Source organism: Barbus barbus (assembly GCF_936440315.1).
Source record: "Barbus barbus genome assembly, chromosome: 47".
Taxonomy (NCBI): Eukaryota; Metazoa; Chordata; class Actinopteri; order Cypriniformes; family Cyprinidae; genus Barbus; species Barbus barbus.
In genome coordinates, this window is record NC_136725.1 from 1,546,400 (window position 1) to 1,681,029 (window position 134,630).

Here is a 134,630-nt window from a genome sequence, read left to right on the forward strand (position 1 = left end):
GTTTTGTCTCATATTCATCTTTTAATCATATTTGTAAATGTCTTGACTCCACAGTCAACAGAGCAATTTTGTATTTACTGTTCCAATACTTATGGAGGGCACTGTACATTTAGTCATTTATTAGATGCTTTTATCCAAAGCGACTTACAAATGAGGACAATAGAAGCAATCAAAACCAACAAAAGAGCAATAATATACAAGTACTATGACAAGTCTCGGTTAGCTTCACGCAGTACACATAGAAAGTTTTATTTTTTATAAGAAACAAGTAGATATAATATAATATTAATAGAATAAAATATATATATTTACTAAAATATATACTGTATACTTTGTATAAATATATACTGTCATTTGATGCTGGATGTGGTGAATAAGCTGCCAGTGATCAAAATATTGAATATGACATCATTGAAAATGTTGTTTTAGAGAATATGGTTGAGATTGTGAACATGAGACAGATGCTGAATGTACTGGGGAAGTGTGCTCTGACAATTCTCTAAACCATCTGCTCAAATTGAACCCTTTTAAGTTTCAAAAGGTAACAATATAGGCTATGCTGTATTTTATTCTTCTGTAATTGTTATTAAAATATCAAGAGCGTTTTTTGCTATTGCAGCAGTTTTCTGCTGGATATATAGGTCCGGGTCGCTAAAGACCAGAATATGTAATAATGATTGGTGAACAACAGTTCAGTAAATAAGAATTTAAAACTCTGTTTAATTAAGAATGATATTATTATGATAGTATGGTCTGTTTCTGATGTTTTCTCCTGTATTTGTCTGATCAGCATGAAGAGCCGCTCCATGTCAAATAAAAGCACTTCAATCATATGACAATCTTCATAATCATGACGATGGACATCTGAATACAGATCAAATGAGTGAATCAACACGGACCTGTTTGTTCCTCAGGATCTGGTTTCAGACTGAATACTTCTTCAATCCTGAAGTCTTCACTTTCCTCTTTAATAAACGCCATCTCGCTTCAGCAGAAGTCTTTCTGTGTGTTTGTCCTGTTTAAGAGAAATAAAGACTAACTAAATGTCCATCAGATCTCTGCTAATGGCCTTAAATCACTTGATTAGACACAAACAAAACTAATAAACTGCATTGATCTATTGCATTTGGTGGTACATTTACTGTTTATTGTTATTATTTGTTCATTTAATACTTGATATATTTAATAGATTAGCTTTTCAGGGAGAATAAAACTGCTATAGGCTTCGAATCACTGAATCATTTAGCGATCACTCGGTTGAACTGACTCGGAGTCGATCAGTTGATTCACTGAATGAAGAGAAATGAGACTCTACTCACAAAAACAGCCTTCATTAATGTCAGATACTGTAGCACAATCTTTAATTCAGCGATAATGAAGCCATTCTGCGTTGCTTGTATAACTGTGATAGTGTCTGAACCGGTAGCGTTGACTGAAAGACTTTAAATGGTTAAAAACACAAACCTTTCTTTCAGATGAGACGCAGGAGAGAGAGAGAGCTGTTTCTTCTTCTTCTTCTTTTTCTTCTTTTCAGTTTTACGGCGGTTGCCATCCAGCTGTTTGGTGCATTACCGCCCCCTCTGCTCCGGAGTGTGGATCAGATAATAGTTTACAATACAGCTTAATAATAGGTTATAATAAAACTTAGTCTATTCCCTTGCTACACTTACATAACACCCACTCACACACACACACAAACAAACACACACACACACACACACATACACACACAGACATGTTGGTTTTTGTGGTTTATGGGGACTCTCCATAGGCGTAATGGTTTTTATACTGAACAAACTGTGTGTGCTATTGCCCTACACCAACCCTACACCTAAACTTAGCCCTCACAGGAGACTTTGTGAATTTTTAGATTTTCAAAAAAACACCATTTAGTATGTTTTTTAAGCCTTTTGAATTACGGGGACATAGGCAGTGTCCTCATAAACCACCTTCATATTGTAATACCTCTGTCATACCCACGTCATTATACAAATTTGTGTCCTCATAAACCACATAAACATGCACACACACACACTCACACACACACACTCACACACAGACTCACACACACACACACACAAACACACACACACACACACACACACACAAACACACACACACACCCGGTTGCACACACACTCACACTCACACACAGACTCACACACACACTCACACACAGACTCACACACACACACACACACACACACACACACACACACACACACACACACACACACACACACACACACACACAGACTCACACACACAAAACAAACTTTAATTATCCATTAAATCCTATTGAAAACTCCCGCCTCCCTTAAAAACGACATCAATATTCTACTCTGTCTCATTTACTGTGCTTTACTGAGCTCCTAACACCAAGACAAATTCCTTGTGTGTGCAAACACACTTGGCAATAAAGCTCTTTCTGATTCTGATTCTGATTCTTAATAACCCTTTTAATGTGACCTCCTGCACCCCAATCTCCCTCAGCTTATTCTTCATTACCTGCCTCTGTGTTTCATATCTCCTACAAGTCATAATTATGTGTTCTTCTCGACATCCCTCACACTATCATCTTTAGTCTTTTATTCAGCAAACAGTGCCCCAACCTTAACCTCGTCATCACAGCCTCTTCTCTCCTATTCCCTATGCTCTTTAACATTTCTCTGAATTTGGTATAAGTGCCTCCCTTTCTCATCTCTATCCCACATCTCTTGCCACCTTTTATTGATTTTCTCCCAAATTATGCATTTAGCCTCTGCTTTACTAACATTAACCTGCACTTCTACATTTTCTTTTGTTAGCGCCCTTTTAGCCAGCCTATCCTCCATCTCATTACCTGTAATGCCAATATGTGCTGGGACCCACATCAATTTAACCTGAAAGAGAGCTTCTTCTTCTTTTAGGATTTAATGGCGGTTGGCAAACCAACTTAAAGGTGCATTCCCGCAAAAAATGAAGAGAGAATTAAAAAACAAGAGAGAAACCGGTATCCTATATCCTATTAATCAATCCTGTTTCCTTTAAATAAACAACTAATTTGCGATATATTATTGATTATGTCCATCACCTAACAAAACCGGGACTGACAAATCATTTATTTCCAAATATCTTAAAGCTTGACTTAGTTGGAAACGTTCTCTTTCATAAGCCTCACATTTTATCAGTACATGTTCTACATTTTCTATTAACCCACATTTGTCACAATTTCCATTCTCATGTTTTCCTATTCTATGTAAGTGTGGCAGGAGGGGCCAGTTTTCTTGCGTCATTGTTGTCTGCGGGTGTAGCCTATGGCCAGCGTCTTTGGACTATAAAACCGGGAACATATGCGTTACATGGATGTGTCACTTGGTGAACCGTTGCGTCGTTAACGCGCTTTTGTCACTTCCCGGAACCAGATGAGAGTACTCGAGACGGTAAGGAGAACGTGCTGTTAGTTGTTTTGTAGGTTATGGCATGTTTAGTTATGAGAAGTATACTGTTTGACATATGTTTTAGAAACGCTGATTTGTTTGTGCTTCTGTCCTGACTCTGAGTTTTATTGCTGTGCCGCTTGCTACGGTCCATACAAGCTGGGTATAGATGCTGGAGAAGGTAGGGAAGATGCTCTGTTAATTTTTGTTTAGTTATGTGATGTATTCTCTTTGTTGTGGCAGGGCCTGAGCACCAGGGGCAGAGGACTGCATTTATTCTGGGTGGTGGTATCTTCCTCACCGTGTGCCGTGATTCTCACCGTGTGCTGTGACTTGTCTTAATCTTTGTGTGTGTGTGTGTGTGTGTGTGTGTGTGTGTGTGTGTGTGTGTACGTACACAGTGGAGTGCAGTGATTCACCTGCGGGTAGTGTGGCCTGATTATCCACCTTTATTGGTAAGCTCTAGTCCCTGGCTCTCGACTTCCCAAGACTCTGAAACGGATGTTTCAGCAGTCGTTTTAATATTGTTTTATCCAAAATTTGTTAATAAAGAGCATTTTTGTACTGGTACCCTTGTCTCTTACTCTAATTGGTGATACGGATCTGTGTATGCCTCTGAAGGTGGTTCATTCTAATTCTTTGGGTGAAATTCCCATAGTGGCGTAGTCGGGGTGACACTGGTATCTTGTTCAGTTTTCATTATATTATAAAATAAAATTCCCATTGCCACCATCTCTCCCGCCACATAAGCATTGATTTAATAAACAATGTATTGGACGTCCTCTTTCCTGTTTCCAAATCTTCTTCTCTCTGAACCAACTTTCTCTTGTATACAGTATAAATGTCTACCTTTTGTTCCTTCTTTCCATTCATTCTGCCATATTTCCTGAACTTCTTTCGCTATTAATTCTGTTTTGTCACTTCAATGTCTATTTGAGAATGATTTAATGCCGATCGGCCTCCTCATTTCCTTTCACACCCATATGTGATGGTACCCACACCAACTTTACCAGAAGTCCATACTGTCTTATTCTAAAAAGACTCTGCATTACTTCCTTTATCATGTCTTGTCTTGCTATTGATTTTCCACTTGACAAACTGTTTAGTGCTGAAAGAGAATCTGTGCATATTACTGCCTTTGTTGGTTGTATTTCTTCTATCCACTGAAGTGCCAATAAGATTGCTATTAGTTTTGCAGCAAATACAGAAATATGATCTGAAGTTCTTTTTGACATTTTAATTTTGAATAGAAGAATATTTACTGCTACAGCAGTTTTCCCAGAGTCTGGATCCTTTGCACCATCAGTGTATAATTGTACTGCACTATAATAAGTAACATCTAAATATTTCTGTACAACTAGACTTTCTAATACACTTGTTTCATTATTATGTTTTTCTTTATGCAATTGGATATCAATCAAAAGCATTGGGAAAAGCCAAGGAGGAATGGCTGACCTAGCCACAGTAGGGATCCATGTGCAAACTTTTAATTATACAAACAGAGTCCAAAGGGGCAAGGCAGAGAGATAATCCAGGTACACGAGCAGTAGTCCAAGAGGGGTACAAACAGAGTCCAAAGGAACAATGCAAAGGGTTAATCCAGGAAACATGGGCAGAAAACGAGACTAAACACAAAACAAACTAAACTTAGATTTACAAAACACAGAATGGCTCGGTAAGGCAGCTAACACTTGGAGAGTGCTATATGCCGGACCAAACTCAGAGCTAGACATACACACAGAAAGGTTAACAGAAAACACAGGACAATACACAGGCAGGATAAAACACTGGTAAACAGAAATGGCAGAGGCAAGACACAAGAGAGATCAAAACACAGAAGGGTGAACAGCATACGCAGGACAATGCTCGGCAGAGAGGAAGAGGAAGTCCATAGTTTAAGTAGAGTGTGTGATAGTTCTCAGGTGTGAGCGTGATTAGTGCAGTCAGCTGTATGTGTGTTGTCAGTGCAATGGATGATGGGAATTGTAGTTCAGTGAGGTGTGAGAGTCAATATGATGGAGAGGCGACCTCTGGTGGCTATCGGGCGGAAGGCCACAGACCGGATTCGTGACAGAGCCCCCCCCACAAGGAGCAGCTTCCAGACGCTCCAGTACAAACCAGGAGGGCAGTGGAGCGGAGGCGGAACTGGGGGAGGGACGGAGGGCCAGGTCCATGTGGAAATGGAGAAACGGGCTCTGTGGGGCGCTCTGGAAGAGCAGACACTAGAGGGCGCTCGGGGGGGAGCAGGCACTAGAGGGCGCTCGGGAGGAGCAGGCACTACTAGAGGGCGCTCGAGAGGAGCAGGCACTACTAGAGGGCGCTCAGGAGGAGCAGGCACTAGAGGGTGCTTGGACAGCGCAGAGCTGGATAATAGATTTACAAAACACAGAATGGCTCGGTGAGGCAGCTAACATGTGGAGAGTGTTATACGCAGGACCAGACTCAGAGCTAGACATACACACAGAAAGGTTAACAGAAAACACAGGATAGGCTCGGTAAGGCAGCTAACACTTGGAGAGTGTTATATGATGGACCAGACTCAGAGCTAGACATACACACAGAACGGTTAACAGAAAACACAGGACAATACACAGGCAGGATAAAACACTGGTAAACAGAAATGGCACAGGCAAGACACAAGAGAGATCAAAACACAGAAGGGTGAACAGCATACGCAGGACAATGCTCGGCAGAGAGGAAGAGGAAGTCCATGGTTTAAGTAGAGTGTGTGATAGTTCTCAGGTGTGAGCGTGATTAGTGCAGTCAGCTGTATATGTGTCGTCAGTGCAGTGGATGATGGGAATTGTAGTTCAGTGTGGTGTGAGAGTCAATATGATGGAGAGGCGACCTCTGGTGGCTATCGGGCGGAAGGCCACAGACCGGATTCGTGACAATTGGCCTTCCATCCAAAGCTTGATAACTTTTTATATTCATATTCCCAACAGTCCTTCAACACCATTTTAACTGGATGATTATCTGAATGTCCCTTTATACTTATCCAGTACCTCATCCTTAATTTGAGCCTATGAATTTCTTGAGGCATCTCTCCCATCTCTACATGTACTGCTGATAATGGGGATGATCTAAACGCTCCATAACAAATTCGCATTGCTTGTGATTGTATTGCCTCTAATTTTAAAAGTTGTGTTTTTCATGCAGAGCTATATACCATACTGCCATAATCAATAGCCGATCTTATCAGAGCACAATATATTCTTTTAAGGGACTGTCTGCAAGCTCCCCAATCAACTCCTGCTAGACATCTCAAAACATTTAACGCTTTTTTGCATTTGTCCACCAATTTCTGGATATGGATTTTAAAATTCAACTTCGAATCCATCATTATTCCTAGAAATCGAACAACTGATGTTTGCTCCAACTCTTGATCATACATTTTAATATTAACTGTAGGATTGATTCTTCTTTTATTAAAACATATCGCCTGAGTTTTTGCTACAGAAAAACAATAACCCCATTCATTTGCCCAATTCTCTACATTATTAACAGCAGTCTGCATACACCTTTCCACATACGCAATATTACGCCCTCTTTTCCACAACGCACCATCATCTGCATACAACGATCTTCCTATCCCACTATCAACCATTGAAAAAATGTAATTAATCATTAAGTTAAACAGAATTGGACTGCTAACGCTACCCTGAATTGGACTGCTATAGCTCTATTGAACAAGAAATTCCTGATCCAATTATATATTCTTCCTTTCATTTCCATTCTATCTAATTTAAAGTCCCTCTTTCCACATCATATCATATGCCTTTTCGACATAAAAAAAATACCCCAACTAAAACTTCCTTGTTTACTTGAGCCTTTCTTATTTCAGATTCCAGGCATATCATAGAATCCATTGTATTACGTCCTTTCCTAAGTCCACTTTGGAATGGTGACAGCAATTTTTTACAAGTCTACTCATAACCATACGCTCCATCAATTTGCACAAATTAGATGTTAAAGCTATGGGTCTGTAGTTATTTGGCTGCATATATGGTTGTGGCGAGGGGGGCGTGATTCAGCGGAGTCCGCAGCGGGAGAGAACATTGGGAGACGAGCGGGGAGAAAGTGTGTCAAGTGCAAAATGATGAACACCTGTGTTTGATTGCAGTGATTGGCGCAGAGAGACTGCTTAAGAAGCCGGGGAGAGATGCACAGAGTGAGAGAGAGACGGAGACTTGTGTGTGTGTGACTGCCAGGAGCTGTGAGAAACGCTGGAGAAAGACGTACGGACAAAAGCTGCGCTTTTGCTCATCTGGGCCGTTGAGCCAACTTTATTTTGAGTTTGTTTTATTTGAATAAAGCCACACGAGTCTCCGACAGCCACCCTTGTCCTCTTCCTTCCACAAACCTGAACTGAGTTGTGTCACAATGGTCCTTGCCTGGTTTAGCAATTGGCACTATGATCCCATGCTTCCAGTCAGCTGGTAACTTTCCTGACTCCCAAACCTTATTAAAAAGGCTCAAAATTAGTTCTAACGATGTTTCTGATAAACGTTTTATCTCATAACAAATGTCATCTCTACCTGGAGAAGTTCGTTTAACCCCTTCAAGTGCCTTTTTCAATTCATACAAGGTAAATTCTGAATCCAATGTACACCCAGATGGCCCTTTATCCTCCAATAAATGAGGATATTTACTTAATATCTGACCCCTATATTTCCTTAAGTCCTCTGATAGATTTAAGTTACTGTGAACTTTAACAAAAGTTTCTGCCAACACCTCTGCTTTTCCACTTTCAGTTAAAATTTGTCTATTATTATGTATTAAAACAGGTATGTTATGAACTCTTTGTACCCCTCCCATCCTTCTTATCATACTCCACACTTCATTAATTTCAATGTCTTCACCAATTCTGTTACAAAATTCTTTCCAATAATTTATTTTAGATGTCCGAATTACTCTTCTCACTATAGCCTGTGCCCTTTTATAATAAACTAAATCATTAAAGTTAAGTGACCTTCTTACCCTCTTAAGAGCTTTATTTCTCCTTATAATTGCCTCATTACATTCCTCATTCCACCATGGCACAGGTTTCCTCCTGCTGCCAGCCTTCTTCTTACCTATTACTTCTTCAGCTGAACTCTGAAGAACCTGACATATTTTATTATTAAAAGCATCGACATCCATCATAAAATTACTTATTTCCTTCATTTGCTTTCACATAACTCCTTATACGTATCCCAATCAGCTGATTTAAACCTCCACCTTGGCATTTTTTCCCTCACGTTTTGAACTATATCTACTCCTACTTTACTGCAAATAGGAAAATGGTCACTACCTATTGTACTATGATCTAATACTTTCCATTCACACTTTCCAGCTAAGCTTTCAGAAACTATTGTCAAGTCTAACACTGAATGTCTTGCCTTTGATAAATTAATTCTAGTATAACTGCCATCATTAATGCAAACTAATCCTCCCCAATCTAGCATGTCTTCAATGATCTCTCCATTATTATCCGTTTTTGCGCTTCCCCATAACGAACTGTGAGAAGTAAAATCACCACACCACTTTTTGCTTCCCATCCCCTCCAATCATTTCTAGAGTATCCTTGTTTAACCTATCACGTGGATTGTAAAAGTTAATTATTCTAATACTACGTGAGCTTTCCCATATTTCCACCACCACAACTTCTATTTCCCTATCAACCTCAACTGCTCTATACCCAATTCCTTGTTTAATAAAGGTTGCTACCCCACCACCATTTCCTAGATGTCTATCTCTCCGAATTGCGACATAACCGTGAATTATAAAAGTAAGTTGTGGTTTAAGCCAAGTTTCCTGTATACATATTATATCTGGGCCATTCTCTTGGTTTGCTATAAATTTCTTAAACTCTTGTCCATTAGCAATTAAACTTCTTGCATTCCATTGCAAGATAGTTAATTCCATTAAGAGCCACCACATGTTGACTGACTGTTTGCTATCTGACTGTTTGTTGTTTGCATCTTGAGCCTTTCATTGATCATATCAACATTAACATTCTCAAAATCCAAGTACTTTTCAGCAGCTCTGATAATGATTCTAATTCTTTCAGTCCTGCTTTCGGTTTGAGCAGAGCAATTCACTACTTCAGCGATAAATGCTACGAATGAAACTTTATCATCCATTACTCCATTTTTACCTTTACTCTTTCCTCAATTGTTTCGATTGTACTGTTGCATTCCTAGTTTCAATTACTTTAGGTGTCTGATTTACTTTCTTCAAAGCCTCAGTGTATGTTATTCCTTCCTCCATTCTAACATTTTGAACCTTCACCGCATTTTTCCGTACATGACACCCTCCATAACCTGCACTGTGATCTCCTCCACAGTTGCAGCACTTAGGATTTAAACCTTGTCCACACTTGCCATACTCATGATCACCTCCACACCTCTGTTTCTGCAAACTGCCGCTACATGACTCAATTTTTGACATTTGTAGCATCTTATCGGCAGGGGAACGTATAATCTAACCGCATAGTTTACAAATCCCAAATAAACTCTCTCAGGCAGTCTATTTTCATCAAAGTTTATCATTACTGATAGGCTGTCTGTCTTTTCGTTATTTCTGACACACTTGAGCCGTCTGACAGACTTTACTGCTGCTCCAGTTATATTACTTTTAATCTTCTCATCTGCAACATCCGTTATAACACCTCTGACCCAATTATTTTAACTTTCTTTCCATTTATCAATTTTATTCCTAGAGCCGTTTTTTGCTGCCTACTGTCTTTACAAAACCACATCAGCTTTCCATCCCTCAATGTCTTAATGTTTTCAACTGTCCCTATTGTTTCTTTACATTTACATTTAGTCATTTGGCAGACGCTTTTATCCAAAGCGACTTACAATTGGGGAATACAAAAAGCGATTAATCTTGAAGAGGCAATCAGACAGAGGAAGTGCTCGTAACACCAAGTCTCAGTCATTGTTCAAATAAGTACAAGCTAGTAGGTGGAGAGAAAGATAGAGGGAAAGTCAAGTACTGCCGAAAGAGATGAGTTTTCAGTTGTTGCTTGAAGGTTGCCAGGGATCCGGCGTTCCGGATAGGGGTGGGAAGATTATTCCACCAGCCAGAAATGGTGAACGAAAATGTTCTGGAGAGTGATTTTGAGCCTCTCTGTGATGGTACCACAAGGCGTCGCTCACTAGCAGATCTCAAACTTCTGGAGGGGATGTAGGTTCGTAATAGTGGAAGTAGGAGGGTGCAGAGCCTGTGGTAGTTCTGTACGCAAGCATCAGTGACTTGAACTGGATGCGAGCTGCCACTGGTAGCCAGTGCAAGGAGATGAAGAGAAGTGTAACATGCGCTCTTTTGGGCTCGTTGAAGATCAGTCGTGCCGCTGCATTCTGAATCATTTGTAGAGGTTTGATTGTGTTTGATGGCAGACCAGCCAGAAGAGCATTGCAGTAGTCCAGTCTAGAAACAACAAGGGCCTGGACAAGAAGTTGTGCAGCATGCTCTGTCAGAAAGGGCCTGATCTTTCTGATATTGTGTAGTGCAAACCTGCAGGAACGCGCAGTCTTTGCAATGTGCTCTTTGAAGGTCAGCTGGTCATCAAAGATTACACCAAGATTTCTGACCGAAGTTGATGGGGTAATCATTGATGAGCCGAGCTGAATCGTGAAGTCATGCCGTAGAGTCGGAGTGGCAGGGAAGACCAGAAGTTCCGTCTTTGCCAGGTTGAGCTGTAGGTGATGTTCTTTCATCCATGCCGAGATGTCCGCCAGGCAGCCTGAGATCCATGCAGCTACCGTTGGGTCATCTGGTTGAAAAGAGAGATAGAGCTGCGTGTCATCGGCGTAGCAGTGTTAGGAGAAGCCATGTGCATGTATGATGGGACCCAGCGATGTAGTATATGTGGAGAAGAGGAGGGGTCCAATAACCGATCCCTGAGGAACTCCAGTGACCAGTTGATGTGGTTTGGATACCTCCCCTCCCCAGGTCACCCTGAAGGATCTACCGGTGAGATTTGGCCCGGCGGACGATAGATTACCACAATCTGGAGTCTTATAGGAGCTGTCACAGTAACAGCATGCGATTCAAATGAGTTGAGATTGCCTAGGGGAGAGTGGGTAGAGTATTTCCAATTGTTAGAAATGAGCAAGCCAGTGCCCCCACCCCGGCCAACTTGCCTAGGGGTGTGAGAGAAAGAGAAATTGTGAGAGAGAGCAGCTGGGGTTGCCGTGTCTTCTGGACGGATCCAGGTCTCAGTCAAGCCCAGGATGCTGAGTGTGGAATGCAAGGAAAATGCAGAAATGAAGTCGGCTTTGTTGACAGCTGACTGGCAATTCCAAAGACCTACAGAGAAAGAAAGAGGTGCAGTGGAAGATGTAGAGATAGTGCGCAGGTTGGCAGGGTTACGTGACCTTCTGCATGTATTTTTAGAGCGAGGTAGAGAGAGAACCGGAATGGTTTGGAAACACATGATAGAGGATAGGAAAGCGTGAGGGAAGATATAAAGGATACTTAAGTGTGCCCTCGGTGTCGTTGCTCGGTCAAAGTCACGCAGGAAAAAGTCGTCTGTCTTTACACTCGTTGGTCTTCACACGAGGAGGCTGAACGCTTCCACTCTGACATCAAATAAATACAGTCTAAGAAACTAGAGTGAAAACAGCTGTTGCCGGCTTCTGATCAGCCCAGCCAATAATGTAGGACTGCTAATAGCTCAAGACGAAACTAACACTTTGCACAATCACACAGGCTCGTTCTCAGCTGAGGCGCAAATTATTCTAATTTCCAGTAAGTGCAATTAACAGAGAAACAACGAAAATGCAGAGTAGAAATAGGTAGGAAACGAACTATTCCTTCCTAGTAGCAAGTAAATTATTTAAACAACAGAACTGCAACCAAGCTATTCAAAACACTTACGCGAGCTGTAGTCCGTCTCTTCTGGTGACTAATCGGCTTTCCCAACCTTAGAGCAGCGACGAGCAGTTTAAATACTTTGACAGTCGCTGTTGCCGGCTTCTGATCAGCCCAGCCAATAAGGTAGGACTGCTAATAGCACAAGACGAAACTAACACTTTGCACAATCACACAGGCTTGTTCTCGGCTGAGGCGCAAATTATTCTAATTTCCAGTAAGTGCAATTAACAGAGAAACAACGAAAATGCAGAGTAGAAATAGGTAGGAAACGAACTATTCCTTCCTAGTAGCAAGTCAATAATTTAAACAACAGAACTGCAACCAAGTTATTCAAAACACTTACGCGAGCTGTAGTCCGTCTCTTCTGGTGACTAATTGGCTTCTTTTAATGTTTTTGTTAGTTTTAAAGGATTAATAGCATTAACAGACTCAGTAAACTTCACCAACTCTTTATATTCCGCTTTCTTTCGTCTTACCTGATGATTTCCTTTTTCACTATCTGTTTCTGATATTTGTCCCCAACTTTTCTTTCTTTTCCGACTTTCTACTACTCTCCATTCGCCACCTCCACTATCCGCATCTCCCACATCATCCTCCATTTCCAGATCACTTCCGGAATCTGAGCTACTTCCTACCATCAGCGCTCCAGTCACAATCCAGCTGTCACCAACCGCCTGCCTCCCCGCCAAAATGCTTCGTTCGACTTTTCGGAGATCATCTACTCTTCCCTGTGGATGACCTCTAACCTACTTTCTGTACGATCTGAATTTCTGCGCTTTGAATTTTAGAAAATTTAATGTGATGTTCCGAATTTCTTCTTCATCTTGAAAACGTGAGGCTGTATAAAAAAAACTGGATATTTCTAAGAATTCAGACCAAAAAATATGTTGTTTGAAAATGCATGCCTATAAAACTCTGCCTAAAAAACAACAACAATTGTGTTAAATTTCAAATATTCAATATTCAAGTATTTATATTATTATATTATATATAATATTCAGTTTTGTTAAGTAACACTTGTCAATAATTCAGATTTACACAATTCAAATTCATATTGTTTTGTCATAATATTAGCTCCATAGAAGCTGACAAGAAGAGTGAGGTGACACAGACAAGACAATGGCAGAAGTTTTTTTTAAACATTCATTTCTTATTTATTTGGTTCCACAGTGTTTACTGATCTTCAGTTTTGTATACATAAACTTTGTGTAAGTTATTTATTATGTTATATTAGGCATATAGCATTGTTACGGGGCTGACGAGACGTGAGACATGCGGATCCATATGCAAAGCTTTATTATACAACATGGTCATACAGGCAGGGTCAGGAGACAGCAAACAGGTATGGCAGAGGCAAGACAGAGCAATCCGAGGAGCAAGCGTGGGTCGACGAACGGCGAACAGTATCCAAAGGGGCAAGGCAGAGAGATAATCCAGAAACGAAAGCAATAATCCAAACGGGGAGCGAACACAGTCCAAACGGCAAGGCAAAGGGGTAAATCCAGTAAACACGGGCAGGGTCAGACACGGCAGGAAAACAAGGCAAGACTAAGACTAGAACAATGGCTCTGTAAAGTTGCTATCGCTGGGTTAGTGATAAACGCTAACAATACTCGGCCCTGATGCTGAGGAAGTCCATGGCTTAAATAGTGTGTGTGATTGTGAAATGAGCATCAGGTGTGTGTGATGAGTGAATGGTGACAGCTGTGATCTGTGCAATGCATAGTGGGAAATGGAGTCCAGTGTGCTGTGTAGTGTGAGAGTCAATGTGGTGAACGGGTGACCTCTGGTGGTGGTAAACCAGTAAGGCATGGACCACATTCGTGACACAAACATGCAAAAAAAAAAAAAATCAGGAAAGGGGCCAACACTTTTTCAACACTGTATATATATGTACATATACAAGTGTAACATCTATATACTATTCCTCGCCTCCAGTTCACTCATGCTTTTGAAGATGAAACGTCACATGGAGCGCGTTGCGTTCTGGGTAATCTGGGAATTCCATGCGTACAGAAAATTCAAATACTATTCACACAGCATACTGCAGTATAGTAGGAGTTGTATGATAGCATGCCATTGGGCCGTATGACGTCATGGGCCAGGTGAGCCAAAAGATTGGTGTTGTTTCACACATGCTTCAGACACCGGTCATGCATGCTGCATTCCCCAGTGTGCCCCCTAGGGGGAGCAGCGTCTCGTTCCCTCTTGGGGAAGCATGGTTACATGCGTAACCATGAGATGTTTTTAGCAGGGGCGCAGATGGGATTTTTTTAACTGGGGGGGACCAAGCTGTCAGCAGTCCAATTGCTTCATAGTACTGGCTGAGCACTGCTGCTCCATAATATAAACAAAGTATGTGCAATCGCGAATCTCGAAAGTGAAAGTGAAACTAAAAAAATCTCTGCATCCACACATAGCCTACATACACAACCATGGCAACGACAATAGTGGAAACAAGCGAAGATGACACAAAAGCATATTCAAGCAAAAGCCAACATGGATGAGTTGTGTGAGACAAAGCAAAATCAATGTTACTCACCTATCAAAAAGAAACAACACAATCTCGGCGTCCTTGAGTTTCTCTCCACCCCTGGAAAGCTGCTCCTATACATATTTACATGGGTCCTACCTCTTGCCTGATCGTTAGCCTTCTTTTTAATGTTTTGTTTCTTTGATATTTTCCTCTTTTTTTATCTGCCATCTCAAGTCAAGTCAAGTCAAGTTGAGCTTTATTGTCATTCCGCTACATGTGGGGACATACAGTGGAACGAAATGTCGTGCCTCGCAGGACCACGGTGCTACATAAATACAGACATACAACAATGATTAAAAAACACTATAAACCTATACACAACTGACAGATTTAACTATAAGTATACTATATAAGTATTTACCCTATACAAACTAAAGAATAAAGGATAAAAAATACAAACTATACGAATGCTTCACATAAATATTTACCCTATACAAACTAAAAAAATAGAAGATAAAAAATACAAACTATACGAATGCTTCACAAATACTGTACATGTGCAAAGAGAGACATTTGAGTCAGCAGCTGGTTGGGGAACAGTGCAGGATGATTTGTAGTGCATGAGCATGTAAACATACATATATTGCTGAGTCTTTTGTGGGATTGTGTACACGTGAATGAGTGAAGTGACATTCAGCCAGGTATGGTGACCCATACTCGGAATTCGTGCTCTGCATTTAACCCATCCAACGTGCACACACACAGCAGTGAACACACACACACACACACACCGTGAACACACACCCGGAGCAGTGGGCAGCATGTATGCTGCGGCGCCCGGGGAGCAGTTGGGGGTTCGGTGCCTTGCTCAAGGGCACCTCAGTCGTGGTATTGAGGGTGGAGAGAGCGCTGGACATTCACTCCCCCCACCTACAATTCCTGCCGGCCCGAGACTCGAACCCGCAACCTTTGGATTACAAGTCTGACTCTCTAACCATTAGGCCACGACTTCCCCCGCAGCAGTGTGTGTAAAGTGTCCATAGTGCACATAGAGGAGAGTGTGGTTTGTACAGGCCCACTCACCTGTGTGTAGCACACTTCGAATTGCGCACAAAAAAAAAATAAAATAAAAAAATAAAAGATTCCATACAGTTTTTTCCTTTGGTGTGGTAAGGTTGGGGGGTGTGGTCCATGTTACAGGAGGTAGGGGTTTGCATGGGGTTTCAGAGGGGGGCAGGGTGATTTGAGTTCAGGGCTCTCACAGCCTGGGGGAAAAAGCTGTTGAGCAGTCTGGCGGAGCGGGCTCTGATGCTCCGGTACCGTCTTCCTGATGGTAGGAGCTGGAAGAGACTGTGGGAGGAATGGGTGGAGTCCTTCACGATGCTGTTGGTTTTGCTGGAGCATCATGTAAGGAAAATGTCCAGGATGGAGGGGAGAGGGGCACCGATGATCTTAGCAGCTGTGTCTATCTCTCTCTATCTATAGTAGATCTGCTAATATCAGTCCTGTGCACTCAAATAGAGCGCTCTCTTCTCTTTATCAGTACAAGACACGCCCCCTTACTGCTGATTGGCTACACATGTTTTGGGACTCGGTCAGACACTGTGGTCAAAAGTGTTTTTCAAAAATGGCTTAATGCATGTGGCCTGGCCACCACTACTTAGGCTAATGTACATGGCAGAAACCCTGATTAATCTTCTGTATACCGATGTTGCCTTTCGTAGAGACAGTGAGAGGGTCGGATCGGGTCACTATGAATCTGGGGGGGTCATGTCCCCCCGTCCCTAGTGCCATCTGCGCACCTGGTTTTTAGTACACTTCACCAAACCCCACACTACAAAAATAATCGACCCAGTAAAACTTGAGATTTGCTACCTGTAACATGAAGCCAGATTTATAAAACTGAACTGAACAATAATCTCTTAAATATTTTTCTACTTTTAGTAAACATTTTCAAAAGTTTACAAAAACAAAATGCTTACAAAGCTCATCTTCTTATTGAACTTTGCACCAAAGTAATTCCTATCAACTAACTCCTTTAGTCACCATTTCATTTCATTGACATTTTCATTAGTTCACAGTTTCTTAATTCTAGGAATGCAAAGAAACTTCCATACATCATCTGCGTGCTACGACTTCTGGGACTTCTAACAGTTTGATTCTCTAAAGCCTGCATTTGATGCATCCATTTTTCACGTTTCTTTAGTATGAAAACACACACAGTTGAGGCTATAAAAAATCTGCTGTTTGCATACATGCATGCCAATATACATAAGATATCCTTCATGAATAAACATGACACCTGATGTTTGTATACATAAAAGGTACATCTAAAAAAATTTGAATATCAAGTTTTTTTTTTGTTAACTTTTTTAAAAAAGTTAAACATGTGTATATATATATATATATATATATATATATATATATATATATATATATATATATATACTAGATTCATTACATGTAAAGTAAAAATTTTAATTTTTTTTTTCTTTTTCATTTTGATGATTAGAGTTTACAGCTCATGAAAGTCAAAAATCCAGTATCTCAAAATATTAGAATCTTTAAAGTTTCATTAAATGACCATCCATACAGTATAAGTTTCAGATATCTCTTGTTCTTTGAAACCACAATAATGGGGAAGACTGCTGACTTGGCAATGATCCAGAAGATGAACACTGACGTCCTCCACAAAGAGGGTAAGTCACAGAAGGTCATTACTGAAAGGAGTTACTGTTTTGATACAAGTATAATAAGAAACCCTCAAAAAAAAACATGGTAATGGAAAATATATGAGGTGGGTGTAACGTATCTGTTTCTGTTTAGTTTCCTTTCTGCCCATATTTGGTTCTTCCTGTTTTAGTTCATGACCCAGTTCTGTTAATTAGTTATATGCATCACCTGTGTTTGATTAATTATCTAGTTTGCTCCTTTGTTTCCTGTTTCTTTATAAGTCCTCAGTTCTGCCTTTATGTTTGTCGGATATTAAGTTGTAAATGGTCTTACGTGTGTTGATGCTATTAAATATACCTTTTTGTTATCCTTTTGTGTGGGCGCCGATTACTACAACCACCGACCGTGACAGAATATCCGACCACAAACAAAGACGAGATTAACGCTCGGAATGTTGGAGCTGGTTCCCGTAGTTTGCGGGGGTTCACGCCGCCGTTCGCGGCTCGCCCCTGCTCGTGCTGCGTGGGATATCGGGCTGCCTATCGCGGCTTACCGAGGCCATCCGTTTTGGGGAGAACGGGTTGCCATTCGCCGCTCGCCCCTACCCACCGCCCGAGAGAGGTTCGCTCCGCCTGAGACGGCGAGGAATGTTCCGCCCGCAGCGAGGAGGATTCCGCCGCAAGGGGCGATGAACGTTGCGCCGTCCGCGGCGAAGAGGATCCCGCCGTACACGGCGATGAATGTTCCGCCCGCGGCGAGGAGGAAGCCGCCGAAAAGGGCGATGAACGTTGCGCCAGCTGCGGTGAAGAGGGTTCCGCCGCCTACGCCTCAGGTAAAGGACAGGGGGCTATTGGATGAGGCTCTTCCCCCGGAATTCTCGGCTCCCATGCTCACGCCAGAAACTACTCCTCACCAGTACCATCCAGTGCCTGCTCCTCGCCAGTGCCATCCTGTGCCTGCTCCTCGTTTGTGTCCGCCTATCCCCGCACCTCGCAAGAGGGTCCCGTCCAGCCCACCTGAGTTCCCGCTGGTCCCGTCCAGCCCACCTGAGTTCCCGCTGGTCCCGTCCAGCCGTCCTGAGTTCCCGCTGGTCCCGTCCAGCCGTCCTGAGTTCCCGCTGGTCCCGTCCAGCCGTCCTGAGTTCCCGCTGGTCCCGTCCAGCCGTCCTGAGTTCCCGCTGGTCCCGTCCAGCCCACCTGAGTTCCCGCTGGTCCCGTCCAGCCCACCTGAGTTCCCGCTGGTCCCGTCCAGCCCACCTGAGTTCCCGCTGGTCCCGTCCAGCCCACCTGAGTTCCCACTGGTCCCGTCCAGCCCCGCGCCTCCCGTGCGCCCTCTAATGTCTGCGCTACAAGAGCGCCCCTTTGAATCCGCGCTGCAAGAGCGTCCTCAAGAGTCCGCGCTGCAAGAGCGCCCTCCTGCGTCTCCGCTGGTCCCATCCAGCGCTCCTTCGTCTCTGCTGGTTCTATCCAGCTTCGCGCCTCCCGTGCGCCCTCAAGTGTCTGCGCTGCAAGAGCGCCCTCAAGTGTCTGCGCTGCAAGAGCGCCCTCAGGAGTCCGCGCTGCAAGAGTGCCCTCCTGCATCTACGCTGGTTCCGTCCAGCTCCGCGCCTCCCGTGCGCCCCCCAGTGCCCGCTCCTCCAGAGCGCCCCCAAGTGCCCGCTCCTCCAGAGCGCCCCCAAGTGCCCGCTCCTCCAGAGCGCCCCCAAGTGCCCGCTCCTCCAGAGCGCCCTCAAGTGCCCGCTCCTCCAGAGCGCCCTCAAGTGCCCGCTCCTCCAGAGCGCCCTCAAGTGCCCGCTCCTCCAGAGCGCCCTCTAGTGCCCGCTCCTCCAGAGCGCCCTCAAGTGCCCGCTCCTCCAGAGCGCCCTCAGGTTACCGCTCCTCCCGAGCGCCCCCAAGAGCCCTCTCCTCCAATGTGGCCCCCAGAGGGGAACTTTCCCAAATAAATTTTGGGGGGGGGCCATATAGTCCCAGTCTGTGTGGCCAGGCCAAAGGCCAAGGCCACAATGGACTCTGATCCACCATGGACTCCTGAGCCTCCAGATCCGCCATGGCCTCCCGAATCTCCAGTCCTGCCATGGCCTCCCAAGGCTCCAGATCCGCCATGGCCTCCCGAATCTCCAGTCCTGCCATGGCCTCCCAAGGCTCCAGATCCGCCATGGCCTCCCGAATCTCCAGTCCTGCCATGGCCTCCCAAGGCTCCAGATCCGCCATGGCCTCCCGAATCTCCAGTCCTGCCATGGCCTCCCAAGGCTCCAGATCCGCCATGGCCTCCCGAATCTCCAGTCCTGCCATGGCCTCCCAAGGCTCCAGATCCGCCATGGCCTCCCGAATCTCCAGTCCTGCCATGGTCTCCCAAGGCTCCTGATCCGTCCTGGAGGCTCCCCTGTCCTATCCTGGTCCTGCTCCAGCCTCCAGGACGCCCGCCCCCCCTCCCCGATGTTACTGTTACGGTGCGGGACGCACCTTCCGGGAGGGGGAGATACTGTAACGTATCTGTTTCTGTTTAGTTTCCTTTCTGCCCATATTTGGTTCTTCCTGTTTTAGTTCATGACCCAGTTCTGTTAATTAGTTATATGCATCACCTGTGTTTGATTAATTATCTAGTTTGCTCCTTTGTTTCCTGTTTCTTTATAAGTCCTCAGTTCTGCCTTTATGTTTGTCGGATATTAAGTTGTAAATGGTCTTACGTGTGTTGATGCTATTAAATATACCTTTTTGTTATCCTTTTGTGTGGGCGCCGATTACTACAACCACCGACAGTGACAGTGGGAAGGAAAATTACATTTTAATGCTTAAGCTCACAAAAGTTTCTTAGGGAAACACAACTCTTGTTTAACTAAACTAGTGTAGTATAGCAATATAATGAGCATTACCACATCCCTTTAGCATTTTTTTCGTTACCACATCCCTTTGTAGATTTGGCACACAATAAAAGTTTAACAAGTTTAATCAATGATTAAAACTCACTTCACCGTGACATCTTTGGATGATGTTTATTGTTTGTCATTTACTGTATATGGAAGATAACTTTTATTGCTTGACATGTCTTGTTCAGCGAGGACACAACATCACACCTGAAAGTACAGGATCTGAACATGAACTACTTACTGTGATTTCAGATATACACTTTTCCTGTGAACAAATAAATTAGATAAATGAGTGAACCTCTTCCCACATGAAAGGCAGTGATATCACTTCTCTCATGTATTTCCAGATATTCTGGTTGTTTGAATGTCTTGTCAGAGTGTGAAGGGAAGTGTAAGGGTTTTCTCCGGTGTGAACACTCTGGTGTTTTTTAAGTGCATAATTAAATTACCCATCAGTCTAAAACTCTTTCCACACAAAGAACATACGTAAGGCCTCTCCTGTGTATGAACTGTCAGGTGGTTCTTCAGGAAATCTGCCCTAAAAAAAGTTACAAGTTACTGCACTGGTCACAGTTATATAGTCTTTCTCTAGAATGAGAGAGCAGATGTACTTTGAAAGCACTTGACTTTCTGAAACTCTTCCAGCACTCTTCACAGGTGAAGGGCTTCTCTCCAGTGTGGATTCTCATGTGTTCATTAAGCTGTCCTTTTTGTATGAAACTCTTATCACACTGATCACATGTGAAGGGTTTCTTTCCCGTGTGAAATCTCACGTGTTCATTAAAGTTTCCTTTTAGTGTGAAAATCTTATCGCACCAGTCACATTCGTACAGCTTCATTTCCATATGAAGTTTTATGTGAAGATTAAGACTTTGTTTGCATGAGAAACTCTTTCCACACTGAGGGCAAGTGTCATGATGTTTCTTCCCTGCTTGCATCAGTTCTTCCATCACCTTGTTCTCTTCCGTCAGATCTAAAATTAAAGTTAAAGAAGTTCAAGAAGTTTCAAAAGTTTGATTTTCATTAACTCATAAAAAAAAAGAGACAAATGTGAAAGGAAAAGGGCGTGAACCTTGACACTTCAGCAGAAAGTATGATCATTTTGATGCATTCATTTGAACTGGGTACACTGATCATTCCAATTATTTTTAAAACACGACAAGCAAAAATTGCATGTTTTTGTAGTGAAAAATATGAAATATTTACATTTTATAAATCAGGGTTGTAAAATGAAGTGAAGTGAAGTGAAGTGACATTCAGCCAAGTATGGTGACCCATACTCGGAATTCGTGCTCTGCATTTAACCCATCCAACGTACACACACACAGCAGTGAACACACACACACCGTGAACACACACCCGGAGCAGTGGGCAGCCATTTATGCTGCGGCGCCCGGGGAGCAGTTGGGGGTTCGGTGCCTTGCTCAAGGGCACCTCAGTCGTGGTATTGAGGGTGGAGAGAGCGCTGGACATTCACTCCCCCACCTACAATTCCTGCCGGCCCGAGACTCGAAGTTGCAAAAATTGTGAACCAAATATAAATAAGTCAAATAAAACAGCTCAGATCATATTTATTCTGACATCCTGGTGTTTGCAATGAGTATACATGTTTTTAAAACCTCTTTTTTGTTGGAAATCAAAAGAAAAATTTAGTTTTACTCTTGTTTCACACCGCAAGTGTGAGTGCTGCGTCAGCACAACCCTTGAGAGTATTCATACCAGAAGCGTTTGTACAGTGGCGGCAGCACAAAGCATTTACATTTTGTAAAAAAAAATACAACGTTTTTTTTACAAAACAAGACAGATGATCACTGTGCTAAGTGACTGAGCTTAATAAAATACAATACATTGCTAAACATAGTTTAAGATATGTTGTTTCAATGAAATGCCAGAAAAAAGTATTTAGTAATCAACTTTCCGCAAACGAAACAGATTAGTTAAATATAAACCTGATATCTGCAGGAACAGCAGAACCAAGTTCAACCCCAGGCCAGATCTAGTTATTATAAGTCTGAATAGCTGAGCCTCAACTCACTGTAATGATCAAAACAATGTTCCACTGTAACTTGCAAATTCACGACTTTTTTGTACTGCAGCTTTAACTGTTATTTCACAGCTCTTATGATGTTTCCAACTGCAAGCACTTTAAGTTTTATACCCTTATCAAAGAATCAAGAAAAAACTCCAACCTATTTGTTCATCACCACCATCTTGTTTTATTCTGCAGGGTTCTGGACCATCCATGTTCTCGGCGTTCTTTTATGAAGTCTATCTTCGTCACGTGTATCAGAACTGCCCAAATGAAAAGTAAATCAGTTATCATATTGATGGCTTCAATAATTCACACACTGTAAACGTGCTGTTTGTGTTTATCAATCTAAAATCACTCTCAAGAGGCTTTTCATTCACTGTTCCTTGCTGGTGGAATTATGTTCCCAACCCCATCCGAAACGCTGTGTAGAGTATCAGAGACTGAATCAGACTAATTTAAGATGCATCAAAACATTGAAACCTGAGAAGCTGAGATTCCACAAAGAGAGGCCCAAGGAACCAGGACGCCATGAATCAGATTCCTAGCTCAACTATTCTGAAGCAAGCAAACTAAACAACTCTTTCACAAAACAGCTTACAACCTTGAGACAAACGAACCCTTATTGATAATTCCAATTCAGGAAAAAGACTGTCAAATTTGGGGCAAGTAATCAAGACTTATGGTCAAAGAGAGGGCCATCACATGGGTTCCACGCTGTAAAACCACGAGCTACAGGCTTGCTTAGATTGGCTACCCCCACACATTGAAGACAAAGAACCCGACTGAAATTCCTTGGTTCACAAAGACTGTCTGCTTCCATATGCACCTAAAATCATCTTAAAAGACTTTCATTTTCATTTTCTAATGAATCTAATCATTTCTATGCATAACTGCATATTATGTATGTAACTCACACATTGGACTATCCTTGTTTTATTCACTCATTGTGTATGTATTGCTTTTAAGAAGTATTGAATAGCTTAAGCCTTAAAGGGTAATATTCATGTTTGGTATGTATGAGTTTGAAAATTCATGCTTTAAATGTTTCTTCCAATCAATTCTTTGTCAGATGCATCATAATCTTGTTATAGAAATCATGTTCAAAATTATACTTTACAAGAGCCTGTAAAGTTCGGACCTATAACTGGCAAGATATCATAACATGATTTATGATTGGGGGCAGAAACAGAGCATCACCCCAAGCTAAGATGACATCTAATTGGTCAAGACCTCCAGATGGGACGGTCTGAAAGCCGAGTTTAAAACCTCCAGACACCATTTTCTCTGTGTGCTTGCTTCTTCTTAAAAATGCTCTTCTCTTACCAAGCTCTTAGCTGCTGCTTCTTTTTGCCACCGCGTTTTGACGCTGCTCTTTGAGTGTCATGTGCTCAGGCCCACATGCCAGTTGCCACCACAATGAGAAGACAACCCACCTAGTCTCGTTACATGCTTTTATTCTTTTATTTTAGTTTCTTTTCTTTCCGTTGAGATTCGTGTGCTAAGTTAAGTTTGTCAACGCCTTGACTCTGAGTCCAACCTCGAGCGCTCATCTAAACTTCAACCAGCCCACATAACTTCAGCCAAAAGCCAATGCCCAAGACGCCACTTCAACGACTACTGAACATCCAACCAATCAGCAAACTTGAGAAAACCCTTTCCTGCAATGACGATGCCAAAAGGGAATCCCTTAACACAAAAGCAATGCAAGTAAAACAATTCCAGATTATAGCTGAACTGGTGCATTTAAATTGTTTCCTCATTGAGAAACTCAAAGCGAGGGTTAAATAAGTGATTGATGGTTGTTCAGGTCAATCCTTTCCTTACTTATGCTTGTGCTCACGTGTTAGATTAGTTTATGTCTTAGGTTTATATAAATAAAATCTTGTTTATATTGAAGAGAGAAGTATCTTGTGTTTTGTGCTCACAAGTTACTGAACTGTGGTGTTTACTGACAGGAGCTCGTGGATAATCGGGAACCACACACCTCGACGGTTCGTCTTGAAGCTCCAGAGAAGACAGACAGGGATCCAGGACACGGATAGACGAGGAAACACAAGAGGTAAGTAACAGGTAGGTCGCTGAGATAGCATTAAGGAGTCCACTTCACAAGAACGAGACCAGACTTCAGACTGTGGTGAGGTGTGTGGTTTTATGGAGTGACTTGATGAGGTGATGATGATGTGCAGGTGTGCTCATTAGAACTCGGGTGATGGTGCTCACTGTCATTGGCTGGAGTGAGAGCCTGGTCGATCTGTGACACACATGAATTGAAAGTTTAATGACATTTGTAAGCATTTTAATTTATGTGAAATAATGATATTTTAATCATTAGGAAATGTTTAATAAGTTTATTAGTAAACATTAACAAGCACATTATTTCATGTTTCTACTGTAGCTATATGAATAAAAAATAACTAATCATCCGTTAAGCATTATATAATGTTTATTAATGATTTATTAATGAAAGTAATTATAAAGTGTATAAAGACCGGTTGCCCACTGAAGCTAAGCAGGGTTGAGCCTGGTCAGTACCTGTTGGAAGAGGTGTTAGTGAGGCCAGCAGGGGGTGCTCACCCTGTGGTCTGTGTGGGTCCTAACGCCCCGGTATAGTGACGGGGACACTATACTGTCAAAAAGCACTGTCTTTCGGATGAGACGTTAAACCGAGGTCCTGACTCTCTTTGGTCACTAAAAATCCCATGGCACTTCTCGTAAAGAGTAGGGGTGTAACCCCGGTGTCCTGGCCAAATTCCCTCTACTGGCCCTTGTCTATCATGGCCTCCTAATAATCCCCATACACTTGATTGGCTCAATTACTCTCTCTCCTCTCCACCTGTAGCTGGTGTGTGGTGAGCGCACTGGCGCCGTTGTAGTGTGGCTGCCGTCGTGGCTGCCAAGTGGATGCTGCACACTGGTGATGGTTGAGGAGAGACCCCCCACATGATTGTAAAGCGCTTTGGGTGTACAGCAATACACAATAAAGCGCTATATAAATGCATCATTCATTCATTCAAATGCATCATATATCACTACAGCTGAATAACATGCAGATAGAGATGCTTTGACTGATGAAACGTGGAAGACAATAAACACACAATTGCAATGCAACACTAAGTAACAAAGCATGTATCACAGTATAGAATTTTATAAAAAAAAACAATTCTGTCTCACCGCGATAAGAAGCTACATGGAACCACAGTAGCTAACAGTTTCAAACATGGCTAATGTTATATAGTGATTTTGGAGCAAAACATGATATTAGTCTTGTGATATTAAAATTGTCATGTTTGACGCTATTAAGCAAATATACTACCTAACCCTTTTGCCAGGAGGAACTGTTTTATAACTAATTTTGAAAAGTACATTCACGTATAAGATTATGGGGATGTTTATAAGAAGGGCAAAAGCAAAGAAGGGTAAGTGGTTTAAAAAGAAAAGAGTTTAAGGTTTAAAAGAAAAGAAAGGGTCTAAATCAGTGTGAATAGAAAGGTGCCAGTAAAAAAAATAATGTGGGGTATGGGTAAGGTTGGGCATCGTTTGAATTTTAATGATTCCAATTCTTGTCAATTCCTAATTTAGATTCCAATAAGGTAAAAAATAAATAAAATAAAAATCTTAGATATCATCTTATTTCAAAATATATCATAGTTAGCTGAATACTATAATTGAAAATCAACAGGCTAAAGAACACTTACACAAGGATGTGTGTGCAGCAGAGAAAGCAGCCTGTGAGTCTTCTTGACTTGAATGGTTTAAAATCACATTGAAAGTGTAGTTTGTAATAATAACAAAGGTGGACTACAGGCACATTTTCAGTAAGACAAAAAAGAGCATTTTATTTAACATGTTAACTCATACCTAAGCTTGGGAATCCATTCCAATTCTGGAATAGAATGCTTAAGGCCAGGAATCGTCTACTTGTTATAAAATTAAAATTTCGATTCCATTTGTGCACATTTTAATATGACTTTAATCCATTCAAGCTCAAGAAGACTCGTGCACACATAGGGGCGTAGCGATCATTTCAGAAACGAGGGGGACAGAAATGTAAAAAAAAAAAAAAAAAAAGAACAACTTTTGACTTGTGTCTAATTGACAGGCTTTATTTTTTCTTATGTATTTTAATTGGCTAAGAAATCAAGTACACTGCTGGACGATAATCAGTCATTTGTATTCTATAATTTATTTATTTATTTCTGTATTTTGCTAATGATAATCTTAGGATTGGTTTATACAAACACATAAGGCAGAAAGGTTTCTATATTGTAATAAATGTTATGTCTATTAGCACTGCATTATTCATACACTCACCTAAAGGATTATTAGGAAAACCTGTTCAATTTCTCATTAATGCAATTATCTAATCAACCAATCACATGGCAGTTGCTTCAATGCATTTAGGGGTGTGGTCCTGGTTAAGACAATCTCCTGAACTCCAAACTGAATGTCAGAATGGGAAAGAAAGGTGATTTAAGCAATTTTGAGCGTGGCATGGTTGTTGGTGCCAGACGGGCCGGTCTGAGTATTTCACAATCTGCTCAGTTACTGGGATTTTCACGCACAACCATTTCTAGGGTTTACAAAGAATGGTGTGAAAAGGGAAAAACATCCAGTATGCGGCAGTCCTGTGGGCGAAAATGCCTTGTTGATGCTAGAGGTCAGAGGAGAATGGGCCGACTGATTCAAGCTGATAGAAGAGCAACTTTGACTGAAATAACCACTCGTTACAACCGAGGTATGCAGCAAAGCATTTGTGAAGCCACAACACGCACAACCTTGAGGCGGATGGGCTACAACAGCAGAAGACCCAACCGGGTACCACTCATCTCCACTACAAATAGGAAAAAGAGGCTACAATTTGCACGAGCTCACCAAAATTGGACGGTTGAAGACTGGAAAAATGTTGCCTGGTCTGATGAGTCTCAATTTCTGTTGAGACATTCAGATGGTAGAGTCAGAATTTGGCGTAAACAGAATGAGAACATGGATCCATCATGCCTTGTTACCACTGTGCAGGCTGGTGGTGGTGGTGTAATGGTGTGGGGGATGTTTTCTTGGCACACTTTAGGCCCCTTAGTGCCAATTGGGCATCGTTTAAATGCCACGACCTACCTGAGCATTGTTTCTGACCATGTCCATCCCTTTATGACCACCATGTACCCATCCTCTGATGGCTACTTCCAGCAGGATAATGCACCATGTCACAAAGCTCGAATCATTTCAAATTGGTTTCTTGAACATGACAATGAGTTCACTGTACTAAAATGGCCCCCACAGTCACCAGATCTCAACCCAATAGAGCATCTTTGGGATGTGGTGGAACGGGAGCTTCGTGCCCTGGATGTGCATCCCACAAATCTCCATCAACTGCAAGATGCTATCCTATCAATATGGGCCAACATTTCTAAAGAATGCTTTCAGCACCTTGTTGAATCAATGCCACGTAGAATTAAGGCAGTTCTGAAGGCGAAAGGGGGTCAAACACAGTATTAGTATGGTGTTCCTAATAATCCTTTAGGTGAGTGTATATTTATTACCTGGAAATTACCTTTTTTTCAGCTACAGTAATAGTGGGATGCCTTTGTCCATATTAGGGATTTCCTGCACGTCATAAGTTATTACTTGTAAGAGGCCGTTTTGGACCGTTTTGACGGCTTCAAGTATGAATGAAACATGCACTGCATGGGTGTTTAGCACTCCGTAATGTTTACATCGTCTCGTTTGGGATATGAATATGGTCCTGTCATACACAGACTATCTAGTTTATTCGCCCATGTGCTCACACATCCAAAGCATGCACACAAAAAGGTGATTTAAAATGCATCTGATTGACAGATAAATCATGGTTGATATATCAGCCAGATGCACGTTAAAATGCATGCGCTCTTATTTCAATGTTGTTGTTAATGTTGAGGTTGTTTTAGCTTCATACATTTAGTTTAACTGCACTGTTAAAGAGGGCGATTTTTACCATTCAACTGAACTGTGTGCATGTATTTTAGACACTTACATTGTTCTTGCTCCATCAATGCAAGAACTGCATCCTTCTTTCAACCGGGTTTCAGTTTACTTATACTGCTGTGTGCTCTGGTAATATCAACGGTCTGACCCATTTCAGGAGCTTACAAAATTACGATTTAAAATCAGAGCATAGCTCACATTCACTAAAATATTGAAATCCTATGCTGATTCAAAACGATAATGCCGGTGTTTGACAGTCAAAGCAAAGCGCAGCTGAACTGGAAGTTTTGATTGGTTTTGGACCCAAGTCAGACCTGTCTGTTATTGGCTGAAACGCAGGGCTCCACCCCATGAGTTTGAAAAGGCTCACTCCGTTTCTCCAATGGCACCTTCTTTACCCCCCCCCCCCCCCCTTTTTTTACATTATAAAATAAAGTAAAAATAAATGTAGCAAAGTTGAATACTTTAGTTTTATTTTACTCAAGTAAAAGTACCACAATTTAATTATACTCAAAGTAGAAAAAAATGAACAAAAGTAAAAAAACGAAACTTGAAATTTGTAGTTACTTTCCACCTCTGCCTTCAAGAGGTCGGCCTTGTACACTTGCAACACCACCATATCTGTGCAGGGCACTGCTGGCTTGGCCTGTCACCATGTATGCTTTGCCCATAATTAGGAGCCTTTCCACAAAGATGTGGCACCGGATGCATGGTAACCAGCTAATGATTCCTCCATCCTGGGCATCGTTACACAGCCGTGTTCCTCTAATCCCTTGATGTTAGCGTAGTCAGAGGCGTGATGCCCATTCAAAGTGAGGGGCACGTGTCCCCTCAGATTTTTGAGCCAAGTGGATATTTAATGCAGCTTCCAAAAGACAAAAAAATAGCCGATTAATATTTTCTATATTTAATACAATCACACCAGCATGATTAGATCGCTCAGTGTGTCATATCATCAGATACTAATTTCAAATCTGTGTTCGCTGGCTGGTGCTGAGCCAGAGACAGACACGTTTTTACAGCACTGCGCATTGTAACAAATCACACACAATGCTGTTGAGCTTATGAGTGCAATGACCAATCAGAGGCGGTCAGATGACTCATCGCTAAAATGCCGCTGACGGAATACCTTTTTCTGGCGAATTCTCTCATTAGAAACAATAAAGTGCAGATGTATGTGTGTGAATCTGTAAGTAAGATATTCACGTGTAAACAGCTTCAGTGATTTTAATGTTAGTTTTTGAGAGTGCTTGAACTCTAGACTGTCAGTAAAAATGTTCTTTGCTCTCTTTCTGTACAATAAAAGTGTTATGATGAGTAGCCTAACTTACAATATTTTTATTCATATTAACTTTCAATGTTAATTTGCATTAAATATAAAGTCAGTCGTATTAAAACTGTTATGGCATGACGCCCATATGTGTTACTTAAGTAAACAGACAGGTTCTTATACATAGTTAATAAATTACATTATTAGGCTACTTTAACCATCGTCCACTATAGATCCACTAACATATAAAGGCGAGAATCGAGATATTTCATGATATAGTTAATGCGTTTGGGAATGTTTAGAAAAAAAATAAAATATAAGTGCTATTGTGGCTGCTGTGTGTCACATGACGACCCCCCCCCCCCCCCCCACTCGTGCCCCCTCAAAAATAATGAGTGCATGACGCCCCTGAGCATAGTTCAACTTACTGGGAGGGAACATACAGGCAAAGGAAGTTTTTCTTTTTTTCTTTTTTTAAATGTCTCAACTTTATAATGATGTATAAACAAAATAAACTTAACAAATCTAAACACTGGGGCTGCCCCCCAAAACTCAACTAAACATTAGTTGACTAAATTTTCATTAGTAGGGAAATCTATAATGTTAGCCAATTTAACATGGCCTCGCATTTTAACGTGAAGGTTAACTTGAATGAGCAAAATACTAAACCAAGTGTTCATGTAGAGTGTGGAAGTTAAATCTAATGTGCACTTCTCTCTAGGCACATCACTATACTGCAGAGATGACTTGGTGTCAGCTTCAACTTCAGCGCACCTAACACTGACTGGTACTGGAAGGATTCTGGGAAATGTTGTGCAGAAGGTGACAGGCTTGCTGACTGATTGTGGCAGAATCGGGGCCACTGATAAGGTGGCAAAAAATGAGGAATGCTATCCTAAGCAACTGCACTCCATTTCTTCAACATCCATGCCATCAGAGTGCATCTTTTCAAAAACCGTCTTCATTGTTAGCAAGATTCGGAGCTCATGTCTTCCCATTTAACCCATCCAAGTGCACACACACACAGCGGGCAGATGTGCATTCACTTCCCCACCAGCAAATACTGAACTTGTGAGACATCATGACATTATTGAGTATATTGCAAAAACCAAATAAAACACACCCACGCATACACGACTACGTGATGAAGTCTGGTTAGACTAGTGCGCATGCGCATTTAGAGTGCACTCTTTCACTGCATGATTCAGTCTATTAATATGCATTAAGAATGATCATAATTCAACATAACGGGGGAGAAAATGTATATATTTATATCAAGTCATTTAGTTAATATCACACAAAGAGTGCCGTTTTTTCTTTAAAACTCAGCATGGTTTCAAATGTGATATTGATTTTATTCAACAGTTCAATAAACAATAAGTTAACATCAAGTTTCAAGTTTATTTGTATAGCGCTTTTTACCATACAAATCGTTGCAAAGCAGCTCTACAGGAATTTAAGTTTCCACAATATATTTATATATTGCAGAACCTTAATATGTTTAACTTATGGCAAAGTTTTATAATTCTGTATGTTGTCTGAGCGTTGGCATCCTCTGAGGGGTTGGCATCATCTGAGGTCCTCTGAGGGGTTGGCATTATCTTTTCTCAGGTGTTCGGTCATCTCAGATCATTTAAGGGTTGGATCCAGACTGAAGCTTCTGTCATTCCTAGTTACCACGGGATGTTAATCAACAGAGAAACAAATAGAGACATAATTAGCGTAGCTGCTGTTCCATCTAAGCAAAAATTATTTGTTCAACCCAAGCTAAAGAATAATAATAATGTACAATATCAAGAGACTTACGTTTTAGACACCGTATTTCCTGTTTTTGTGCTATTTCCACAACAAAAAAATATTCCAAACACAGCCACAGCGCTGTTTTGCGTCTCAGTCAACATGACGTGATTCATTCCTGAACCGTTTAAATGATTCAGTTCAATCGCAATGACTCACTTATTAACAGTGACTTGATGCCATCTACTGGCGGTTTTAACTTCACATTTACAGTATCTTTTCATTTTTTAAATAGTTAAAAAAAAATCAGTATTCAACATTTCATGTTTAAATTATCAAAACATTATTTATACATTTCTAACTTTAAGTTAAAGCATTCCATGTCCCTCTGAGATTAATTTTATTGATACTGATTTCATTTTAGTAACAGCCTAAATGTATTATTATTATAATTGACTGATTAAATGTAAGAATTTGACGCAAAAGATGATGCACACTTATATAAAAAAAATATAAAAAAAGGTTTTATAAAGGTTAAAATGCCCATAAAATGTAAAAATCAATTTAAACTAATTGGAAAAGATTAATTTCTATCACTGCTGTGAACTGACCACATAGAATGTGAAGAATATCAAAAATATTAGGAGTCAGCTGTCCATGGCAGTCCTGAAGATACCAGCACAATAACACACTCAGCAAAATATTGTCTAATTATCTTTATCAATAAAATCCCAGAATATGTTGAGATTATTTTTTTGTTAGTATTGCACACCCCTGGTACTGACACACAATGATTTGCTTTGTCACGTCCAGTATAGACAACCTCAAGCTGTTGGTTTATTTGTTGGCTAGTAGAAGTTATGAATGGCCGGTAATTTAATTTATTAGCCAAATTGGCTGGTGAGTGAAAAAGTTAATTTCAATCCCTGGCTATATTTATTGTTATTGTTTTCTAGCCAGCTCATATGGATCTTTACCACCGACCTATTAACTTTATTTTGTCAAAATATCACACCCTTTCCTGCTTTAGTCCTTCTCTATATGATTTAGCAGCTTCCATGGTTTTTTATTCATGGTTTAGACATAAATTAATAGAACATCTTTAGTACATTAACCGTGCAATCCATGCTGTTGTTTACATCCATGTATCTCCAATATGGCCGTGCATCCAGGTAACTGACCAAACAGTGACGTAGTTGCAGACACACTATTGAGCAGTGTTATTGGGAATTGTTAAATCTATGTACCCGATACATATCGGAGGAAAAATGCATTGTTGGTTGGCACCACCTAGAATTAGCAGAAGGCGATTAACAGCGCTCGGTGTGAAAGCACCATTTGTCGGTGATTTGCCTTCGCTTCATGCTCAGTGTGAAATGGCCTTATGCCAGGTTTGGAACCAACTCTGTTGTTGTCTGGGTTGTTTGCACATCCTTCCTGTTTTGATGAGTCCCACTTATTTCTTGTCGAGGTCTCATTATTCCGGTGTATATCAAGCCCCGTATCAATCATTGTTTGATTCTGTTCATTTGTTTTGTTTGTAATAAAGTGCTGCAATAAGCTTGCCTCTCCTCATTTTGCCTGACCTGCCGTGATACTCATGTTTCATGCATTTGGACATAGTGCAACAAATTGTTTTCCATCAGTTTGGTGGAGAAGTCTGTTCCATCAGAGAATAATTAAAGAACCATGGAATGACAAGTAAATTTAGACAAATTGATTAGTTTTATTTATTTGATCAATTTGAAGTGTCAAATATTTGAACAATTACATCTTAGTATAGTTTGGAACGTCAATATAATAATGGACAAATAAAAGTAAAGTGTGAATTATCTGTCAATGGTTTTCAAATTCAGTAAGTGACCAACTGAGTAAATGACTTGTTTACGGTGTGAGTTTATGCAGAGATATATTATTTGGCAGGAATCAGTCTCTCTAATTCACTTTTAGACAAGGTAAGACAAGTTTCTATTTACAACACATTTCATTCACAGCAGAAAATCAATTTCGCTTTCCCTGGCAATGCAGGATGACCCAAAGACAGGTTGCCTGAAATTTTGCTTGGGGACTGCCTTATAAATTTTCAATGCTTCTTCAATCTTCTTAATCTTGTGCTCTAAGAGACTTGGTTATTAAGTAGTACTTGGTGCTCTGATTTGGTCAAAGGCTATGATTATTAATGTGACTATGGCATTAATGGGAGTCTTCAAAGAAAGATTTTTCATCCACATTTTTGTAAAATGAGACAAGGCGCAATATCTGTGTTGCTTAGCGGGGGCATGCAATAAGATCATAGAATCGAGGCATGTTGCCAAAGCTGCTGAGTTCAGGACTGGTGTCTACTCCATCTGGACCGTTTGGACTGCTAAAGCTGAATTTCTGAAGCAGCGAGACGATGAACAGAAAGAGCTCCATACGAGCCAAAGACTCACCCACACAAGAGCGTTTACCTGCAAATATACAAAACAGAATAAAAGATCATGATCATTAATTCTATTCATGCTAAAAGTTATAGTACCTCAATTTGAAGCTTATGTTAGGGGGCTGTCCTGTAATTAAACAATGTCTGCTTAAACAAGGTGCTGTGCTGAAAATCCTATACTTGATTTAGTGTTGACTGGCCTTTAAAATATTGCTTGTAAATCTCTCATTATGCTATTTATAAAAAAAAAAAAAAAAAAATTACCTGCAGAAAAGGGGATAAATGCTGGATTCTTTTTAAAGTTGCCGTTGTCATCCAGAAAGTGTTCTGGGTTAAACGTCCAAGGGGTTTCCCACTGTCCCTCATCCCTTAGGACAGAGTGCAACATGGGAATAATTACTGTGTCCTGGGGAGGGGGGGGGGGACATTTAAATGAAAATCCATTTAAATGTACACAAAATAACCAGATTGAGCACAATGCATTGAAAAGAGATATTTAGGAAATATTTTGGGGCATTTTGTAACAGTTGCCATTGTAGGACAATATAATCTAGTAATCTCATTGACCACTGTATGTATTCAATCTTACCTTTGGTATTATATAACCTCTAAATGAGATGTCATGTGTGGCATAATGGGGAACATTTAGTGGGACAAGGTCCAGATAGCGCTGTACTTCATGAATCACCGCATCAGTGAAGGGGAGAGACTTCCTGTCATCCATTGTAGGGATTCTGTTCTGTCCAATAACTCTGTCAATCTCCCTCTGCATTTGCTCTGAAATATATCAATGTCATTGCTATTCTTATATATCCTCAATAATTATGGACTATAACAATAAAAAAAATTCACCAGATAAAACTGGCTAAAAATTCCTGTAAAACTACATACACTACAAATGCAAGATTTTTGTTTAATATTTTAGAAAATAAATCAGTGATCACAGCACATGACTGTTTCAATTCTCTTGTAACAAAGATGCTACAATTTGTTTCAAATTCACTTGAACAAAATTATTTGAAATCTGGTGGATTAGTCCAGGTGTACATACTGTCCTCATAAGCAGGAAAGCAATTGTGAATAACAACTAATCAAACAGTGAAAGTGCGAGAGAGAGAGAGAGAGAGAGAGAGAGAGAGCAATAAATAAAATAAACATCTTACTCTATATAGACACTTATCTATATTCTTGTTTTGTATGTGCACCTACGCAACATAAAATGAGACTGAGGGCCATGATTCATAGTCTTGTAGTGTGCACTTCAACACCGAGGGCCACTGAAGTCCCTACGCATGTCTTTTGAACATACCCTGTATGTGGGGGTGCTTGATAAGAAGCATCAGGGCATATCTGAGAGTTGTGCTGGTGGTCTCAGTACCAGCTATGAACAGATTCAAAATGGTTCCCAACATGTTATCCTTGTGGAATTCTGTGTCAGGATTGTGTTTCTCCTGATGTAGAACATAAAGAAACAGAACTTGTATACTTCGTTGAACAACAGATAATAACTTAAATAAAAGACCTAAGAAAAGAGGAACATCCAAAGAGTTTTCAATTTTGATTTCGATACCTGTTTGTGTTTGTTAAGAAAGCAGTCAATAAAGTCCTTTGGGTCACCGAAATCCAAATTTTCCTCATGTTCCTTGATTTTTTTCAAGACGAAGGCTTTGACGTCTTCCATCTCTTTAAACATTACATGATGTCTACCAGGCAAGAGTTGCATTAGTTTAGGAAAGACGTTGTACAGCTGTTGGGGTTGGAAAAAAAAGAGTTAAGGAGACGTTCACATTCTTTAAAGATCAACCAAGTTGCTAGTTGTGAGTCTTGGCCATTTTGTCACACCCTGTACATTCCAATTTGCTGTCATGCTTTTATCGGTTCATTTATTTTAGAAGCCCTATAAGAAGCCCTGTTAGCAACCCATTTCCTTTTAACCTGAAAAGGATATTTTGGGATTTCTTGAGGATATTTTTGCTTGCATATTCTGCCCCAGACTGTCCCATCTGCTCACCTGACCCTGGGGGCTGCTGATAAAGCGCAGGAGCCTGGAGATGATCTGGAGCAAGTGCAGGAAGTTTTTGTCTTCATATTCAAAGCGCTGGCCAAACACTAGTGAACAGATCACGTTGGACACCGCCCGGCTCAGGAAGAAGGCTGGGTCAACTGGTGTTGCTGGAGGAGGGAAAAAAAAAGAAATTATTATATATATATATATATATATACATATATAAATTATCACACAAATCTGACAGCTGTAAGTGCAGAATGTGTATCACCGCAGTAATAATGAACTCATGAGGTGGAAATGTCAAATGCTCTCCTCTCACATTTGGTTTCCTCAAAGCTCTTCAGCAAATGTCTGCTCTCTTCTTGAATCCACTCTTCCATTCGTTTGCGTCCCATTCCGAAATCCCTCAGTGTGGTGAGAGTGAACCGCCTCAGTTGACGCCAGCGATCTCCATTACTGATGGCCAAACCTGCGAACATGTAAGAGGTATCAATTTAGAATGAACTCCATTAGACTGACAACATCAGTCTTTGACACAAACGAACATTAATCTCACCGTAGCCTCTCAGAACTTTGATCAGAAAGGGAATGGGTGCTCGGCCTGTAAAGTGCTCTGCCTGGTCCACTAAAGCCTCTTTCACTGTATCATAACCGACCAGAACCACCACTCTCTGAGGCCCGAGGTACACAGTCATCACAGACCCATAGGTTTTGCTCAACTGTTTGGGAGAATACGGTTTACCATCACCCACCAGTGCAAACTCAGCAAGTGTTTGAGCATTTCAGAACATGTGTAATTTGCTACTCTAAAACCAATGTTCCACAAAGAACAATGAAATCTCTCTGTGGCACAGCTTAAATCCACCAAAGACAACTCTGCTATGTTGCACTGGTAAACATCTGCACAAGACCAAAACGCAACAACCTTTCAATAAGATGTCATTTACACGCTTATATTTGAAGCATAACATTCAGAAATACATAGTCCTGCTACCTTTTTTACCTGCATAAAGCTTTTAAAGGGTGCACGCTTGTCGATGATTGGCAAGTTGCCAATCAGTGGCAGTGCCAGTGGCCCCGGGGGCAAAGAAGGTCCATTCTCCTTCCTCTTTAACCAGACCAACATCAACACAGCCAACACTAAAACCAACACCAGTGAGCTAGACAGTTCCATCCCTCTTCTGTAAATGTTGTGTGGCGGAGGGGTACAGGTTTCAAACACCAGAAATTGACTACGCCACCCTTGGGAATTTCACTCAGGGAAATATGACTGACACCTAAAAAGATGGTGATTAGGTTACACAGGTTCGACTCTTAATAAGGTAGGCAGAAACGTGGATATCATAAAAAGTACAGAGTTTTATTAATACAAAGTTAAAATTTAAAGAAAGAACAAAGTCACATTACAATAGTGCCTGCTGTACAAGGCAGTATCTGACGGCTTATTAAAGGTGCATGGCTGACCACGGTTTCAAATAAACAACAAAAAAAAAATACACAACACCTTACGTAACTAAGATTTACACAACTCCAAAAAAAAAACTACACAAACTTATAGGGCTGAGGTTCACGTTGGATGAGCACCACCACAAGAGATCCCTCACCCGTGGGACCCCAGCTTCTGAAAGGAAATCAAAAACTTCACAACATAAATTACAATAAACCACAGTTTGATTGTCACAGTATAGTAATGAAACAAACAATAATAATAATAATAATGAACAAGCAGTCACAAATCAGAATCACAAACAATATAGAAATATTCAAACAATAAAGAAAAGAAAAAAACTAAATTAACTCAATTCAAACAACAGGGGAGACCAGCTGCACGGAGCAAACAGTTTCATGCTCCTGTTCCAAAAATCAGTGAGTGTCAACCCCAAATAAAACTAATTTTAAACCAATGAAACCAGACAGCAACAATCCCATATTAGTGAAGTAACGGCGTTCTGGCAGCAGAGAAGCAAAGCTGTAACTATAACGACGGCAGAGAAACCAATCGCCACGAACGAGAGAGGATCCTGAGACAAACACAAACAAAACAATTACTAAGATTTATACATCATCTGCTAAAATTCTCAGCTCATAACTACATGAACGACGACACGTACCGGAAAGGGCAATGGGCTCTTATCCCTTCACAGGTACAGCATTCATATAAACCATAGTTTAACTGGGATACTGCACATAACACCAAACATCAGCCAATCCCGAGTGAAGCTAAACAATCTGCCTTCCACGGAACGATTCGCACATACCTGAGAGGTGAGCAGTCTTAGAATCCACTTAAGAAACAAGCCGAAGGAAGCAAGGAGGGGAAGGACGAATCATTAATGCCACACACACAACAGCTAGAAACAAAACTGCTACATGCTAACAGCACATACCTGCAGCTACTGTCAACAACAGGCAGGGGAGGAGCCGGACATGACACGTCACAGGCTTCTTCTTCTTTGAACTTAATGGCGGTTGGCAAACCAGCTTTGGTGCATTTCCGCCACCTACTGGGATGGAGTGTGAGGCAGTGATATAGAAGGAAATAAATAATCCACGCATAGAGAGAAGGAGGGGGAAAAAAACAAATAAATAAAAAAACCATCCTTTTCTTACTAAGATTACTTCCTTCCTACATTTCTTAAAATTACTACATCGATTAAATTCGTCTAATTAAATTGGTCTTTTTAAAATACTCTAATAACGCTTAGTTGCACTAAACACAGCACTAGTGTTCTTAGAAGCTCTAAACTAGTGATTTGGTGCATTGAAGCTCTAACATGACTTGGTCTGCAAAAAAACTCTAAAGGCCATTGCACACTGAGTCCGAATTTTTCGTCCGAAATTTTCGCACGTTGAAAAATAAATACGACCTCACGTTTTGTCAATCACGTTTGCACACTGCCTCCGAAATTTTCGTCCGTCAAAAAAAAAATCGGATCGGGTTCGATTTTTTGCGTTATTCGCATCCGTATAAAGCATTTTGAGATGCTTTGAGAAGGTGTTTTGACAATTCAGAGCCACCGTACAAGCGAAAGCCAAAATCCAAAATAGTGTCAGACAAATTAATACACTTCGTCTTGCAGCACAGCGCACTTTATGACAAACAAATTGCGGAATACAGAATCTAAAGAACTGCTGTAGCCTATTTTTTATGCCTGGCGCGCACCTTTCCGATGCCGCAGTTTGGTGTGTGTGTGTCTCTATACCTAAGACAGTCTCTGTTCAGGATAAATTGGTGGTCTTTTTATTATGTGGATTCAGTATTGCTTGCAAAGTATCAAACTGAGGCATTGACATCCTGCAATAAACTTTGAATCTCTCGAGATAATCCCGCAGCTTTTTGATAAGGAGGTGGAACCTTCCTCTCTGCGCAATTTAAGGATTGGATGGACCCAATATTTCCTTTTTCTTTTTCTTTTTTTAAAAAGAGAGAGGACAACAAAATCATCCTCACTACTTAAAGACATTTTGTATAGGTTTGCGATTTTTTTTCGCAACGGATTAATTAAAACGCATCGGACTCAGTGTGCAAGGTCTCTGTGCGTGACGAATTTTTAAGATTGCGAATGCGAAAAAACGCATGCGAAAATTTCGGACTCAGTGTGCAGAGACCTTAACACATGAAAATCTGTCTTCTGCATTGCAAATAACATTTCATTTCATGAGAAATTAACATTTTTCATGTACTTCAGCTTTACTCTTAAGAACAAACATTTTTTTTTAAACATGTTTGTAAAATAAAAAAAACAAAACAAAATCAAGATAACATGAAACAATAACTCACACAAATTCATTCAAATAGCAAGTAAGAGGGGAGAAAAAAAAAAACTTACATGTCAGATCGAGACAAGGTGTCAGCTACAATGTTGTCTGTTCCTTTCTTATGCTGAATCTCTAGGTTATAATTTTGTACAATCAGAGACCAGCGCATCAGCCTCTGGTTCTGATTATACATTCTTAACAGGAAAACAAGTGGGTTATGGTCAGTATAGACGACAATAGGGAGCGAACTAGAACCCACATACACTTCAAAATTTTGAAGTGCCATAAGTAATGCAAGAGCCTCCTTTTCGATAGTGGAGTAATTAAATTGGTGCTTATCAAATTTGCGAGAAAAATAACAAATCGGGTGGTCAATTCCATCTGCATCCTCCTGCAATAGGACTGCCCCAGCCCCCACAGCACTAGTATCAACCTCCAACTTAAATGGGCGATCAAAATTTGGTGTTGCGAGTACCGGAGCGCTGCACAACAGTGCTTTCACACTGTCAAATGCATGTTGGCATTCCAAAGACCACTTAAACTGTTGCGAGGGGCTCAACAAACTTGTAAGAGGACTTGCAACACTTGAGAAGTTTCTACAAAATCCACGATAGTATCCGGCCATCCCCAAGAATTGCCTCAACTGACGCCGGGTAGTAGGAACAGGAAAATCTGAGATGGCTGAGACTTTAGCAGCAACTGGACGGACTTGTCCCTGCCCAACCTGTTTTCCAAGATATGTAATAGTTGCCTTAGCAAAATCACATTTCGCAAGGTTTAACGTTAAATTTGCTTTTGATAACCGTTCAAACACAGAATTCAACTGGGACATATGCTCCGGTCAATTAGTTGAATAGATCACCAAATCGTCCAAATATGCATTACACCCAGGCACACCCGCCAGTACAGTAGCAACCAAACGTTGAAACGTTGCAGGCGCATTGCGAAGCCCAAAAGCCATAACTTGGTACTGCATAAAGTGATCTGGGGTAACAAATGCAGATATGTCAGAGGCACGAGGTGTCAAAGGCACTTGCCAATAACCTTTTAGCAAGTCCAATTTGGTTACAAACAGAGCGGCACCTAAATTGTCAATACAATCTTCCATCCGCGGTAACGGATAACTATCGGGCACTGTCACGGCATTGACCTTACGGTAATCAGTGCAAAAACGAAAGGAGCCATCAGATTTGGGAACAAGTAAGCAAGGCGAGCTCCATGGACTGCAGCTTTGTACTGCAAGACCATTTTCACAGAGATATTTTACCTCTTTTCTCATCAGCTCCCTTTTCACAGCATTTGCGCGGTAGGGATGCTGTTTAATTGGAGCAGCATTGTTCACATCAATATCATGTTGTATTACTGTAGTTTGACTCGGGGTATCGCCAAAAAGATTTGGATACATTCTAACCAATCGCTCAATATCTTCTTTTTGGGAGTTAGACAGATGACTCAATAATGTAGGCAACTCTCGTAATTTTTCTGAATTGGGCAATAAAGCACACTGTTGCGGAGCATTACGCAAGATTAAACCATCCTCGTCAGTCTCTGAACCTCCAGTCCCAAGAGCAACAAGCACAACAGGGGCAACGGCAGGTTTCACTGTCGTTTCCTCTTGTTCAGGGTGAGACTGGCGGGGGTGGTAGGCTTTTAACATGTTAATATGGCAAATCCTTGTTTTTCGACGTCTTTCAGGTGTGCGAATAACATAATCAGTGTCACTCAATTTTTTCTCAATTATATATGGACCAGCAAATCTCGCAGACAAAGCGGACCCAACGATGGGTAACAAAACTAGTACCTGGTCTCCGGTTTTAAACTCACGAACTACTGCCTTCTTGTCATATCTGTGTTTCATAGTCTTTTGAGCTGCGGTCAACATTTGACGCGCCATGGAGCAAGCCTTACGCAACCGCTCCCGAAACCTGCTGACGTACTGCAGCACATTCGTTTTGCTCTCTGACTCTGAAGCCAGAATGTTCTCCCTCAACACCTTTAACGGGCCACGTACAGTATGTCCAAACATGAGCTCGGCTGGACTGAAACCAAGGGACTCTTGTACTGCCTCTCGTACAGCAAACAGCATAAGAGGAACCCCTTCATCCCAATCCCTGCCCGTATCTAGGCAATATTTGCGTAACATAGACTTTAATGTCTGGTGGAAACGCTCAAGGGCTCCCTGGCTTTCAGGATGGTAAGCGCTAGAGACCCTGTGTTGAATTGCAAGATTCTTTACCACCTGTTTGAACACCCTCGACATAAAATTTGTACCCTGATCACTCTGGATGACCTTAGGAAGACCGAATGTTGCAAAAAACTTCATAAGGGCTTTAATGATTGTAGGCGCAGTTATTTTACGGAGCGGGACAGCTTCAGGAAAATGAGTAGTCGCACACATAATAGTTAGGAGAAACTGATTACCGGTTTTTGACCTTGGCAATGGGCCAACACAGTCAATAATTACACGTTCAAATGGTTCATGCACAATGGGTATTGGAGTAAGGGGAGCATTCAGGATTACCGGATTTGGTTTACCACTGCACTGGCACGTCTGACAGGTCCGGCAGTATCTGGCAACATCTCGTTTCAAACCAGGCCAAAAGAAATATCTCAGAATTCTGCGATAAGTCTTGGTGATTCCTAGGTGACCGGACAGGACATGGTCATGTGCAAGTGACAGTACATGAGGTCGGTATACAGAAGGAATGACCACTTGGTACACGGTATTCCAATCAGCTCCCTGTTCGCGTGTAGAACTCCACTTACGCATCAACATTGAATTCTCAACGAAATAACCTGTGGGTTGCTGTTTTAACTGTTCCTGGGAAAGTACAGCATCAAAACACCTTTTTAACGTCTCATCCTTTTCCTGTGCGACAATTATCTGCTCACGAGTCATGTTTAAATTAAGCTTCTGAAAATTATTGTGATCTATTTCAAGAACACAAGGTTCCTCCACACTCTTAGTTCTAATTAGCAAGGGTTCGTCGGTATGCATAAATGTATTCTCAAGAGTAAACTCCTCATTATCCAGCTGCTTGGCCTGAGAACGAGTCACAACACATGCAGGAAAAGTGTCAGGATAAGTGATGGACAACTCATCATCTACAGCGGACACGGGTTTATCATCAAAAACCTCTAATGATGGCATCACTTTACCCCCAGCAATATCATTCCCGAGGATAAAAGACACCCCTTTAATTGACAAGTCCGGAAGCACAGCTACTGACACCACACAATTCACAAGCTCACACTCTAAGTGGATTTTATGTACAGGGGCTTTAACAATGCCCATCTCAATCCCCTGCATGAGAATGCTTGTACCACACGAAGTCTGTTCATTCAAAACAAGCACATCAGCGATCAACACAGAGTGGGCGCACCCGTATCACGGAGTATCTGGATTGGTTTCTGATCTGCGGGGTTACCAGTTGTAGAGACTACCCCATTAAAAATGAATGGACGATAACTTGCATCAACGACCTGTTTCTCTAGAAATAATGGTAGGAGGCTGTTCGAGGCTGTTGACTGAATTAAACCAACACTTGTGGGTCGTGCATGTTTACTTTTAAGAGCACGACAATCTGCAATCAAGTGACCAACTTTATGACAATAGTAACATTCTCTCATCTCCTTTCCTTGCTCTGTCTTAGCCGGAGCACGGGGAGGAGAGGAATGAGCTGACGAATTCACAGATACCACTGTTTTAGGACGAGACGCTGTAAATGTTCCAGAGCGAGCTAAAGAGAACACCGGTTTATGCGTAAGCATGAACTCATCTGCATGTATAGCAGCTTGGGACACAGAATTTACTTTTTGTTCATTCAGATGTACTACAATACGCTCAGGCAAACAATTCTTGAATTCTTCCAGTAGAATAAGTTCACGTAACTCACCAAAATCCATTGTCTTAGTGGCAGTACACCATTTGTCAAATAACAAGCTCTTCTCTCGAGCAAACTCTACGTAGGTCTGTTGCATACCCTTCTTATGGTTCCTAAAACGTTGTCTATATGCTTCAGGCACCAGTTCATAACCCCTTAATATTGCCGACTTCACAGTATCATAATCTAAGCTTTCCTCAACTGAAAGTGCAGAACAGATCTCCTGGGCCTTGCCAGACAGATTACACTGCAATAGCAATATCCATATTTCGGATGGTCAATGGAGGGTCGACGCAATACGTTCGAATACTTGAAAGTAGGAGTCAACTTTGTCTTCACGAAAATTTGGAACAAGTGAAATGTACTTACTTATGTCAGTATGGTGCGAATTGGGCGAAGCAACTGGTGCACTCACTGGTGCAGCTGTGGATGTACCTGTATCAGGGATAGGAGAAGCCAGGCGTGCAGCTTTAGCAGCCTCTATGTCTAGCTGTCGCAGCTTGACCTGCTTATCCGCTTCTATCTCCAGTTGTCGAATCTTAAATCGCAACTCCAACTCAGCTTGGTGGGCACGTGCTTTTTCCTGAGCCTCATACTGTAATTTGGCTAGACGTAACTTAAGTCTGCCATCTCCCATTGAAACAGTCGAGGCAGGTGATATGGGATCAAAGGGCGGTAACACAACCTTGGGTTCAACCTCCATCTCCCCCTTAGCTACATCACCATTCAGCCCTGCCCATCCAGGACCGCACGGCCTTTCAGTCACACCGAGAGGATCTTCTGGAGCTACACTATCCACAGCAAAAATCCCCAATTCGACCAACCGATCATAAATAACTTGCCGGATTTCTCTTTTAAGATTTTGCTTATTCACTAGAATCTGAAAATGTTCAGCAATTTGAATTAAATCATCTTTGCGATATTTATCAAATTCCCCAGGAGTTGGGTTCTGGATAAATGAGTCCAAATTGAATAACGCCATACCTGATCCAAAACCAACATACAGAACTAATTTGCCTTAAGCAATAGACAACGTCCACTACCAATGAAATCACTTTGCCAATCGTGCTGAGCACAACGATACCAGTGTCCAAAAAAAAATATCGGGACCTTTAAGATCCCGGACGAGCCCCCAAAAATGTTACGACCCTTGATGGTCTAGGGGTATATGGGTCGCACACTTGAATTTGTAAGATATTGGCAAGTTCACTTCTCAGCACTGATTTCAACCAAAGTGATGACTACTAAATACTTTATCAGCAAGATGTGTTTATTTACATAAAGTACAAAAAGAAGTGGTATCAAAATGAATATTTACAAGTGAAAATAATTGTTTAAAGTCAGGCACTAATAGAAAGACTGGCTATGGGTGCGGCTGAAAATAAACCAAAAAAAAAAAACCAACCCAGTCTAACTAATCACAATATTCCCCCCCCCCCCCCATCTAGTCTGATCTAAAAATAAAAGGGGGAGAAATAAATCTGAGCACAACACCCTAACTGATGGTGCAGCGGATAAGACACATGCCTTTGGTGTGAGAGACCCGGGTTCGAATCCACTGTGAGACACCAATGTGTCCCTGAGCAAGACACTTAACCCCTAGTTGCTCCAGAGGCGTGTGACCTCTGACATATATAGCAATTGTACGTCGCTTTGGATAAAAGCATCAGCTAAATGAATAAATGTAAATGTAACTGGCTACACTATCTAAATCGAAAGGGATACATAGGTTGGCACGCACCATCTTACCTAGTGTATCTCTAGACAGCAAGTTACCTACATGTTGATATGTATACCACGTGGCTTACTTCCCTACACCAGTCTCTCAGTCATGAATATCACCAACATGTTGACTGACAAAAGCAAAGTGTAGCCAGAGCAAAGTGAGTCTCAAGACTGACTCTAATTCCTGAAACAGCTTCTTAAAAGCCAGCTGGAGAATGGGGATTGGTTAAGGACGGTGCACTGAAACAGATTATTGTCCAATAAGAAGAATGGAGTAACAGGATTGCTTGAAGTACTGAGATGTGCAGCAGCCAATCAGGAGAATGGAGTGACGGGATAGTTTAACACAATGGAACATGAGCCAACCAATCAAGAGCGGCAAGCAATGGATGGAACCACTAAGGACCTGAAAAAAAGAGCAGCAGACAAACAACCATCCAATAACCCTCTGGAATGTAACAGTAACAATAAGAGCTATATTTAGCTTGTTAGTATGTGTTACAGTATAAATAGCAGCTGCATCAAAAAATATCTTACCTTCAAATAAATCAATTTATGGACAGTGGTTCCATATAATGGAAACATGTTATCTTCACTCAAATACTGTAGCTAGGATGAACGTGATTGATTCAAGTTATTTGGACATGGTATTTTAAGTTTACTCAATTCAGTTTAGTTCTTCATACATTATGTATTTAAGTAGAGATAACATGTTTCTGTTATGTGGAACCACTGTCCATAATTGATTAAGTTAGTTTAAAGTATCTTTTTTGAGTGTATTGAGTGTATTAGTGTTGAGGATATAGTGGGGCATATCAGTTATGGGTGCTCAGTAGCCTGAGAACCTGAGGGAAAAAGCCTTCCCTCAGTGGGCTCATGCAGGACTGTTTGCTGTGGAATTGTCTGCCTGAAGGCATCAGAAACAGCAGTCTGTGGCACGGGTGGCTGGAGTCACTGATGGTCAGTGTTCAAAGTGTAGATAACCTCCTACAGTGTGGCAGGCAGTTCGCACAACCCTCTGCAGAGCTTTACGGCTGCGAGAGGTGCAGTTTTCCCAAACCAGGCATGTGATGCAGCCAGTCAAGATGCTCTCCATAGTGCAGGTGTAGAATGATCTGAGGATGTTGGGGCTTATTCCAAACTTCCTCAGGTGCCTGAGGAAAAAGAGGTGCTGATGTGCCTTCTTCAGCTCTGCATCTGTGTGAGCAGACCATGTGAGATACTCAGAGATGTGAACATCAAGGAACTTAAGCTGTTGACCCCCTCCACAGCTGTCCTGCCCAATAGTGATGGGGTATGTTCTCTTTCCTGTCTCCTGAAATCCACCAGCAGCTCCCTGGTCTGTTGATAATGAACGAGAGGTGGTTCTCCTCACACCATTGTTTCAGAGTGCACACCTTCTCTTTATTGTAGGATAAATTAATTGTGTAATGTGGCCTGTAATGTGAATGCAGATGCAAATTAGCTTTATAGCTAACTCTGGCACAACACTTTTGTTGTGCATTGTCCCTGTATAAATAAACGAAATAAACAAACAAACAAACCTGTGATTTGTCACCATATCCTTGTTGTGTGTCATTAATATTTAACATTACATTTTTTTAATGTTTTATTTATTTATTTATTTGCTGTAAAGATAGGATATTGTGATTTTTATGATTTTTTCCAAGGGATCAAAAGTGCCCAAATATTACCACTAGGAGGTGTCATAATACAAAAAACACTCAGAAAACTTAAGCCTTCATGATGAACATTTTTGTATTTTTTGTCATTATAAGCTAGTGTAATAAAAACAGTTTAAAAAAAATCATTACAAACACTGGTTTAAACATTAGCCAAACTATAAGCATTTTTTTATCTTTACCATCTTGAAGAATTAATTGATTGTGTGTAACATATCTGTCAGTGTGAGTTCTGTGAATAGCTTCTTGTTAAGTTTTGACCACCCGGTAAAACAGCAACACTATGAATGGCTAAGCTGTCAGGTTAACTGTAGAGTACTGTGAATGTTTTTCCTGAGCAAACCACTGCTCTGCCATTTTTGACAGCTGTAATAATAACTACCAGCTTGAACTCTAGCTGCTTTTGTGCATGTAATTTTACAGCTTTAAAAAGCATGATCTCATTTTAAAACTTCTCTGCTGATGCCATCAGCACTTTAGTGTTTCAGTGTAATTTGCATTCTGAAAATAACATGGTACTGAATGTGAAAAATATATTAGCCCTAGGTGAAGCACATATTAATGAATATTGTAAAATGTATTAAATATTGTAAACATTGTAACTTTAAGGTTTAAAATAAATAAATGAATAAACAAACAATTGTAATTAGATTGAATACATGATTGTTATTGATTGAAAATCTTATGTGCTGTGTAATGATTAGAGAAAGTGACACTGTAAAACCCAACAAGTTAAAGTAACTCTGGCCGTTTGAGTGAACTGATTGCCTTAAAAACCGGACAAGTTAAGCTAACTCAAACCGTTTGATGAAACTTATTGTCTTAAACCATTTAAGTTTTCAAAACTAACAATTATGAGTGCTCTGAAATTATTTCAGTTGTTCACTAAGTAATTAAGTGATTAATTAAGTGCTGATTGAGCATTAGTGATGGACACCTGCTGTTAACAAACAGAATCACTGAAGAAAAGAGAAACACAAGAGAAATCAACTGAAAATAAACATTAAATCAAGATCTAAACAACCATCACCAGCTCCACTTATTAATAACCAGACTGACTTTATTTCTGTCAGACATCTACAGAAGATCTTATTGAGCTTTAACTAAGGTTTAGATGTAGATTTGTTTCATTTGAAGTAACCATGTTAGAGATCAGTGTCTGCTTTAGTTGGGCTCTTGACCCTTGACATTTGTAGGGTTTTTTCTTTGGCTGTTGTAACCATGTGTTTCTCGAACATATTTGTTACAACTGAAAAGCCCAGAGAAAATGAGCAGTAGTTGATTACGTATTTATAATGACAATCACCTGTTATTGAACTGATCTCATTTATAGTGAACAGAGACTCATTGTGTTTTATCTCTGGTTAAATGGAAGCCGTATTGATTACAGTGAAAGTGATTTTGAAAGCCAGTGGCTCTGTGACAGTCAGACAATATAAAGAACTATCCAAACAGTTTGACCAGAAAAAAGTTTTAATCAGCAAGAGCACTTAGTCTCACACAGACATCAAGAATGAGCTTATGAACCTCAATAATGGTGACCATTAAAAACTGCATTGCTGCATGATTTCTTTTAACCATTTTTTTATGGTCACCATTGTTGAGGTTCACGAGCTGATTCTTGATGTCTGTGTGAGTCTAATTGTTACCATCAGTGTTGGAAGTAACGCATTACAAATGTAATGTATTACTAATCAGTTTTCAGTAATATTTTATACGCTATGTACGATAACGCTTGTGCTACAATGCATTTATAGACCCTAGTTAATTTTTTTTATTGTATAGTTTAAAGTTGGGCTCTGACTTTTTTATGTTTGTAGGTCTGGGTTTCAGACGCGGGCTGGTCCTCTGGCCTGTTTTAGGCTTCTCCTTTTCTTTATATTTTAGACGTCCATCAATTATTGATGAAAAAAAATTAGCCGCGCTGGTGGAAACAACACTAGTCCGTGCTGCCGCGACTGTCAAGAGCGACTCGACGGTGTTTAGTGTCCCGCAGCAGCAGAGCTCTGCGTTCCAATACACGCAATAAAGCAAAAGTAATTACCATGAATGTGTCCGGGGGAAATAGTAAGGATTCGCCATCTCCTCGTTAGACGCACCTTAAGAGATAAGTGCATCTTCACGGATAACGATTGTATTAGTTTTTGTTTTTGTTTTCATTTATTTCATTAAGTAGTAATTTAAAGCTTTCTATAGATATATTTATCATGTCTGTGAGGCATGTATTCGCTGACTTCCGGTTCATTTTTGTGAAGCGCTCCTGTTCAAGATAAAAGCACGACATTTTGTTGACATTGTGAGTGCACACAAATAAAAGTAGACCCTTTACAGTTACGAATGATGTATTACTCTTACCTTTATGAGCAAAAATTATGGCGTAAGTTGTTTCCATTGAAAAAAAAATGTAATTGATTTCACTGGTGCCTCCATGTCCTGTGCTTTAGCTTCCACTCTCCGCACAAACTACTGATGCAGTGCACATTTATCTAGGTTTAACGTTCAAACATTGTTATATGCGTCAACTGTTTTAGTATATCTATAGATTTTATTTTAGGCAAGTCATGATGATTTGAGAAGGCTAAATTGATCAAACATAAGCTATGATCAGCCTGCCGGTCTGCCGCTGGCCGCTTGGTCGTTACTTTAAGAAAGAAAAAACTTATTTAATGAACAAAAAATGCTCCAAACGTTTTTTCTAAATGAACTTAATAAAAAGCCGGAAGGAAATATAAACACTTTGCCATTAGGGCAGGGCTCTAGTACATTTTGTCATTTTAGAATGTTAAGTTCTACTTGATATTTTGGTGAAAGTAACTCAAAAGTAATACAGGAGTCATGTAACGCATTACAATTCTGACACAGTAATATTGTAAGGTAAGGAATTACTTTTAAATAACAGTAACAAGTAATCTGTAATGTATTACATTTCGGAAGTAACTTGCACAAAACTGGTTACCATAGATTAAAACTTTTTGTGGACAAACTGTTTGGAAAGCCGTTTATATTAACTGACTGTCACAGAACCACTGGCTCTTAGAATCACTTTCACTGTGATCAATACAACATCTATTTGATCAGAGACAAGACACATAATGAGTCTATGTCCACGCTCATTGAGATCAGTTCACTAACAGATGATTGTCATTATAAATATATAACAACTACTGATCATTTTCTCTGGGCTTCTAAATCATAACAAATATGTTCAAAGAACACATGGTTACAACAGCGAAAGAAAAAAAAAACATAAATGTCAAGGGTCAAGAGCCCAACTAAAGCAGACACTGATCTCTAACATGGTTACTTCAAATTAAAATAAATCAACATCTAAACCTTAGTTAATTATCAATAAGATCTTCTGTAGATGTCTCAGTCTGGTTATTAATAAGTGGAGCCGGTGATGTGGTTTGTGGGGTTGTTTAATCAGATTTTGAGAGATTTAATGCATTTTATTTCAGTTGATTTAATCTAAGGCGATGGTGTTTCTCTTTTCTTCAGTGATTCTGTTTGTTAACAGCAGGTGTTCATCACTAATGCTCAAACAGCCGTTTGAGCAGAGGTGGGTAGAGTACCCAAAAACTGTACTCAAGTAAAAGTAAAAGTACTTGAAGAAATATTTACTCAAGTAAAAGTAAAAGTAATAGTCTGAATAGTTACTTGAGTAAGAGTAAAAAAGTATAGAATAAAAAAACTCCTCAAGTAGTTAGTTACTTTGGATCATATCATACCTGTTCACAATCAAGAAATCACTTAAATAGGACCTGCCTGACAAAGTGAAGTAGACCAAAAGATCCTCAAAAGCTACACATCATGTTGAGATCCAAAGAAATTCAGGAACAAATGAGAAAGTAATTGAGATCTATCAGTCTGGAAAAGGTTATAAAGCCATTTCTAAAGCTTTGGGACTCCAGCGAACCACAGTGAGAGCCATTATCCACAAATGGCGAAAACATGGAACAGTGGTGAACCTTCCCAGGAGTGGCCGGCCGACCAAAATTACCCCAAGAGCGCAGCGACGACTCATCCAAGAGATCACAAAAGACCCCACAACAACATCTAAAGAACTGCAGGCCTCACTTGCCTCAGTTAAGGTCAGTGTTCATGACCCCACCATAAGAAAGAGACTGGGCAAAAATGGCCTGCATGGCAGAGTTCCAAGACGAAAACCGATTCGAAAAACTAATCGGGGAAAGCCGATTAATCACCAGAAGAGACAGACGACAGCTCGCATAAGTGTTTTGAATAACTTGGTCGCAGTTCTGTTGTTTAAATAATTGACTTGCTACTAGGAAGGAATAGTTTGTTTCCTACCTATTTCTACTCTACATTTTCGTTGTTGTTTCTGTTTGATTGCACTTACTGGTAATTAGAATAATTTGCGCCTCAGCTGAGAACGAGCCTGTGTGATTGTGCAAAGTGTTAGTTTCGTCTTGAGCTATTAGCAGTCCTACCTTATTGGCTGGGCTGATCAGAAGCCGGCAACAGCGACTGTGAAAGTATTTAAACTGCTTGTCGCTGCTCTAAGGTTGGGAAAGCCGATTAGTCACCAGAAGAGACGGACTACAGCTCGCGTAAGTGTTTTGAATAACTTGGTCGCAGTTCTGTTGTTTAAATAATTGACTTGCTACTAGGAAGGAATAGTTTGTTTCCTACCTATTTCTACTCTACATTTTCGTTGTTGTTTCTGTTTGATTGCACTTACTGGTAATTAGAATAATTTGCGCCTCAGCTGAGAACGAGCCTGTGTGTTTGTGCAGTGTTAGTTTCGTCTTGAGCTATTAGCAGTCCTACCTTATTGGATGGGCTGATCAGAAGCCGGCAACAGCTGTTTTCACTCTAGTTTCTTAGACTGTATTTATTTGATGCCAAGCGTTTAGCCTCCTTGTGTGAAGACCAACGAGTGTAAAGACAGACGACTTTCTCCTGCGCGACTTTGACCGAGCAACGACACCGAGCACACACTTAAGTATCGTTTTATCTTCCCTCACGCTTTCCTATCCTCTATCATGTGTTTCCAAACCATTCCGGTTCTCTCTCTACCTCGCTCTAAAAATACACGCAGAAGGTTACGTAACCCTGCTAACCTGCGCACTATCTCTACATCTTCCACTGCACCTCTTTCTTTCTCTGTAGGTCTTTGGAATTGCCAGTCAGCTGTCAACAAAGTCGACTTAATTTCTGCATTTTCCTTACATTCCACACTCAGCATCCTGGGCTTGACTGAGACCTGGATTCGTCCAGAAGACACGGCAACCCCAGCTGCTCTCTCTCACAAGTTCTCTTTCTCTTACACCCCTAGGCAAGTTGGCCGGGGTCGGGGCACTGGTTTGCTCATTTCTAACAATTGGAAATACTCTACCCACTCTCCCCTAGGCAATCTCAACTCATTTGAATCGCATGCCGTTACTGTGACAGCTCCTATAAGACTCCAGATTGTGGTAATCTATCGTCCACCGGGCCAAATACCACCAACCTTCCTAGATGAGCTGGACGGACTGCTGTCCTCTTTCATGGAGGATGGCACTCCACTCTTAGTCTTCGGCGATTTCAACATTCACCTAGACAGGCCTTATGCTACAGACTTCCAGTTACTCCTAGCTTCATTTGATCTCAAACGCCTCACCACTACTAGCACACACAAATCAGGTAACCAACTCGACTTAATTTACACACGCAATTGTTCTACAGATAACATTCTGGTACAACCACTACATATCTCTGACCATTTCTTCATTACATTTACTTTACATTTTGCTACCCAGGTGCCACCATCTCCCTTACCGGTTACTTTCAGACGCAACCTACGCTCCCTTTCCCCCTCCCTTCTTTCCTCTGTAGTATCCTCCTCTCTTCCCTCGCCTACCCATTTCTCTTCTCTGGATGTAAATGCAGCCACTGACACTTTATGCTCTACATTAACCTCTTGTCTAGACGACATCTGTCCTCTCTCCTCCAGGCCAGCACGGGCTGCTCCTTCTAACCCCTGGTTATCCGATGTTCTTTGTGAGAATCGGACCAAACTCAGAGCGGCAGAGAGAAAATGGTGCAAATCAAACGATCCGTCGGACCTGAGTAGGTATCAGTCTTTGCTTTCATCTTTCTCTACTGAAGTCCTCTGCCAAATCCTCACATTTCCACAACAAGATCACCAGCGCTCCAGACATGCGTAATCTCTTCAGAACATTTAATTCTCTCCTCTGTCCCCCTCCTCCACCTCCCACCACTTTGATAACCGCTGATGACTTTGCCTCTTTTTTTCACAGACAAAACTAGAACAATCAGTAACCAGTTCTCAACTCCACAGGACCTCCAATCAACCACATCCACTGCTCTAACTCCCATCTTCTCCTTCTGTCCCCTCACCGAGGCAGAAGTATCCAAACTTCTCCTCTTCAGCCATCCTACAACATGTCCTCTCACACCTTCTCCAAACAATCTCTCCCACACTCTTACTGGCACTCACACACATTATCAACACATCTCTCCTTACAGGCATCTTCCCCACAGCATTCAAGCAGGCTCAGGTAACCCCACTGATCAAAAAACCTACATTAAACGCTTCTCTTTTAGATAACTACAGACCTGTCTCTCTCCTTCCATTCATAGGGAAAACACTCGAAGGAGTTGTCTTCAACCAGCTCTCGCGGTTTCTTTCACAGTACAACAAACTGGATGCTAAACAGTCAGGTTTCAGGAGTGGCCATTCAACAGAGACTGCGCTACTCTCAGTCACTGAAGCCCTGCGAACTGCAAAGGCTGATTCCAAATCGTCAGTCCTCATTCAGCTGGATCTTTCTGCTGCTTTTGACACTGTCAATCATCAGATTCTCCTGTCCACACTCTCATCACTGGGCATCACTGGGATTCCACTTCGCTGGTTTGAATCCTATCTCACCGGTAGATCCTTCAGGGTGACCTGGGGAGGGGAGGTATCCAAACCACATCAACTGGTCACTGGAGTTCCTCAGGGATCGGTTCTTGGACCCCTCCTCTTCTCCACATACACTACATCGCCGGGTCCCATCATACATGCACATGGCTTTTCCTATCACTGCTATGTCGATGAAACACAGCTCTATCTCTCTTTTCAACCAGATGACCCAACGGTAGCTGCACGGATCTCAGGCTGCCTGGCGGACATCTCGGCATGGATGAAAGAACATCACCTACAGCTCAACCTGGCAAAGACGGAACTTCTGGTCTTCCCTGCCACTCCGACTCTACAGCATGACTTCACGATTCAGTTAGGCTCATCAATGATTACCCCATCAACTTCGGTCAGAAATCTTGGTGTAATCTTTGATGACCAGCTGACCTTCAAAGAGCACATTGCAAAGACTGCTCGATCCTGCAGGTTTGCACTACACAACATCAGAAATATCAGGCCCTTTCTGACAGAGCATGCTGCGCAACTTCTTGACCAGGCCCTTGTTGTTTCTAGACTGGACTACTGCAATGCTCTTCTGGCTGGTCTGCCATCAAACACAATCAAACCTCTACAAATGATTCAGAATGCAGCGGCACGACTGATCTTCAACGAGCCCAAAAGAGCGCATGTTACACCTCTCTTAATCTCCTTGCACTGGCTACCAGTGGCAGCTCGCATCCAGTTCAAGACACTGATGCTTGCGTACAGAACCACCACAGGCTCAGCACCCTCCTACTTCCACTCACTATTACGAACCTACATCCCCTCCAGAAGTTTGAGATCTGCTAGTGAGCGACGCCTTGTGGTACCATCACAGAGAGGCTCAAAATCACTTTCCAGAACATTCTCGTTCACCATTCCTGGCTGGTGGAATAATCTTCCCACCCCTATCCGGAACGCCGGATCCCTGGCAATATTCAAGCAACAACTGAAAACTCATCTCTTTCGGCAGTACTTGACTTCATCCTAAACTCAAAAAAAAAACCTTTCCCTCTATCTTTCTCTCCGCTTACTAGCTTGTACTTATTTGAACAATGACTGAGACTTGGTGTTAAGAGCACTTCCTCTGTCTGATTGCCTCTTCAAGATTAATCGCTTTTTGTATTCCCCAATTGTAAGTCGCTTTGGATAAAAGCGTCTGCCAAATGACTAAATGTGAATGTAAATGTAAACCGCTGCTGAGCAAAAAGAACATAAAGGCTCGTCTCAGTTTTGCCAGAAAACATCTTGATCCCCAAGACTTTTGGGAAAATACTCTGTGGACTGACGAGACAAACGTTTAACTTTTTGGAAGGTGTGTGCCCCATTACATCTGGCGTAAAAGTAACACAGCATTTCAGAAAAAGAACATCATACCAACAGTAAAATATGGTGGTGGTAGTGTGATGGTCTGGGGCTGTTTTGCTGCTTCAGGACCTGGAAGACTTGCTGTGATAAATGGACCCATGAATTCAGCTGTCTACCAAAAAACCCTGAAGGACAATGTCTGGCCAGGACATTGTCCTGCTGCGAACTTGGGTTCTGCAGCAGGACACACCGGCAAATCCACCTCTGAATGGCTGAAGAAAAACAAAATGAAGACTTTGGAGTGGCCTAGTCAAAGTCCTGACCTGAATCCTATTGAGATGCTGTGGCATGACCTTAAAAAGGCGGTTCATGCTTGAAAACCCTCCAATGTGGCTAAATTACAACAATTCTGCCAAGATGAGTGGGCCAAAATTCCTCTACAGCGCTGTAACAGACTCATTGCAAGTTATCACAAACGCTTGATTGCAGTTGTTGCTGCAAAGGGTGGCCCAACCAGTTATTAGGTTTAGGGGGCAAGCACTTTTTCACACAGGGCCATGTGGGTTTGGATTTTGTTTTCCCTTCATAATAAAAAACCTCATTCAAAAACTGCATGTTGTGTTTACTTGTTATCTTTGATTAATATTTAAATTTGTTTGATGATCTGAAACATTAAAGTGTGACACACAAGCAAAAAAAAAAAAATCAGGAAGGGGGCCAACACTTTTTCTCACCACTGTATTTAGATAAAATGTATATATACATACATATATATATACACACACACACACACACACTGACGTTCAAAATACTTTTAATGTTTTTTTTAATGTCATTTATTTCAGTGATGCAGATCAGAATTTTTATCAGCCTGATTTATTATCAATGCAGTTCTTTTTTAGTATTCTATTCATAAAATAATCCAGGTTCCAAAAAATAATTAAGCAGCAAAACTGTTTCCTGTTGAAAAAAACAGCATATGCTGGTTAGGTATGCATGGGATGCTGGTTTAAGCTGGTTTATGCTGGCCGGCCACCACATAGCCAGCTAAGGACCAGCTTAAACCAGCAAAGGACAAGCATAAACCAGCATCCCAGCTTCAAAACATACCTAACCAGCATATTCTGTTTTTTCAACAACACTGGTAATAAATCAGTATATTTGAATGATTTCTGAAGGATCATATGACTCTGAAAACTGGAGTAACAGCTGATAAAAATTCTGATTTGCATCACTGAATTAAATTTTATTATATTTTAAAGTTTAATTATGTATTATAAATGTATGTACATAACCTCTGACACAGAGAAGAGTGAAAACTCCTCACATGACCGCTACAGAACATCTGAGCATAACGAATCAAATGCACATTGACGGATCTTCTTCCGTCTATTCTGCAAAATGTAAACAAATAGTATTTAATGTGTAAGGTACGAACAAGAAACTGGTAATGTCATAGTGGTATCATCTACTGTAATCGAATCTATACCTGTGGAACCGACAGAACACGCGGTGTTCATCTAATAAAGATCTTCATAGCTAGCAACCCAAAGCCTTTGCAGTCAGATTTGCTTTCAATTGACTGTAGATCCAAAGCCATGTCTTCAACGCTCTTGATGTTCTTAAACTTTCTGTTACAACTCTGAGTGAGAACCGCTTCAGACAACTCAGCGCGTGCCGCAGTGAACTGAACGAATCATTCAAACTGATTCGCGAACCGATTCACTGGTTTGCCAACTGGTTTGATCAAGTCTTCGAACAGAATTGACTCAAAAGAATGAATCATTCGCGAATGGGCATCGTTCATTGCCCAGAGAAAAGTAGACGGCGCGTTTGGAATAAACTGAAGCATTTTTAACTTGTATTGCATTAAGATAAAGTAACGAGATGAGCGTCGCCTACAGTAACGAAGTAAAAGTACCGTTTTTTCACTAAAAATGTAGGCTACTTGAGTGAGAGTAAAAGTACCCATTTTTAAATATACTCTAAAAGTATTAGTTACCCAAAAAATGTACTACTCAAGTAAATGTAATGAAGTTAATGTAACTCGTTACTATACCCACCTCTGCGTTTGAGTAAACCGATTGCCTTAAACCAAGTTTTAAAACTAAAAGTTATGAGTGCTCTGAACTTATTTCAGTTGAGTTCACTAAAATAAGATATACATTGCAATTAAGTGATTAATTGAGTGATAATTCTGCATTAGTGATGAACAAGCAGAATCACTGAAGAAAAAGAAACACAAGAACAACAACTAACTGTAGTCACAGCCTTAGATAAAATCAACTGAAATAAAAATTCATTAAATCTCTCAAGATCTGATTAAATAACCCCACAAACAGCATCCCCAGCTCCACTTATTAATAACCAGACTGACTTTATTTCTGTCAGACATCTACAGAAGATCTTATTGAGAATTAACTATGGTTTAGATGTTGTTTAATTTGAAGTAACCATGTTAGAGATCAGTGTCTGCTTTAGTTGGGCTCTTGATTTCTGTGTTAGTTTTTTTTTTTCTCTGGATGTTGTAATTGTGTGTTCCTTGAACATTTATTGCAACTCAAAAGCCCAGAGAAGACAATCAGTAGTAATTGTGTCTAGTCTCTGATTCAGTGGATGCTGTATTGATTAGTAAAACATGTATATATAGGCTACTCACACATACAGAAATAATTAGTAATAACATATTTTTAAGGAAAAAGAAAAACCATTAAATCCTTGTTAAAACCATAAATCCTAATGGAATAGGCCTTATGTCCCAAAACACTACTGAAAGACTTTCTCTTTTTTAATGGTTTTAATCTTTCAATGTTTCTCTTTTCAGCAGGGCTGGGAATTGCCATTGCCCAAATGTTCTGAGTCATTAGGTGCAATGCTGTGACTCAGTCATGTGTGATTTATTGGTGATATGTCAAAGAACAGATTTTGTTCATATTTTTAAAAACATCACTCACAATGCTTTAATTTGTCACTGTTTTCCTGGCTATTGGCCAGTTGTCCGTTGACTCAAACATGTATGTAGCCCATGTTTATGTTAAATATCCAGGGTCAGTACACCGATGAAGCCCAGAGCAGTAAAATTCCTGCCTTGTTTGGATTTCCCAGCTAACGTCAGTATGAAAAGAGAAAGCGCAGCTGCTTCGCTCCGCCCCGTGACTGGAGCGTTTGTCCCGTTACATCAGTGCGCCCAGAGGCTTAAACCCAGAGAAACTAGAATGCTTGAAAGACAAGGGGGAAAAGTTCCGTTTCCTCTCGTCAAATTGTGAGGAAAATGGCGAGTCTGTGGAGACTAAAGCGACTGAATAATAAGGAGAAGGGTTATGTGAATGGAGTATATCTTTGTAGTGAGGTGAGGAAACATTGTCTTCAGTGGAGGACGGCACAGCGCGAGCCTTCATTGCATGGAAAAGGGAGCGTCAACTTTATAGACGCTTCAGCGTGACGCGTTTTCACTTCAGTAATGTGGATTGTAGGCGCCCTTGGCAGCTACCGAAAAAGCTGTCTTTATCGAGCAAGACAGAAGTGACCAGCGAGCTTCAATATCATCATTTGGATGAGTTTAACCGATGCATATTCTGATCGATACATCTGAAATATGTTTATCACGTATAACGGGACAACACTCATCTTCGGGTCGCGCTACGTGTACGCGAACGCACTTTGTAGATGTTAGATAATCACAGTCGTTAGTCATTTGACTCCAGCATGCACATGTCTGTTTGATGAATTGTTGTGTATGAGTGATCTGCTTTACTGACTGCGCGATGGCGCTCAGGTCCAGAAGACCATTGGTGAGTGTCATCGTGGGGGTTTTTCTTGGTTTCACAGCCGCATCGTGGCTGGTTGTGCCCCGAGTTGTGGAGATCAGTGTGACGAACAGAAGGTCTTCAGTGTGCACATATTACAGTAGCGGCAGGGCTCAGGCTAAAGTTTCAGACACCGCCCACAGTACCTCATCTACCATTGGCAGACACAAGCATCTGCAGCCACTCTTCTCCAGCCAGGAAGGCAGTGATGAAGGTGAAGAGGAGCTGTATAGGACAGGGAACAGTAGTGATGGAGCGGCTCCTGTACCTCCAGCTAGCTTCTTGTATGTGGGGGTCATGACAGCTCAGAAGTATCTGGCCTCCAGGGCTGTGGCTGCCTACAGGACATGGACCCCCAACATCCCTGGGCGTGTGGAGTTCTTCTCCAGTGAGGGCTCTGAGAAGGTGCCCCTGCCAATTCCAATGCCTGTCATCCCGCTGTCAGGAGTGGATGATTCATACCCTCCACAGAAGAAATCTTTCATGATGCTGAAGTACATGCACGACCATTATTTGGATAAATACGAGTGGTTTATGAGGGCTGATGACGATGTCTACATTAGAGGTGAATAATAGGGATATGATTAAAAAGGGGACCTTGTTGAAACATTTTGATGAGTAGTAGAGCTTGAAAAATATTTCTATGACCAACAGCCTTTGAAATATGGGCAATAACTTAAACTGCCTTTTCCTGGGAAATTAGAGAAAGTACAAAGTTTTGGAAACCTGTTGTAGGACCTTTTAATTTTTTTGCTTTGTGAATTTGCATTTGCATTGTGCATGTTATTTTCTTGACAGTTCAGCTTCCCCCAATACTTATTACTGTAATGCATCCAGACATTTTACATTCGTTTTTTGGTGATTCTCATTTGAGTTTAACAGCAAACTTTATGACTCTAAACACTTCATTTAAAAAACTATTTTTTTAATATACTAGTGTAATGACTCTGGTAAAAAAAATAAAAACCTATGCCATAATTTATTCAAAATACTACTAAGTATACTTCAAATCTATTATCATATTTATTGACATAATTTTATTTGGAGTAATTTCTTCATTGCACAATGCACATTTCTTAATATTGTGTTTTAATATCACTATTAATAAGGATTGTATGATCTCTGTATAATATCAGTCTTTAAATGCAAGTGCACCTGAAGTATACTTGCAATAGTTCCACTTTAGCACAATCAAATATAGTTATATATTTGGAATTTAGCACTACCTTAGCACTATTAAAGTGCATTAAGCACAAGCTTAGCTGTTCCAATTTAGCAGACTTTAAGTGTAGCAGTTTAGTGTGTACAAAAAAGTACAATTGCAGGCTATTTTTATTAAGCACATAAATCTGTAAATGTATTAGTAGTGTAGTTAACACAAAATATATTTGAAATATGTTTTAGTATTTTTTTCACTAGGGCAGAATTGGAGGGTAAATACAAATAACTACATAATAATACAAATATATTGGTCAGTCAACAAATTTGTTACAGTCAGTCCTTTTTCCCCCTCATCAAAATGGTTTTACACAAAGATATGAATAGTACGTATGAAGATAGAAGTAGATATGAAGAATGCATTTCATGCAAAAATACATGATCAGTATCAGTAGCAAATAATTTTACATGGAGCAGGTGAGGTAAAGGTAACCTAATGCACTACCTATATTGTATATTTCATTTTATGAAAAATGTTACATTAAAAAGTACATTATTAAATATGAATATTAGTATGTACAAGCACATTAGTCATCAATTACTCACCATGCAGAATTGATATAAATGGCAAATATTTGTTTGATGTTCTGTTTCTCTTAATCTTATGGTTTTCTCTAATGCTTCCTGTAGGGGAGAAGTTGGAATTGTTTCTTCGCTCTCTCAACAGCAGTAAACCGCTGTATCTGGGTCAGACGGGGCTTGGTACCACAGAGGAGCTGGGTAAACTGGCCCTGGAGCCTGGAGAGAACTTCTGTATGGGTGGACCAGGGATGATCTTCAGCCGAGAAGTTCTCCGCAGGATGGTGCCACATATCGGGTCCTGTCTTAGAGAGATGTACACTACTCATGAAGACGTGGAGATAGGACGCTGCGTCAGGCGTTTTGGAGGGACACAGTGCGTCTGGTCATACGAGGTAATGTCGGTTAATGTCCTTCTGTGGTATTTGGGTTGAATGGGTTGAAGTGCTCACTTTTAGATTCTGTAGTGTTCAGGTTTATTTTAACCTCTTATTATATTTGCTGTTTTGCTTCAAACTAAAAGAACATTATTACATTATATCTCTTGCACAATTACATTTTAGGCATAAATATATGCTGGTCAGGATCATATTTGTTGTTACATGCACCATTGTAATGTGACTAGATGTCTTTTCTAAATCAGTTGTCAAATTATAGTCTTCCATCTGTCATTTTAGCCAAAACTGCATGTACACACATAGTGCTGTGCTGATGGAATAGTTGTGCCTTTCTGTAATATTGGTGGTTTACCATGGGACAAAGGATTTTTTTAACATGGTATGTGTAATTTCTTTTGACTGTACGAAAGCATAAAAAACATAATAATGTTTGTAAATATTTAGGAAACATGCTAAATTCACATTTCTCCGAAAAACAACGCTACAGCTACCATTCTACTTTGAAATGTGCCTTTCATTTGTTTTGGTCTGTGGTTTGGCCCACTGCCAATTTACCCAATACTATTTTGACAGTTTGACAGGTTGATAGTTGGTGGAAAACACAGTGTATTGCAGCCATGGAAGCCAGCAAATCAGCAGGTGTGTCTGAGCATGGCTGTGTTCGAAATGGCATTCTTGCTTACTGCTTACTGCTCAGCACACAGTGCATACTGCCTACTATTTTTTAAAGAGTAGTGTGTGAAACAGTATACAATAAGCAACAAATGTTTCAGAGTCACATGACAAACACTGAACATTATGCTGCGTTCACGCCATGTTGTAATTACCGCAATCCAAGATGGCAACACGTGATGTTCAACTCATGCTGTTCACGTTCTCGGACTTTGGATTATCCGTTTCTATAGCGACAGTCAACAAAATGAACCCGCGACCACGTGAAAGAATGTTACTGGCAGCTGTAAACAAATAACTTAAATACAACATTACATTTGTATGCTACTACTAAATATTGCAGAACACAGAGAGAGTGTCAGGTAAAAATAATTACTAACTGTTTGTTTGTTATTATTAACCTAAGCAAACAACAACAAAATAATAACAGTATGAACATTTACATATTGTTTTTAAATTATAGTACATAGTATCTATATATGTATCTATTTTCCCCTTTTTCAGAGTAGTAATAGCTTTCTTTGAAAGCGCCTCCATTTTTCTCTGGTTCCACGTGAGGTGCAGCGGTCACATGGTACAAGCCGTAGTTGTCAGAAAACTCTCAGTTCAATGCTTTTAACAAGTTGGTAATTACGATATGGTTTGAACCCACCTTTAATTCAGTGATATTACACTAAGTGCAAATAATGATAAATTCAGTTTACTCTAAAATAGCAGCATTTTCTTTAGCAACAGGTGTGTAAATAGTAGTTAGGTGGCAGATATTTATACTTCAGTACTGCAGTACATTATAAAACAGTATGCAATAATATATTGCATGTTCCCGTGACAACGCAGCACAATGTCCATCAGCAGGTGTTGCTATTTTAATGTCATAAATGTCTTTTTATTGTTGTTAGCATAACTATTGCAAATGAACACACATTTTCTATTTTAAAACGTTGTAAAACATTTTTTGCGATATAATATATAAAAACGAATATGCCTATAACTTTTTAAAATATAAAATGTATATTTTTTTTATGCCGGTGTCCATCAGCGAATCTGCTGACGGACACTGTGCTGCGTTGTCATGGGAACATCCCATCTGAAGATAATGAGGAAATTACCTCTCTCCCTTTGCCAAGTGCATTCCGACTAAATAATGGCACGCACGTGCCCTGCTCACTCCAAAGTCCCCACTCCAAGGAGATTGGGATGATCACTTCCATTTGGAATTTGCCCCGTGATCGTGTACCGTTTCACCCCTAATTTGTAGTATACGTAGCATGAAAGAAATATATTTCAAATATATTTAAGTATATTTATTTTTCACTAGGGTGACTTAGAACAAATTTACTAAACCAGAACCCTTAGGAAAGCTGAGAAAATAATTCTAGGTCAGAAGCATACACTTTGTTAAGTTAGAGTTGCAACACTGTAAAAAGTGATAAGTTAACTTAACTTAAAAAAATTGAGGAAACCCGTTGCCTTAAAATTTTTTAAGTAAATAATAATAAAAAAAAATAAGTTAAGTGAACTTGACAATTCACTTAACGGATGTTTTTTAATTATTATTTACTTAATAATTTTAAGGCAACGGGTATACTGTCAGGCCACAGGTTTAGTATGGCAGTTCTGTCAAATCCACAAGTGATCAAGTTATTGAATGATATTGTTACACCCACTAGCTGAAGTGCCCTATGATCTTCATCAGATGGCACTCTTCCTACTCTTTAGCTTCTCCAAAACTACATTTCTCAGAATCCTATCCATGAACACTTTATGGCCTGATTACCTCCACTTGTGTTTGGTTTGCATACTACGGTTTGCCTAAAGGGAAGGGAAGGGAAGGGAAGGGAAAAGTCCACAATATCTTAAGTCTTTGCAACGTGTGTTGTGTGTGCAGCTTACAGTATATAGTCTCACTGATGGGTAACAGGTGTGACCGTAATCAGTTCCTAGGTAGGGGATTATGGGAAAAATTGAGTCCAGGAAGATACAGAGATAGAGGTCTCTGGAGGTGTGAGGGAGGAATGCCAGGGACCAATTCATAACAGAAACATGATTATTTTATTATTATTTATTTTATGTTTTGTAAATGTCTGTGTTAATAAATAATTAGAAACTTAGGGCCTGTTTACACCTGGTCACTTCATGCATTTTCTCTGATCGGATATCTATCTGATTTGTTAAAACGTTTCCATTTACACTTGGCCACATAAATGTGTCTTCGCAAAACAGATATAAATCCATTCTTCAATTCCAGTGCTATATGCAAATTTAACAGAGTTCACGTCAATGAAAGCAATGAAAGCTGCATTTTATTAATTATCAGCTAATTTCAATATCAGAGACCGCAACAGAAGAGAGCACGGCATCAGCACTGGAAAGATAGGCTAGTCTCACTACTTATAACAAAGACGATTGTGTGTTGAGCGTCTGCGATTTACTTTCAGATTCATTCCCCACAGTTTGCGCGGCGGCTTGCTGAAGAGATACTCAGCTACTCATCCACGGCGAAGCGTGTTGGATTAGCGCTGTCATATCTGATTATAACATGTCATATAGCCTATAAAAGCTCTCACGCGTTTATTATTTTAATATTTTGGGAGGAGTAAAATTAGCATATGTGGTTTCAACAACTAGATGCATTTACTCTTGTCCAGTTTTGTCTGAAATGCAGCCCAGACCACCTCCTGAAGTAGTTTGAGCGATCGGATTTATATTTGTCTCGAATGCATTTCGGAGGGCATTTACACCTGGTCTTTTCGCGATCGGATAGCTTTCCGATCAGACAAATCACATGAAGTGACCAGGTGTAAACAGCCCCTTACTTTCTGCTAATATCTGGAGAGACTGCCAGTGGGAGGGAAGTCAGTCTTAAAATCAGACTTTAACTTTAACTTTGTAACTTTAAATCAGAATTGAATCATATCAGTCAGCGTATGTAGTAAAATGCTTCTTACTGCAAACACATTGGACTGAGACAGGGTTTGCGATGACCGGAGCCGCTGCTGTCTCTTGCTGTAGGCTGGTACTGATATAAGGCTTGATCATCACAGCACCATTGATGCGTCAGGGGTCGCTAGAGCCTGACGGGTCCCTCTGAGAGATTGTTTATCATGCAGCTCAGGACAGGAACTGACACAGAATTATTATGTCACTGATTCATTGAGTTGCAGTTAAACGTATTCAGCACCTCAGAGACACAAACAGTGACACACAGCACAAACTCGCACCATTACTTAAGTACTGTACTGTTAGTGTACATAATGATTCAAATATTCATGTGACATGATATTTCTGCATGAATGCTTTGCATGAAGTGCAGATAGATTTTGTTTAAAAATAAATAAAAATGAAAGTAATTCTGATGTCAATGTATGATCTATTATAGGCTCTGGCTAATTATGTGTTTATGCCCCAAAATGCTTCAATGCAGAATTCCTCCCTGAAGACCTTCACTCCAGAGGCTTGATGTTGTGGGGGTTGTACCCACAAATTGTTTACACTGAGCAAAATAAATATGAATATTTAGAGTAAAAGCTGATACATGGGATTGAGTTTCTCACATTTTTGAGAAATCTGTTTATATTTTCAAGAGAAGTGAAAGGTATGTTGAACAGAATTTACATTGAGACACCAGTATAGATAAATTACTTAAAACATGCTACTGGTCTTACTGTGCATGATTAATCAGTGTGTATTATAAGCAATGGAATAAAATAATTTAAAAAAAGGTATATTTGAGTTTATATTTCAAAATTCTGACCTTATTCTCGCAATTTCAAGATTACATCTCACAATTCTGATAAGGAAAAACAACTGATCATTCTCTCTTTTCCACTTTGGCTCAGAATGAGTTTATATCCCACACTTCCACAGAATTGACAAACTCGCTGTTGTTGAGTTAAATCGAGTTATAAAGTCCAAACTAGGAGATATTAACTTGCATTTGCATGAACTAAATCAGAATTGTGCGATAAAATAGGTAAATGTTATATAAAATGTTTTAGGTTTAAATACTATTTCATGCTGTAACTGTGTAGGGCTAATACAATATGTCCCCTATAAACTGCATATGTGAATATTATGTAGACCTATTGTTTAAATCAAATTTATGCTTTAAAAAGAGAATTTTATCATAGCATGTTTCATCCATAGTCAGTCCGTTTAAGCATCTGCGTTAGCTTCAAATGGTGTCTTTGATGACAGTATTCTATAAACTTTTTTTTATCTTATTCCATGAGAAAAAAAAAATGTTCTCTTTATTTTTCTATTATTCAAAAAGTATTTACCTACAATAATGTTGTACTCACAATAATCATGGAGCTTAATTATAAAATGTAAAAATAATATTTTTTTTTGTCTTTTGGAAGCTGCATTTAAAATCCATTTGGCTAAAAAATCTCACAGGCCAATGCCCCCGCCTTTTTATATTGGAACGAGGCCTCAGGGAATATGCTTTAGTATGATAGAGATTGTCATTATAAAATGACTGCAAATTTCCATGCGATTATGTCAGTAAAATATATTCACATATGATACATCTTAGTTATATCTTAGTGTATATAGTCTTAGTGTATATACACTATATTGCCAAAAGTATTGGCACCCCCTTCTAATTAACATGTTTGACTACTTTAGTAATTTCTATGAGTACAAATCTTAATGTTTAAGCATATAATAATATTTTAGAGAATTGTGTTCTTCTAATTTTATAGCAACAGTTTGGACAGAACCCTTTTCTATTCTAACATGACAGTGTCTCTGTGTATAAGACACGGTTCAAAAAGACATGATTCAATCAATGTGGAAGAACTTGACTGGTCTGCAGAAAGCCAAGTCCTGATCCCAGCTGAACACCTCTGGTGTGACTTTGTATGTAGACCTTGAGCCAAAAACTCATCACCAAACACCAATGACTTGTACATAAGGTTACTGTCATTTTAGACATGTCCCAAACTGTTGCAACAGAGATGGAAATACTGTTTTTATATACATGAATTATATTTCCATCTTTGTTGCCACAGTTTTGTTAGTGCCTTTTTCTCTTCTAAAGAAGGGGGCGTCCCAATACTTTTGTCCTTATAGTGTCTATACAAGTCATTGGTGTTTGGTGTTTTTGGCTCAAGGTCTACATACAAAGTCACACCAGAGGTGTTCAGCTGGGATCAGGACTTGTCTTTCTGCAGACCAGTCAAGTTCTTCCACACCGACTCAATCAATCATGTCTTTCTGAACCGTGTCTTATACACAGAGACACTGTCATGTTAGAATAGAAAAGGGTTCTGTCCAAACTGTTGCTATAAAATTAGAAGCACACAATTCCCTAGAATATCATTATATGTTTTAACATTAAGATTTGTACTCATAGACATTACTAAAGTAGTCAAACCTGCTCATTAGAAGGGGGTGACCCAATACTTTTGGCAACATAGTTATCAGGGTTGTTCAATTAAGGTTTCAATAGGTCCAGTCTCTATTTTATATCCCATTGGAAGCCTGGACAGTACTTTTTTCAGAATAATTATAAATTTCCATATGAACAGCAGTAGTCCTTTGTAAAACAATTGAAAATACTCATCACAGATAAGTATTGGGGCCAAAGCAGTGTGGTGTCTGAGAATGTTTCTCTAAAAATCTTAAAATATTTAATCAGTTCAGCCAAAGTGGATATGAATATTTAAATGTTAGATCAGAAGTAATATAGACACTATTGGAAGAGAGCTGAACTGGATGATGACATCACTGAATCATCAATGAACTGACTTTAGCTGGAAAATATACATTGATGATGGACAACTTTATTGTCTTCTTGTATTATTGACAAACTGTTTTCCTGTTGGAACTGTAAAGCTGCTTTGACACAATCAGTAGGCCTATTGTATAAAGCAGAAGGCAACAGCCACCAGTTAGGCTTTATTTCACTAGATTTGTAGTGAGACCCATTTTTGTAAGCATGTTTTCACTGAAGCTGGAGTTTTCCTTCAAAATAAAAGCTTAAAAGTGCAGTATGAATTGCTGACAGCTAGCGGATTAAATGCAGTATCAAAATATCTCTTTCAAGTGTAGAAATTAGGAAAGGACTATTGTAATTTCCCTCCTGTAGTGTACAGCAAAAATAATATACCTGTGAAATATGTCTTAGGACAACTTTGATTAACTTTTTTGATCCATTTAAAATGTTGACTACTATATACACTAAGATCATTTTGTTTATAAAAACGTTACTAGGCTAAAAAAGTTACTAGCCTACCTATAACAATTTCAGTGTCTCTTTTGCACATTCATGTCAGAAATGTCAGAATTTTCCCTATTAGAACATTGTTTATTATGAAATGCTCTTAACATTCTGAAAAAAATATCCTAAATGTAGATGAAAAAAACTTTGTGTAAAGGCAAAATGGAATTAATTTGCTTACAAACTTTAGTCAACAGATAACAGCTTCTGTAACAGTTAGAAAGTATGAATCGCTTTTGCTCTGCTCACCATTGTGTCTGTTAAAATAAGCTCATTTTAATCAGTAATGTGGTGCATTTTTTGCATATTTTTCACACTTAAAAGATTCAGATCATCACACAAATTTTAATATTACAGAAAGATAATGCAAGTAAATACAAAATGCAGTTTTTAAATGATAATTTCATTTATTAAGGGAAAAAAGCTGTCCAAACCTGCCTGGCCCTACTTGAAAAATGAATTGCTCCCTCCTGTTAAATCATGAAAGAACTGTGATTAACCACATTATTTTAGTAAGCTGATTTAAATTTCACTAGCCAAACCCAGGTCTGATTACTGCCAGACCTGTTGAATCAAGAAATCACTTAAATAGAACCTGTCTGACAAAGTGAAGCATGCTTAAAGAGCAACACATCATGCAGCGATCTAAAGAAATTCAAGAACAGATGAGAAAATAGTTGACGTATCAGTCTGGAAAGGGTTATGAAGCCATTTCTAAGCCTTTGGGACTCCAGTGAACCACGGTCAGAGCCATTGTCCACAGATAGAGAAAACTTGGAACAGTGGTGAACCTTGCCAGGAGTGGCTGGCCTACCAAAATTACTCCAAGAGCGTAACGACGACTCATCCAGGAGGTCATAAAAGAACCCAGAACAACATCTAAAGAACTGCAGGCCTCACTTGCCTCAATTAAGTTCAGTGTTCATGATTCAACAATAAGAAAGAGACTGGGCAAAAACGGCATCCATGGGAGAGTTCCAAGGCAAAAGCTACTGCTGACCAAAAAGAACACAAAGTCTCGTCTCACATTTGCCAAAAATATCTTAATTATCCCCAAGACTTTTGGGCAAATATTCTGAGGACTGATGAGACAAAAGTTGAACTTTTTGGAAGGTGTGTCCCATTTCGTCTGGCGTAAAACCAACACAGGATTTAATAAAAAGAACATCATACCAACAGTCAAACATGGTGGTGGTGGTAGTGTGATGGTCTGGGGCTGCTTTGCAGCTTCAGGATCTGGATGTCTTGCCATAATTGATGGAACCGTGAATTCTGCACTCTATCAGAAAATCCTGAAGGAGAATGTCTGGCCATCAGTTTGTGGCCTCAAGCTCACTTGGGTTATGCAGCAGGACAATGATCCGAAACACACAGCAAGTCCACTTCTGAATGGCTCAAGAAAAACAAAATTAAGGTTTTGGAGTGGCCAAGTCAAAGTCCGGGCTTAAATCTGATTGAGATGACCTTAAACAGTCCTTTCATGCTCGAAAACCCTCCAATGTGTCTGAATTAAAACAATTCTGCAAAGATGAGCGGGCCAAAATTAATCCACAGCGATGTGAAAGACTCATTGCCAGTTATCGCAAACGCTTGATTGCAGTTGTTGCTGCAAATGGTGGCACAACCAGTTATTAGATTTAGGGGGCAATTACTTTTTCATGTTGGGCCAGGCAGGTATGGACAGCTTTTTTCCCTTAATAAATGAAATCATTATTTCAAAACTGCATTTGTATTTACTCAGGTTATCTTTGTGTAATATTAAACTTTGTTTGAGGATCTGACACTTTTATGTGTGTAAAATATGCAAAAAATAAAAAAAAAACAGTAAGGGGGCAAAAACCTTTTCACAGCACTGTATACTCATAGGAGTAAAACTGTATTCATACTGTAAACAGCTTCGGGGTGCAGTGTGAATATGACTCTTCTGGTAAATGTATCGTCCTAGAACATTTCGCTTCCTGCCTCTAGTGAAATGGCTCTGTGAAATGTAATTACTTTCTCTTTTCTCATTCACTCTGTGTAACGAGACCCAGCCTCTATCACCAGGAATATTAGATTGAGATGTGCTGCACCTCTCTCCATCACATACAGTAGTTTGATATCAAAATATTCAAGAAAGTCAATTCTTCTATCAACCCAAGAGGCAGACAGAGGAAGGGGAATAGCAGTAAGTGAAGGAGCCGAAGTGATGGTAAACAGATGATAACAGTGGTAAATTATTGCTTCACTACATCGTCGATGTCCCATAATGTTATAAACCTTTAAATGGAGACATTCCCTTATTTCTAACTTACTCAAATGTTTCAGCACAATGAGGAACTTTTTCACAACTGATGAGGACTAAAAAGACATCCAACTGAAGTACAGGTTAGATGTGAATACAGAGAGATCTTTTAACTGGCCATTTCTTCTGGTATGAGAGTGTAGGCAAAACAACAGCAGTTGGTCTGTCTGTTGTCAGACTAAGAAAAATAAACTAGATTGCTCCTCATAAATAATATTTTGTTCTATCTAGAGAAAGTGAAAATGTCCATGAGTATACATTGATTCTATTCCAAATGTAGTTTTACACTGAACATTCACAATGAGTATTCGTGCTTGTTGTGAATAGGCCTTGATGGTGGAAAAATAAGGATCGTGTAAATTAGTGGAACTCAAGTGCATGTGAGCAAAAAGTCAAACATCATTGAAACATGAACATCTGTGAACAGCTCATTATGTGTTTTATCTTTGACTCTCTTTGAAGCTCTGAGGAAGTGCTTCCTGCTCACCTGTGAAGAGTTCTCAGTGGATCTATTTATGTAGTTGAGTAACACAGATGGGCAGCATTCAGTATCTCCAGATATTCATTCCAGTGTCCTGAACCGTTCCAGGAGAACTCATGCTGGAAAAATACCAGAGCTTCTGTCACGGAAATATCAAAGCTTTCCTTATTTTACATCTTGCTGCCCAGAGCAAACTGTGTGACGTGAAAGCTAATGAAGTTACATCTGCAGGCAAGGTCGAACAAATGGAGTTAAGATGTAGAACTCACCAATGTCCTGGGAAGCTGTGTCTTCATCTGGAATTGACAGGAGCTTTGCCATAAACATTGTCCATGATTTCTGCAATGCGCAGGTGTAGCTTGACGTCTTAGCTTGGGGTCAGTGTGGCACGGTAGGAAACCACCCCATTTTTAACATTTGTTTTGGTGCATATGCACATACACAGAGACAGAGTGGGAGACCACTGGGTGATCTCAAGATGCAGTAAATAAAACGGCATCAGCTTACCCATTGTAGAGGTTTTTTTTTTTTGACTGCACTTCTCTTTTCAAGTAGGGTTCAGAAAGTAACAATGCCATTCAAATTCCCCAATAATCCGTTTTATTTTTTATTTTTATTCATAAATTGCGCATAATCCTGTCAGACCTGTAACATTGTAATTAATACAGCCAATGATGTAATTTGTTCACACTTGAGTGCCTAGTACCTTTGTTTGCCAGTTCCAAATATGTATTTGATTTAAAATCAAACACTGTTATGTTGTGATTCATTTCAGAGCTACTTGGTTTTGATCTAGAACTCTTTACTGAAGGATTATTACTGCTGTATATTACCAGACATTTGAGCAGGATTTTCTGTTTTTAGAGAACTTAAAGTGGTGATAATTGAAATGTGTTCTTTACCGGGCCTGGTTCCTCATATTAGGTTCAGTGGTTTAATAGCAGTAATATGTCTCCACGTGAGGTTCTGGAGTTACAACAATAAAATAAAATTAACCATTTTCAGCTTGCTTAGACAAAACACATACGGAAATGTAAAATGTGACATATGTTTCTCTATTTCGCGAATGGTGTTGTCATACACTATATGTTGTCTTATAAGGCAATATGTTATTATAACATATATACTCAGAATATTTGAAGTTGTAAGTTTATACCATATATGAAGTACCCATAGTAAAGTAGTACACATATTGTATTTATATATATATATATTAAAAAATATTTACATGATTAATTTTATGATTTAAGATCCTTTATGTGAACAATATGTGTAATTTATATATGCAAATTGATTTAAATAACATTCAATATGCTTTTATATGATTTATGATTTTTTTAGTAGTTTGCAGTTTACACCATATTGTACCCATAGTAAAATTAGTATATACCTATATTAAAAATATTTATGATGCCTTTATGGTAATGCCTTTTTATGGTAAGTTAAGACCACATATGTGAACAATATACAATAACATTCACAGACACAGTTTAATTAATTAATGCATCCCTACTTTTTATTTATTGTTCCGAAACTTGCCAAGTTCTGTGACAATCTTTCGCTTTTTTATCACTGGATTCTGTTATTCCACCCATGTTTTCCACATTCTAGATACATTCACTGTGCTTCACATTAGCGCTGCACCAGAACCATTTTCAGAAAGTTGTGAATTTCACACAGTTCTGGCATTTTTTAGAAAACAGAACAGCTTCTGCATAAAGAACTGGCAGTGGCTGAACTTGCATCTGGAATTGTTTCCCTTCGCACTTATGTGAGAAAGGCCTAAGGACAGATCGTCAGTACCTCATTGTTTCACCTGCTTCATCTACATAATTTAGATGAACTGGTCTTACACTCACTGTAATGATTTTGCTCATCTAGATGAGGCCACACCAGAAGTGTGATGTATGCAGGTCACAAGGCAGAGAACAGTCATCCACCATGAAGTACTGATGTTCTTTTACCCTCATGTCACCCATGAAAATTCTGCTTGCTGATGTAGGGGGATTAAGTTGGTTGATTGTATTTCACAATGTGTATTTACTAATAATATTACGTAATTTGTCTCATGTTGAGGGTATAAGGAACTGAGTTTGACTTGGGATGCAGATATAAATAGTATACAATAGTAACGTGTAAAATCTTTTTGTATTTTGCATTTTTGGACATTCCCAAAGGCAATGATATAGTTATGTTTGTATATGTTTATGTAGTATATGTTTATGCATATCCATTTTTCAGGCATTATATTTATCCAATGTTGATTCAGTAATGTATTTGACCATTAAATTGCAATGCATAGATATATGCCCCCTTCCTTCTAAGTTTCCAAGTTATTTCCTCTAATTTTGAAAAGATGGTATACAGCTTATCTGTTCCTCTTTTGATGACGTGCAACTTTTTAACTGTAAATATAAAAAAAGAAAAAAAAAATAGAAAGTTGTTTGGGGATTGAATATTTCTGGCATAAATGAAGGAAAGTAAAACTCCATCTTCATATAAATCCATAATTTTCAGAATGCCTCTTGTATTCCATAACTTAAAGTCTCCATCTTTATTACCTGGTATAAACAATGCTGCCCAGTCTATAGTCCTGAGCTGCTAAATGCTCTGTTCAGAAATGAGTAATGCTGTTTCTTTCCATGTTTGGAGTGTTTGTCATATGCAATTTTTATATGCAACAGCTTAGATGAAGGGAGTTGGACACAGTTGTCACAGGTTGGTACAAACACACACACAAGGAGATTTGATGTAATGATCCAAATGCATTTATTATCTCTTTATTAAACAAAACAAAACTCTAGAAAGCAGGGGAACAGGAAAAAAACTCAAACCAAACCCCAAAATCAAATCAAGATTTATTTATAAAGCAAATTAAAAGCCACAGATTGTACCATAATATTAAAATAGAATACAATAAAATACAAATAAAAATAGACAGCATGTTAGGAGATAGGGTATGCATCAAATCCACTTTTTCCATTAGATATTGATCAGTAATTTAAATATAAAAACCGCTGCAACCCAAATTTGTCATTATACAATGCCTTGCAAATGTATTCATACCCCTTCATTTATTTCAAGTTTTATCTTGCTGCCTTATGTTAAACTGCTTTAAATGACTTTTTTCCACACCCATCTACACTCCATACACTATAATGGTAAAGAAAAAAAAAAAAAAGGTTTTTAACATCTTTGCAAATTTATTAAAAATAAAAAATTTGGAAAGTTGGAATTTAGCTCAGGAGCATTCATATTGCTTGTAGGTGTTACTAGACTTTGAGTGAAGGTAACCTGTGGCAAATTCAATTGAATGTGTATGATTTGGAAAGGCACACACGTCTTAATAAAAGGTCCAACAGCTGATAATGCATATCAGAGCAAAAACCAAGCCCCGGGGTCAAAAGAACAGTCTGTAGAGCTCAGAAACAGGTCTGTGTCAAGCCACACACCTGGGGAAGAGTTCAGAAAACAATTCTGCTTCATTGAAGGGTCACAGAAGCATGTAGTCTCTGTTGCCCTTAAGCCCGGTAAACACCAAGCCAACGCCGACGAACTAGTGGCGACAAAAGCAGACTGCGGGGTCGGCCGACTTTTGCCGACTTCGGCAGCGTCTGGGTCCAAAGTTGCCCTGACACACCAAGCCGACGCTCGACACCCGATGGCCAAGTAGCACGTCCTTCTGCGCCTGCGTAAAGAAGAAATTCCTTTCCGTACCAGCAGGTGGCAGTAGTCTGTGTTTGTTACTCAAAGCTGGAAACCGGAAGAGCTAAAGGGATACAAAACAAACAAAGGTGCCTGAAATCAGATCAGAATCTCGCTCACCACAGATGGAATCTTGATATTTCGAAAATGTCTGACACGTTGCAAATGGCACTTGGGGACATACAGTGGAACGAAATGTCGTGCCTCGCAAGACCACGGTGCTACATAAATACAGACATACAACAATGAAGTAAAAAACGCTATAAACCTATACACAACTAACCTACTGACAGATTTAACTATAAGTATACTATATGTAAGTATTTACCCTGAACAAACTAAAAAATAAAAGATAAAAAATACAAACTATACGAATGCTTCACATAAATATTTACCCTATACAAACTAAAAAATAAATAAAATGAAGGGGAGAGGGGCATCGATGATCTTTGCAGCTGTGTTCACTGTCCGCTGGAGGGTCTTGCGGTCAGCAGCACTGCAGTTCCCGTACCAGACAGTGATGCAGCTGGTCAGCACACTCTCAATGGTGCCTCTGTAGAATGTGGTGAGGATGGGTGGAGGGAGACTTGCTCTTTTCAGTCGGTGGAGAAGAAAAGTTCATTGCACCAAAATATGAACAAAATATGGCCTTAATGAAAACCCAGTCCAGAGCATTCAGAACCTCAGACTGGGCAGAAGGTTTACCTTCCAACAGGACAATGGACCTAAATACACAGCAAGAGACAACTTTTATAGACAACTCTGTGAATGTCCTTGAGTGGCCCAACAACAGCCTGAGCTTGAGCCCAATCAAATATTTCTGGAGAAACCTGAACATGTGCGTCTGCCCCCTTCCAACCTGACAGAGCTTGAGACGTAGAGGTGAGGAGAAGAATAGCAGATAATTGCCAAATGCTGATGAGCAAAGCTTGTCGCATCAAACAAAAAAGACTTAAGGCTGTAAAGGTGCTTCAGATAAATCATCTCATCGCCATCTCTGTTGAAAACCTGGTATTGCAGCCAGGTGCAGAATTATCTTTATTACGTGGGCTGAACTCTGGCACCGCTTCAGCGTGGATGAATCTAATGTTTTGAGGTGAATGTGTAGCTGTCACCACACCTAAATTGTGAATCAAACACTTAGTTATCACAGATTGTAGCCTACGTCTTGGAACATATGACCCAAATCAGAGTTTTCACCGTATATTGTCATCTGAACAAGTAAGTAACAAGTCTGCCACGTTTGTTCCCAACTGAGGAAAAAAACATTACAATAAATCGCACTACCAACAGTGATTAAATCAAATGATCGTTTAGCTCCGTGTAAAGTATTATTATTATTGTTCTACTTTATTCTCAAATTATTAATGTTAACAACATCAGCATTGCATGACAATGAGTATAGTGTGTATCAGATTTCAATTTCTGTACAGTCTAATCTAATTGTCATGCCATTCGAATTTCATATTAAGAAATTATTTTAACCCCAAAAGCAAACTATGCTCCCTTCGAAATGGTTTTCGTTAGAATACAAATCTTGTGTAATCAGAAGCGTTTAAAACTGGAATATAATTTAATTTCATTCACACGTGTTTCATAAACACATAATCCTTTCTGGATCACAATCCGCCATCAAAATGATAAGTTTAATTATTCTTGTTGCTGTGAGAAAAGGCTATAAATGATCCGCCGCCTGCAGGATTCTTACATGCGATAGCCTACTAGCTGGGACAACTTCTTTATGTTTACAGACGTGACGTAATGACGCAATGCCATGCTCGAATCTTTACTTTACTTTTAGTCATTTAGCAGACACTTTTATCCAAATAAGAAAAAGTAACCAAAACTAAGTCAAAACTCTGTAAATACTATATACACACACACACATTTAAGAAAATCAAGAAATTAAATAAAAATGACAAATGCATACAACAACATTTCAATACTAAACATTTAAATGAAAACAAAAAAGCTAAAAAAAACAATTCAAAATATTAAAACAACAAAAGGTATGAGTATAATAATGCTTCTAACATAAAACTAAGCCAAACATAAAAAAACAACTATGTGTATACAGCTACTCACATATACATATACAGGTGCTGGTCATAAAATTAGAATATCATGAAAAAGTTGATTTATTTCAGTAATACCATTCAAAAAGTGAAACTTGTATATTAGATTAATTCATTGTCTTTTGGACAACTGTCACGTCAGCAGTCTTCCCCGTGATTGTGTAGCCTACAGAACTAGACTGAGAGACCATTTAAAGGCTTTTGCAGGTGTTTTGAGTTAATTAGCTGATTAGAGTGTGGCACCAGGGGTCTTCAATATTGAACATTTTCACAATATTCTAATTTTCTGAGATACTGAATTTGGGACTTTCGTTAGTTGTCAGTTATAATCATCAAAATTAAAGGAAATAAACATTTGAAATATATCAGTCTGTGTGTAATGAATGAATCTAATATACAAGTTTCACTTTTTGAATGGTATTACTGAAATAAATCAACTTTTTCATGATATTCTAATTTTATGACCAGCACCTGTATATAAAATAAATTCAGTATATATATTATTTCATTTCCATGTAGTATGAAGTACTAAAATAACTAAAATTAAAACTAAAACTGAATACACAACCTGTACAGACATCAACACTGAGCCAAACACAGGTTTTAAAACAACAACAACAACTTACTTGCACATAGTAAGAAATGGTTATAAAAACTGAAACAGAAGTGAAACAAGTAGTAGGAAAGAGGAAAAATAAAAAGCGATACTTTCTCGAATCTCCCGCGAAAACCTACCCATACCACTGAAATTAGAAAACATTATTATAAGCAAACCATTGTGAATCGGGCTGAAGTAAGGGAATAGTTTTGAACACTGGCTGGTTATGTACTTTCTCAAATATTGATTTCGGATCATTTTTTAACATAAAAAAGTTACGGACTGCAGCTTTAAGGGTATGAATACTTATGCAATGTACTTATATCAGTTTTTTTAATTTGTAATTAATTTACAAAGTTGTGACAATTCTGTTTTTGCTTTGTCAATATGGTGTATGGAGTGTAGACTGATGTAGAAAAAAACAAATTTAAAGCAGTTAACATAAGGCAGCAACATAAAGTGTGTGTCATGGGCTGGGTTTGCTTCTCTGTCTCTCTCTCACACACACAGGATTTCACACACACACACACACACACACACACACACACACACACACACACACAGGCAGAATGCTCATTCTAGCTCTCATCTTCACCTGTTTGTCATCACAATCAGCGCTCGCGCTGCTTCGCGGTGACACCTGTTCCCACTCTGATCTAATCAGTGACTCTATTTCCAGTGGTTGTGTTTGCTGTTCTCTGTCAGATTATTGTGTGTCATGCGTACGCTATCATTTCGCCCTTCATGTCAAGGTACCATCAGCAGTCTAACCATGTCTTGTCTTGCCTAGTGTTGCTGTGCTCGCCTAAGTGTTCTCGGTGTCCAGTTGCTGCTTCCAGTAAGCCCATTGCGACGAGCTCTCTCCAAGCCGGGAGTCCTCTGAACCGGACCATCTTCAGTTGTGTTTTGTGTTTCATCCAGTTCTGTGTCACTGTACGACAGACTGCCTTGTTTTGTGTCTTCATTAAAGACTGTTTCTACTGACTGCCTGTGCCGTGGATCCTTTATATCAGGGGTCTTCAACTAAAATGGCTTGAGGTCCAGTAATGAACCCTCCCCACCAGCCGAGGTCCGGACAATTCTAAAAAACAATTGATGGTTTTTGCCAGGCCAGGGTATATGCAAGATATTTAAGCTTAATTTCAAGACATTTAAAGACCTTTTTTAAGACCTGCACAAAAATAAATTAAATAAAATGACTGTAAAAAGCATGATTTACAGTTCAGATGCAGGTTTTCACAAAAAAGTATTATATTAATTAACGTATATAAATATATTTTACTGCCTTAATTGGTTACATTTTACAACACATTATCTTCTTGTTGATCCACCAGTTCACATTTACAACTCTGCGTGTTTGCTGCTTATATGGGTTGTTTTCACATTGATCTTTGACAACAGCAGACATACTGATTGAAAATGGAAAATCATCCTCTTCCAGCGGAACGGCAGGACACAAGCCCAAGAGACAGACTCCACAAAGCAGCGCAGCAGCTGAATCTGAAACGTGCAGCGATCATATTTATTGAATGAATAGCCTTTTTAAGTTTAATCGCAATTCTTGTCTTTCAGTCCCCACATTTAAGGACTTTTATTTTGCTCACTGCTCTGGTATGTTACATCTGTGCTAATGCTTTTAGTTCCCTTTATCCTGCTGCTTCGGATCTTGGCTATTATATTTGTCTAGTTATGACTTTTTTTCTATTCATCCTCGGATCTGCATAATCTGAACTGTTCATATCCTCTTCCAGTGGACATTTATAATTCCTGTGCTTCCTTGGAAATTCTGTGCCCTCCTTGATATGTCCACCAAGGATCTAGACGCAGTTTTTGTAAAGGCGCGCAGCTCGCCTCCCGTGACTACATTCCAGTAATTTCTTCACATCGTTCTTCGTCAAACTCGGAATCTCGGTCTGTAAATCCACAAAATCTCTGTTCAGTTAAGTTGTTATCTCCAAATGCTGTAAGTGTTGTGCGGCAGATGGTAAGGATGGCCTTGATAAATGCGAGGTCTCTATCAAACAAATCATTCATTTTAAATTACGTTTTCATCACGAATTCGCTTGATTTTTTATTTGTGACTGAAATATGGCTGAAACTGGGTGATTTATTATCTCTTGGTGAACTTGCTCCTCCGGATTGTGCTTTTTTAGCACTCCTAGACTTTCTGGCCATGGTGGTGGTGTTGCTACTGTTTTTAAATGCAATTGTAACACTCGTTTGCACCAATGAGAATTATGAGTAATTGTTTGTGTTGTTGTTTTCCCAAATTTCCTGTAAGTGCAACTATAGATGTTATTTGGACCAGTTAGGTTCAACTATGGAGCCTGTAAATAGCATAAATAAAGGCTTGAGCAAATACAGCAATCAGTGTTTTGTCTTATATATATATATATATATATATATATGTGTGTGTGTGAAATGGCCAATGTTAAAGGAGAGAAAAGAAAATATAGACAGTGGTATAACAGAAAAAAAAAACGTATACCGGTATCACAGAGTACAAATGTAAGATTGTACAACAAATACAAAAACCCTACAGGTGCACCTCGTAAACACACTAAATATATCTAGAAGTATGTAAGATCAGTTTGGTAATTCTTACCCATCCATGAAATTTGTAACTCACAAAAGTCTAAATGTAAATCAATCAAGTTTCACAAAGTCAATAACGACCCAATCCAATGAATTCTCAGTTTTCTTCCACAGTCCAAATCAAATAGCTCCTTTAAAGTCTCTTTAACTTCAAAAATCAGTTTGTTTTCTTTTCCAACAGTCAGTGGGGGGAAAAAATAGGTCCGTTAAACAGTCCAGGAAGAGAATTTCCTCGTACTTTCAACTAGGAAGATGGAAAAAAAATTATAAATAAGTTGAGATCCCACCTTGTATGGCAGAAACCCATAGTTTTACGATGAGAAGCTTATTTGAGCGTCCAGATCCGTGGGGCCTCGCCATCAACTGATTTCTAGAACTTTCAGTTCCACCGCAACAAAAAAAAACTGACCTGGATTTTAGGTCAAACAATAACAGGATTATTTTCATATTTAGTTTGCAAAATTAACAATTAAGACACAGCTTTCTGCTGAATTTCCTTCTCAAAGCAATTAACTCAAATCAAACTCAAATAACATTCTCCAAAACAATTATTGACATGAATCAAATTACACTTAAATATAATGTTGACAAAATATAGATTACAACAAAACCCATATTAAAATAAATACATATTATACATACATATTACAACTCAAAATTCCTTTTAAAACATACACTAAAGAGATTTTATCCCATAACTGCGTAGAACTGGTTCACTGATTGTTATCAAACTAATGTTCAACAAACATCAATAAAGCCAAACCAAAAGCATTAAACACTCACCAAATCCAAGTAAATCGATGATTTTATGAATATTTTAAGACAAATGGTGATCGTAAATCACACTAATCTGCGTCAGCTCTGCTCTGTCACCCTTTCACAAAATGGAGGATTCAACTCTCCCACTGCGGGGGAGCACGTTATCGGAAGAGCGAGCTTAAAGGGCCAGAACCGATTTTTTTCCACATACAAAATGCAATTAAGTTTCAAACACTCAAATGAATGAAAATCAAATAAAACATTCTTTTCACCCAAAAGAAAACACTTTTCTTTCTTTTATGACTTTTAAAGGGAAGGAATAAATTACTAAATAATAAAATGAAATAAATCAGTGTGCTGTGTACTGCACTTACTTTTTTTTTTTTTGTGTGACTTAATCACCTGGGCTACACCCTCCCCACCAAAATCTATGCACTATGTTGCATTAGCTCTTACTGGCTGGCATGTAACTGGTATGTCAAGGATTGAGGGTAAGGATGTTTCAGTCAACTCCATTTAGAGACTTTGTAAAGTCAGTGTTAAGGCCATGAAAAAGTGCTTGCCCAATTCTCTATACTGCAATCTGTCTGGTTCTTCCTTTTTCCTTTGGGAACGTCTTATGGAACATTCTGGCTCTTGAGAAGATTCACGCTTTTCAGCATCGGACGAAGGGTCACCATCAACATTTGAAAGTGGTGACCTAATTTCCTCTTCTGATTCAACCTCAACACTCCTTTGCTTTTCCTCAGCTGAACATTGAGGCAACTCTTCACCTTGCAAGATTTCACCACTCTCTGACATTTAATCCGATTCATTCTGCAAAGTGGTGACTTCTTCAATCAATTGTTGCTTGTGTGCATTGTCCAAGCATGCTTCTTTTCCTGCAGAATCCATCACGGCAGGTAACTTCTCATCACCTGGAGCTACAGAAGGTAATTGAGGTTCACATTCCACAGGAGGACCCAAGGTAGGTGTTAAAATACCCGATGCTTCTTCATGAATTTCGTCATTAATAGGAAATCTTATCCAGTATTCTGGAACCTCATCTTCCATTGACCTTGCAGTATCGTCTGCATCATCCCCGTCGGGATCTCCACCACTAACCTGTTGACAGGTTCTAGACCTTGAGGCAGGATTTGGTGGATTGGATGACTTCTCGGTTGCTACAGCGAGAAATCCACATGGAAGCAGAAGATCCCGATGCAAGGTCCTTCTCCTTCAGGTCTTACGGTATATACTGGAAGCTCGCCAACCCGATGTACCACAATGTAAACAGATGGCTCCCATTTATCAGTGAGCTTATGTTTTCCCCGCAAGCGAACCTGCCTCACTAAAACTCGATCACCAACTTCCAAAGTAGAATCAACAACATGTCTATCAAACCTTATCTTGTTTCTTTCAGCGTTCTTGAGTGCATTGCTGACGGCAATTTCATAACTCTCCTCAAGGTGTTTTTTCAGTTTTGACACATATTGGGAATGTGACAGTCGCTCGCTAGTGGTAGGGAGACCAAAAGCTAAGTCAATGGGAAGGCGGGGCTGCCTTCCGAACAGTAATTCGTAATGGGTAAAGCCTGTTACTTCATTTTTCGTACAATTGTACGCATGAGTGAGAGGTTTAACAAAATCGCGCCAATAACATGTTCAAAAGTGTCCTGTTAAATCTTTCCACAGGATTACCACATGGATGATAGGGCGTGGTTCTTCCCTTCTTGATTCCAGAGATGGCACACAGTTCCTTTATAGTATGCGACTCAAAATCATGACCTTGGTCACTGTGTAATCTTTCTGGGAATCCATAGTGGACGATGAAATTGTCCCATAGAGCTTGGTATTGCCACGGCATATTTGATAAAGTGATCCGTTATCACAAGTATGTCTTTAAAATTGCTTCGATCTGGCTCCAACGAAAGAAAATCCATACACAACAACTCTAAAGGTTGAGTTGTTCGTATGTTAACAAGTGGAGCTGCTTTCTCTGGAGGAGCTCTGTGGACCACACAACGCGGACAAGTCTTGATATTTTGCTCCACGTCTCGTGCCATTTTTGGCCAGTAAAATCTGGACCTTGCTGAGTCAAGTGTACGATCTATCCCCATGTGGCCCATCTCGTCATGTAGACTTCTCAGGACAGCTGCTCTAAACTCTTTAGGTAACACTAACTGGTAAGTTAGTACCTCTCTGGCCTGTCTCTTCCGATACAGTACTCCATCTAGAAGCACAAAACGGTTCCACTCTCTCATCATAAGAGAAAGCTCAGGGAGTTCACTTCTCACGGTGGGAGAAGGTTTCTCTCCTAAATTTAAGTGAGAAATAATCTGAGAGATAGTTGAGTCGCCATTCTGCTTTTCGACTAGATCCTGAACTGACAAGCGAGGTATGAGTGAAACTCCAAGTTCTTCTTCCTCATAGCTGCTTGGCACGGCATTCGAACTCATAGCAAGAGACTGGACTAGCACTGCTTGATCATTTGCACCTTCCTCAACATATTCAAGCATGGAACAAATCATATGCTTATCACAGATGGCTTCAACCTCATCCTGTGAAAGACTAGCTGTTCCTGGGTTTTCAAGATGTAAGGTCAAGAACTTATCAATCCTTTCTTGTTCCTTTCTTGAGACTACATCTGTGGTCACTTCATGAGGACGCCTAGATAAGTCATCAGCGTCAAGATTAAGTTTCCCTGCCAGATACTTCAAGGAGAAGGAATAAGTGGAAAGGGCAGAAAGCCAACGATAGCTGGCTGCGTCCAGCTTCGCAGTGGTTAGAACATATGTAAGTGGGTTACTGTCTGTTAGAACTGTGAACTGACTTCCATAAAGGTAATCGTGGAACTTTTCCGTCACAGCCCACTTTAAAGCAAGAAATTCGAGTTTGTGCGCTGGATAGCGACTCTCACTGAATGACAAACCCCTACTGGCGAAAGCAATGGCCCTCATCTTTCCTTCCTGTTCCTGGTACAGTGCAGCTCCTAAACCAGTAGTACTTGCATCCGTGTGCAAAATGTATGGAAGTTTAGGATTTGCAAAACCTAAGATCAGAGCAGAGGTAAGTTTGTCAATGATTTCATCAAAAGTTTGCTGACAAGTAGCTGTCCAACGCTGTTTGAATGGCTCATTTGGGTTCAGGTATTGACCTTTCATCGCTTGAGTCTTCCTCGATTTGCGAAGCGGAGGGTATCCAGAGGTGAGATTATTGAGGGGTTTTACTATTTTGGAAAATTCTTTAATAAATCTCTTGTAATACCCCGCGAAACCAAGGAAGGACCTGAGTTCCTGTAAGTTCATCGGACTTGGCCAGGTTTTTAGGGCCTTGATCTTATCAGGAGCCGTCTCAACACCATCTGCAGACACAATGTGCCCTAAATACCTCACCGATGTCTGGAAAAATGTACATTTTTCTGGTGACAACTTGAGACCGTAGTCTTTTAGACATTGAAGAACTCGCAAGAGCCTTTCCTCGTGCTCTTCTAATGTTACTGAAAAGACTATGAGATCGTCTATAAAGACTAGGACCTCCTTCAGGTTGATGTCCCCCATGCAACGTTCCATCAGACGCTGGAATGTTCTGGGGGCATTTGTGACTCCCTGGGGCATCCGATTAAATTCCCAGAACCCCAGGGGACAAACGAAAGCAGTCTTTGGCTTATCAGTCTCCTCTACCTCTATCTGATAATACCCGGACTTGAGGTCTAAGACCGAGACCCAGTCAAGGCAGAGAAAGTCTCCTCCAGATTAGGTAGAGCATAAGCGTCTTTAATAGTTTGGAGGTTCAGCTTTCGATAATCAACACAAAGCCTTACCTCCCCATTCTTCTTCCTCACAACGACAATTGGGGAGGAAAACGGAGACTCTGACTCCCTAATTATCCCAGCATCCAGCAGTTCCTGCAGATGCTTTCGAACAGCTTGAATGTCTTTAGGGTGAATGGGTCTGGCTTTGTGTTTAAACGGTGTCTCATTGTGTAATCGGATATGGTGTTTGGTCTTGGTGGTGTGACCAAAATCAAGATCGTGGCATGCAAAGACTTCATGCATTGAATTAAGCTTCTTTGTCACTCTTTCCTTCCATTCAGGAGTTAAGGGTGAGTTGTCAAAATTGAGATCAATTTTGTAGTCTTCTGGAGACTTTGTCTGGTTAACAGAAGATGATGTCAACACAGCACTCTGAAACTTGGGCATGACACTCTGAATAGAATTTACTTCAGCCAGCCGAATCCTTGGTGGAAGCACCCCATCGTGCTCGGTCTCATTCTTCAGCACAATGGGTAAGCAATTACCTTTGGCAGGAAAGGAAAGCAAACAACTTGACACCAATATCCCACCTGGCAAAGATGATGCATGTGGGGCTTCCACAATAACCCATCTGTCATTAACTGGGCTAGACATTCGGACAGACCCTTCAAGAACTACTGTCTTTCCAGCAGGAATAGTTTCAGGGACTCGACAGTTCAAGCTCACCCATCCCAGATTATCTTCCACACCGTGTCTATGCACAAATTCAAGAACCTGCATAATTGCTCGGTAACCCTGGAGAATAGGCCGGTGATTCAGAGGCTTGGAAGATGTATACTCAGAATAAAGGGAGTTCAGAGTATTTGTACCTATGAGTACTTGAGCATTAGGTCTGCTATCTGGGACGATCAATGCGAGGGTCTGCACATCTATATCTGATCCCACAAACTCCTTTGGGAAAGTAATTGATGTTTCAATATAACCCAAATAGGGAACTTGACAGCCATTTGCACCTTCAATCTCAAGTAAGTGGTGCAAGGGTTGTATGGCCTGATTCGCAAAAACATCCTGATAAAATGATAAAGGAAATGTGGTCACCTGTGACCCAGTGTCGAGAAGACACTGGGTCACAGGTGACCACATTTCCTTTATCATTCCTTTATCATTCCTATCATCACAGTCGAGAAGACAATTAATCTCTTTGTTAGCAATCACCATTCTTGCAGTGCATTTAGTTCCAACAAGACCAGATGGAAGTCTTAAACAACATTTGTGCTCAGGAGTGGGATTCTCATCCGCAGGAGTAGATATCGCAAGGTTGTCTGAGGAACTTTGACTGATTTCTCCAGTTCCTCTTTGTCCCACAAAAGGAACTGAAGTTAGTTTAAAGTTAGCTTTGTTACATCTCTCCCACTGTAACTGTTTTTCTTTTAGCTGGCGGTTCTTAGTACCAACAAGGGAAGGATTTGGACTACCCTCACAGTGAGAGGCTATATGACCATCCTCCCCACAATTAAAACAATACCAGGGTCGTGGCCTAACTGGCTTGTTGGGTTGGGGATTGGTACCTTTGTTTAACTTGGGAGAGAATGTCTTAGATGAGAGGCTGTAAGTTTAGCCAACTCGTGCTGCAAGAGCTCTTCCATCGGCTTGCCTGTTACTTTTGAAATTTCTCGTAGCCCTTCAATGAAGGTGGAAGTTGCATTTCTGCTGGCTGCCGGTGTATACACACTGGTGAGGGACTTAATACTGTAAGTAACATCAGTTGAGGTAGGGCTCTGAAAGGTGCTGGGAAGAGAAGTTTCTATTGATTGCATCACTGAGTCATGCCTGAATTCAACGATGAGTTGTCTGTGAAACTCTGTCTTAGGGTCATCAATACAGATGTATCGTTCAATTGAGCCATAATCTGCCAGGTGTTTAAGCACTTCATCATCTCTCTCAGTGTGAGTGAGACCACTGATTATCACAGCGTTGTGGACGCAAACACGTTCAGTATGCACTACTTCCATTTCTATATTAGCTCAAATACCCCTATCAAGTTTGTTCTGAACTATCTGTATGACAGGCTCCTGGCTCTGGCTCGCCAATTTTTTCTGTAACACCCATTTGCACCAATGAGAATTATGAGTAATTGTTTGTGTTGTTGTTTTCCCAAATTTCCTGTAAGTGCAACTATAGATGTTATTTGGACCAGTTAGGTTCAACTATGGAGCCTGTAAATAGCATAAATAAAGGCTTGAGCAAATACAGCAATCAGTGTTTTGTCTTTTTATATATATATATATATATGAGATATATATATGAAATGGCCAATGTTAAAGGAGAGAGAAGAAAATATAGACAGTTGTATAACAGAAAAAAATACCGGTATCACAGAGTACAAATGTAAGATTGTACAACAAATACAAAAACCCTACAGGTGCACCTCGTAAACACACTAAATATATCTAGAAGTATGTAAGATCAGTTTGGTAATTCTTACCCATCCATGAAATTTGTAACTCGCAAAAATCTAAATGTAAATCAATCAAGTTTCACAAAGTCAATAACGACCCAATCCAATGAATTCTCAGTTTTCTTCCACAGTCCAAATCAAATAGCTCCTTTAAAGTCTCTTTAACTTCAAAAATCAGTTTGTTTTCTTTTCCAACAGTCAGTGGGGGAAAAAAATAGGTCCGTTAAACAGTCCAGGAAGAGAATTTCCTCGTACTTTCAACTAGGAAGATGGAAAAAAAATTATAAATAAGTTGAGATTCCCACCTTGTATGGCAGAAACCCATAGTTTTACGATGAGAAGCTTATTTGAGCGTCCAGATCCGTGGGGCCTCGCCATCAACTGATTTCTAGAACTTTCAGTTCCACCGCAACAAAAAAAACTGACCTGGATTTTAGGCCAAACAATAACAGGATTATTTTCATATTTAGTTTGCAAAATTAACAATTAAGACACAGCTTTTTTCTGAATTTCCTTCTCAAAGCAATTAACTCAAATCAAACTCAAATAACATTCTCCAAAACAATTATTGACATGAATCAAATTACACTTAAATATAACGTTGACAAAATATAGATTACAACAAAACCCATATTAAAACAAATACATTAGTATGAACTCAACATTCCTCTTAAAACATACACTAAAAAGATTTTATTTATTTTATTATTTATTAACTGCGTAGAACTGGTTCACTGATTGTTATCAAACTAATGTTCGACAAACATCAATAAAGCCAAACCAAAAGCATTAAACACTCACCAAATCCAAGTAAATCGATGATTTTATGAATATTTTAAGACAAATGGTGATCGTAAATCATACTAATCTGCGTCAGCTCTGCTCTGTCACCCTTTCACAAAATGGAGGATTCAACTCTCCCACTGCGGGGGAGCACGTTATCGGAAGAGCGAGCTTAAAGGGCCAGAACCGATTTTTTTCCACATACAAAATGCAATTAAGTTTCAAACACTCAAATGAATGAAAACCAAATAAAACATTCTTTTCACCCAAAAGAAAACACTTTTCTTTCTTTTATGACTTTTAAAAGGAAGGAATAAATAACTAAATAATACAATTAAATAAATCAGTGTGCTGTGCACTGCGTGTTACTTTTTTTGTGTGTGACTTAATCACCTGGGCTACACAATTTTAAAAACAAAAAAATTAAAATACAGATGTGTACTCCAGCTTTGAGGTACAGTTAATTAGAATCGACATAGGGGCCATTGAATTATGTGCACTGGTTTACAGGCCTCCGAATTTCAACAAGGACTTCATTCAACAATTCTCTGAATTCCTTGCTAATATTGTGTCTCGTTGTGATAGACTGTTGATTCTAAGAGACTTTAATATCCACCTTTGCTGTCCATCTAAACCTCTGGTGAAAGAGTTTTTATGCCTCATTGAATCCGTGAATCTGTCACAATTTGTTTCTAGCCCTACTCATAATTTGGGACACACATTGGATCTGGTGTTGTCATATGGTTTCCCTATAACAAACCTGAGTGTGATTGATGCTGCCTTTTCAGACCATTTGCCAATTTGTTTGTGATTCCCCCACCCCTACTTGCTCTCAGTCTGTAAGCTAGTCTCATTTTATTCAGCCATCCACTGCCAGTTTATTTTCAGAGCACTATCAATCAAACTTTGTGGATGCCTCTTCAACAAATTAAACACTGAAGAGATGGTGGAAGTTTTTAATAATTCCTGCTCCATCTCCATAGATTCTGTTGCTCCCCTTAAGCCAAGGATAGCGAAGGGAAAGGGCACCACTCAGCCTTGGTTAAATGATAATACCCGTGCTCTTAGACAGGAGTGTCGTAAGGCAGAGCCAAAATGGAAAAAAGACAAACTTCAAGTCTCTTATGAGTGTCTGATGGCATGCCTAACTAGCTACCAAAAGTCCTTTGACTAGCTACCAAAAGTCAAAGTTCCTTTCCAAACTTATCAATGAAAATGTGAACCAACCGAGGATGCTGTTTAAGACTATCGATATGGTATTAAACCCCTTACCTGCCCTTTTTTTTTTGATCCATCTTGGGAAACTTGTGAGAACTATAATACCAGATAATAAAATACTGGATATTAAGGCTTCTATTAAGCCATCAACAGTTGATCCCCCATTGAGCTAGCTGTTCACCTACAGATTTGTTAACTTGTTTTCATCCTATTTCCTCCGTACAGCTTGCTGATATTGTTTTTAAGGTTAAATCGTCCAGCTGTGAATCTGATGTCATTCCAGCTCATCTTTTTAAGGAAGTGTTTTCAACCTTGAGTCCGGCCGTAACAGCCATCATAAATAATTCTTTAGCAAATGGAGTTGTACCAGCGAGTTGATCCATCTATCCTCAGTAATTTTAGACCTATTTCCAAATTGCCTGTTATCTCAAAACTATTAGAGAGAGTTGTTTACAGTCAGTTGGATTCCTACATCAGTATGTCCAATGTTTTAGATACTTTCCAGTCGGATTTTAGATCCCTGCACAGCACAGAAACTGCATTGTTGAAATTTAGCAATGACCTTTTGCAAGTTCTTGATACTGGTTCACATGCGGTTCTAGTTTTGTTGGATTTAAGTGCGGCATTCTGTTTTAAGTGCACAATTGATCATAGTATTCTATTACATTGGTTGGAAAATTTGGTGGGTATTCAGGGTGTTGCTTTGCAGTGGTTGGTTTCTTATTGCAAAGACAGGACCTTCTCAGTGAGAATTGGGAAGTTTTCTTCTTTGTCGGCTCCTTTGTCATGCGGTGTGCCCCAAGGGTCCATTTTAGGCCCTCTTCTCTTTTCACTTTACATGATTCCCTTGATACCACTGCTATGCTGATGATACTCAGTTCTATCTTCCGGCAAAAACTGACAGTAGTGACTCTTTGGATGTGCTTTACAACTGTTTTGGGGAGATAAAAGGTTGGATGGCTAATAATTTTCTACAATTAAACGAAAGCAAAAGTGAAATTCTGACTCTAAGACTATATTTAGGGTCTCTCTCTCTGCCAGTGTTCAACACTATGTAAGAAATCTTGGGGTTACATTTGATTCGGTTTTCAACTTTGAGAAACAAATTAGCACAGTGGTAAAGGGCAGCTTCTTCCATCTGAAATCAATTGCTAAACTGAAACAGATTTGGAGACTGTATTCCATGCATTCGTAACATCACACCTGGATTACTGTAACTCCCTTTATTGTGGCCTGCCTCAAACTGCAATTTCTCGTCTCCAAGTTGTCCAAAATGCTGCAGCGAGGCTGCTTACTGGAATAAAAAAGAGGGATCACATTTCTCCAATTCTTGTGTGTTTACATTGGCTTCCTGTAAAGTTTAGAATTGATTTTAAAATAGCTGACTTTGTGTACAAGGCTTTATCTGGCCTTGCACCTAAATACATCAGTGACCTTCTGATTCCTTATTCTCCTCAAAGAGCACTTAGGTCTAATAATCAGCTTCTCTTAACTGTCTCACGTTGTTGCTGTAAAACCAAGGGTGGTCGGGCTTTTTTCAGCTGCAAGCCCCTAAACTTTGGAATAATTTGCCTGTAAATCTGAGACTTGCACCATCACTAGCTAGTTTTAAGTCTGTCCTCAAATCTTATTTGTTTTCTCAGGCTTTTGATTAATGTTAGTTATAGCTCTGATGTCAATTTGCTCAGATTCTTTTTTATGTGTTCAATTTTCATATGATGCATGTTTTCTTTTATGCTTTTTATATACTATATTTTGTTGTACAGCACTTTGGTGCAACTCTGTTGCTTTTAAATGTGCTATAGAAATTATTTTAACTTGACTTGACGACTTATTACTGTATCCTAAACGTTAAGACTCTATACTGTATGTTTCCCTGCACACATGATTAATGAGAGCTGAGAGGCTGTATTAATTAGTGTTTAATTAGTGTTCTGACCTAAAAAGATAAGAATTATTCATTTTGAAATGATTTACTGGCAAGAAAGTGAGAGAAAAAGATGTACCATCAAACCATCATCAATGATACATTTTATGGGAACTTTTGAGATGTATTCAGTGTCATTCTAAATTGTTTTTGCATTTTGGACTGCCACAGATGAAACTGTGACAGCGTAAAATGCATGAGTTTGTCTTTGAACACTATTCAATTAAAGCTATGTGATTGTTATTTCATCATTCATATCTACTGTTCCGTCCTCCTCCTCCTTCATTTCATCAGACATTACAGCAGCAGCAATTTGTCATAATGATATTCAGGATATGAGCCATTCAAGCACTGCACTTGAGACACTTCCCACACATTCACCTGCCATTAATTAAGAAAATACCGGTGCTAACACTTCCACTGTTTGCTGTAGTTTTGTGCGCAATAGTGAAGGGCCTCTTTTATTTATGGGTAAACTCTGAGAGCACTCTTATCACGCTGTCTGTATTTGACTAATGTTCCTCTCATGTGAACGATTTCCTAACAGCACATTATTATTCATATGGTGATTATGTCTTTACACAGCCTAATATAATCAGCTGGGGAAAAATTGATGTAGCTGCGCTATATACACTGAATGCTGTATACATTCTTTGCAATTCAACATTATTCATTTCACACTTTTATTGTCTGCTAAACTGAAACCACCAAAGGGTTTATTTTTGATACTGTGGTAATACATTTAAGTGCCATGTTAATGTGTCATAAACTGGTAACTGGTACATTATGAATTGACCTATATTTAGGCATGAATTAGTCACACAGTTTGAAAATTTGGTCGCACTTTATTTTAAAGGGGTCATATGATGCTATTTTAAAGATCATTATTTTGTGTATTTGGTGTAACAGAATATGCTGACATGTTTTAATGTTCAAAAAAAATTATTTTTCAAATACTGTACATTATTGTAGCTCTTCTATGTCCCACCTCTCTCAAAAGCATCGTTTTCTACAAAGCCCCTCCTTCCAACAAGTGCAGTCTGCTCTGATTGGCCAACTGACCCAGTGCATTGTGATTGACCGAACACCACAAGCACACGTCGGAAATGTAACGCCCCTTACCATAATCGCGAGCTTCAGCTTTCAAGTTAGTTTTATCAGTTCAAGCCTAAAACGGAAATAGAGTCATGTGACAGACACAGTGATAATGCTCGTATGCAGCTGTGGTTAAGGTGATTTCTGATGGGCTGCACACTCTGCTGTGATGAGACCCTGTTCCCCACACACACGATTTGTTACGTGCAAAACTCCACATTGGAACAGTCAATAGCAAATACTTGAACTAATAACAAAGCATACTTTTGTTGCTGATTCAGAAGCACTAGATTGTCATAGCAGAGTCGAAATGTACCTTTTTTTTTAAGAAATAGCCTTCATGCACAGCCAGCCTTGTACTCTACTAGGTTCACGAAACTGTTGTCCATAAAATGCGTTGCACAAATCCGAACATTTGGGTTGTGCTGTTGTGTTGTAAACAAATCTTAACCAATGATTCCTAATTGCATCTATTTTGGGAATGCCAAATAAAGTGCTTTTTCTTTCGCATAGAAACACACAGCGTCTCTCTGACACAGCTGCATCAACACTACTGCAGTTACTGAAACCACGCCTTCTTTCTTTGCATGAACATTTGGGCAGCATTACACAAATAGTTCCACATCGTGACGTAGACATGTGGGGGCATGTTGGAATGAGCCGTTTTAGGGGGGCATGGACGAGTCTTAGCTTTTATAAAGAATATCTCTTTGGGTTTGAGACTTTAGTCTTTGCAACTTTAGGGATCTTATCTATGCATGAACAGCTTGTAACACTCCAAAGAGAAAGGAAAACTTGAAATCGCATTATATGACCCCGTAAGTCAAGTCAAGTCACCTTTATTTATATAGTGCTTTTAACAATACAGATTGTGTCAAAGCACTTAACAGTATCAAACTGGAGGATAGAGTGTCAGTATAAAAGTAAGATTAAACACTCAATTTTCAGTTAAGGCATTTCATTATTGAATTCAGAGATGTCATTGTCTAGCTCAGTTTAGTTTAAATAGTATCTGCGAAATCAAATTGACGATAATCACTAGAAATCAAGTGTCCCCACCTGAGCAAGACAGAGGCGACAGCGGCAAGGAACCAAAACTCCCTCTGAGACAGAATGGAGAAAAAACCTTGGGAGAAACCAGACTCAGTTTGGGAGCCAGTTCTCCTCTGACCAGGAGATTATTGTTTATTTATTGTTTACTTATTGTTTTAATTAAAATTTAAAATGTATTATATTTCTATTTTATATTGCTGCAATTTCTAACAATAATAGTATTATGTAGTTAGGTATTTTATTATATTTGTAGTCATTTTCTTTTATTTTTAGTTTTATTGTATTTAAGTCGAGGTCTTCACTGGGGATATGTCCCCGGGGCTCATCCAGGTGTCCGGCCTCCGCCGACGATCAGGGAGACATTATCTCCTGGATCCACCATCTGATCCGGACACGGACTAAGAAACAGAATAAGAAAGTAACAGACAAATATTAGCATAGATGCCATTCTTCTTACTATGTAAAGAGTACATTGTGTGTTATGGGGAGTGTTCCCGGTTCTGGTTGATCTAATTAATGCAGCTTAACAGTCCTTTCATGATTTGAATAATAGAAGCGTATTAGTGTGCTATGTGTAAACCAGGTTAACCTGTTAACGTTCACCAGAGCAACATCGCACTGAAGCGTTTTTTCCCCCACTAGTTTAATGTTTATGAATGAATTTAACGTGAAATAATATCGTTAATCTTGACAAACTATATATCATTCTGAAGGTCTAAGCCTCAAGCATCGACGACAGATCGTTGTTTTTCGATGGAAAGCTTATAAGGAATGTATTTGCTACATTTGTGTAAGCAGTACACATCAAAACAGGCAGAATAAAAAAGCCGTACGTACCAGATTCATTGTAATAACGAGCCACAAACGCGTCCACTGCTGAAATCCCAGTTTAGTTAGAGAGGTAAGGGTCCACAGAACAACATCCCAGCGAGCACTTTTAGTCCAGCGAAACAATAACGTTGTAATAAGGATGAATATTCCTTTGTTTACGTTTCATTTCTTCAGAGAGTTATTGTTCACGTCCGTTATGGAATAAATTACGCTCAAAAACAGCGTCTTGGTGGTATTTGTATATGAAATAAAAAAACATTCAGTGTGGAAAAATATTTTTCAAGGCACGTCAGTGCCTATAACTTTTTATCTTTTTGAGCATTATCAACTCTGGGTGATGGATAGTAAAGCCCAGAGTGTCTTTTTCCAAAGATACCTAATTTGTTTGTGTAAGCACACTTTGTCACGAACTGTTACCATTTTAATTTAGGTAGGTTATTTTCACCTGCGAGGCCCCAAATGGGGGCGAAGGTTAACAGGTTAAGAAAGTGTCTTTAATCTAGATTTAAACTGACAGAGTGTGTCTGCCTCCCGAACAGTGTTAGGTAGATTGTTCCAGAGTTTGGGTGCTAAATAGGAAAAGGATCTGCCGTCTGCAGTTGATTTTGATATTCTAGGTATTATCAAACGGCCAGAGTTTTGAGAACGCAGCTGACGTGGAGGACTATAATGTGATAAGAGCTCGCTCAAGTACTGAGGATCTAAGCCATTCAGGGCTTTATAAGTAGTTAACAAGATTTTAAAATCTATACATTGTTTGATAGGGAGGCAGTGCAGTGTTGACAGAACCGGGCTAATATGGTCATACTTCCTGGTTCTAGTAAGGACTCTAGCTGCTGTATTTTGGACCAACTGTAGTTTGTTGATCAAGCGTGCAGAACAACCACCCAATAAAGCATTACAATAGTAGAACCTTTGCATTTCTGCATTTGACGTTGAGAGCAATTTAGATATGTTTTTGAGATGGAAAAACGCAGTTTTACAGATGCTAGAAACATGGCTTTCAAATGAAAGATTGCTATCAAACAGCACACCTAGGTTCCTAACTGATGAAGAAGAATTGACAGAGCAGCCATCAAGTGTTAGATAGTGTTCTAGGTTATTACATGTGAGGTTTTTAGGTCCGATAATTAACACCTCTGTTTTTTCAGAATTTAGCAGTAAAAAGTTACTCGTCATCCAGTTTTTTTATATCGACTATAGCAGGGGTTCTCAACCTTTTGCAAGCTGGGCCCCCCCAAAGCTGGTTCATTGCAGTTGGGGCCCCAGTGCCCCCCCCCCCCCCCCCCCCCCCCACACACACACACACACATCCCAAACACCACCTTGCATAGATAGATAGCCCTAGGCTATTATTTTTAGGCCCACATTATTATTATTATCATCAGTAGCGGTAGGTAGGCCTATTATCATTACTAGGCTATTGTTATAATTGGCAGTAGCACCAGACTTCTAATGTGAGCTTGCAGACATTATTATTATTATGAGTAGTAGTAGGCCTATCATCATTAGGCTATTGCTATATAATTATATGAGGTTACATGCTTTATTGTTGTTGTTGTTGTTGTTGTTGTTGTTGTTGTTGTTGTTGTTGTTGTTGTTGTTGTTGTTATTATTATTATTATTATTATCATCAGTATAGGCCTATTATCATTACTAGGCTATTGCTATAATTGGGAATTGGCACCAGACCTCTGATATTAATTTATGTTTATTATTGTTATTATTACTAGGCCTAATAGTAGGCATCATCTGCATTTTTTACAGAAGCTTGCAGGTAGGTGATGTTAATGTGAGACCTGAGCCTGCTTTGCCTTGCAAAGATCCTCAATTCTTGGCTCAATGTTTGATAAACATAGCCTCAAATCATCGTCGATTTGTGCACGATTGCGGTATTTCGTTTTGAGTGCAGTCATTTTTGAGAATCCTGCCTCACACTGTGTGTGCGTGGCTGCGTGCGTGCGTGCGTGTATTTCACAAAAACTAAAGGAAAGCTTTAACTGTAGCCTATATTCTGACTACTTTATTCATTTTATATATATATATATAAAACGAATAAACTATATAGGTCCGTCCGTCATAAAAATTAATTCGGATGGTTCGATTTTCTGCATTTTTCGCATCCGTAGCAAATATTTTGAGGGGTGTTTTTGACAATTGAGAGCCACCAAATGACGAATATGAAAAAACGAATACGACACTTTCGGACTCAGTCAGGGTGCAAGGACCTTAAACTTTTGAGGATTGCGCAGCTTCTCGAGGAGAAATCAAACAAATGAGCGCCGTTTTCTAAAGTCTATGAGCGCAGCACACACAAATAAACTAAATTGACATAGGGGCCTACTGCAGTTAAATTTCAAAATGTGGTGTTTTTCTATTTATAACATTTGAATACAGTTCAGCAACATAGCCTACATCACACGACCTGACGACCAAGAGAGCTGACAATTGAAAATCACTTAATTTACCATCACCTCACGATTGAATATGTGACACTGATTTCATATGACAGTTCAACAAACAAGTTAATAATATTAAGTCACTTACATTTTTGATGAAATAATGACTGTTTTGGTCTATTTTAGCAGCGAAAATAGATCCGATCAATCCAAACAAAAATCACAGCATAGCGCATCTCACAGCAACACTCAATCGTGTTTTGAATGATTCAGTGTTTTGAACGAATCGGTTGAGTCAAAGATTCAATGACCCATGCACAAACATCTGTCTCATTCTTGATGAATCGGCCGTTTGAATGAATCGTTTGAATGAACGACTCAATGACTCGCTTAATAAAAACCGCTTATCACCTGCATTTGCGCTCACTACCGACAAACCAATCAAATTTGTTCAAAAGGTTTTTTTTAAATCAGTCCAAACACATTAGAATTTTTATTCAGGAGTTATGTATATACAAAACTATAACTTATGACTAATATAGAGCTGAGTATCATCAGCATAACAGTGAAAGCTAACACCATGTCTCCTGATAATATCTCCCAAGGGTAACATGTAAAGCGTGAAAAGTAACGGCCTTAGTACTGAGTTTTGAGGTACTCCATACTGCACTTGTGATCGATATGATACCTCTTCATTCACTGCTACGAACTGATGGCGGGCAGATAATTTGATATGAACCATGCTAAGGCACTTCCACTAATGCCAACAAAGTGTTCTAGTCTATTTAAAAGAATGTTGTGGTTGATAGTGTCAAACGCAGCGCTAAGATCCACTAGAACTAATAAAGAGATACAACCACGATCAGATGATAGAAGCAGGTCATTTGTAACTCTAATGAGAGCAGTCTCAGTACTATGATACGGTCTAAATCCTGACTGTAATTCCTCACAGATACCATTTTTCTCTAAGAAGGAATATAATTGTTAAGATACTACCTTTTCTAGTATCTTTGACAGAAAAGGGAGATTTGAGATCGGTCTGTAATTAACTAGATCTTTGGGGTCAAGTTGTGGTTTTTTTAATGAGAGGCTTAATTACAGCCAATTTGAAGGTTTTTGGGACATATCCTAATGACCCTAGAATCAGAATCAGAATGAGCTTTATTGGCCAAGTATGTTTACACATACAAGGAATTTGTTGTAGTGACAGAAGCTCCACAGTGCAACAGAAGGACAGTAACAGGACAGGACACAGGTAATGAAACAAAATAACAGGAAATAGCCAATGACCAATGTACAAAGCAGCAAAAAAAAAAAAAAAAATACACAATATATAATATATAATATAGGCGACTATGTATGTACAGGTCAAGTATGTGCAAATTAGAAATGAGAAAATAAAATAAGTGAGTGTGGTGAATGGATAATGTATTAGTTGTGTGTTCTACGTTTATTTATTGAGTGTTCATGAGATGTATTGACTGAGGGAAGAAACTGTTCCTGTGTCTGGTCGTTCTGGTGCTCAGAGCTCTGTAGCGTCGACCAGATGGTAAAAGTTCAAAGAGGTTGTGTGCTGGATGTGAGGGGTCCAGAGTGATTTTACCAGCCTTTTTGCTCACTCTGGATAAGTACAGTTCTTGGAGAGTGGGGAGGGTTGTACCAATGATTCGCTCAGCAGTCCGGACTACCCTCCGTAGTCTTCTGAGGTCAGATTTGGTAGCTGAGCTGAACCAGACAGTTATTGAGGTGCAGAGGATGGATTCAATGATGGCAGAGTAGAACTGTTTCGGTAAGTCCTGGGGCAGGTTGAACTTCCTCAGCTGGCGAAGAAAGTACAACCTCTGCTGGGCCTTCCTGACAATGGAGTCAATGTGAATATCCCACTTCAGGTCCTGAGAGATGGTGGTGCCCAGGAATCTGAATGACTCCACTGCAGTCACGGTGCTGTTCATGATGGTGAGTGGGGGGAGAGCAGGGGGGTTTCTCCTGAAGTCCACGATCATCTCCACAGTTTTGAGCGTGTTAAGCTCCAGGTTGTTGAGACTGCACCAGACAGCCAGCTCCTTAACCTCCTGTCTGTAAGCAGACTCGTCACCGTCCTGGATGAGGCCGATCAGTGTGGTGTCGTCTGCGAACTTCAGGAGCTTGACAGAGGGGTCTTTAGATGTGCAGTCGTTGGTGTAGAGGGAAAAGAGCAGTGGGGAGAGTACGCAGCCCTGAGGAGCTCCAGTGCTGATGGTTCGAGTGCTGGATGTGAATTTGCCAAGCTTTACTAACTGCTGTCTGTCTGTCAGGAAGCTGTTTATCCACTGGCAGACGGAGGTGGGGACGGAGAGCTGAGTTAGTTTATTTTGAAGGGTTTCCAGGATAATGGTGTTAAAAGCAGAGCTGAAGTCCACAAACAGGATCCTCACATAAGTCCCTGGTCTGTCCAGATGCTGCAGGATGAAGTGCAGTCCCATGTTGACTGCATCATCCACAGACCTGTTTGCTCTGTAGGCAAACTGCAGGGGGTCCAGTAAGGGTCCAGTGATGTCCTTCAGATGAGCCAGAACCAGTCTTTCGAATGATTTCATGGCTACAGACGTTAGTGCCACAGGTCTGTAGTCATTAAGTCCAGTAATTTTGTGTTTCTTTGGGACGGGGATGATGGTGGAGCGTTTGAAGCATGAGGGGACTTCACACAGCTCCAGTGATCTATTGAAGATCTGTGTGAAGATGGGGGCCAGCTGCTCTGCACAGATTTTTAGGCAGGCTGGTGACACACCATCTGGACCAGGTGCTTTTCCTAATGACAATGATGAATTAATAATAGCTAAAAGAGGATTTATGACTTCTGGAAGCAGCTCTTTTAGTAGTGTAGATGGAATAGGGTCTAGCATGTTGTTGGTTTAGATGATTTAACAAGTTTATACAATTCTTCTTCTCCTATAGTAGAGAATGAGTGGAATTGTTCCTCAGGGGACCTATAGTGCACTATAGATGCCATACGGTAGCTGATGGCTGCATGGTTACAATTCTATCTCTGATAGTATCGATCTTGGAAGTAAAGTAGTTTATAAAGTCATTACTGCTGTGCTCTTGGGGAATGCCAACATCTGTTGATGCTTTATTTTTCGTTAATTTAGTGACTGTATTGAATAAATACCGGAGGTTATGTTTGTTTTCTTCTAGAAGAGATGAAAAGTAATCTAGCAGTTTTTAATGCTTTTCTGTAGGATAGGGTACTTTCCCACCAAGCTATACAAAATACCTCTAGTTTTGTTTTCCTCCAGCTGCGCTCCATTTTCCGGGCTGCTCTCTTTGTTATAATGAGTGTGCTCATTATACCACGAAGTCAGACTGTTTTCTTTGATCTTCCTTAAATGTAAAGGAGCAACTGTATCTAAAGTGCTAGAAAAGAGAGAGTCCATAGTTTCTGTTACATCATCAAGTTGTTCTGCGCTGTTGGATATGCTGAGGAATTGAGATAAATCAGGAAGATTACTTACAAAGCAGTCTTTTGTGGTAGAAGTGATGGTTCTACCATACTTGTAACAAGGAGTAGAATTTACAGTTTTAGCTATATGGAGTTTACACAAGACTAGATAATGATCTGAGATATTCACTTTTCAACACCACTAACATCAATTCCAATTCCACGATTGTGAGGCCGATTATGAATGGAATTTATTACTGGCAGCTGATCGTGCCCATTCGGACCAGATCTGTTCCAGTTGGGCTCAGTCACTGTTTGCAGTCAGCAGAAAAATCACATAGTGTGTGGTGTCTAAAGATTATAATCTCAGAATTCAAGAACCAGTCGTTGCCAGTTGTTTTCACAAAGATTTTTTTAAACATGTTTAATATTTGCGACTGACACCCGCGTGTGGTTATGCAGTGGAGATGTGTTCACTGTCAAACATCATTCAGCATTCGTTTTGTAATTTTTTTTTTCTTCATTACAAGAAAATGTTTTTGATTGTTCTTGTGATTTATTTCTTGTCTTTTAATTCATACGTTAACACTGCAAATTAAATGTTTTCTTTTTTTTTTTTCTTTTTTTTTTTTTTTTTGCAGTTAATGAAATTAGCCTAAATTATGCCAGTGGCTTTCTCTCATTTTAAAGAATATCCAGAATTCTTTTATTTCGATCTGCAGTCCAATAAAAGTTTTTTTCTTTACTTTGAACATCTTAACTTTTGTTATGAAGATTTTTAAATCAACAAATATGCTAGGCTAACAAATTTTCTTCATATCCATTATAGGAACAACGAATAGGCTAACCTATTTCTTCTATTCTTCAAAATGAAGTTTCCATTAAAAAAATCATTAAAAATCCATATGACGAAATTAAATTATTATATATTAATTATATATAATAGTTTTGTGTCAAATGGATGAGGAAATTACATTGCCATGAATTTATTAGCCTAAGTAGCCTAATGTTTTATTTCATTCTAACGTCAGGAAAAGTAGCCTACTGTTTTTACTTAGAACCAATTCATTTTTAATCCCTCATTTTAGACATACATTAAATAATTAACATGTTGCTTGACTAAACGTTTAAAAATAGCACTAGAGATGTTATAATTAACTGAAAAGACAAATGCGTCTTCTCAAGCAATAGGCTAATTCCAAAAAGAAAGTGGCATCGGACTTATAATGCAAAACACATTCAAGACATTCAAGATGTTTTCCGCAGTGTTGTCTGTGGTGGGGCGGGGTGGGGCGGGAGCAGCTGTGGGAAAGTGGGTAGACGCTGCGGTTTTTGTGAGTGCTTTTTTTTGGTTCGGCAGAATTTGTCCAATCGTGACCTGCAGTCGTTAAGTGTGTTGTGTAGCAGACTGACTCAGTCATTAGGTTTGTGCTCCTCTCTGACTGTCAAAGACTAGAATCTGCTCCGGTCGATGGTAACGGTCTTTAAGTGTGTTGAGGTCAGTCTTAGAATGTTTCCGCTAGTTGTGTAGTGTGTCCCCAGCTTAAGACTATGTGCCATATTTCTAGAGAGAAGAGCGGCACCACCCCAGGAGGGATGAACACCATCTCTTTTCAACAGGTCAGGTCTGCCCCAAAAAACTTGTCCAATTGTCTATAAAACCTACGTTATTCTGTGGGCACCACTTAGACATCCAGCCATTGAGTGACAGCAGTCTGCTATGAATCTCGTCACCCCGGTAAGCAGGGAGCGGGCCAGAGCATATTACAGTGTCTGACATCGTACTTGCAAGTTCACACACCTCTTTAACATTATTTTTAGTGATCTCCGACTGGCGAAGTCAAACATCATTAGCGTCGACGTGAATAACAATCTTACTGAATTTACATTTAGCTTTAGCCAGCACTTTTAAATTTGCCAAGATGTCAGGCGCTCTGGCTCCCGGTAAACAATGGACTATGGTGGCTGGTATCTCTATTTTCATGTTCTGTACAATAGAATGGCCAATTACTAGAGCACTTTCATCAGGTTTCTCAGTGGGTGCGTCACTGAGTGGGGAGAACCTGTTTGATGTTCTGATCGGAACGGAAGAGCTCTGTTTTTACCCACGACTATTCCGAATCACAGTCACGCAGTTGCCCTGCTGCACGGGCTCTAATGCCGGAAACCGAACAATGTACAGGACTCCCCGAGCTAGTCGCATCCAAAGCCGTATCTACAGCCCTCACATTCTTACTGTCCTCAGTTCTAAAATCTTCTCTGTCAGCCTAACTATATCCCTGCATTTATCACATGTGAATCCCTCATCGCCGACAGAGAGAGATAAACTGTACATGTGACATGAAGTGCAAATATCAAGAGAAGGCGAAGCCATTACTCACCGTGATAGAGGAATGATTTACTTACCACTGTTGTTTGATGAACTCGTGAGTTCAAACTGAGCGAGAAAAAAAGAAAACAATAATAGGCGCGAATAGAAATGTGAGTGGAAATGTGAATGACAAGCTAACCGGCTAACGAATGCTAACGCATGGCACACGTGTTGTACTCGCAGTTTTAAATTAAAAGCAAAAAATCAAATTAGTCAGATTAGTTTGAGAGATAATATCAGAAATATGGAGGGAATTAAGTTATATTTTATCACTTTAAACAACGGAGTGATAGTAAAATTCAGCAGAAAAGCAAAAGCTGCATGGAGCTACAATCGCAAACCTCTCAGCAGAACGGCAGACAGGAGCAATCGATGAGAGCAATAGTCCAGTTCTTGCTATTAACAAACCATTATCTATGGCTTTTGCCTCAACAAACTGCTAATTTGCTGCTTCTTAGTAGTTAGTGCGGTAGTTGTTAAGTTTAGGTATTGGGTAGGATTAGAGATGTAGAATAGGCTCATGCAGAATATGTGCTTTATAAGTACTAAAAAACAGCCAATGTGTTAATAATAGGCATGCTAGTAAGCATCTTGTTAATCTCGTAATTGGTCTCTATACTAAAGTGTTACCAAAAATTTTGAAAATGACTTCTCGTGGCCACCTGGGCTGGGCTTCGCCACTGTTTTGGAGTATGCTTTGAGAAGCATTACACGTATGAAAATGAGGATTTTCTTTCATTCTGGCCTCTGTCAGGCTGAATAAGAAATGATTCTGAGTCTCTCCTGAGTTGTTTAATTGAGTTCTAGTCCAGGCTCTGGCTGGGCCACTCAAGGACGTTTGCAGACATTCATATCTCTGTTATTGCTGCACTTCTATCCTGACTGGTCCCCCAGGCTCTGCTGCTAAAAACACTGCTACAGCATCATGCTACACCACCCTTCATCACTGGCAAGTAATGAATTTGACCATTGGGTTCTTGGTCCTGTCTCTTACAAAGGCCTTTCTACTCACTTTGGCCGGATGGCCAGCTCCAGAAATGTCCTGACACCTCTTCCATTTAAGAATTATGGAGGCCACTGGAACCAGCTGAGCCCATTCAATCTGACTTGCTGCAGTTTGGAACTGAACTGCTGGTTTGTTTGGCCAGAGGAGAATTGGCCCCCCGACTGAGCCTGGTTTCTCCCAAGGTTTTTTCTCCATTCTGTCACCGATGGAGTTTTGGTTCCTTGCCGCTGTCGCCTCTGGCTTGTTTAGTTGGGGACGCTTCATTTCCAGCGATATCGCCGACCTTATTGCAAAGACACTATTCAAACTTATTGACACTTTATTTTCCTTTTTTTTATATATTGTGCAGTGCTTTGACACAATTTGCATTGTAAAAAGCGCTATATAAGTAAAGGTGACTTGACTTGACTTGACTGTGCTCTTAGGAACCTAGGGATGTGTTTTTTTTTTCTGAATTATTAAATTTGCCACAGGTGGACTCTAGTCAAAGTGTATAAGATCTCAAAGATGATCAAGAGAAATGGACTTTCACATTTAATTATTTAGCAGATGCTTTTATCCTAAGCGACTTACAAATGAGGACAATAGAAGGAATTAAACCAACAAAAGACCAACAATTTATAAGTGCTGTGATAAGTCCTAGTTAGTCTAATGCAGCACACGTAGCAAAAGTGTTAGAGTGCTAAAGGGTCAAGTTAGACTCTAAAGCCCTATTCGCACGGGATTAGTATTACCTGGTGACCTCCAGTCATTTGTAATAATTGCGTAGGTTGTCTGTGATCTTAATCCCATGCGAATTGGCCATGTCTGTAATTTGTAAAGTAAAAATTCCCCCGCAAATGACCTACCATATTTCGCCGAACACGAGGTCCTGTGATAATATTAGTCCCGTGCGAATCTGCATATCTGTGATTTGGCGGGTCGTATATAATTTTTTCAAGGTTTTTGTTTCCTGTGCGCCTTTTTATCCCTCTTTCACAAAGAATGGAGCTGCATTGGAGTGTTTTATAGTATTTTAGGTGCTGTCATATCGCTACATCATACAATTTGCAGAAAGAGAAAGCTGAAAAGGTTTAATGTGTTACAAATAAATCAAGCATAAAGCTTGAAATATTATTTTAACCTGGTGAAATGTAAATGACACGGGGCACAAAACTATATTAGTTTCTTTTCTTTTTTTTTAAATCCATCCAATTGGACCATAAAAAGCCTTGACATAAGGGTATCCGGGAGATAAGTCAGTCATTTCGAGTAAAATCACAGGCTTCGCTTATCCCGTACGAATGCACCACACGAAATTCAGATGTGGGGGAGTCATTTCAAAATCACACATGGTCCCCAGATAATACTAATCCCGTGCGAATAGGGCTTAACACTAATGTTTTTTATTATTTTCCTCTAACACTCTTTTCTATTTCTATTCTAGAACTTTTCTATAATATTATAAATTTTCTAGATTGTTTATTATTTATTAAAAATCAACAGTTAGAGGCTAGAGGGTAAGGGAAATGTTTTTTTTTTTTCTTTTGTTTTTAAAAGGAAAAGGAAACAAATAGATAGAAATAGAATAGAGAGTGCTGGTGTTAGAGGGTCAAGTGTAGATGGAAGATATGTGTCTTTAGCTGTTTCTTGAAGATTTCCAAGATGGCGCCGCTTTGTTCAGACGCCGTCCAGGTCGCTCCGCTAAGATTGTGTCTTTATCTACTTTTTTACTTAGTTTTACTTTCTCTTTTTACACATCTCATGTCAGCACCGATCACCTACAACAAAGAAACACTTTTGGACATTGGAAACCGCTACACTAACCTGTTTCAGGACACTTTATCCAGGAATCCAGCATGGCCTCTGGAGATTCTTCGGAACGCAGAGATGAACAATAACCCCCCGAGGCGACGGATCAGGAAACGCACTGGGATTTGAGATAGACTCAGGAAAAGGGCTCAAAGTCCTCCCCTTCCGAGCATTCTGCTCGCAAATATCCAATCCTTGGAGAATAAGATGGATGATTTTAGAGCCAGGATTAGTTTCCCACGGGACATAAGGGACTGTAACATCCTTTGTTTGTCAGAAACGTGGCTTTCGTCTTCGGTCCCGGACACTGCTGTAATGCCAAGTGATAACTTCTCTGTTTTTCGGACGGACAGAACAGCAGAGGCCGGTAAATCCAGGGGTGGAGGAGTGTGTTTCATGATTAACAAGAAATGGTGTGATCCCAGGAATATTTCATTTCATTTTTCATTTCATTTTATTTCTATAGCACAAAATAATACAACCATTGTTGCGCAAAGTGCTGTACGAAAATAGAAAACCAAAAAGCCAAAAAAAACAAAAACATTTTCATAAATATACAAAGACAATGACATAGCACCACACAAAAAAAAGACAACAAAAAACACAAAAAAAATAAAACTCAGCACTCAGAGAGATTAAAAGCCTGAGTTAATAAATAAGTTTTTAACAATGATTTAAAACTAGAGATAGTCTGAACTAATCTAATACTCACAGGTAACAAATTCCACAGTTTCGGGGCAGCAACTGAGAAAGCGCGATCACCCGTAAGTTTTAACCTAGCTCTGGGAATTGTTCAAAGTTGCTGATCAGAAGATCTCAAGGATCTAGCAGAAGTATGACGTTTTACTAAGGCATCGAGATATGTTGGAGCTAAGCCATTTAAGGATTTAAAAACAAACACTAAAAGTTTGTATTCTATTCGGAAACGAACTGGCAACCATTTGAGAGAGAACAAAATCGGTGTAATATGCTCATGCTTGCGTGTACCTGTCAGCAGCCTGGCTGCAGCATTTTGAACTGCCTGCAGACGCGCTAAAGCTGTCTGGTTAACTCCTATATATATAGTGTTACAATAATCGAGTTGCGAAAAAATTAAGGCATGGATGAGTTTCTCAAGATCAGTAGCAGAGAGAAAAGGTTTTACTTTAGCTAGAAGTCTCAGCTTAAAAAAGCATGATTTAACAACATTGTTGATTTGCTTATCAAATTTGAGTTCTCTGTCAAACCAAACACCTAAATTTTTCACAGCTACTTTGTTGTGCACAGCCAGAGGACCCAAATATACATTTACAGAGGCTAAATTTTCTGTTTGTCCAAATAAAATAATCTCTGTTTTACTATCGTTAAATTTCAGAAACTTTGAGGCCATCCAGCTTTTTATGTCCCTTAAGTAATTCAGAAGTAGAGTTAAAGCATTCTTGTCATTCGTTTGAAATGGCATATAGATCTGTGTGTCATCGGCATAACAGTGGAAAGAAACACCATGTTTTCTAAAAATAGATCCCAAAGGAAGCATATACAATGAAAACAAAAGGGGAGCAAGAATGGACCCTTGAGGAACTCCAGAGGTAAGTGAAGCCGAAGTTGACAGACATTCATCAACTTTAACAGCAAAACTTCTGTTCGTTAAATAAGACTTAAACCACTGGAGGGCCATCCCTCGGACTCCAGCATAGTGTTCCAATCTAGAGATCAAAATGTTATGATCCACGGTATCAAAAGCCGCACTAAGGTCTAATAACACTAAAATAGCTGAAGCTCCTGATTCAAGAGTTAGTAGAATATCATTATGAACCTTTAAAAGTGCAGATTCAGTGCTGTGTAGTGCCCTAAAACCCGATTGAAAAACGTCCGGCACGGAATTATTTCTTAAAAATGTTTGTAATTGAATAAAAACTACCTTCTCTAAGATTTTAGACAGAAAAGGCAGTTTCGAGATCGGTCTAAAATTAGATAGCGCTGTAGAATCCAAATTAGATCTCTTTAGTAAAGGCTGCACTATAGCATGTTTAAAATGAGCTGGCATAAAACCCGTAGCCAGGCAACAGTTAATTAGGATCAGAATACTATGACCCACAACATTAAGAACGTGTTTCAAAAAACGAGCCGGGATAATATCTTGGGGACTAGTGGAAGGCCTCAGGTGTTTAACAACCAGAGGAACTAAAAGGTCATGATCAGATGGCTGAATCGAATATCTAGTATCGGAAATCTTATCCGAAAAGTATATACGAACGTTTTCACATGTTTGTAAAGAAACATCAGAACCCTCAGAAACAGGCGGATTAATGTAGAAAACAAAAATCTAGGATTACCACGATATTTCTATTCTGTCGTGTTCCTGCTCGCCTCATCTGGAACATCTTTCCATTATCTGCCGCCAATTTTATCTGCCCCGGGAGTTTTCATCGATCATTGTTACTGCTGTGTACATTCCACCACAGGCGGACACCGGCTTGGCTTTGTCTAAACTACACGATGTGCTCAGCGGCTACATTAACAAACATCCTGACGCTGCCTTTATCATCGTAGGGGACTTTAACAAAGCTAACCTCAGACGGGTCATGCCGAACTTTCACCAACATGTATCCTGTCCAACTAGAGGACCAAACACACTGGATCATTGCTACACTCAGTTCAAGAATGCCTACAAAGCCTGCTCACTTCCGGCTTTTGGTAAATCGGACCATGCCGCCATTTTTCTCACACCGGAATACAAACAAAGGCTCATTCAGGATCCCCCGGTGCAGAGAATAGTGCAGCGCTTCTGAGCTGGTCCTCCCACTCAGAAGCTATGCTGCAGCTCTTGATGACGTCGACTGGGACATGTTCCGGGCGAGTTCTTCTGACGTCAGCGAATTCACGGATGTAGCATTAAGCTTTGTAAACACGCTAACCGAGCAAGCTACAGAAACAATAACGATAAGGACATTCTCCAACCAGAAACCGTGGGTGGACAGTACAATCCGTGCTGCGGTTAACACACGCACTGCCGCTTACAATGAGGCTCTTCTGACCGGGAATATGAGCGAGTACAAAGCATCGTGCTATGCTCTCCGACATGCAGTAAGAGCCGCTAAACACAGATACAGAGAGAGAATTGAGTCTCATTTCCAGCTCAATGACTCTCGACAGATGTGACAGGGACTGAGGACCATCTGTGCCTTTGGAAACAAATCCTCCGCTGAGGTGAGAGCAGATCCATTGCTGGCCGACGAGTTAAACACCTTCTTCGGCCGCTTCGAATGCAACGGCGGTGGCGCGTCTCTGCTGTCCAGCGCGTCAGGAAGCAGCAGGCAGAGCAGCGATGATCCTGTAATCACCGTGTCAGAGGATGAGGTTCGGAGGGCGCTAAAGAAAGTGAACGTCAGGAAAGCAGCCGGACCTGATGGGATAACCGGCCGTGTTCTGAAGTTCTGCGCTGATCAGCTCACTGGTTTGTTCACGTCTATCTTTAATGAGTCCCTTGCAACTTCTGTGGTTCCCACCTCATTTAAAAAATCCGTAATAATCCCTGTGCCTAAGAACAATAAACCCTCTTGCCTGAATGACTATCGGCCAGTTGCTCTCACATCTATAGTCATGAAGGTTTTTGAGAGATTTGTTAAGAGCCACATCTGCTCCTCCATCCCTGATACTTTGGATCCTCTTCAGTTTGCCTATCGCCCAAACAGATCTACGGACGATGCCATCTCTCACGTCCTCCACTCTTCCCTCACACACTTGGACAGCAACAATGGGAATTATGTAAGGCTGCTATTCATTGACTATAGCTCAGCACTATAGTCCCCACTATAGTCCCCATCTATAACACTATAGTCCCCATCAAGCTGGCTTCTAAACTCACAGACCTCGGCCTAAACTCCTCACTCTGTGACTGGATTCAAGACTTCCTCACCGGCAGACCTCAAGTGGTGAAAGTTGGCCAGTTCACCTCAAACTCCATCACCCTGAACGTAGGAGCCCCACAGGGCTGTGTCCTGAGTCCCCTGCTCTACTCTCTCTACACACATGACTGTGTGTCCTCTCACAGCTCCACATCTATTATCAAATTTGCTGATGATACTGTGGTTCTGGGCCTCATCTCCAACAACGATGAGACCGCATACTTGGACTCACATCATGGTGCCAAGACAACTGTCTCTCTGAATGTGAGCAAAACTAAAGAGCTGATCATGAGAAAAAAAAAACTGAGAGACTTATGAGGAGCTTCTTCCCCCAGGCCATCAGGCTCCTAAACTCTAACTCTGTGTCATAACATCACTTGACTCCATGTTAACATCACTATATCAATAAGCTATTCATAATTTTTTCTACCTCATATGCTGCTATTTAAATACCCCGTGCAACTTTTTTTGCACATTCCTGTTATATTACTATTTATGTGAACAACATACTGACCTGCACATTTATATTTATATTTTTTTATCTTTTATTTTATTCTTTTTATTTATTTTTTTCTACTTTTCTTTTTCTTAATATTTGTCTATACAATTGCACTGTCTTTGGAGCGGACCTGACTTACATTTCACTGCTGGTTATACTCTGTATAGTTGTGTATGTGACAAATAAAAAAATCTTGAATCTTAAAGACTCACCTGCTCAGATTGAGTTGGGCAGGTCATTCCACCAGCAGGAAACAGTTAAGGTAAAAGTCAGTGAAAGTGATTTTGTGCCTCTTTGGGGTGGCACTATAATGTGCCGTTCACTTGCAGAGCACAAGCTTACACATAAGGTAAAGAGGTGCACATCAATGCCTTGAATTTTATGTGAGCAGCTCTTTTCGGCTCTTGATGCCGCATTCTGGATTAGTTGTAGAGGTTTGATGGAACTGGCTGGAACACCTGCCAAGAGAGAATTGCAATAGTCCAGTCTGAACTATTCTATATCTATATCCTGTCTGCGTGAACCGGGTGCGCAGAGGTATGCAAATACATGCATTGACAGGCAGCTAGGAAAATCGAACAAAGACAAACGTTTCTTGGTCCTACACCTTCCACAAAATATATAAATACAGAAAAATACATTTAGACCACTTACCTTAAGGATTGCTATCGGGATGTGAAGAGGCTTTCAACCAGCATAACAAAATATGTTTCTGAAGCCAATCACCTATTGCACCTTTAAGTTTTTCCCTTAAGTATGAGACTTAAGGCGTGATTTCCCCTTACCTAAGGGAATGATTTAAGAGAGTTGCATATAATCCCTTAATCACTTCCCTTAGCAAAGGGAAACCATTGTGTTTCATGACAGCGAAGCAGATTTTGGCATTAAAAAAAATTGACTGTTGCCATGGTCACATTATGTTAATGCAGATAGCGGACCGGTGTAAGTTTTCACTGAAAACAATATAACATGGATAAGGAAAACAAAAAAGAAAGCCAAATATGAATGAGAAGGACCAGTGTGTGTGATTTTGAAGTCATCTCCAGGTATTATGTAGGAAAATACAGGAATAAAATATTATAGAATATAAATTTGTTCTCGAGTGTGACGCACTCATGTTTGAGCTAATTATGTGCTGCATGTAATTTGATCAATGTTTACATGTGAATAAATGCGTAAATTAAAATCTGCTTAACATATTTAACGGCCGATCACGTCTTGTACAAGGAAAATGACAGTTAAAGGGCTTAATGCAATGCTTAATTGGTTTTAAGAGATACTTAAAAGAAATTCACTTTAAGTAATATTAAGGAATTTCATACAACACCCTTAAATGTAAGGGAAACTTATGAACAATCTTAAGGGACAATTACACTTAAGGTGTTTTATGCAAAAAGCAAACGCTTACCTCCATAACGGTGACTTTAAACTTTATTATTTTCAATAACACAGTGCTTAGGCTTCCTGGAAGCTAAGTGAGGGCTGCCCGTGCAGGACCAGTGCTAAGGGGCCAACGTTTTTCCAGTGAGCAAATTCTCAGGGGCCCTACGCTGGCAGCCCGTAAAGGGCCAGTCTGCACTGGCCCTTTACGGGCTGCCAGCGTAGGGCCCCTGAGAATTGTTTGCAGGGAAATGAGGACAATGGAAGTGATCAAAATCAACAAAAGAGCAATGATATGCAAGTGCTGTGACAAGTCTCAGTTAGCCTAACGCAGTACACGTGTAGCAAGATTTTTTTTATTTTATATGTATAATCAATAAAAAGAAAACAGATAGAATAGAAAATGAATAGAGGAAGCTAGTGTTTTTTGTTTGTTTGTTTTTTTGTTAATTGTATAATAAATAAAAAGAAAACAAATAGATAGAATGAAAAAAGAATAGAGAAGTTAGTGTGAGGATGTGGCATACACCATCTCTAGTCAGTTCAGTCTCGTTGACTGAAGGTTAGAAGAGAGAGAAACATAACTAAAATCAAGATAAAAGCATTTGTACAGCTCCACTGGCATCACTAAACAAACTGCAAAAAGAATGATTTTCAAACAGGCTTTCTGAACACACCCTCCACTGCTCTGCGTGTCTCTCGTTGAATTATCATCTTGTTATCTTTGTCTTTCTTCTACACTGTAAAACTGAACAGTGAAATGAATTAAATTAAATTAGTTAATTTCACTCAAATAATAATGAAAGTTCATTAGACTTAATTGAAATAAGTTCTGTAAACTCAAAATGTTGTTGTAGTAAGGTGAACTTAAAATAATCGTGTTGTCTAGTTCCCAGCATGCTTTGCATCCGACAACAAGGAAAATAAATGTAGGAATGAAGTGTAATTTTTGCTCCTATGGCCCAATTGTAATAAAAATTTAAAGCTCTAGTAACTTATTTAGTAAAAAATTTAGTATGTTTACTCATGTTTTGAGTATTCTTAACTTATCAGGTTTTACAATGCAGTTATTGTCTGCCAGCTAATGTTTAGAGTGCCGCCTCTGAATTCATGAAGCGATTAAACCTTTGATAAATGTATAATCCATTGTAGTTTAAGAATTTTACATTGTTCGATAAAGTAAATTTTAATACCTGTAAATTTGACAAATGAGCTGCCTTAAGTCCAGGCCATGTGTTGTTTAGACCATTAGATCTGTGTCTTTTGTGTAGGTATAAAGTTGGGTGACAATACGTGCCATTTTTCAACAAGGGTTTACTGTGTCCCATGTGCTTGTTTTGCGTTCACATATTTACATTTACACCAAAGCGGAGCGGAGTCTGAAATCACTGTTTAGCTCCGGAGACACTAGCTACTTTATGCTGGATGTAAAACATCCGGACCTCCTGAACGCTGACGACTGCAGCATTTATAAACTGAGTGCTAGAGCCAAGCACCAACTTTCCATTTATATCCTGTCAGTAGACAAATGATCCGGGTTAAGTTGCAGACATCAGCATTTATCACATTAGGAAACTGCTGTTGATAACTAGAAATGAGTCATAAGAGATTTATCTCGCGAATGTTCTGCTTTACTTCTTTATTACAATCACAATTGGAGCTTTGTTGCAAGCATTTTTTGTAATTCACTTGTGACAACAATTCTTAAATCTTAAGATCTTAAGGGTTTTTAGGGCATCCTGATTATCTGTGGAAGTAGATGTGTCTGAACAGTTCTAATGACTGCAGAGAACTTGCCTCATTTCATTGGAGGAATGACAAGGATTGTGATTGGTCACATCTAGAGTTCTAGTGTGAAAACAGTGGAAAAACACCACAGCCAAGAAATGTGTCCAGTGTTACATCAGTCGCTCAAACAACAAAATCACATTAATAGTGACATGTCGGCAGAGACTTTCAGAGCAAAGGAATGCACATGAGTGTGATGAGTACGGTGCAGGTCAGAATAAAAATGTTAATGTTTGCCCTGAATGTCAAGAAGCACATCAAAGCACAACATCAAAGCAGCACACTTATAGTGCTGGTGCTGTTCAAGGTGTCACATACAATATGAGTCATTGAGTCTAACACATGGGTTTAAACTAATAATCCAAAGGGAATAAGAATAATTTCTAATAATTGCACAAGATGCAATACATCTTGAGGAATTATGACTTCATCAGTTGTTCAGATGTATCTATTCTCTGTTGTAATCAGGAGTTTGCTCACTATTGCAAAGACAAGTCTGGGAAGAAACTCAAAACTTTCACACAGTATTGCTCAGATCTCTGCAACAGTTGATTGTGATTTTACTGCTCATTATGATTTGCATTCTGTGTAGCAGTACAACTGATCATTGTGATTGATTTAATAATAGCTGTAATAAAAATAATATAGTAATAACAATAATCAGTGTTGTGCAAGTTACTGCCAATCTGTAATACATTACAGATTACTTGTTACTGTTATTTAAAAGTAATTCCTTACCTTACAATATTACTGTCTCAGAATTGTAATGCGTTACATGACTCCTGTATTACTTTTGAGTTACTTTCACCAAAATATCTACAGAAGTAGAACTTAACATTCTAAAATGACAAAATGTACTAGAGCCCTGCCCTAATGGCAAAGTGTTTATATTTCCTTCCGGCGTTTTATTAAGTTCATTTAGAAAAAAACATTTGGAGCATTTTTTGTTCATCAAATAAGTTTTTTCTTTCTTAAAGTAACGACCAAGTGGTCAGCAGCAGACCGGCAGGCTGATCATAGCTTATGTTTGATCAATTTAGCCTTCTCAAATCATCATGACTTGCCTAAAATTAAATCTATAGATATATTAAAACAGTTCAAGCATATAACAATGTTTAAACCTTTAAACTAAATGTGCGCTGTATCCAGTAGTTTGTGCGGAGAGTGGAAGCTAAAGCGCAGGACATGAGGCACCAGCACAATCAATTACAATTTTTTTTTCAATGGAAACAACTTATGCCATAATTTTTGCTCATAAGAGTAATACATAATTTGTAACTGTAAAGGGTCTACTTTTATTTGTGTGCACTCACAATATTAAAAAAACGTTGTGCTTTTATCTTGAACAGGAGCGCTTCACAAAAATGAACCGAAAGACAGCGAATACATGCCTCACAAACATGATAAATATCTATATCGAAAGCTTTAAATTACTACTTAACGAAATTAATAAAAACAAAAACCATTTAATATAATTGTTATCCGTGAAGATGCACTTCTCTCTAAAGGCGCGTCTAACGAGGAGATGGCGAATCCTTACTATGTCCCCAGACACATTCATGGTAATTACTTTTGCTTTATTGTGTGTATTTGAAGGCAGAACTCTTCATCTGTGCTGACGGCTCGCTGCGGGACACTAAACACTGCCAAGTCGGTCTTGACAGTCGCTGCAGCACGGACTCATGTTGCTTCCATGATGGATGTCTAAAATATAAAGAGAAGGAGAAGCCTAAAACAGCCGCGTCTGAACTATGACGTGAATATTGGCCCGAAGCCCGGCTCTATGGATATAAAAAAGTCAGAGCCTGACTTTAAATTAAATAAAATAAAATCGGGGGCTAAAAGTGTGTTGTAACGCAAGCGTTACTGAACATGTACCGAGTAAAATATTACTGAAAATTGATTAGTAATGCCTTACACTACTGCGTTACAGCAAAAAGTAATACGTTACTGTAATGCATTACTTTTGTAACGCGTTACTCCCAACACTGACAATAATATAGTAAAACAAACCCAACTTAAAACAGTATTTCTTGTCCATTTATTTATTTATTTGGCACAGTCAGCCCCTGCTTGATCTCTCAATTGCCATTATTTTGTGATGAAAAAAAAGTGATAAAGAAGCTGATGGGACTTTGAAAAAATTGCACTAAAGCTGAGTTTAAAAGTACACTTCGTTGTGTACTGGTTATTCAACATCCTGCTCTGCTCTCTTTAACATCTCACAAGACCCCTAAAACAAGGATAGATTTGTGGAGAAAATCTGGAATGTATTTAGAACAGAACCTTCAATGTTGTTCCTGACCGGATTACCATAAATAAAAGTCGCATAATCAACAGTACAAAGCATGTGGCATCTGGAAAGGCTCCAGCACAGACCCTCCCTGATATCCCCTGATCGTTTCACGCAGTAATTCAATGATGGTATCAGCAAAGATGATGGTATACAACAGACGTCCGAGATAAGAAAATCACCAGATCTCCACAAGAGTGACATTCCCATGACCTCCCGTTTCTCTCCAGCAGAGAAACGCGCATTTTCTTCTTATTGGCAGAACAAAGAAAATCAGACCTTTATAAGTGTTCCAAAAGGACAAATAATAATTGCTGCTGCTACCAAAAGTAATATACTGTATATATATATATATATATATACACACAATATATAGACAGTATATATTAAGGTTGCATGTTTATTTTATGTCTTTCATATGCTTGGTGTGGTTATTTAGAAGGTAGGATGTTAATCGATGCATTAACCCATGTAGTATATAAAATTAAGGTAGGTACTTTGTGTATGCCAAATACCTGTTGTTTGATTTTAAATGAAAGCTAGTTGCGTCATCAATAATTTGGGGTGGATGAAAGTTGACTTTTCTAATTAAAACACTTACAGGAATCTGCTAGGATATGTTCTTCATTTGATGAAATAATTCAGCAAAGGATTTGCGCACGGAAAACTGAGCCATGCGGGGCGGGGCTCCGCCCTACGGAAACACTTGTGATTGGATCAAACAGCAAAAGGGGCGGACTGAAATCAGCCCGATAAAGAGAGACACCCAGCTTTGGCTAGGGTTTGCTTGCTTGCGCGTTGACCTGTTTGAAACTTCGGCTCCTCATCTGATCGCGCTGTTAAGCGCTCTCAGCCATATACCATCTGGCGAGCAACCACTTCATCAAAGTTGCGAACAAAGAAACTTTAACATCTGAAGCCGTAAGACCTGAAACAAACTTGCTAAGCGCGTCATTATGTCACAGAGAAGGCAACCGCCAATTGCAAGAGGTCATCCCCAGTGACATCACACAACGACGACTTCAGCAGGCAATCCGCACCGGGAAAGGAACAAAACAACTATCTGCATATCTTGCTGAAGCTGGCTGCATTCATCTTTAAAAGTAAAGATAAAGTTCTCTGTTCGTGATTTGCCACTGGTATGCCTTTTGAAATAGCAAATAGTGTTATTCTTTAACTGTCTTCAAATAAAAACAATTCATTGCCTGCAGCGTGTATGTGTGTTTGTGTGTGTACGCATTCTGTTTTGTGTTATTTAGCTTAGTAGTATTGTAGAGTAGCAAATAAACTTGGATTTATAAAGAAATCTTTTGTCTGGTGCTATGTGATTTTCAAGTCTGAAACTATTTGCCAAAGATCGTGTTACCTATGCTCAAAATTACCTAATCAATTCTGTATTACCGTGGCCACGGGAATAAACTGAACTGTTAAGAGATACTGATTTTAATGCTTGCTGGACAAGTCGTTAATGAGGTATCGTTAATAAGGTATAAGTTGGATGTTTTGATTAATATCAATTAATCATATCAATATCGAATCCATACGACTCGATTTCCAAAAGCTAAAATTAATTAGAGTATGTAGTTTAATATTTCGTGAAATGCTCTTCTCTAGACTTAATTTCTCTAGCAAATAACAAGCTATAGACACTGATGACTTGCCTAAAGTAAATGATAAAGAGATGATCGAATTTTTGGTACGAATATGTGTACCATTACACACCACTAGTTGAAACACATCACTAAAATACTCAAATTGCCTGCTGTTTTCTTCTTTCTCTCTGCAGATGCAGCAGTTGTTCTACGAGAACTATGAGCACAATAAGAAAGGTTTCATCCAGGACCTTCACAATAGCAAGATCCACCATACCATCACGCTGCACCCCAACAAGCGCCCAGCGTATCAGTACAGACTGCACAGCTACCTGCTCAGCCGCAAGATCTCTCAGCTCCGGTATCGTACGATTCAGCTGCACCGTGAAGGCGTCACCATGAGCCGACTGGGCAATGCTGCAGTGCAGTGGGAGGACCAACTCCTGGGGGCACCACCGTCCTACACACGCTACCGAACCACAGAGCGGGGAGATGTCATAGAGTGGGATTTTCTGACCGGCAGGCACCTGTACTTCACCGGCGAGAGGCAGATGCCCCGTCAAGGCCTTGGAAACCTGGTGCGCTCGGTGCTGGAAGATACAGTGCTTCAAGTGATGGAGATGATCAACAAGAACTCCAAATCACGAGGCCGCATTATAGACTTCAAGGAGATCCAGTATGGCTATAGAAGGGTGGATCCGCTTCACGGTGCCGAATACATCTTGGACCTTCTGCTGCTTTACAAGAAGCAAAAGGGAAGGAAAGTGACGGTGCCAGTGCGGAGACATGCTTACCTTCAGCAGTCCTTCAGTAAACCATTCTTCAGCGAGGCAGAGGAACTGCATGTTGGCGACCTAGTAGACGCCATCAACGGTGACTCGCAGTCGCTCTCTTTCCTCTCCAGTTCGCTCAAGATCTTCTCTTCCTTCCAGCTCTCAGAATCCACAAAAGAGGTGCAAGAGCAAAGTCAAACGAAAATACACTTCCTTGTGCCGCTCACGGGTCGTTATGAAGTCTTTGTACGTTACATGGAAAACTTTGAGAGAATCTGCCTGATCCCGAACCAGAACGTGAAACTGACCATAATCCTGGCTGACAGTGATACAAACCAGGATAAGGAGAGACACCTCGAGCTGATAAAGAAATATCATAACAGATATCCTAAAGCAGACCTGTCTATCATACCCATGACGGTAGGCTTTTCTCGAGGTCTGGCCCTTGAGATGGGCTCTTCTCAGCTGGCTAACAACTCACTGCTGCTTTTCTGTGATGTAGACTTGGTCTTCAACGCTGACGCTCTCCAAAGGTGTCGAGACAACTCCGTTGAAGGAAGTCAGGTATATTTTCCTATCGTTTTCAGTCAGTATGATCCCAAAATTGTCTATGTCGAGGGCCCTCCTGAAGACAGCGCCTTTGTTTTCACCAAGAAGAGTGGATTCTGGCGAGATTATGGATTTGGTATCACTTGCATATTCAAAAGTGACTTGCTTAAAGCTGGGGGTTTTGACACCTCAATACAAGGCTGGGGTTTAGAGGATGTCGATTTGTTCACGAAAGTCGTTAATTCTGGCTTGAAAGTGTTTCGCTCTCAAGAAGCAGGTATTGTGCATATTTATCATCCTGTCCTGTGTGACACACATTTAGACCCTAAGCAATACAAAATGTGTGTCGGGTCTAAAGCGAGCACTTACGCATCCACAATGCAGCTGGCAGAATTGTGGTTGTCCAAACATTTAGGCGTCGGTTATAACAGGACTTCCTCCTGATGTTGCAGACAATCCCCAGTAATCCCTGGAGTTTACCTCAGATCTTCAAAAGTGCAAAGCAATTCATTCACTGTATGTGTGATTATTTGTATTTTCTGGATGAATGTACATCCTATCAAATAAGTACACTCCAACTCCTTTAGTGCAATCTTCAAAAGGTTTTCTTCCTATCTAAGTATGTTGCAGCATCTTCAGAAGAATATTTATTGAACAGGTCTGAAAAGAAGGTCACTTTGGAACATATGCAATGAGCTTATTTTGTTTTCCATCTTGCAATCTTCTCATAGATTCAGGAGCATGTTCTGTCACATGAACACAACATGGAATAAGGAGACTGGTGTTTTCTGTATGTCATTGAATAGAATCAAGCTAGTTCACACTGCAGTGGTTATAATAATAATAAAGATGACAATAATAATGTACAGATAGTGCCACAAATGTGCTTTAAATTTCCTCGCTGAGGAAAGTGTCAAGACAAATTGAGTTTATTTGATTTATACAAAGAGAAATATTGTACCTTATTGCAGTATTTTTTAATGAACTGTTCAATGATTTAATTTTTTTACCTAAATTTGTTCCATAATATAAAGGTACTGGTTACCATGTGGCTATGTCTTTGTTCTTTTTTTCTTGTGTGCGCCAATGAACAACTTATAATTGTTTTTGCTTTGCGGCTTTTATGATTTTTTTTTTCATTTGTTGTTGGGAAAAATTCAGTGACATTTAAATTATTTATAATCAAAACATTGATATGCATTTGTCTGTGGTTTAAATTTTGTTGTTGTTGTTATTTTTTACATTATTTCCTTTATTCTAATGTCAATATTACTTTTACTTTCATGTCAGATTTTCTGTGAGAAATCCTAGACCATGTAGATTTTAGACATCATCTGATACCAGGAAGGGTGCAATTATCCATCATATTAAAAGTTTCCAAGAGTTAAGATTAGGTATGCACATAATATATCAGCATATCATCAATAAATAATTATAGTATAAAATTATCTGCCTATAAAAAATGTAGGAACTTTTCTTAAAACAGATATTGTATGTGTCAGACTGTTCTCACTGTACTAATTCGGTTGTTAGGTGGTAAATCATTTAAAACCCATATTGTACAGCACAACTGCTTTGTGCTCCTGTTTCTCAGCCAATTCTTCTCCCATGGTACCTCTGTTCTACTTCTGCTGAGATAAGCAGCTTCACATCTTTGTCCACATTATAAGGCTCATTATGCAAAAGGAAAATGATCAAGAGCTTTGCTGGAGATCTGCTTCTTTACAGTGCACCTTAAATTGACATCAGTATAAAGAAAGACTGAGAACATTTGCTAAATTCTACATGGATGCCAGTAATCATACTATAGTTTGTAAGCCTCTTTTTACTCTAATTTACTAAGCTCAGAAAAATCTGTGACACAGGTGAGGTAAATAATAAAATTGTTCCTTCTTTAAATTGAATTTGTGTATGATGTGCTTATATGAACTCAATAAAATAGTTCCTTCTTTAAATTGAATTTGTGTATGATGTGCTTATATGAACTCTTTATTATTTGATTGGAGATTAGTGGAGTGTTTTGTAATCATCTTTAGCTTAAAAGGGAATTGTATATAAATAATTACAATGAATTATGATTAATTACAATGATTTATATCGGCTGACAGTAATAACTGTAGCAGAATTAAATTGCCATCAGCTGATCTGTCCGTCCAGCGAACATTCAGTGCAAGTTCGTATCAACTCTAAGAAAGGATATTTCCTTGGCCACAGAAAATACTTTCCTAAGTATTACATTAGAGCATGTAGTAAGAATCAAAAATCGTAAAGGGACATTAATTTGCAAGGCAGAATCAGAAACTCATGTAATTTGTGCACACGACTTTTATTAACTGAACACTAACGCAAACTAGTCTAACAAACAAACGTACAATCACTCATACATGGGGAAAGGGCAAATGAGAGTTGATGGATGAAACCATTAGGAAAACCAGAGAATGCAGTTATGGAAAGAGTCATTTAACCACCTGAGTAAAACCATCAGCGCCGTTTATAACAGGGTCTATAACTTGTACTAATAACCTCTGTTTTGTTTAGTTAAATATACAATACTTGCAATGCATTTGGTCGTGACGAGTGTCCGGAATGCAGTCTCAGATGAAAGTCTTAATGGTTTCAAGGTTTTGGACTCCCGATCATGTTCTTCCGGGTTGAAGAGTGATGAATTCCAAAGAGGTAGAAATGTTCTTACAGGTAGAGAGTGTAAAAATAACTAAGAAAGAGATCTGCTGAGGTCCGAGGAGCTTTGGTTGAATGGAAAGACAAGGCCGCAAGGCCTGGCACAAAACTTAAGAGGTGCAGAAGAGTTCTAGCTCACATCCTCATCTTCTCAGAATCTAACAGAACCGCAGACTGCCGGGGCGTCACTGAATGTGAGAGCTTTATCTGCTATAGAGGTCACACCTCTGGGGAGTCAAAGAGCCTATGGTGACTTGAACTTTTGGAGGGAAAGTTTACGACTCTTTGGGCCTCATTTATAAAATGTTGCGCAGAAACCATCCTAAATTTGATTTACGATCATTTCTAAGATATGCATACGTGCGATTCATAGAATGACCGTACGAACAGAAATCACGCGTAAATCTATGAATAGCAAATTATCTTGAGCTTGCGCGCAATTGACTGATTTCTGCACTCTGCCTTGTAAGCGACTCCTAATTAATAGCATTACCATATAAAAGATCCCCAATCATCATAGTTTAGAACAGAGAGCTGCAAGAACAGCTTATATTTAAAAAAACCCTGCAATACTCCGACAATAAAAAGTGCACACGACTTTAAAAAGAAAATGAATTAACAGAGGTTTATATTTTATTTCAAATGTTTTGTTTGACCTCACCATTTTGGTGATCGGTGTTTGCTTTAGTTATGCTCTTGACCCTTGACTCTTTAATGTTCGTTTTTCTCTGGCCTTTATAACTGTGTTAGTGATGCATGTTTATTATGATAAGAAAAGCCAAGAGAAACTGTTGTATAACTGTTGTGTAACACCATAAGTTGTTGTTATGATTAACTGTTGATGATAATCATCAACTATGACCTGATTCACTGATCTCAGTAAGTGTGTAACAATGTGGGTGATTTGTAATTAATTTCATATTGTAGTAATATTACTCTACAAGATAAGTTTACAAACTATTTACACAAATGCACAAAATCCTTTAGCGCAATAGCACACTTTAGACACACAGACATCAAGAATGGTGACTATTAATAATAAAACACAATTCATGCCGCAGAGCATGCTGGGTGCCAGTACAAAACTCCCAGCATGCATTGCAGCATGAATAAATTATGCAGCTGAATGTTCTTACTATTTTCTTTATTTGCTTTTATTTTGGTGTTGTTTTGGTTGTGACTTTTCAGTAGACAGTTTTGTGATGTTCAGAGTTGAACCGATTGTTTTTTTTTTTTTTTTTTCATTTTTGAATGTCACAAATTTTGAGATTCATACACTGATTGTTGGTTTGTGTTTGTTTAAGTTCTGCCGTGTTTTAATGCATGCATTTGTGCATATTGTGCTTAGAACTGTTTAGCACTGTTGTAGCATCAGTGACGCAATTTAAACGCAATAACATATCACATATTTAATCAGAGACTAAACATTGGGTAAACTCAGTAAATTAGACTAGAGCATAATCACATCACAAACATCAGCATCAACTGATCACTGATTTTGTTTGGCTTTCCTTGCTTTAAAAACTGTATTTAACAAACACAGCTAAATAAAGCAACAAAATAAATACTAACTTTAAAAATCCAAGGTTCAAGAGCACAACTAAAGCAACCACTGATCGCCAATATGGTGACTACAAATGAACACAACACCTAAAAGAGCTTTTGTACATGTAAACCCTTCATTTAGGCAAGGGGAGGGGCGACAGTGGTGGCGCCTGTCTGCCTTGCGTCTCATTAGGGAAAGGGACAAACACCTGTGCTGTATTTCTAATGGAATCTATAAAGGTATGAGGTCTGTTGTTGTTTGGAGGGGATTTTGTATGTGAGTGCTGCTGCCGAGGCTACCGTGCCGGGACGTGGGTTGGATGTTTTTCTGCGGCGTGTGCGAAGTGATTGGGAGGAATAGTTTGTAGTTTTGGGTTCCCTAACTAAAGATAGGCGGCCGCCGCTTGTCTTCTCGAGCGCTGTACCCCATGTGCGGTAGCGGGTAAGAGGGTCAGCAGCCCATTATCTGCCTTTATGGTTTATTGAATTGGGTGTATATACACTCACCTAAAGATTATTAGGAACACCTGTTCAATTTCTCATTAATGCAATTATCTAATCAACAATCACATGGCAGTTGCTTCAATGCATTTAGGGGTGTGGTCCTGGTCAAGACAATCTCCTGAACTCCAAACTGAATGTCAGAATGGGAAAGAAAGGTGATTTAAGCAATTTTGAGCGTGGCATGGTTGTTGGTGCCAGACGGGCCGGTCTGAGTATTTCACAATCTGCTCAGTTACTGGGATTTTCACACACAACCATTTCTAGGGTTTACAAAGAATGGTGTGAAAAGGGAAAAACATCCAGTATGCGGCAGTCCTGTGGGCGAAAATGCCTTGTTGATGCTAGAGGTCAGAGGAGAATGGGCCGACTGATTCAAGCTGATAGAAGAGCAACTTTGACTGAAATAACCACTCGTTACAGCCGAGGTATGCAGCAAAGCATTTGTGAAGCCACAACACGCACAACCTTGAGGCGGATGGGCTACAACAGCAGAAGACCCCACCGGGTACCACTCATCTCCACTACAAATAGGAAAAAGAGGCTACAATTTGCACGAGCTCACCAAAATTGGACGGTTGAAGACTGGAAAAATGTTGCCTGGTCTGATGAGTCTCGATTTCTGTTGAGACATTCAGATGGTAGAGCCAGAATTTGGCGTAAACAGAATGAGAACATGGATCCATCATGCCTTGTTACCACTGTGCAGGCTGGTGGTGGTGGTGTAATGGTGTGGGGGATGTTTTCTTGGCACACTTTAGGCCCCTTAGTGCCAATTGGGCATCGTTTAAATGCCACGGCCTACCTGAGCATTGTTTCTGACCATGTCCATCCCTTTATGACCACCATGTACCCATCCTCTGATGGCTACTTCCAGCATGCACCATGTCACAAAGCTCGAATCATTTCAAATTGGTTTCTTGAACATGACAATGAGTTCACTGAACTAAAATGGCCCCCACAGTCACCAGATCTCAACCCAATAGAGCATCTTTGGGATGTGGTGGAACGGGAGCTTCGTGCCCTGGATGTGCATCCCACAAATCTCCATCAACTGCAAGATGCTATCCTATCAATATGGGCCAACATTTCTAAAGAATGCTTTCAGCACCTTGTTGAATCAATGCCACGTAGAATTAAGGCAGTTCTGAAGGCGAAAGGGGGTCAAACACAGTATTAGTATGGTGTTCCTAATAATCCTTTAGGTGAGTGTATATATGAAGTGCTTCATTCGCCGGGGCGTCCTGGTTTGATGTGATTGATGAATTCTTACCGGTCCCCCGGCGTTTGTATGTGTGTTTGTAATTGTGTGTGTCTGTGTGTGTGTATGGGGTATTAGGGCAGGTTATCTTCTTTCATGTGCCATTTTTCATATTGTTTTATATTGAAGACGGCTAAGTGGTTAGCCAGAGTGGTTTTGGCCCATACTGAGTGATTTTGTGGTGTGTATTTAAGTGTGTGATTTAACTGATGCACTTACGGATTTGTGTACCTTTGGTGTTTGTTGTGTAATGAAATTGTGTATAATTGGCGGGCACATTAACTAATTTTAAGGTGTTGAAACTCTCTGCTAAATACTTCCTGCTCGTCGACTGTATATTTATTGTAGGTCATTTGTGATTTGTCAAATACATTATTAATTGAAGTATAGACCTATATGTGATAACCATCTTAACCTGCTGCTTTGCCCTTTTGAGGTGTTAATATTGTAGTATTATTGTATAAGAATAAAAGTGCCATATTAATTTATTAATGTTGTGTTCTTGAGTCTCCTGCTATTGCAATAAATTGATCAAATAAATTATCTGGTCCAGTCAGGAACCTTGTGGTCTCTTTATCTACTCCTTTGACATTATTTTGGAGTGTTACATACACATATGACAGAAATAAAGTCAGTGTTTTGTAATAAGAAGCTGGTGATGCTGTTTGTGGAGTTGTTTAATCACTCTCTTCTGAGATCTTGAGAGATTTAATGTTTTATTTCAGTTGATTTAATCTTTGGCTGTAAGTTTTGTTTCTCTGCTCTTGTTTCTCTTTCCTTCAGTGATTCTACTTGTTAACAGCAGGTGTTCATCACTAAAGCTCAATCCTCATTTAATTATGCTAAATGCATAAATGTAAATGTGTATATATAAGTGCTCTTTAAAACCGAGGATTTTGCTGTGGGATTAAAGGGGTTAAACGTGTGAGATGGAGAAAAACACACTGTGAAATGTATTTTTAACAGAAATATACTGTTAATTTAATTTATGGAAGAAAACTGTAAAAAAAAAACAAAAAAAAACAGTAGATTACTGGCAACCACTTTTCACCGTAAAGTCAAGAGAGAGAAAAACAGCAAAATACTGTAAAACCTAACAGTCAACTTCCTGTTGTTTTGTGGGTCACCATTGTGCTGGAGAGTAGAGCCTGTGTTTAAGTCAAGGATGGACAGAGAAGCGTTGTGCTGCATGTTGTGTTATTTGAAGGCAGTAACTGTGTAGTTACTGGTGCAGTGAACATCTTTTCACTTTTTTGAGTCATGTATGTGTGCTGCTGTTGTCTGCAAAAGATATGAGTTGGTTTGGTGCTTTTAATGACTTTGCATAAATCAGTAGGCTTTTTTTCATAGACTTAAGCAAAATAGTTCTCAATACCCTTATGTTCACATTATTTAATCAATGTAAATGTTAGTTTACAAACAAATGGTAGTTGGACAATTTAAGTGCAGTCGGTTTCAAATAAAATGAGTTAACTGAAAGGTTTGTATATTAACATTGTATCACATAAGGAAAATCAGCACTTAATCACTTAAGAATCAGAAAAATCAGAATGAGCTTTATTGGCCAAGTATGTTTACACATACAAGGAATTTGTTGTAGTGACATGCTCTACAGTGCAACAGAAAGACAGCAACAGGACAGGACACAGATAATAAAAGAATAATATAAAATACCCAAATAGGCAATGTACAAAGCAGCAAAAACACAATATATAATATAGGCAGCTATGTATGTACAGGTCAAGTATGTGCAAAATTAGAAATGAGAAAATAAAAATAAAATAAGTGATAGTTGTGTGTTCCACGTTTATTGTTGAGTGTTCATGAGATGGATTGCCTGAGGGAAGAAATTGTTCCTGTGTCTGGTCGTTCTGGTGCTCAGAGCTCTGTAGCGTCCACCAGACGGTAACAGTTCAAAGAGGGAGTGTGCTGGATGTGAGGGGTCCAGAGTGATTAACTGCAAGTTTTAATACTGACATAGTTTAAGCCAAGAGGAATTTGTTTACTCAAACGGTTTGAGTTACCGTGACTTGTCGGGTTTTACAGTGTGATTAGATTTTGCCAAAAAACATCTAAAAAAGCCACACCACTTCTGAAAAAGCATTCTTTGGACGGCTGAAATTTAGATCAACATGTACCAGAATGACGGGAAGAAAAAAGTCTGGAGAAGGCTTGGAACAGCTCATGATCCAAAGCACACAAAATCATCTGTGAAACATGGAGCAGTGTGATGCAAGAGCTGCACTGCTTCCAGTGGTGTTTAGTGATGATGAGACAGAAGACAGAAGCAGCCGGATCAATTCTGAAGTGTATAGAAATATACTGTCTGTCCAGATTCAGTCTAATGCAGCAACGTTGATTAGATGGCACTTCATAGTACAACTGGATGATGACCCAAAACATACAGCAAAAGCAACCCAGGGGCCTCATTTATAAAGTGTGTGTACGCTCAGATTTGATCGTAGAGTGTGCGTACACTTAAATCCACGCCAGAGCTCATATTTGTAAAAACGGTCTTTGACGTGGAAAAGTGCTTAGTGTCATGTCAGGGTCTAAGCAGACGTGTACACTTTTTCTTGTTTGAGTACTGCAGGTTTTTGAAAATATAAGCTGTTCTTGCAGCTCGTTGTTCTAAATGAAAGAATATGGATGATGACTGGTGATCTTTTAAATGTTAATGACTTTCAGTCGTTTACAAGGCAGAGAGCTGAAACCATTTATTTGCACACAAGTTCAAGATCATATGCGATTCATAGATTTCACATCTGAAAGATGCGTTTTCTGTTCGTACGTTCATTCTATGGATTCACGTACACATATTTGAGAGACGATCATAAGATCAATTTTACGATGGTTTCTGCGGAACATTTTATAAATGAGGCCCCAGGAGTTTTCGAAGCTAAAAAAGTGGAATATTCTGCAATGGCAATCTCCTGATCTCAACCAGATTTAGCTGCATTTCATTCGCTGAAGACAAAACTAAAGGCAGAAAGAGCCACAAACACACAATTGAAGACAGCTGCAGTATAAAGGCCTGGCAAAGCATCACAAAGGAGAGACCCAGTCTCTGCTGATGTCCGTACTTAAGGCAGTCATTGGCTGCAATGGATTCTCAACAAAATATTAAAAATTAACATTTTATTTATGATTATAGATATTAGTCCAATTACATCTGAGCCACTGAAAATGGGGGGACTGTGTATAAAAATAGTTGTAATTCCTAAGCATTATATTTTTGTTCAACCCCTTGAATTAAAGCTTCAAGTCTGCAATTCAATTTCATCTTGATTGTTTCATTTTAATTCTATTCTGGTGGCATACAGAGCCAAAATTATAAAAATTGTGTCGGTGTCCAAATATATATGGACCTAACTGTATTTGAAGTAGGTAACGCTTTATTTTGATGGTCCCTTTTGAGCATTCTGTCACTATAAGTAACTTTTCACCTACACGTCAACTAACTCTCATTAGAGTATTAGTAGACTGTCTGCTTAATATCTGCTAACTCTTTATTGTGATGGTCTCCCAAAAGACATTATACTTTACTTAACTTTGCAAGTACGTCAATTTATTCTAACCCTAACCTTACCAGTCTACTAATACTCTATTAACACTCGACTTGACTTGACTCTCATTAAAGTCAAGTCATCTTTATTTATATAGCGCTTTTAACAATACAGATTGTGTCAAAGCACTTAACAGTATCAAATCGGAGGATAGAGTGTCAGTAATGTATAATAATAAGATTAAACACTCAATTTTCAGTTAAAGTCATTTCATTATTGAATTCAGTGATGTCAGTGTCTAGCTCAGTTTAGTTTAAATAGTATCTGTGAAATCAAACTGATGATAATCACTAGAAATTAAGTGTCCCCACCTGAGCAAGACAGAGGCGACAGCAGCAAGGAACCAAAACTCCCTCTGAGACAGAATGGAGAAAAAAACCTTGGGAGAAACCAGACTCAGTCGGGGGGCAGTTCTCCTCTGACCAGGATATTATTGTTTATTTATTGTTTAATTATTGATTTAATAAAAATTTTAAAGGTATAAATATATTATATTTCTATTTTTATATTGTTGCAATTTCTAACAATAATAGTATTATGTAGTTAGGTATTTTATTATATTTTTAGTTATTTTGCTTTATTTTTAGTTATTGTATTTTTAGTCGAGGTCTTCACTGGGGATATGTCCCCGGGGCTCATCCAGGTGCCCGGCCTCTGCCGATGATCAGGGCCACATACATCATCTCCCGGCGCCGATCCACCATCTGATCCGGACACGGACTGAGAAACAGAATAGAAACAGACAAATATTAGCGTAGATGCCATTCTTCTTACGATGTAACGAGTACATCATGTTTTATGAGGAGTGTCCCCGGTTCCGGTTGATCTAATTAATGCAGCCTAACAATCCTTTAATGGATTTGAATAATAGAAGTGTATTAGTGTGTTATGTGTAACCCAGGTTAAAGAAATGTGTCTTTAATCTAGATTTAAACTGACAGAGTGTGTCTGCCTCCCGAACAGTGTTAGGTAGATTGTTCCAGAGTTTGGGTGCTAAATAGGAAAAGGATCTGCCGCCCGCAGTCTATTTTGATATTCTAGGTATTATTAAATGGCCAGAGTTTTGAGAACGCAGCTGACGTGGAGGACTATAATGTGATAAGAGCTCGCTCAAATACTGAGGAGCTAAACCATTCAGGGCTGTATAAGTAATTAACAAGATTTTAAAATCTATACGATGTTTGATAGGGAGCCAGTGCAGTGTTGACAGAACCGGGCTAATATGGTCATACTTCCTGGTTCTAGTAAGGACTCTAGCTGCTGCATTTTGGACCAACTGTAGTTTGTTGATCAAGCGTGCAGAACAACCACCCAATAAAGCATTACAATAGTCTAACCTTGAGGTCATGAACGCATGAATTAGTATTTCTGCATTTGACATTGAGAGCATAGGTCGCAATTTAGATATGTAATTGAGATGGAAAAACGCAGTTTTACAGATGCTAGAAACATGGCTTTCAAATGAAACATTGCTATCAAACAGCACACCTAGGTTCCTAACTGATGAAGAAGAATTGACAGAGGAGCTGTCAAGTGTTAGATAGTGTTCTAGGTTATTACATGTGGGGTTTTTAGGTCCGATAATTAACACCTCTGGTTTTTACTCGTTACTCGTCATCCAGTTTTTTATATCGACCATGCATTCCGTTAGTTTCTCAATTTGGTGTGTTTTACCGGGCCATGAAGAAATATAGAGCTGAGTATCATCAGCATAACAGTGAAAGCTAACACCATGTCTCCTGATAATATCTCCTAAGGGTGACAAGCGTGAAAAGTAACGGCCCTAGTACTGAGCCTTGAGGTACTCCATACTGCACTTGTGATTGATATGATACCTCTTCATTCACTGCTACGAACTGATGGCGGTCAGATAAGTACGATTTGAACCATGCTAAGGCACTTCCACTAATGCCAACAAAGTGTTCTAGTCTATTTAAAAGAATGTTGTGGTTGATATTGTCGAACGCGGCGCTAAGATTCAGTAGCACTAATAAAGAGATACAGCCACGATCAGATGATAGAAGCAGGTCATTTGTAACTCTAATGAGAGCAGTCTCAGTACTATGATACGGTCTAAATCCTGACTGGAGATACCATTTTTTTCTCTAAGAAGGAATATAATTGTGAGGATACTTCCTTTTCTAGTATCTTTGACAAAAAAGGGAGATTTGAGATCAGTCTGTAATTGACTAGATCCTTGGGGTCAAGTTGTGTTTTTTTAATGAGAGGCTTAATAAGCAAATAAGACAATTTGAAGGTTTTGGGGACATATCCTAATGACAATGATGAGTTAATAATAGCCAAAAGAGGATCTATGACTTCTGGAAGTAGCTCTTTTAGTAGTGTAGATGGAATAGGGTCTAACATACATGTTGTTGGTTTAGATGATTTAACAAGTTCGAAATACCTCTAGTTTTGTTTTCCTCCATCTGCACTCCATTTTCCAGGCTGCTCTCTTTAGGGTGCGAGTGTGCTCATTATACGTGAATAATGAGTCTGAATGACTGCAGTGGAGTCATTCAGATTCCTGGGCACCACCATCTCTCAGGACCTGAAGTGGGATATTCACATAGACTCCATTGTCAGGAAGGCCCAGCAGAGGTTGTACTTTCTTCGCCAGCTGAGGAAGTTCAACCTGCCACAGGACTTACTGAAACAGTTCTACTCTGCCATCATTGAATCCATCCTCTGCACCTCAATAACTGTCTGGTTCAGCTCAGCTACCAAATCTGACCTCAGAAGACTACGGAGGGTAGTCCGGACTGCTGAGCGAATCATTGGTACAGACCGCCCCACTCTCCAAGAACTGTACTCATCCAGAGTGAGCAAAAGGGCTGGTAAAATCACTCTGGACCCCTCACATCCAGCACACTCCCTCTTTGAACTGTTACCGTCTGGTCGACGCTACAGAGCTCTGAGCACCAGAACGACCAGACACAGGAACAGTTTCTTCCCTCAGTCAATACATCTCATGAACACTCAGCAATAAACGTAGAACACACAACTAATACATTATCCATTCACCACACTCACTTATTTTATTTTTATTTTTCTCATTTCTAATTTGCACATACTTGACCTGTACATACATAGTCGCCTATATTATATACTATATATTGTGTATTTTTTTATTTTTTTGCTGCTTTGTACATTGGTTATTTGCTATTTCTTGTTATTTTGTTTCATTACCTGTGTCCTGTCCTGTTACTGTCCTTCTGTTGCACTGTGGAGCTTCTGTCACTACAACAAATTCCTTGTATGTGTAAACATACCTGGCCAATAAAGCTCATTCTGATCCTGATTCTGATTCTGATACCACGGAGTCGGACTGTTTTCTTTGATCTTCCTTAAGCGTAAAGGAGCAACTGTATCTAAAGTGCTATAAAAGAGAGTCCATAGTTTCTGTTACATCATCAAGTTTTTCTGTGCTGTTGGATATGCTGAGAAATTGAGATAAATCAGGAAGATTACTTAGTAGTCTTTTGTGGTAGAAGTGATGGTTCTACCATACTTGTAACTAAAACTGTAAATTCTACTCCTTGTTACATGGAGTTTACACAAGACTAGATAATGATCTGAGATATCATCGCTTTGCTTCAGAATTTCAACAACACTAACATCAATTACATGTGACAGTATTAAATCTAGAGTATGATTTCGACAATGAGTAGGTCCGGAAACGTGTTGTCTAACCCCAATAGAGTTGAGAATGTCTATGAATGCTGATCATAATCTGCATCTTTTTCATTATCGACATGGATATTAAAATCACCAACAATGAAGACTTTATCTGCAGCCAGTACTAACTCAGATAGAAAATCAGCAAATTCTTCAATAAAGTCTGTATGGTGTCCTGGTGGCCTGTATACAGTAGCCAGTACAAACATCACAGGGGATTTATCAATAACACGTGTTTCTCTAGATAATGCAGACCTGCCAACCTGTACGCATTTTGCGTAGCGGGCACGCATTTTGACCTCAAAGTACGCAGGTACGATTTGTCACTTTAAACTACGCAAAAACCTGCTGACGCCTTTGTGCAGCACAAACCAATCAAGCAACAGCAAAGAAAGAGCACTTCGACCAATCAGAGCGCTGGGTTCATTCCCCATCTAGCAGGTGGGATGATTGACAAATGCCTACATTCATTAAAAAGAGACTACAAATAGACAGCAAAACAAAATCCCGCTCGGTCTCGTACCTTTTTTACTCCCGCCGTCTGATTTCTTAAAAGAGGACAGTACACACGGTACTTCAAATTCAAATTCAAATTTTATTTGTCACATACATATACATACGTAGTACGACATGTAGTGAAATGTATTGTACGACTGTCCAACAAATTGTCCAACAAAATTAAGAAAAACCTCAAGTTTACAAAAATACAAATAGAAAAAGTACAGTAAACATATATACAGAAATAAACTAGCAATAAAATAAAATAACAAATAGATATGAGAATAAAATAGATATGAAGAATAAAAATAGAATATGATTCTATATAGATTCTATAAAAAGTAAAGTGTATGTCAGTGATAAAGTGTCCGTGTGCTGTGCAGTGCAGTAAAGTGTGTAAGTGAGTAAAAGGAATACTAAAGACAAAGACAAATGGTATGTAAGTCCCACTCATTTATCCTTACGTAACCTTCTACAAATTAGTGCAGATTGTATTTGAAAATGTGCAAAGTGGAAGTGTGGGGTGATGTGATTATAGTGGAGAGTGGTTAAGACTCCGAATGGCCTGCGGGAAGAAGCTCCTCCTCATTCTCTCTGTGTTCGCCTTCATGGAGCGGAAGCGTCTCCCTGAACGCAGCAGAGAAAAGAGTCCATTGTTGGGATGGCTGAGGTCCTTCACTATCTTCCTGGCCCTGGTCAGGCACCGCTTGCTGTAGATCTCCTGCAGGTCAGGGAGCTCGGTGTGAATGGTACGTTCCGCTGAACGCACCACCCTCTGGAGGGCTCGTCTGTCCTGCATAGTGCAGTTCCCGAACCAGGAAGTGATGCTGCCCGTCAGGACGCTCTCGATGGTGCAGGTGTAAAAAGTCTTAAGCACCCGAGAGGGAAGTCTAAAGTCCTTTAAGCGTCTCAGATGGTACAGACGCTGCCTGGCCTTCTTCACCAGGGTGCTGGTATGACAGGACCAAGTCAAGTCCTGCGTGATGTGAACACACTTACAACTAAGGTAAACGGGTTGGGGTGGATGTGGAAAGTTAAAATATTGAGTTGAGTTAACTTAATCCTCTGGAGTCGACGTGATCGCATTGATATTCTAGACGAACTGTGAATAGAATAAAAGCACACATTCATATTCAGTCAGATCTGCTGCGGTTTATTTGTGTTCATATAGCTGCACTCACTGAACAGCGTCCTAATATTAGGGCTTTTAGTCCAAAAAAGTGCAGCTACTTGGATAAATACTGATATATTTGCACTAGAGCTTCGCCCGTGTCTAATAAACCTTTAAAAAAGTCTTCCCGGACTATTCACATCTGTGTTCAGCTGCTGACAGAGAGTTACCGTGTTTGAGTAACAGCTTCACAAACAGCCTTTTCACAAACACAGTATTATTTCTGTATTACAGTCATTCATAAGTTAATAGTTCAGATATAATCACTGATGTTTATGGTAGCGAACAAAATAGACCTTTAAAAGTTAACTGGTTCTTCAAAAAACGTTTGTGTCGATTGCATTGTTTGGCCACTAGATGCAGAAAAGTGACTTAAAAATGTATTTGTGATTGAATCAAGAGATTAGTTTAAAAACACTGATTCATCCAGTAAAGAAACAAGTGAGACATTAAATCATTCATTCAAACCACTTTTTCATAATTTTAATATGAACTAAATATATTATAAATACATTTTAATTTAAATGTTTAATAATTCGTTCAAATTAAACACTTTTAAATAGACTGCAGCAAAGGTATTTTGTCACACATTATTTGTTTCGTGGGAGAATCGTGATCTCTGTTTGAGACAAAAAACAATCGTGATTCTCAATTTATCCAGAATCGTGCCGCTGTCGTATGTGACTGAGTGCAGACCTTTGGGAAATATCTATCATGAATAACGTTATCCTAACACTACATCATTTTCAAGCTAGTTTGCCTATTCACCAGGCATTTAAGTTGGCAAAGTAGAGTAAAGTTATGTGCTCGGTGACAGAAAAGTGCGTGTGTGTTCATGACTTGCAGCTAAAAAAACCCCCAAAAACATGACATCAGATGAGGACACGGACAGGGAGAGAGAGCAGCAGACCTAAAAAGAAACCAAATAGAGTCCATGCCTCACAGCAGTTCCTCACAAAATATCAGGATATGTCATATACCACCCCCCCCCCCCCCATTGCTATCACACAAGTGGTAAAAATTTCAAAGGTTGGCAGGTCTGGATAATGTTATATGCAGCACCATAACTTCAAACGAGTTATACTTAAAGCCTGCCCTCCGGGAAATACTGAGAATATTGCTATAAATTGTAGCAACACCTCCCCCTTTACCTTTTGGACGTGGCTCATTTTTATAACAGTAAGCTTGGGGGGTGGACTCATTTAAAGTAATGTATTCATCTGGTTTTAGCCATGTTTCTGTCAAACAGAGCAAATCTAGATTATGATCATTGATCAAATCATTTACAAAAAGTGCTTTTGTAGAAAGGGACCTGATATTCAGTAAGCCAAGCTTTATCAATTGTTTCTCTGTATTATAAACATTTTTTATTTGTTGAACATCAATTAAATTGTTATTCTTAATTTCTGTATTTTCTAGTTCAGGGAACAGACACAGTCTCTATAGTGTGATATCTAGGTGAAGGAGTCTCTATGTGCTGAGAATTCACTGACTTCTGTGACGTGAGGCGGCTAGCAGACGGTCGGTTTAGCCAGTCTGTCTGCTTCCTGACCTGGGCCCCAGTTAGTCGTTCAATGAATTTTAATGAATATACAAATTAATAAAAAATAATTTTATAAAAAAATTCTTACAAATTGTTTATTAATTTATTTTTTAACACTGCACCCTCAGCACCCCTACTTCCCGCGGTAGTCACAGGGGTTCCTCAGGGATCAGTTCTTGGACTCCTCCTCTTCTCTATATACATACAGGCACATGGCTTCTCCAACCATTGCTATGCTGATGACATACTGCTCTGTCTTTCATTTCAACCAGATGACCCAATGGTAGCTAAATGAGTCTCAGGCTGCCTGGTGGATATCTCGGCATGGATGAAAGATCATCACCTACAGCTCACCCTGGCAAAGGCTGAGCTTGTCGTCTTCCCTGCCACTCCAACTCTACAGCAGATTTTCACCATCCGATTAGGTTTATCAACAATTACCCCCATCAAGTTCGGACAGAAAACATGGAGCAATCTTTGATGACCACCCGACCTTCAAAGACCACGTTGCAAGGATTGATTTATCATTCAGGTTTTCACTGCACAATATGTCATTTCTAGGCTGTATTACTGCAATGCTCTTCTGTCTTTTTTTGTCTTTCTTTATCTCTCTGCACTTGCTATGGGTTCCGGATTGCATCTTGATGCAAGATACATTGTATCTTCAATACATTGATGCTTGCATACAGAACAGCCACAGGCTCCACACTCTCCTGTTTCCACTCACTCTTACGAATCTACAGAAGCCTGAGATCTGTAAGTGAGCAATAACTAATGGCACCATCGCAGAAAGGCACAACATCACTTTCTAGAACATTTTTGTTCACTGTTCCTTGCTGGTGGATCTTCTTCCCACCCTCACCTGGAATGCCAAATCCCTCAATGCTTTCACTTTCCCTTAATCCTTCCCTGTTCTAACTTGTAACCTACTATTCTAAACAATGTTTGGAATTATGTATTATGAGCACTTGTGTTATTTACATCTTTAGGATGAATCGCTTGTTGTATTCCTCAT

The 134,630-nt window shown here is 39.6% G+C and overlaps 3 protein-coding genes across 8 annotated transcripts in view; 1 reads left to right on the top strand and 2 right to left on the bottom strand.

The window, feature by feature from the left end:
* Positions 1–1,534, bottom strand: part of LOC306865698 (uncharacterized protein) — a 23,405-nt gene extending 21,871 nt beyond the window's left edge. The window contains exons 1-2 of the mRNA XM_079410450.1: positions 1,465–1,534; positions 900–1,015 (exon numbers count right to left, since the gene is read on the bottom strand). Of these exons, the coding sequence (XP_079266576.1) occupies positions 900–981 (82 nt within the window). The 5' untranslated portion in view covers positions 982–1,015; positions 1,465–1,534. The remainder of the gene's footprint in view (positions 1–899; positions 1,016–1,464) is intronic.
* Positions 1,535–33,002: 31,468 nt separating this feature from the next.
* Positions 33,003–38,178, bottom strand: LOC306866197 (cytochrome P450 2G1-like). 6 transcript variants are annotated; one of them, XM_079411282.1, is made up of 13 exons: positions 38,117–38,153; positions 37,988–38,014; positions 37,841–37,910; positions 37,282–37,750; positions 36,733–37,006; positions 36,286–36,448; positions 36,049–36,198; positions 35,733–35,893; positions 35,292–35,468; positions 35,031–35,172; positions 34,311–34,498; positions 33,986–34,127; positions 33,003–33,749 (listed from the first exon to the last, which is right to left on the bottom strand). In XM_079411282.1, the coding sequence occupies exons 5-13, from the start codon at positions 36,901–36,903 to the stop codon at positions 33,568–33,570; spliced, it is 1,476 nt and encodes a 491-aa protein (XP_079267408.1). In that variant the 5' UTR covers positions 36,904–37,006; positions 37,282–37,750; positions 37,841–37,910; positions 37,988–38,014; positions 38,117–38,153; the 3' UTR covers positions 33,003–33,567. The 6 variants fall into 6 exon arrangements, with proteins under 6 accessions (XP_079267408.1, XP_079267411.1, XP_079267410.1 ...); XM_079411285.1 differs by lacking the exon at positions 37,841–37,910 and having other exon boundaries at positions 37,282–37,350; positions 38,117–38,178; XM_079411284.1 differs by lacking the exon at positions 37,841–37,910 and having other exon boundaries at positions 37,282–37,350; positions 37,988–38,118.
* A 19,963-nt stretch (positions 38,179–58,141) lies between these two features.
* Positions 58,142–119,131, top strand: LOC306865715 (chondroitin sulfate synthase 3-like). The gene is made up of 3 exons (XM_079410473.1): positions 58,142–59,365; positions 60,649–60,932; positions 116,046–119,131. The coding sequence occupies exons 1-3, from the start codon at positions 58,759–58,761 to the stop codon at positions 117,615–117,617; spliced, it is 2,463 nt and encodes an 820-aa protein (XP_079266599.1). The 5' UTR covers positions 58,142–58,758; the 3' UTR covers positions 117,618–119,131.
* The last annotated feature ends 15,499 nt before the right edge of the window (positions 119,132–134,630 follow it).

Coding starts and splice junctions, on each gene's coding strand:
- LOC306866197 (XM_079411285.1), bottom strand. CDS start 36,903: ATGGAACTGTCTAGCTCACTGGTGTTGGTTTTAGTGTTGGCTGTGTTG. Junction 35,894..36,048: donor GAGCTTTGAGGAAACCAAAT/GTGAGAGGAGAG, acceptor TCCCTCCTCCAG/CAACACCAGTTGACCCAGCC. Junction 35,469..35,732: donor TCAGCAGCCCCCAGGGTCAG/GTGAGCAGATGG, acceptor CAACCCCAACAG/CTGTACAACGTCTTTCCTAA.
- LOC306865715 (XM_079410473.1), top strand. CDS start 58,759: ATGGCGCTCAGGTCCAGAAGACCATTGGTGAGTGTCATCGTGGGGGTT. Junction 59,366..60,648: donor TGACGATGTCTACATTAGAG/GTGAATAATAGG, acceptor TGCTTCCTGTAG/GGGAGAAGTTGGAATTGTTT. Junction 60,933..116,045: donor AGTGCGTCTGGTCATACGAG/GTAATGTCGGTT, acceptor TTCTCTCTGCAG/ATGCAGCAGTTGTTCTACGA.